We start from the raw sequence: 126,104 nt of genomic DNA, 5'->3' as shown, positions 1-126,104 counted from the left end.
ACGCCAAACCCAGATAACGATACGCCAGCTATTTTTGTACATTTGAGCGATTACCTTGTTGTATATATTAGGCTAGGATCTGCTCGAATAGCGGCAACGATAGCCATAGTAATTTTTACGCGGCAATGAAGTCTTTCGTAGCAGCTCATCACAGCAGCATACGTTATATAGACCCAGTTGCTGTCTGTTATCGTCATTGGGTCCATACAAACGGTTTACCTACTTACGGTATACAGTTATTATTCATAGATATACGCTACTTGTTCGCAATTACTGGAAAACGACAATTTTAATGAAGATATAAGACTATATCATACGGAGCGTAACAAGAACAACAAACCAAATGTCAAATTTGTTTGTCATTTTGAAGATAAGAAGCGGCATAAGTTCACATCGGTGCCATATAGGTCCCATAGATTGGGAAAAGAAGGGAGTTTAAGCGTGTACATTGTCGTCTTTTTGAAAGCTTTACATTGTTTCAAGACAGATTTTTGCATTTTCAGTTTATTTGGACGTGTTGAGTCGATGGCGTGAAAAACAAAGCCGTAATATAATGTCAAGTATATCATGTCAATAAACTGGTTGGCTATAAAAAAAAGGTTGATATTAATAGAACGCTACCGTAAATGTCTTAATCTCAAATAGCCAATCGTTCTATAGACCTAATAGCATAAACAGAACGAGCGGATTGAGCGTCGTCCAGCACGTGATCGCATTGGTGTACATGTCCTCTATCCATGAGCAACATGGCATAGTACTAAACGTTGCAAGACACTGGACATTTGCGCTACGCGCGATCTAAATTAATGGATTAACGATAAGCCTATGTTCGGCAGCAAACTCTCAATCGGTTGTGCCATGACAACAGCTCAGAGGTAAGCGTATTGCTAAACAATCGCTATTCGAACGTTTGTTGGCACCGTAAACGACACTATCTTTCTGTTGATAATGTTTGTTTGTATTGCGACCGAAGGCAAATTTTTCCGGCAAATCGCGTCGATACTACGTAGCACAGTGCGTAAATAGTTTATTTGCAAAATTTACCTCTGTGTGTACATAGGCAAACAATGTTACCCTTAGCTTGACGAATGAATTTTTGCCCCCAAGTTCTTATTCCTGGCTCTATTTTTCTACTTGTCGTAGCACCATGTTCTCTTGGACCTTCAACCCCTCGTTTATATATTACCGTCGATCTAACGTTCTTCTTTACTTTTTGAACACTCATACCTCTCGACATACTGTGAGAAATGAATTTTTGTCTAGAATTTCACGTACCCCGCTTAAAGTTTGTCAAAACTCACTCATCATTTAGTTTCATTGTTTTAAGCGTTGTACGTTGTTCCATTCATTCCTGCCATATGTATTTGAAGCTTTCTGGTTCATTGATCTTCTTTTATACAAATCACGTTCTAGAGCGCGTTCTAGGGAGGAAATGATTATGACAAGCAACTGTGCCAGGGAGGATTGCCAACGCTACTGATTTCTTAATGGTCGCTTGCGCATAAACTGTTACATTGTTCAATATTGGAACGCCGCGAAATGCAACCTCTCCTAGGTACTTAAGCTAATCCTTTCTACTCATACACGTTCACCTGGTCTTGCTGGTCTAATTCACTTAACAAAATCACACAAACACGTGATATTTCAATCGAAAAAAACTTTTACAGAGGAAGATAACAGGAAAAGAAGCCGTGGGAACTTCTACTCATCATAGACTTTCGAAGTATCATGAATACTTTGAGAGACCCTCATGAAAAGTCTCGTCGCGAGCCGCGATCGTTCAACCCTTGAGAGATGTGCGAGTCCGTTCGTTGGTTGATGCATACATCGCGTTGGCTAATTTTTCCCCTACCTGAGATATTTATTATTTTATTTGGCGTGCAGACCCAATTTCGGTTCCCAAAAGAGATTCCCTTACCTATTTTGCCACCAAAATGATCACTCGTTGTATTTGGAGGCTAGTACCTCGAATGAGCGCCCACTAGATGGTGGGATTGTTTACCCACTGTAGAGAAGCTAATTGTAAATGCTTGCTTGAAAGCAAGCTTCGTAACAATTCGAGCTGTCGCCTTGTTATTGTAGTTCTTTATCTAGTCAAGCAGATTATTTACAAACGTCCAACTAATCGTTAGAGCTCAAGCAAGCAAAAAGAAGTACGGTAGGTCAACTGGCAAACGTACGAAGTATTTACTATAATTACATAATAACAGGGCGTATTCCTATAAGCAATGATAACTGGAATAATTAACCTAACCATTGGGCTCATCGAAATGCAGTTGTTAGCTCCTTAAATAGGCCGTTTGATAATACTACTAAATACAATGCCAGCTTTCCTGCTGTACGGAATCTGTATGAGTAGTGGCTTTTTTGAAGCAGGCATTTTTTTCTACCTATATCAGACACAACGTCATCAAGGTAACCCATAGTATTATCATTAAATCAAGCGATACGTCTTGTACGCTTATTCCTACCGCGCTGAAGACAATCTAATCGATTGATCGTGCTAGATTTCGTGGTAACATGATTAAGGACGCTTACAGGCACCTTGACCTCGTAGCCCTTGGTGATGCGCCTTATCCAGAACTATGCGCACCTGGCTATAAAATAGATAATAATAATAAGCAGATATACAGGCAGAAAAAGTCAGTGAAGACACTGTCGCCATTGTCAAGTTAGTAGATACGACAAAAGCATTGTTTCTTGTCGTAATAAGCGCCGGCCTACGTTGCAAACGGTTCTATAGACATCGATGAGTTCTAGCTATTACCTTAGCTACCTTACTTCCGCCTATGTCCTTGCAAGCGTGGATCAAATGAAAAAAAAAACCCTATCGTTTGTTTTTTGCTGCAATAGTACATGAGCATTTGTCGTCGAGGACGCTGTGGTACGTTTGCCTTAAGCCCGACAGAGGAAGCGGAAGCTTTAAAGCAGAACTGTAGGCAATCCCTTCTCCTTCGGTGTATGTATGAAAGAAACACTTTCCCTCTACAAGCAGCAGTTAAATAAATTAGGGTTTATTATAACTGCAATTGACTGTCCTAATAGGCGTAAAGGTTCAAAAAGAAATTAATCGCTTCCACTTAGGAACGAGACACTGTATATGCCCTTTTGCGAACCTTGCACACAAAATATTCTTGAATAGTCATATACGAAATTCCCAGTTCTTTGTAATAAAACAATAGAACCATCGTGGGAAGCTTTAGGCAAACAACAGCCAGCAATGCAATTCCAAACAGCGGCTGAACTATTAATTTCACGTATTAAAGTCTTCGTAGTAAAACTACTGAATTGAGTACGTTAGACTAAATATAAACTATCCTTATATACAATCATTAATAGTAATAGTCACAACAGAAAACATAACACGGACTAAAGCTCGAGACGCGACACAGCAACGGTGTCCAGGATTTCCTTCGAAGCTTGGGTCTACTTTAAATTCTCGTAGAAGAATTTGTTCAGCTTGAACCAATAGCTGAATACCATTAAACCCAGCCCGGTCGTCTATGTATTGTTAGCTGCATGTATGAGATGGCCGGCAAGATGGCCGAATGCTGAAACAGAGATAAGATGGCATTTGTCAAACGCAGGCAGTACACCCACTTAATCAAACATGTATTTCTCTATGCGCTCTACTGATAAGTACCACGATGGTGGACAACCTTCGACCGTTTGAGGTGTTCATGTTAACAATTGTATTCTAATTGCATAGCATTTGGGTTTTTTTTGATTCGTGCTCTTACTGCTAGCTTATACGATTTTATAAAAAATACCAATATTTATGGAAAATAAGGAGTGACATTAAACATTTAGGTGGTTTCTTGTTGAGAGCAGCAAGTGACCAAAAGTATGACTAAAATCTACTAGGATCATTTGTAAATTAGGTTGTTTTTTTTTTTCAATGAGAATGTCAAAGGTGAAAGCTAGTCAGTGTGTACACCTAGAATACCTAGTGTGTCACTGTAGTGTTACTGAGAGGATGCTAGTAACGTACTCTTCAATTAAGACTACTTTTAGAGTTGATTCTTCCAATGGTCACGATTAACCCAGTAAAAGCTGTCATATTAGAAATGCTGTGTTCGAAGTTTCACAAGCAGGGCCACGTCAAGAACGGGTTTTCTCAAAATGAAAGAACGTACTGATTAAATATAATTCGGTTATTAAACCCAACAGTTTGATTCGAGCGAAATTCGAGCGCTAGGCTAGTTGCGGAACGCAGTCGTAAATTGTACCCACTGTAGAAAAACATGCGATCAACCGCTGCAGACACTCGGCGATAAATATTCCTTGATGATCTCTAATGTCTTGCTCACAGCCTTACTACAGTATAGCACTTAACTAGAGGCTGGCCATGTCCTAATAAAAGCCTGTACAGGTTGCTCTTATTCGTTCGCACAGGGCGGTCGCCACGCGCGAGCAGACACATTGAAAATTTGTCTTTCTCGTGACGAAGCTTCATTCTGTTTAGACTAATGCCAATCACTTGTCACATCGCTGCTATTTCCTATGGCAGAAATGCTCCGAAGTAACTGCGTGCAAGGTAACATGATTTCATGATCATTTCTACAGTGTTCCGAAGGAGCAAATATCATGAACACGAAAAAATTAAAGACAGAGAGAGAGAGAGAGAGAGAGAGAGAGAGAGCGAGAGGGGGGGGGAGAGAGACTCAATAAAGTCGTTTACGATTAGAGGCGGTTCTCGCTTTTTTTTCCCGTTAGCTTAGTTTTTATAGGGTGCCACAAAGGTACACAAATGTCGAAAATCACAAGTCTCATTCCAATGACGCTTTGTTGCTCCACTCACTGTCTTGCCCTCTTCCGCCCGTTTGTTTTTTCCGGGTGGTTACGACGCCGACTGTTACGAGTGCCCCGTTCGGTTACGCCAACCGTTTGCTTTTGCAAATCTTCTACTTAAAGCAAAGCTTGAACAAAGGCGATCGCAGATGCAAGTAATAAAGTCAGCGACCTCAGTTCAGGGCGTCTTCAGTACTGCTGTTGTCGCTGCTGCTTTTTCTTAGCCGTTGCTTCGGTGCTGACTCGGTAACGCGGAATACCCGTGAAAATAGCGAGTGCACAAGACGCCCACAAGAAGCTAATAAGCATGCATAAGGGTAGCTGCGGGTCTCCAATCTTTACGAAATAGAGTAAGTGCAAACGTGTTAGGCGGGCATACAGTGCCAGAAACTGGGAGGCAACGAAAAGGGAAAAGTTATGAACGTATAATATTGGCACGCAGAATTGGTCAACAGTAGGTATACGTTAGAATAAAGAAAAAGTCCGATGTATGTAGTCGACTCATATGCAGCGTCGATTCTAAGCAATTGCGGTCGTCTGCCACCTTTTTAAAATGTAAACAACAATGAAGTTTAACAATCAGTTTTTAGTTCAGGCATTGGCTGTTAGCAAAATGCGGAAAACGTCTCTTTTTGTTTACCAACCACGGGCTTTTGCCATCGGCTATTTTAAAAAGAGAAAACCGTTTTTCTTTTTTTTTATTAAAGCCTACCATTTCAATTAAGTTCAATTGGCCGTTATGGTTGTTGCCTATAACCGTGCACGGAATATGGCGTCACCACGACGGGACCACGTGTCACAAAAAAGAGGGCAAAAGGAAGGGATACACCATCTTCACTCACAATTTTTTCGGGCTATCTGACCTGCAATGGAAAAATACGTCGATTGATGGAGGCGTAAATGCAGCCAACCAACAAAGAAATAATTACATGGCACGACATCTCCAAAAAGCGTTCTCTGTTTCTCAAAGAACTCCTGCTTGTCTTTTCATAGAGTACTTATAGACGTGAGCACAAATGGACGATTTTTGGAAATTATAAAACCACTCCTTTCTAGGTCCTTTCATTGAATATACCCGTTCAGTTTTTGAATTCATTTTTCCAAACCTGGCTAATATTCAGCAGAAGCAGATTTACCATAGATATACTCTAAACAGCAGCTATTCTCCATGTGAGCTACATCTACCTGGTTTTTTACTGTTTTTTCCAATCACCGTTGACTAATGACACTTAGGAAAAATGGAACACATTCATGTGACCAGATTGGGTCACTGTTTGTATATAAATTGTTTATTTTCCTATTTCTAATAATATCGATATATATATAGGTATTTTACGTTTAAGTTTAGTAGCTTATTATGGGATGTTATGATGGAACTCTCTGACGAAACAAAAGAATCGCGAAGTAAAACCGGATCTTTAGATGAAGGAACAAGTAAATGTATTATACCGATTCATACATTATTGAGCAGTTAATTTTCTAACGATGATCTTAAAATAGATTTGATTCCACGAGAGATGAATCTTTGGCTTCTTTTCTTCTTCTTCTATCTCTGCCTTTAAAACGATAAGGGGTTACACTACGATCTGTAGGGCTGTTTTCAAAAGTCACGCTTTTAGTTCAGGGAGTTGATATACACATCAACACTGCAACTAGCATAAGTTATCTCACGATGATTTTAAAAAGGAGCCAAATTTTCCTTAATCATTATATATCATATAGTAGTAACAACGTCTTGGCTCCAATCAAAGCTTTTCTTCACATTGTTTAGTGTTAGCAGATGGTCCTAAAATTTTTGTTGCGATAGGGCTCACGTGTTTCGACTTTACTCAAGCTTGTTATATAGGCCTGTTATGTTGCTAGAGGCTAACGTTTAGCTGGTTGCCTGCTGCCAGCTATAGGCTCGACAGGACGCGAACAGCAGAACCCGTTGCTATTGGCAACTGCGTAACCTAAAGGAAAGCAAGATTCCCAGTCGAAAGGCGAGGTGCGGCTAGTAAGTGGTACAGCAAACGAACTAAGAGTGCGGGCTGCAGCTGCTTTTCGCGGCAATATATAAGCAGTCCGTGTAGCTAGTTCGTCTGCAGAACTCTTGGATAAATGTATAGCAGAATCGCAATAAAATGCTGCCGAAGCACTTCTCTACAGGAAGAAAAGCATCTGAAGGCCAACAGCTAACCAACCGCTCCAGCATTACTAGGACCGCATTTTTTTAGTAGATTTGCGGTCATACAACAAAGCATGCGCAGCCATGTGAAGCGAAGCTGGCAGGAGTGCACCGAGGAGTATTCGCGAGCGTGCGATGCGCTGGATAAAAAGAGCGCACGGTAACTGCAAAGTAGAACCAAGGAAGTGAGACTAGGAAAAAGGCAAAGACCAACCGGAGATGACAGCCTAGGATAAGGCAGGCAAGGTTATGTGGTATAGATTGGACGCGGACTCGCCCCCTCCTCCCTCCCACCGTGGCTTAGTGGGTAACGCATTGGCCTACTAATTCTAGGGCCACAGTGTGGCCTAGCTTCGAGCCCGGGCATAGACTGACTTCGTGTCGTGCTGGGAGCCAGCCGCCTGATGGAATGTCTAACGGCGATACCGGACGTAAAATTCGAAACATAGAGGCTAAGTTGCGTTAAAAAGGTAGATAATTTGCTTAACAACACTCATAAAACGCGCGCAGATGACGGTGATTCGTCATATCTTACAATCGCAGTATGTGATTGTTATGTTGTGTGGATACGGCAGAGGCGGCTGCTGAGGTAGAACCTGTGGCAGTAGATGCAGCGCTTCCTGGTACTCGACGGTTTCCGTGGACGTCTCGCCGGGCCCTTCACTTCGTTGCTGGCCATCGCTCGCTCCCTACAAGTCAATGCTCGTAGCCAGACGAAGCCTCTCGTTACAACGGTAACCTGCGCTGGTCAAGGCTGAACATGACCATCTTTTTCAGCTGCTGCCGACCGCAATATAAAGTATGTTCTTTCGCCTCTGTTCTTATTTCTTTGTTCTCGGCCAGTTATATCCGTCGGTAGATTGAGATACTGCACTTAGAACTGTTTGCTATCTTTTCCTGCTAGGGGCCAAAATGCTAAACGCACCCAACATGCTTTAACCAATGCTAGAGTTCTTTAGCAGACATCAAAAGATATGCAATAGCCTACCGATAAAGGAGCAACGGAAAGAAACGAGACACTGTCGTCTGAGCAGAAAATGATCACTATTTTCTTTACATGCAATAACCGCGAGCTCGTCATTACGGTTATAAGCTTTGAATGCTACCTTACGTAACGGTACGTCACATTGTAAACACAATCGGTCCATCAGTCGAATTTATTTATTAACTTCTGTCTAATCGTATCCAAACACTTAAAAAACGTGCCTTCTACGTACATCGTAAATTCAGGTCAGTTCAGCTTGGCATTCACTAGTTATTTTATTCATCAGTTGGCCAAGCAAGATGGTCTTTATAAAAATACGTAGCTTATCTATGTTCATCGTACCAACTATACTATGAACGTAAGGATTCTATATATATGATACCTTATATACGTTTATGAGCACGTATATGCTCGCAAGTCTAAAACGTTAATATGAAATTAACTCAGAAAAGAGTTTCCCAGTGAGTAAATGAATCATAGCCTATACAGGTAAAAGAAACCCACAAAAAGGACAGAAGAAATTCGTTCTGCTTTTCGACAACGTCTGAACCGTACGTGCAGACATTGAGCTTACAACGCGAAAGCATGACCACCTATCACACACACATACGGTCGTCTCAGCACTGAAGAACTTTATCTTCTGAATACCACATCAACACAGATAACTGGGCCGCACAAAATGCGGCCTGTTCCACCGGACGATAGAAGATTACCAGGTTGGCATTGAAGCGAACTTTAGAAATTAAATTGGCACAACTCAATTTTGGGTCTATTGTAATCACTGATGTATATATATTATACGCATATAGTTATTCAAGTGTACTGTATTTTTTGTAATAGAACCTAATTTATAGTCTGGCAGTGTTGCAGTAAATTATATAATCTAAAAAACCACGCCCAGTGAATGGGCTGTAAATTGTTTTTTTTTTTTGTTTTCTATAGCTGCGTCACACTTTATTAGTCATCGTAATAGCCTGGAAACGACTATTAAAGCTGCACTTTATAGAGCAAAAGTGTGCAGTGCGTATCTTGTACGGCGCCCACATGGGGAACCCCGTTGCTTGGAGAACCAATATTGTCCTGAAGGACACCCTATGCCTACCTATTCTGTAAAATAGTGCATCATATTTCATGATGTCGTTGTTATTCAAAACCGCATATGGCTGGCATGTTTTCCTTCCAGCGCAATAAATCCGGAAAAGATGGCGATTCATCTTGGATTATTAGCTGCTCTGAATATAGCATCGTAGCTGTTTTCGCCCCTCGTTCGAAACTAGCTCTACCCAGAACTTTATTTCTATATCCAACAGATGATTATATATATATATTTTGGTGGGTTTTGGCCTGTTTGGTACACATTGCTTTTTCAGTACTATAGCATGGAGACTATCACGTTTTTTGAAAGTGAATCATACCAAAAATACCGTTTCTACGTGTATGACAAGAATAGAACGCTGCGTTCTTCTGAATAAAATTCAAGCTTGTTGGGAACGCTCATTCTAAATGGATATTCGACGTAGAAAGTTCTAACCGATCCTAGTGAAATGAACGCAAATAACTAGCTTTGCTAGTATATTCCTTAACCAACAGAAATAGGTACAATCAGAATTGATTTCCAAAACTGTTTGCTCTTAGAGCAATCAAGAAAGGCTATCGGTTCCGTCTCACAAAGAGAGACCTTTTGAAAAATACGTTTGTAAATTCAATAACTTTTCTTCGACAACACTTCTGACTTACGTATGCATGCAGGTCGCGCTAGATGGATATAACCTAGACTACGTAGGGTCCTACTCAAACTGCAGCCATAAGCGAACTGGTTACGAGTAAGTAACTCTGATACACATCGGATTTAATGATAGACGTAATTCTGCTAAAGAAATGATACAAGTTTAGCAAAACGTATAGGACTGTGCGTGGTCACAAAGGTTGCCGCCCGTTGAAATTGTCTACATCATCATTAGCATTTCATACAAGTAGCTTATAGGTGTATTAATATCGTTATCTTCCTCTAAATATCTTTAAAATGCATACTTTACCAATGAAGATCAGGCATTCCTGCGACGAGTCTAACGTTGTAACAATTGTAATAGTCACCGATATATACAATTACGTTCAGTCACTTTTACACGAAACTTCTTTTCTACATCATTTGCCAAAACTCTTTATGCGCTCGTGCTTTCTTCAATGTTCTCTACAAAACTGCGAACGAGTTCTCCACCCAGCAATTCCTCGATATGCATGCCCTTCTAGCCTTCTAGCTCAGGGGCTAATTGAATGAAAAAACAAGTTTGAAAGGTGGGGATGACGTGCGACGCTTTTTTCCTCGACTTTACTTTTATATGTACTTTACGTCTGCTCCTGCCTCAGTTTCTGTCTCTTTCCCGTGTCACAGGCCCAGCAATATAGCAACGTAGTAGGTCGCACAACATACCACCCAATCGGCCAGACCAATCCCAAGCCCCAAAAGCTTTGAGTGACCTGAAGGCTTTTATGTTCTTGCGGGCGATGTTCGATAGGCTAAATCGATAGCCAAACTATGCTAGCTTGTCTGAGGGGCTTAGTAGCAGTAAATTGCCCTTGGACTCGGCGACAGTGCTGGGGCAGTGACGCCGCTAAGCGTTCGTGCTGGTATTATAGGCATCACCACCAACACGTGTCGTCATGCTGGACTTCACAGACAAGATACGGAGCCGTTGCGTCGAAATCTCGAGTCGAACTTTAATCATTCGCTAAATATACAACCCGACATACCCATACAGATTTTGATTTTCGTCTAGCCGAGGCAGCGGCGCCTTGTCCGCATAAATCGGTGGCTCGATAAGGTGATACTGGCGGTAATATAGAGGCGCGTTTTTTTTTGCTGGTTCCTTTTCGCGCTGCTCTATTGATTCTCTCGACATGTTGACACAGTAGGAGTAAAAGCGTAATATTTTTTTATGCAGGGCAAAACCTAGGCAGAACACAACGTCGAAATGTCGTGAGAATATGGATGCACGCTTCAGGATGGCAAATGGGCAGCCTACTTACCACTACTGTTACAATGGATAACGTATATCAAAGCACGAAAGAAGTTTTTTTTTTTATAAATTAGGATATAAATCTAGCTACAAACGTTTCAGAAGAAGCTGGAGGTAGTACTATATTTACCAAAATCATAATTAAGCAATTACCTTTCCTATTTTTTTTGCGGAGGAGAGCATTTAATATAACTAAATACATAGCTGTGTTTATCACAACCAGTCTCCGTATACCAGGTGAATTTTTTTGACGGCATAACGATTACCACTTTCGGTCGCATGGCACGTTGATAGCACCTCATACGCCATAGACCCAGCGAAGACTGACCACTTATATTTAAGCAATCGTAACAAATTAACATCAAATTTGCATAAGCGGAGTGGTTAAGGACGAAAACCCAACTTTCAACTGATGACTTTATAGGCTTGTACTGAAACAGCTCTTTAATATGGATCTAAAGATTGTTGTGTCGCTGACATTTCATGGCTTTTTGTTTGTTGTAGAAGCTTACAATTCCTTACCTTTTAGCGCTACCCTGAAAGGATTCGCTTTTGAAAGGAGTAAACAAACTACATTAACTACAACCATCGGCATCGTAGTTGAAGTTGAACGTCCACGCTTCAATGAGGCCACAGAAAAGGAAAGTTGCGTCAGTTGACAAGTCGGGAGCAAAGAGCTGAGCTAGCTTTGAGGAATAGCCTTCGAAATGGTCATAAGAAACCATCGGAACGAAAGATAATTTGAATTCTTTTGAACGTAGATTACACAAACAAGATAACTGATGTATAGCCAAAAGTCCGAATGGCGTGGTGCGACAAATACATTAATTCAGGCAACTCCAATGGACTACATCTGGAAATAATAAATAAGAATTAAAATAGTAGATTATTAACCTTTATATAATTAAAGTATTTTATACACAACCTATCGAGCCGTTTTGATAGCTAGTTTTTAATGCTATATGAATACAAATTTGATGGTTACTTCGTAAAAAATATCTTCCAGGCGTACATACAACACACAGATTGTCAATATGTCGCCGTACAGTGAACGGTACAAAAATGGCATCTGTTCTTTTGCAGCATTCAAACGTGCGACAGTTTCCTCTACCGTTGAGAATGGCACACATTCATCACTCTGGTACTAAGTTTCTACGAAAATGTACAATTGGAGAACCATTGCTATTCACGCTCAGATTTATGAAACGATCCGAGCCTAGTAAGGACGCTGGGCTTAATCGTTCTTGGAGTATGTCATAGAAAAACGAACGGTATTTCTGACGTACCTTATTCAGAGTAAATAAGCGGAGAAACACTTAGGTCTGCCAAGCAGCGACCGTCTCAATCTCAATATCTGAAGCTGGTCAATGCTTCGTTCTCTCAAGGGTGTGCTTAGATAACATTTTTGGAAAATTCATACCGAGAAATTTAGGGTCCGTTTCAGTATAGTAGCCTGTAGGAGTGTCCTATGATGTTTGTATATATCTAGTACAATGCCGCTTTTTATTATTAGAGACCTTGCCTCTATATTATTTCAATTGCATGCGAATTTCGCCATTACATTACAGTATCTTTCGTAAGCTGATTATACATATATCCAGTCCTAAACCGGAAGCGCCTCCGGAGGCGCTTCCGGCTCTCTGAATCAGTTGGACCTCCCTACTACGGAAGTCATGAGGTTTGCGCGCTCGGAATTGTAACGATACTCTAGGTGTCCTTCGGGCATATGGCAGTATGTTTTCCCGTATACGAGAAATCTCTCCTTCCATAATGAAGCGTGCCGTTCGTGTGTTCCTAAATAATCAGCTTCGCTTACAACAGATAAATATATCATATGAACACAACATCTGAAAGACATTGTCCTCGTTTCCTGTGCATCATTGTTATTATTATTTTTTCGCTTGCGTGTGCTTATCAAATATCTGAATCATAGGAATCATCATCACAACGACGTTGAGCAGACGATACGAGAATTTCTCAAATTTGAACTGCCAAGCCGATACATAACGTGTTAGTCCTGATCATTTAAATAGTGGATTTCAATAACATGTACTCGTACACCACTTACGGATGCAGTGTAAGGTACAAAATGTAAACAGCTTACCTTAGAGCGCAAGGCCTTATTCACAATAGGTGCAGATATGATAAATTATGCTGGTCCATCCCAGTGAGCACAAGTAACGGGCGCAGTTATTATCCCAAAAACAAAAAACTATGTGTTCAATCGAAATATATTTAACCTAGGTTTTTCGATATGGTATATGTAGACGCAATCAATGTGTTGCAATTCACGTACACAGCTTAGTTACGGACGCACGCGAGACCACGTAACGTAATACCAGGCTTTGAACATCTGCGACAATGAGCGAACTGTGGCTACGTATGCATTTTAGGTAGACCAGGCTCTTGTTTGGGTGAACAATAGAAATTTAGACTCATGGAGCTGGAAAACTTCATCCCGAAGTTCGGGTTTCTACAAGTTACCGAATCTCCTACGCCCCTTGTCGCGATACGCATCTACGTTTACACTAGTTGCCTTCATTTGAAGCTTAGCCACATAGTCTCAATGGCCACTCACGAAGTGAATGCAAAACACTGCCTCCCCGTTTAATAAATATTCATCATGTACTCAGTAGGCATCTAAAAAGATGCTCTTTCGATGATTCTTTTTATTGAAAACATTGAATTCATGGAAGTGAGGCAGCTAGAACGTTCGTGTCACGAGTCAGGTTAAGATGAATGACGTCGAATAAATAACGTTGCAATCAATTTATTGCAACATTAAACACTTCGCAGTCGCGCGCCATTCTTGCTAGCTCGACTTTCTGTACACAAGCGAATGAGGACGGTTCGGATGATAGTGGATGACGAGGCATATAGCACGATATACCACTAAGACATTGCTTGCTTTCTAAGAGTTCTAGTAATTCAACATCTTCAGTTGTCAAGTGAAGAGAGCAGTTGATACCATAGCGATATTAGAGCCACAGGCCGAACAAAGGAACACTCCGGCCTCCAAATCGCTTTGGCAGCCAGTTTCGTTTAGCGTTTAAAAATTGTCTGCTCAAGACTTACGACCCTTTGTCATTCTCTTCAGATTACGATGGTTACGAACTTGTTCTTTAAGGAGGCCAAAACGATCCCAGAAATGTTTGTTTGGAACCAACATGGCTCCAGAACTATAGACGGCCAGATTTCCGTCGATCAATATGCATTCACGGCATCACTACAGTGTCACGGTTTGGTACGTTGCTATTTCCCTGAACAAAGTTATTGTGCTCTATACTTCGGTAAATATAGAGTGGTCAAGTAATGTTGTCACTAAATATTCCCGACAAAATATCTCGTTGTGACGAACAGGCGACGAAGAGCTACTTTCGTTGTCCGTTTGCGAGTTGCGGCCAATTATCCTTCATGATTCAGCAAGAAAAAAACGTTTCCTGGAGCCTAAACAGAAATAATGGACGCTTGAAATACAAGCTATTCTTACAAAGCTGTTGTCCCTCAACAAGTCAACACTGTAACTTAACACACTTAACTACACAACTGTATTCAAATGTTGATAAAGAGTTGGCAGAAATGCGCACCGCTGGTTTCTGAGTGGCATAGAGCCGCGTAAGGACACAACCACCTCTACGGCGTAAAGAAGGGGGACGTCCAATTTAGACCAGGCCCTTTGGAGTCCTAGAGCTTTAGAGGATTTAAGGCCGGTAGATTGACGAGGGCCAGCTGAGGTTCTCTGCCTGTCATTATTGAAGGAGCGCATGCGCTGACTAATGTTTGTCATGTCCAGAATGCCACTATTTTTTTTGCTGACGAATTAAGCAAGTTCGTGTTAATCCAATGAAGCCAAAAATCAGCCATCTTTCGGGCTTACATCCAAAGGTAAATGTCGAACCAAGATTTGGTTACCGCTTTACGTATCTGAAATAGATAATAAGTACCACAGTCGAGCACACTTGGGTAGCTACGTATGCTATCGGGCCTGAGCCAGTTAGTATGTATGTAGGTATTAAAATGAATTAGCTATAGTATTCCATAGCTTATTCGCTGCAAGCGCATTTCAAAGAGGTCAATATCTCGTGCGAATGTTGACCGAGCATGCAGTGCAGCGAGGTTAGCATTTGCAAATACTGAGCGTACTGCACGCTTAGTAAGCCATATTTAATCCGTTCTCCTGGCCGCTTTCTTCCAGGGGTCTGATTGCTACAACGCGAATCGTATAACACAGGATTTGACCCTTATAGTTGAGCGCGAAGGCCAAATTGGTAAATGTTGTGCTATCGTTCTAATTCTCATGAAAAGGACGAGTCTAAAGCCATTCGTTCAATAGTTACAAAGCGGCTGCATAGCGAAAAGCATGAGTTAGGCCAAGCGAGACGATGCGCGCAGTGTACTTCTGCATCAACGTTTAAGCTTTGGCCTTATTAGTTCTTCTATTTAAGGTAAGACTGTGCTGATTGGGTGAGGCGCACTGCATCAGGTAAAGTATACGAGCAAAACGTAGGTGGAAGTAGCGATGTGCGAAAGGAATCAACACCTTAGTAGATTTCTAATATTCAGTGGCCTGAAGTCGCACGAAGTGTGCTATCCATAAGTTTCTGGCCGAGAGAAAGCTAGAGACTATTGATTAGGCGCCGCGTTTCAAAGAGAAGTGCCTCTGAGTGAAGCTGAAGCATATCTGAACATGGTCTGGAAATATATAGTGCTTCAATTCTGAGCGCTTATGTGCTACGATTACGATAAACAAAGTTATAATTTCAATAAATTATATAGGGATAGAGGGGAATCGTTCGAAGCGCCGGTTCAAAGCTCAATGGATTTTTCATTCGAGTCCCTAGTTAATAGCAGTGCATAATGACAAATGCTCCTTTCATTGCTGTCCGCTTGTTGTTAATAACCAACCCATTTTAAGTATGATCGACCAAAACAGATCTCTTATTGGAGTAGAATTAGAGGAATACTTTTTTGGCTAGCAGATGCTTCCTCTCCGAACTTCTATATTTTTGGCTAGCGAAACTGGAACTATTGGGCCTGCATAATTAAATGAATGAATCAAGCCTTTGTAACTGCAGGGGGTCCGACATCTGCTGTTTGGTTCCAGTCGCTGCTATGGTGAACAAGCGCAATGTAACAGATAAGTCATTTTGTGAAATGTGGCCCAAGTGGAGATGGTATATCCACCGCGGCTTTCAGACAGCACTTCCGAGCGCTCCGTTCGTTCAATTGGTCACCACCAATCTTTCGAACGAGGAGGGCTTATGTCAACTAACCATAGGAATTGGTAACTCTTGTTTCGAGCATAGGCGTGCTAAGAAGCTGAGAATCTTCCTAGCACGTGTGTTATAGTGTTCGAAATCGTAGCTTTTAAAGGACGTTGGCGGTTTTCCAGTGAACGCTAACCATGCTCGTTGCTGGCCTCTATCCCTACTCTGGGTAATTGTGGCGATGTGCGATACGATCTACATCAGCGCGAACGAGGCCAGCTTTGAAAACCGAGAATCGCAAATGAAAACTTTCCGTATTTTCTTCTTTGTATAATGTCAACAATAATTCGTTCTGAGGGTAGTAAGTAATCACTTTGGGAATATAACTGCGAGTGATAACATTTTCTCACCATAGCAAAACTAAGGATTTTTTATTGTCTATTGGACATTTTCCACTTTCCTATAACTAGAGCTTGCTTTTTTCTTGTTGAAAATATTTTCTCCCACCATAGAGAAAATCCATGGCGCTCGATCACTAAACGCTTTTCTATCAGTGGCATGATGGAACATCACACCTGATGTTGATTAAGTAAGAAAATTAGACATTACTGCACTCTGTCCTAGTGTTAAGTCTGTCAATCGATGTTATCTCAATTGCTTCTACTTGTCTGGTACTGCTATTATTGAATAAATTGCAGACGTTTTGCTTGATTACGCTTTTCTGTTTACACATGTCATCATGTAAATGATGTCACTCGTCGTTATCCACTATCAATTACCAACTTCTAAATACTCAGATATTTCAAACTCTGAAGTGATGCGATCCGAGGATTGGCTCTAATTTAGCATTGTCGAATATGGAGCCGTCTAAATTATTTTTTATCACGCATACCTCGTACTGTTTAAGATATCATGCAAATGGCGTGCACGGTTCTGCTCTAGGGCTAGAGCCATCGTTGACAAAAACAGGGGTGAGCCATGTTTTTCCGTTCACATAGGTGTTAGATATCTTCCTGATACTGGAAGAGTCTCGTACAAATGAAGTTTTCTGACAAGTTAAATAAGAACCTCTTCATAATTTCAGCAGATCAGTGCTAACCTCGAAAGGTCCCGCTGAACTTATTTACCTCTGTAGGTTATGAGTTACGAAAAAATAAAATTGTTCAGTTACTTAGTCAATAAAGGTAATTTATAGCAAATCTTTTGAACCATTAGGACTCCCAATCTACGAAGTTTACGTTACTAGGCTTTGGTTCACTCAGGAACTGCATGTGGCGCCCTCTACAATTTGGCCCTTGGAAATTTTTCTCTAAAAATTTACATTTAACGTTAAAACATTAAGACGTCGTCACATCGTTATCGAACTTTACTTTATTCAAAATTTAGGGTTAACGATAAATAGAATAGCTTTTTTTTTTTAACGATCGGTCATTTTGATGATGCCCGTTTAAGACAATATACAAGCAGCATCGTTGGTGTTAAACTACAAATTTATATGAGTTGATTTTTTTCTTTCTACATTAGATGTTGCTCTTATGATACTTTTGTTTTGTAAGCTGACGAAGATTTATATGACACAGTCTGTCGAGACAAACGATCTAGTTTCAGTAATGAAACAAGTAAAAGCTATATAGTTGATAGGCAATTTCGTGTGTTCCCTAAAGCTGTTAGGGCTAAATTTCATTATAACACAAAAGCAAGTACATATATTCGTTTAGTCCGATATTGCAAAAGAAAAGTCGACCCGCCGGTCCAATTAATAAGCCTTGTCCCCTGAACTACAAATAGCAGCCAATAGCCTTTCCGCCGCTGTAGCTCTTCCTCTTTTAGCTATCAGTTACAAATATCAGATTTTCGCAGCACCCATTTCCTGAATTAGTCAGAAAATTACTGTTCGTCGCTACTCTGATACTTCCGCGGGCTGTCTTGCCGCACAGCAAAGATAAGCGACAGATGGACGTCTATCTTCACTTCTGGCTGCCGGAAGTGGCAAGATATATCCTCAGCGTTTCAATCTTAAACTTAAAGTTATTCAACGTCATAAATAAAGGCACTAATCGAACCAATTATTTCCATGTGCATGAAAGCATAATATGCGTATACTTTATGCAGGCGCTTTCCGGGAGCTGTCTGAATAAGCATAATAAGTTCCCCTAGGTTTGGGTGTTGCAACCTCAAGTGCAACTTTTTAGAGGCTAAAGGATCCACGGTATTGGGTGTGATACTTAATCGGAGACTCCTTTAAGCCATTGTCGTTGCACATGCCTCGTTTTGAGCCCTACATATAATATGTTCGCTGTACATTACATAGGTCTTTATACTTTTTATGTTATTCATTTTAATTATGCCAAATGGTAGGATTACCTTTATGAGCTGTATTTCTTGCCTTTGCAATACACAGTCCAGTACAAAGGTCGAGGGTACACCTGTTCCTTCAAAGCTATTTCTATATTCACACTGATACTGTGTTAGATCATTGTTGTCGGCTTATCATCACGATGACGACGATTTCAGGGGCCACGCGAGAGGCTGTGCGGTTGCCACCAATCGAGTTATCGAACCGCTCGAGATGCGACCAAAATCGGTTGAAATGGACGAGCAGGGAAAAGTTTCTACTTCATATAGCCCGAGGGCAAAGCAACTTGGATTGCAGTGGTGAATACTTCTAACTTGTTTTCATGTAGTTCACGCACATATCTTCCTTTGTTGACGCTTGGGTACACGTGGATAGTACAACTGCGATATCAACTAACGGTCCAACGTTTCGTTCATCTATTCGTATGGAAGGATTTGTTTTAATTGATTCATTTGGAACAACCATTATCGTATGTTATACTACTATAAGAGGGCAGTAGGTAGATAGATAGATTTTACCATCTTCTATACCTGATAAAATTCCTCATTTATGTCAATGCATAGTAATGTTGCTTACCGAAATCAATGAAAATTCCCTTTTAGTGTCATCCCTATCTTTCGCATTGTACCATTTATAGAAATTTGTCGGACCTTAGGCTTTGTTAGCAATGATGTTTAAAGGAATCAATCTGTTCAAAGTAGGCACAGTTTACATAGCAGATCAAAAAAAGGCAGTACTAGCTACCGCCGAGTGCCGGTTGATTACCTCGGTCGCGTCGCTATGTCGCCGTACCCGCCGAAATTACCTTGACGGATGTCGGGCGAAAAACGCTTAGTGCAGCGCCTATCGTCTGACAGAGATATATATCTATCGATTAGACGTGTAGATCCAGTCTAAGCAGTTACTGGTTGTCTCGACAGATTTGTCCTTTCTTCTAGGTGCATAGCGACCGGCCCAACGACAACAAAGCAGCATTCCGTATCCGCTTCGGCCGAATTAATAATATACGGCTGTTCTTGATGATTGCCACAAAAGCGTAGGAAGCTGTCGTAACAGAGTGCTTTCTTCCTAGGCCTTGTCCCGTCGCTTAATACCAGCGCCGTAATCGATCACGAGCACTACCTGCACCATCTAGTGCATTCCCCTTACCCCAGTTCCCTCAGCTTACCAGTTTACTTCCCTTCCAATAAGGTGGCCAAAGCTCTATCTGTAAAAAAAAAAAATAATGACCGTTATCTACAACAAGGCCGCTGTATCGCCACGATGTCTCGGATGAATGGAAACCTTTGGGTATCCCGGTCTATGAAGGAATGAGCAACCGACTGCAAGATTTACGTTCGTCTCGATCTTGCCCCACCTAACCAAAACCCCTTCCTTCAACTTCAACAATCGATTTGGCCAACCAATCTGTGCTCGACCTGTAGTCTATAATGCCTACGTCTTTGCAATAGCATAAGACAAATGTGATGTCATTCACATGGCGAAAGATCCTTCACTTTCGTGTTGGCCTATGGCAGGTGTGTTTCTGAAAGCTGGCCGCGACACATGGCTCTTGTTCAATCTGAGATCCGATTGGAGAACGAGGGACGCGGGTAAATATGGAAAGGTAGAAAAGACGGTCGGGAATATCATATAGGAGGGAAGGCGATTGAAGAGATGTGAACGAGGAGAGCTATGCATGTAAAGTGGTTACTGACGCTATAGATTTTCGGGTACATTTTGAATATACAATATACATTATGTAATGTATCATTATATATTGCACTTTTATAATATTAAGTGATTATGTTGTTAACAAACTTGAAGTGAGAGAAATGAAGGACAATACATAAATTGGGCGGACGAAGAACCGATTAACAGGCCGCTCATTAGTGCATATGGGCCATGACTGAAGTACATTTGTCAATAATCGTAAAGAAGCCTTCAAAGGCACTTGATAAAAGAAATTCTAAACGACTCATCAACAAGATAGCCATAGTTGAGATAGCCCAATTGCTTTCGAAAACCGTAACCTTTGAAACCTGTGGCATTTCATCTTTCAAGGTATATTCCAGAAATGCGCAAAGAGTCTACGCACTCGCTAGAATTGTGTGCTTTAGATCTCAAAGTTACAGTATACCGGAAAATACATCACACATTCTCCTGAAAGAGTTAATGCTTCTGCAAATGAAGATCGAAAAATTGATATATCATATAAAGCTATTAATAACGTTTCCAAGCGTTGTGTTCGTAGAAATGTCTCAATTTCAGTACCAGCATAGGCTGTCATCTCCTTTGAGGGTCTGAAGTGAAACTTTATGTTGAGTTATGCCATTATGAGTTCTCCCGTTCAGATTGTGGTGCCTTGAAACTGTTCCAGTGCCCAGCATGACTTTGCAGAGCCCCTCATCAAATTGACTCACATAGCAGACCAATCGTGCGACACCGTACGGCTCTGTTTCGGAATTAAGAGGTCACAGTTCCATCTGTAACCTTTCTATTTACGCGTACCATTCTCCTGTTAGTTGTCATTTTAAATCTGTGTATATTGTGATATCATCATGTGTCGTCTAGCTAGTACACGATCTTTTAACGTTCGAACCTGATTCTACCAATCTCCTAGAAGTAAATAAAAATAATTATTCAAAATAATCTCTATGAGGACCATCTTACTATATTAAGATTCTGGGCTAACAGGCCAGTGTAGAAAGACATTAGTATATTTTAAGACAAAGTTGTACTGGCGCTCATAATGGGGGTATCATCACATGCGAAGATGTTCCAGATTTAGCTGTTTTATGCTGGTAGATCTATGGCTTGAAAAACCTTTACCTGTGTTCGCCAATCTTCCATTCTTGTCATACATTCCAAAACTTTACTAACAAAATGATGTTGTCTATAGAGGCCAATGCTGAGCGGTTACCCAAAAATGACTATCCTGCCATCAGAACAGCTGGTTTCTGCGATGACTGAGTTGACGCCGCTTGTCAGCCAGCTGCTGGGGTATTTCAACGCAATTTAAATTTAACGCGCTTTTCTCCATTTCACAATTGTATGCTCGAAAGGATAATACCGCCTGGAAGCAAGAAGAAAATTTAGCTATGTACTTTAGCGTGATACACTTGCAAAATACATGAGACTGCCGAATATCGACCGAAATGACTGCTCTGAATCCACGCGTGTTCAGGAATTTATCGGTAAGTTCAATTTTGATTCAGAGTACCAGAGCATTGCTCTGCATTTAAGAATTAGAAAATTTTACCAACGAAACATATACAAGTCGAAAGTATAACTAATGACCAATCGAGAGGCACATTGTTTGACACATATTTTTTGTTAGAATTAATAAGAACGGATATGATTTCTGCTGACCCGTACAGGGGGTTAAAACAAAGACGCTTTTGGATATAGTTATTGCAATAACCATTTGGAAAATGCCTTTTCAATATGGGCCTCTGATATGCGAAACAACAACGCTATAGTTATCACTACTACTCCAACACGCTCGGTTGAAGATTTGATGTTATCTTGTTAGTAACACTCCGTAATTATGTTAAAATTACGGTGCTGCGGCAATCCTCCGTCTGACTTTAGAAGCTGGTTTAATGTAGTCAATTTTATACCATCGTGTAGCAAGCAGTACGTGCGCTTGAACATTTTATGCTACTGGGAGTGAAAAAAAAACAGGGGGTTTTTGGGTAATATCAACATATCAAAACCCTAAACCCCTGATAATACGCTTTGCGCACATTCTCAATTGTATTAATATATGCGGATTAACGTGCATGCTTTATATAGCCTGTCTGAAACACTTGTTTGCTTTCCAAAGATTTGTGATCCGAAAGACGTTATATTGTATCACAATACTAAAAAACAGTTAAAAAAGTTGACAAACAGTTTAGTTGATTAAAAAAGTTGTAAAGATGAACAAGTTAAACACATTTTTATTCCGATTTGTTGCAACGTTTTCAGTGCAATTGAAGATTAATTTATGTTGTCCGGAAAGAAAACCAATAGTCGGTTCCTCTCCACAACGATGCACTGATTCATATGTCGTAGATTGGATCGTGTTTTTACAGAAAAATCTAATGCTTGTACTGCCTTAAGGTTTGCATTAACGAGATATACCTAGCCGTGGGGTTTATTTTCGTCACGAGTCAAAAAATTGTCAAACAGAGAAACTCGAAAGCGATCGACGGACTCACAAAAACAACAGCAGATCGAAGCTCTATTTGCGCGATTGAGTGCGGACAACTGTTTTAACGAATGGACAGAAAAAACCATTGAATTCGGCAGAAATTTCTTCGAAGGGGACCACAACGATTGAGACATGTCTTAGTGATTTAAAGTTAACTTATTGCTATTTTCTTCACCCAGCAACTTAGTGACGCTCATCATTACTCTTTCGCAGCACCGTAATCAGCATCCTGAGACAATTTGTATCAATACAGAGCCATGTAGTCAATGTAGTTTATATGAATTTACGTTAAATTGGCGAACCTACACGAGGCTGGTGAAAGATGCTAAACTTGCATATGATATGATGAAATCATCTTATACACAGTTATGTCATGGTAAAAGGTATAGTTCCAGGGTAGAGATTCGCTTCGTTAAGTTCGGCGAGCAGTATGGCAAATTTTTTAAAACCAGCGCCTGCCAAAGCAAAGTTCGTGAGGTTGGGCCAAGGACCATATCTGTCAGGCGACCACAGCAAGTACGTATCCATGTTGGAATCAGGCTGTGACGATAGAATCTATAATGTACGAAAAAGCGCGTTATCGTTTAGCAGTTTGTGCCTGTAAGCGGGAATTGTTGTCTGATACATCGTGGTGACGTCGATTGATGCAAAGGTGGTTTTGGAACAATGCTGTCCGTGAAACCTTGCGTTGACCGTAGTGATTCGGCGACTTAGAAGGCTGGATGATGTTAACAATGCATTGGTTCGCTTAGAGTCGTTGTTGATCTACTTTAGTGTGGAAGCCGACGACTCTTGCGCTATCAGACCCTCAAAACGAGGAGTTTCCCTTATATATGGACGCATACAGGGCAGTGCAATTTAGGCCGGCTCTTTCGAGTACTCAAGTTGACCCTTTCTGATTTTTCTTTCGACATTCTTAATTTTGTATTAATAATTATAATTATAATAATAATTAATTTCAACCGAACCTGCATTACCAGCTATGCCACTTCTTGGCCGCCGTCTATGTATGTGACCGGAACTACACGTGTATGTGTCACGGGATTGCGTGTCTCTCTCTACAATCGATTACTAAGCGGTGCAATTTCGGCGATTTGTTTTTCTTTTTTCTATGTTCGGCTGTTGTTGCCAACCGTGTGATACTGCGCATTCGTATGGACAAAGGTCCTGAGTGTATAATAGTGCGTGAATTTAACAATTTGCTATTGAGTGGCTCCTTAAACGCGACTATCAGAGGATAATATACTTATATTTTGGGCTACGATCAATTCAGCTCAAGGGATTTAGTACAACATAAATTACAATTTTTTAGAAGGCAGCTGCCGGCATTCGGCAATGCTGGAAACCCACCTTAAATTCACGATCTGGCATGTTCGTTCCTTGACGTCTCTAGACAAAGGTTATCTTCCATACAGTTATTATACGTAGCGATGACTGCTATACACCGTTACTTGATTTCGAGTCATCTTTTAACTTCTAAATTTTGGGGGAAATCGTGGTAGAAAATCAAATGTCCCTTCATGATCCAAAAAAGTTTGACGAAATTATAACAAAGTACCTACGTAACCTTTCGCGATTCAGTCAAAGATAAAAATCCACCAATGCGTAAAGCACTACCTTTCTCACCTGTGTGTATTTAAGCAAAAATCCAAAAGTTTGACACTAGGAAATTTTAAATCGACGTTCCCCTGCTAGAAAAAACAGAAATGATCCACACGGCCGCTGCTCCATGTAGCCTTATCTTTCCCTCTATATAAATGAATGAACTGCCCTGTCGTACCTTTCTCGTTGTCAGTTTCCGCGTGCGGCCAACGCATACGGGTACATGGTATCACCTCTTTATATACAGCCCGTCGACGTCCTTCTGTGACTATAATAGTTTTCAATTAATGACCTTCGACAAGAAGATTACGAATCGAACTAGAGCATCGATATCTCTATTGTAAGTAGAATGCAGAGAGAATTTAACAGAGAGTGATGTCTTGACAAGGTCTTTAGCACAACGGGTTTACTGGAGCGTACACAAGTACGATAGGTAGTTGATCTAAAAGGTACTTCAGGTCCCCGTAGGTCATTATCGTCGTGATACAGAGTGGGACAAGAAGTAACTAAGCCTAGTGGCTTGATTCAGGGATTTGGTCGTATTTTGGCGCAACTGTGCCTGAGGTCGAACGAAAGAAACAAAAGACAGCACGAGACAAGTCTTGAATAAAATGAATGGTGGTGCCCGACGAAAGCCAACGAGACCGCCGACTGTCTTCACCTCGTTTTGGCTGTCAAATCTGCTCTTGATATATATATATATATATATATAGATATATATATATATATATAACCTTTGTAAAAACTGAGCAATTAAAGGCCTACTTCAAAGAAACAAAATTCGGCAGTGTTAGAACCTACGGGAACGGCTTTATAATTTTATATTTACTCCAAATGTAAAATACACAGGTAAGCTTACAAACATCGACAAAGTAGTTTTCGAGATTAGAGACACATATATGTAAACTCTTGCTTCCCCCATACTGCAAGACGGAATAGACTTCAACTAACTAAGTCTCCTTAGTATTAGGAGACTTAGTTAGTCTCCTAACTACGTTAGGTATGTTTTTTTTTGATGTTTTTTTTTACTAGTATATGCCGCTACTTACGAAACGCACGCGGTCTACAAGGATATTCAGACTTATAGTTTTATTGACGGTACATGTCACACCCGCCAATAAAATTCGCTTCCATATTAATATAAAGCCAGTTTTCATTTTACTACTGATGAATTAGGCGCAACGATATAGAGAAATAACACTAAAACACATCATTTGATTAGTCTACCGTTCATAGGTGGAGAAGACAACCTTGGATTTTCCTAGATCCAACTATTGGATTTTTCTCTTTTCGAAAGAGCGTTCTGCACCGAGAAGCTGACATTTTCGAAAGGAAACTGAAGAATGGATTCACTGCTGCGGATTGCCTGCCACATAAGGCGAGCTCTACTTGTCGAACGTTCCCTTCTGGTTACGCGCTGCAATACTCCGAATTACGGTGCAGTGGTCCAGAACGCGTCCATCCCACCTGTTACCCCATCTCCTCAACTACTCTGGAGCGAACAAACATTTCTGCCCTCGAAAGCATATGCCTTATATCAAGCGTACGCTGTGTGTTTCGCCATGGTTGAAGGCGGTCGCGAAGTCGGTTAGTTCGTTTTGAACATTGCCGTACTCGGCCGGTTCCTCATGAGGCTTTTCTAAACCTCATGTGAAAGTGCAAGCAGACCGACTCTTTTTCGTATCGACTGCCGACAAGTACCGTAGTAACGGTACTGGGCCCTGGCACTGAAATCTGAAATACGCAAGTTTAAAGCTCGCTTACGTCTGTCGACTCGCACCCTAACCGTCTTCAACAAAATTCAACATTTTATTTTTAACAGACTACGACGTTCCATTGTGTTGTTGACTGTGGCCTCTGCTTATCGAGGCCGGTCTTCCGCAATCACTAGGCGATCCGCGCTGCTCGTCTGAAGGAAGCCCTAACGGAACGGGACAAAGAGCGTCAACTGCAGTTAATAACAGCGAACAGGAAGAGAAAACTAAATTCTTTTAGCCTAATTGGCTTCGCTTTCTTCGTAAATTTGCTTAGGAGAAATTTGTCTAGCTCATAATCATACGATGTGAAACGAATCACGCAAAACAGCACGAAATATAACGTAAAACGAATCGCTATTATAAAAGAAAAATACGCGAAACGGCGAGGTATACACAGCTGCTTTCGAATCGGTCATACGGGATAGCATTTCACATAGAGCAAGAAAGATAATAGAATTGCAAAAAGTCAACCTCTCAAGCCTGTTACGTAAATAGGATAATAAACGATTTTACAATACATGCATATAGTAGTTTGATGATTAATTGTGTTTGCAGTATAATCGAAAAGGTAAGGACGCAATATAAATCACTTCCCGTTTTTAGATGAAGTTATAGCCTGTTGCATCAGCATAAGAAAATTAAGATTGACGCAATTATAACTATTTTTTCCTTATAAAACAATAATTGACAAAATCAGTATTTTCAGGATAGCCTTACGTTTTTGGTGCCAGCTTTTCGAAAAAGGTGATTTCGAAAAGGCAACAATTAGTGTTGGGATACAATTGCTTGTTCTGAGCTATTCAATGGACCTAGCTGAAACTGTAAATCGATAGAGTGCCACCATATTCTAATAAGTTCAAAGGCAGAGATATTGTCTGGCAAGCTAAGTCGACGCTGAGGGGTTATCTTAATTATAATTTGATTTTTTAAAATCGAAAATGCTAATGGGATTTGTCGATGATTCGGGAAAATTCGCGTTCTCAATGAGGCAGCGGTGCCTTATATTAGGTATGGTAGGGTTACACAACTAATGAAAAGCTGCCAAAGTACTGCTTTCAAAATGTAAACAATAAATTAAAAGTTACTCAAGTTCCTTGACCCACTAAATAGCTCTGGACAACCTAACAATACATGTATTATCATAAATTAGTCCTAAACAGCGTACAACAGAACTACACGGATTTATTCTTACCCTACTAGTAGAGGTTAAATAGAAGGCACACCAATAGCGTCTTGTCATAAATGGAACAGCTTGTATCGATTCAGCTGGGGTTTGTAGAGTTTTATTGGATTAAAATAAAAACGATTCACTAAAGTATAACGTAGGGGTAGCAGTATGACGAAAGCCGACCACTGACATTTGATTTACTCGCTGAAAACAGGGGACCGAGGAGACAAAAGCTCGAAAGCATTTTTCGCGATTAGTTGCCCATCTGCGTCGACTGTCATCACCATGTTCGACACGGTTCAACAGTTGCAGTCGGAACTGTCCACGGCTTTGCGTTTTCCGTTTCTCCAAAGCCGCTATACCGCTGTATACTGCCGTACACAGGACTAAGGAGGCGGTCCTACAGGCCCAAGCCCTCCCTCGAGTCCTCTCCCGGTAGCTCGCATCCCTTTCCGCTGCACGTGGTCTCGTGTCTTTTTGCTGGTAACAGACGCTTTCCGGGTGCCACGTTCAACGATGCTCGTCCGAGACGCTATTCCTGCTGTAAAGCTACATAATAGAAAAAACACAGCGGAGCAAAACCTGGAAACAGCAATGTGAGTGCGACGTATAGTGAGATCGCTCTTATATCGAAATCAAAAGAACGTGTAACGGTGCCCCTGTATTGGGTAGTCGTGTCGAGTGATTTGTGTCTTAGCTGAACGTGTGTACCTCATACGTACATCAATGAAAGCCAGTTTCAATATGTCAATGTCTCTATGTAGATCTGTGAGAAGCTGGTAGAAGGGAGCTTTTGTGGCACATATGTACGACTGCTTCTGTTATCATCAGTGAGGTAGTGTGCTCATTGTGTATTTGTGCATTGCGTGTAGTTAGGAAATATCCAGATCGACATATTCATTTAAACCATGCGAGCATCAACGCCGCTTGGGCTGCAAGAATCCTAAAGATTATTACGAACGAAACACTGCGCCAATCCCTCGCTAAATGTGCTCCAAAACAAGATGTTCTAGTCTTGAACAACAACGTTAGCTACGATAGCAGTTATCTTCCAAGGAGGATCATTGAGAAAAAAATGTTCTTCAGTTTTCATCGTAATCCGATGATAATGATGCTAGCAGCAAAGGCCACAACAACAACAACAACAACAACAACAACAACAACAACAACAACAAGTCCACTGTTTGTTAGCAGCGTATGGAATAGTACTGGCTCACGACTCGCTGTGCGATCAGCTGAACAGTGTTTTCGCTATGCCTTGCTATTACTATTACCATTGGCCATCGTCAAACCTTGTCATCATCAGCCATCACCGGCGTTAACTCGTAACGAAGTTACTGGCTGTCCCTTTTCCAGCTATTCCACAGAGTTATCGCTTTCGTCATTTCCGCCGTTCATCGCGTCTGTGCTTCGCCGAATTTCTAACGCGTTTCGGCAGCGATGAGATGAGAGAAGGACCCTGGGTCCCATCATTATTCCCGCCCTCGGCGGTTCTGGTCTTCCCACCGTTGCGTGACACGATGGACGTCGTCACGTTGGTTACGGACCCTCCGCCATCGCTACGCCCTTCGCCAGGCACAGACGCCTGGTGCGATCTACTCATAGAATGGGAAGGCAACCTAACGAGGTTTCCCCTACCCATTACGAACGAACTGGTCGAAGCGTGCTTACTCAATGATCAGGTGTCGAAGGAGTACCTTGAACCACCGCAATATCACTGGCTAGCGTTGGTCTTGCTAGTGATCCCGTTGGCCGGCGTGCTCGGCAATAGTCTTGTCTGCATTGCCGTCTGGCAGGAACGACGCCTTCACAACGTCACCAATTTCTTTCTCGTCTCTTTAGCTCTTGCTGATCTGATGGTGTGCCTCGCGGTCATGCCCTTCGGAGTGCTCGAACTATTTTACGGTGAGTGTAGACAAACGAGGGATTCGTTCAGATTAATGATCGCTAAAACTGCATTTAGTCTTACGCTAAATGGCGGTCAGTCTTGACATAACGATATTTTGTGGTTATAAAGGAAAAAAGTATTCAGTTTGTATACGAAAACGATCTTCTTTCAGAGCTTCGCGAAAAATCGAGAATCGCCCCAGGCTCGAAGTTAGCTAATCTCGCGTAGGTCTATTTATATCTAATTAGACGGACTGTTACAAAATGATACGATATATTGACTCATCAATTTTTGCAAACTATGTCAGAGGCAATAGAACAATGACTGGTTGACATCCGTACGGCATACGAACCTGCAAGCATCTCGACAGGCTTAAGCTAGCTGCGTGGTGCCACCAAATAATAGATTTATCAAGCCAAGTAAATGGGTCCACTGAGAACCTCGACACTAAAATGACCCGAAACTTTTCAGCGTTCTGAGCTAAGCTAATAAATAAATGACTCTAGTTTGGTGTTCGGAACCGCTATGAGGCACTGAGTCGGGCGACGAGACCTAATCCAGGCAAATCTAATTCTGCGGAGGCAGAAAACACACATCTCTCTCTAATCGGTATGCAAGGACGGCACAGAAATATTATTAACAATAATTTCAATCTTGAAAGGTCGTCGTTCACATGTAGATAAAACAATGAATCTATAAAGGGCTTCACCATTTTCGATATATATACGTTGTATATATACCGAGTTCAATCAAACATATATGAATATATTTCTACATGTGCAAGGCATAGTCTATATAAACAGAATTAAACTTGACTTCCTCGTGTAGCTGAGCGTTCTAGTAAAACGGAGAAACAAAACACTCTTATTAGAGAAACTGTGTCAGCCACCGCAATTGGAGCAATTATCTATTATCATTTAATAACAATACGAATAGAAGTGTATACTATGACAAAATACAACTTGAGACTAAACATATGTTTATATATATACAAACACATATAACTATATACAAATATCTATATGTGAGAGGAAGCTGTATAAGCATAACCGGGATAACATGAAACCGTGTCAGTCAGAAAACCACCTTCGGAACGCCTAAGGCCATTTTAGATACTCATTGATTTATACCCGGCATTCAATAATGCATTCAGAAACATTTGAGCAGGCCTAGTAATTTACACGTCTAGCAACAGAGAGAAGTAGACATATCTTTTGAGTACCTGAATGAGGTATGATATCATTTAGTCCACAAGGTACGTAGATGATAATTTGGAAGATATGACCAATTCAATTGGCAGCCAAGTATTCCACAACGGTATTACCGTCACCAGAGGATTCCTTTACCCCTCACAAACGATTATGGTTTACCAATCGAGCTTTTTTTCTTGTAACTGCAAGCTAACTAGCAGGCCGAAGCAATGCTCTCACGAAGAGATATGTTTCAGACAGAATGTATCCAGTCAGCTAACAGCTTATTCACTCTGATCAATGCCAATCCATTTAGTGGCTGATTGGTATCCTGGAGATTATGAAACGAATACCAATGAAATAAAGGGTCAATTTGATGTTGTCAGGGGGTAGTGAAGCACAGTGATAGGCTTCAGCTACGGGTCATCGGTAAAGCTGCCATCTCTTCGGGCTCAGCCAGTGAGGAGAATTCATGTGACAGAGTTGTGATTGATGATGATACCATTATTTTCGTGCTTTCGGTGATCCAAGCAGCAGTGATTCGGTGGGACAAGTTGGGTTTGCTGGCTGTATCAAGGTATCATCGAGAACAATATTAACAAACGATTGTAGCTTCGTCGTCTTCTATAATAAATAGTAGTATTCAACGCTTCATGACCTGCTGACTGCTACCAACGGGGTTCGGCCTCCTCCGATATATGTGCCATATAATAAAAGAGGCTCTGAAATACAATTTTGTAATTGTTATGTAGGCTCCCGTTGAAGATACTTGCAGCTCTCGTATGAGACGAACGCCTTGTTATGCAATCAATTGAATTAATGTTGATAGCTATATGTTAGTTATATGTAGCTCAATGGACATCAAAGCTAGTTACCTACATTGCGATGTCTAATCTTGATCGCATCGACTCGGCTGACCTAACGTCGTGAAGATAAGTCCTTTACACCTTATAATGTTTTTTTATTACATTTTTTTTATACGTAATATAATCACATTTTGATAGCACCACCCGGATAACGTGAACAATGCTATACATCATAGCCGCAGTTGCTATACCTATCGAAATGCTGATAGTTTGGTCGTCATCGGCACGTATCACAGAGATACCTGATTTAGGGTCTGAGCTCCATATGAGCACGCGATTGGCATCGACTGGTTTCTAATTATTATAATTTGCCGTTGAACTCAGGGACGATAGCAGTGCGTGAAAATACATTAAGACATTTGTACCGGCGCCACGTAAACGGACGTCAACACGTATACGTTTAGCAAGCAGACCTCTTTTATCAGTTGTGCTAGGTATTGCAATACTACTAAGCATTTGACATCGCACAACTTTTAGGGCTCTAGATCCACTTTCCACTAACTTTAGGTAGCTAGCTTGTCGATTACGTGAAATTTAATCATTTTTGTTTACCGAGCATCATTGAAAAGGTCATTGAACATTTACTTCCTTATCGTTGTAAAATATTAGTTGTGAAAAATATCAGAAAGGTAACTTGCCACTTGAACTAAAGTTTTCAGTATCTAACTATAAGTTTATAGAAAGCACATGAACGAGTAATACGTACTGCCGCGTAACGCTACTGATACGAATTCATTTACTGGTGAATTGCTTACTGTGACGTTGTCGGCTTTGAGTTCATACAGGCCCTGTGCCGAAATACCGTCCAGTAAGCCTGTTTCCAGGACATCTCAAACCTGACCGACTTCTGTTTTCTAGGTGCTCCGAGTCGATGTGCTAAAAAACGTCGGTCATCATCAAGCACTGAGGTCCTCATAATGATCAGTAAAAACCTTGTCTCATATTTTTTCCCCACAGTCTGTTCCTCGATCCATTCAAACAGTCTAAATGATCTTATTTACCAATAAGGCATCATACACTAGGTATCACCAAGTTACAAATTCGAGCAACAACGGGATACGACGATCATTCATTTTCTGAATTGTCTTCACGACACACGTACGCGTGACTAGATTGTGGTTTTCTGATCCGCGTGATCTAGGGCTGTGTTAAAAAAAAATAATAATTAGCATAATTAGAACGCAGTTACGTGTATCTACGATATGCACGATACAAAGATGTATCAACATGTCTCGAAATTACCTCGGAACGTCTCAGATTAGATTCGAGCCTGTAGTGCTGCCCAAAACACTTTCATTTAGAGCGCGAATCGAAGTGCTACATCCAAATTTATGGGTGCTCGGGTAGGAATCAGCATGAATGAAGTTCCATATTAATGAACTTGCCGCTTGCAACCGCGCTTGGTCTCCGCCGTCTATCCTGCCGGACCCTATCTTCGCTGTGGACGTAAATCGAAGATAGCGCCTTTTGAGCGTGCATAGGTATATCGCTCGTGGAAAAAATCGACTGTGCGATACTTGACTTTACTCTTAACTGATGAAATGCCCTACTTGACGGCGTGACGTAAATTGTTATTATTGTTCATTGGCTGTTTGTGGTTGCAGTAAGATATTTGCGTGGGCGCGACAAAACGTTGGCTCCAAAAATTTTCCCTAACCCTTTGATTAGTATTAAGCTAGGATCGAAATTTATTAGGCATGCCCCTCATTTTTTAACCCTTTCTTTCTCTCTCTCCCCCTTTTGTTCTCTCACCTGACGATAAATTTACGCGGTAAAATCTGTACGAATCCTCTTCTTCTGAAAGTGAAAACGCGCATCTGCGCGCTCCGATTCGGTTGGGAACGAAGTCTTTTTATAGTGAACGCCTTTACTCATTCACTGCACGGCCGATTGAGTCGATTATGGGTCTACAAGTTCGTTGGCCCATTGGGAATTTTGAGTAGTTGGTATCTAATCACCGGAGTAAGAACATCGGCAAACAGACTTCTAACCATAGCAAATAGTCGGCGGGTGAAGAAACAGGCGTTCGATAGCGCGATCATTCAAACTTTAGAAGCAGAATTAATTCTCTGGAGAAATTGCCGGCTGATGCCATATCTTTGATGAAATCTTTTTTCTCTGTCCGTTCATTTTGTTGGAGGAGGTTTCTTTCTAAGCGCCGCTGTAACCGCCGCCGTGCAAAACGTGAACTCGTCCCAATGAATCTTTTTAATAAGATTCTCTCCGAAGCTTGCTTTCCCCCAGAGCCTCATCCATTAAATCTCAATTAGTTCGATGCTTTCCGTTTCCCCCGTTGTTCGCTAAAGGGCTGCAGCCCTGTCTGATTAGTTTCAGGCACTGTCGTGTATTTGGGGCTTCTTAACATTGTCTTTAGACACATCGCCCCTGACCACGCAGTGATCCCTGTATCCCGCGCTGTTCTGCTCTTCCCACCGCCCTTTAAGGCGAAGGGGATCAAAGTGATTTTATTCGCCTGGAAAGTCATTCCACGTTTTTTTACGACGTTATCGCAGAATTTAAAGCAAACAGTTAACGCCGCGTTAATGTGGCAGCGATGTCGACTTTTCGATAACCAGACTTACGGAGCATGGCCCGCTGGCACCCGCCAACCATTCTACCGGCCATCCATGAGGATACCGCCGTGAAGATAGCATTGAAATTAATGTATATATATATATATATATACTGTCTCAACAAAACCAGCACCCATCGGCTATCTTGCGAAATAAAAGCAGCTTCCGGCATTAGGAGATGAAGGTTTGAGAAAATCTGGAGATGGCACAGCGCAGCCACAATGCTAGAACGTTCAACTGGTAAGCCGGCATACCGGTGATAGAAAGGTAACCCGCAGTGGATGGATGGCCTGTTGTCGGGAACGTAGCTGAAAAACTGCAGGACTATTAGAAAATCGTCCTGACCGACTGCTTCTTCTATGGCTAAGTCCTGCTGTTCTACCGTGTTACAGGACACCGGTATAATGACAGATGTACAACACAAAGCAAATAGCTAACTTATCATAAAAGCATCGCCTTATTTTTAATCTTTCATGACCTCGATAAAGGTCAAGTTTGTTAAAAGTGAAATGCAGTACGGGCTACAAAACGATATAGTGTTTTGGTCAGCTATAAGTGGATTTCGTAGGTTCTATGAAATTAGTTGACGACGATATTTTCTCTGTACATTAATGTGTGTTCTAGAGAAAAAATTAAAACTAAATATAAAACGACATGAGAAACCCATGTGATTGGTGAATTTTTGGGCGTGAAGAGATCCAGCTTACAAAAAAACGTCGTTTACAGGTTAGTAATTGTAGAAAAGGGATAAAATTTTGACGCGTACCCAAGGCTCATAAAAAAAATACGGTGGAAGCCTTAACATGTGCGAGAGGCTCAAATAAACAGTGGAAAACGACAAGTTAAGAGTATATTTCGTTTTCATTTCCTGATAGTGTGATGTTGAAAAATATCTGTCAAAGCGTTATCCGACGAAGATTTTGACAATTATAAAATAGAAACGTATAATCTTGATGCGGCGGATAGCAGTAGCAGTAATTGTGTTGAAAAAAAAAAGCGCTCGAGCCTACAACTGGACCAACCCTATTTAACGAAACAGCTTGATAGTCACGCATTTATTTATCAAACCCAAACTAAGGGCATAGATTTCTTACTTCGTGCTGGGAGCCACCGGTTATATAGGGAAATGCTTAACGGCTTAAGTACTCGACGCGAAGATTCAAAATATTGATTAAAATAATGCGGTGTCAAATATTACCCTCTGATATGTTTACCAATAGCTCGAATAACATTGGACAGTGCCTTGACCGTTAGGAATAGTTGGGATACGTTTATGGGAAGTGCATAAACATGCGACATAGTGGGAATCTCTAAGGACGTATCTAATGCCAAAGGTTCATTAACTTCATCAATAAAATAATTCATTAAATATTTTCTAGGTAGTAATAAAGGCATGTATATATAGTATTTATTGCCACACAATTCAAAGTTGAAACCCTACTTCTATTTGCGTCCAATAAAAGCTACAATCCTCTAACCTTAAGAAAAAACGCACTATGATGTATAATACTAGCGTTCGTTTGAATGTTTCCGGTTCGATTCGAACAAACGTTGCGACCTTAAAATATAATGAATGCCAGAAGCAAGTCGATAACTTGAGCCTGAGCGTTAGGGTAGCATTAGGGGTACGAGAACCGACCTTTATTTGACGTTCCATCACGCCACAGCAGTATCTTTTCGGTTACCATGTGTTGAAAGCCGAAAACGCCTTACACGTCTCAGTCATAGTCACAATCAAGTAAAAAAGACATGTTTAAAAACTTATATCAAAGCCTGGTCCCTATTGAATAGTTACGCGAGCTCAACTTCGTATTGCTTTTGTTAATATCAACTTGACAGTTGCAACAATAGTTAGTAGTTTGAAGTACTTGTCTAGACGATAACTTGAAGCGCGTATAGGAGTGACGGATCTCCGCACCAAAATTGACGACAATGAGATACATAATCCCGAACGATGGCGGTTGAGCTTTGCTACGTATCGAGCTGCTTTTTATATATATGCAGGTATAATAGTCTTCTAGCCATTGTATATTATGTACGTTAATAAAAGTCTTCTCTTAGTTTCATTACAGTACGAGAACGAAACGCTATGGATTAGCGAAAGAAAGGACGGCAAGTCAAGATAACGTCTTGCCTAGACGGGACCTGCTTGTTTTACGACACTGATTAAATAAATAGCTTTTATTTACCGCTTCCCTGCTACCTGTATGCAGGCAAATGCAAAACGAACGTAGCCCAAGCAGTTTTATGCATACGGCTCGTAGCTCCTACAAAGAGTAAGGCTCTACCTGAAAAAGCGGATCGAGTCTTGGATAAACCAAGTCTGAATTGTCGCGCTGCCGTGACGGACTTACATTAGGCTATTTACATGGGCAAACATAAGCCCCACTGGGTCGGTACGGCGGCGCAGTGAAGAATCTCAAATAATGTATAACTTTACAAAAACAAAAAATATTCGTCCTTTGAGCTTGACGGGCAACTGAAAAAAGACGGGATAAATGAAAAGTCTACAGGCGGCTGACTATGTCAGTTGATTAAATAAGTGTTCATACTAACTTTTAAACTTCCAAATGTCCAAGGTCTGACAACAGGCGAGACGAATATAATAGCGCCATTTACTAATTCTATCATATATTACTTCAATGCGCTAACACTATACATGCATAGCTACGAATTTTTAAATATTACAGTATAATTTTACACAGCAGTACAAATCAGTACTCGCCTGAAGATTATCAGTTTCAGATAAGAAAGAAAAAAACGAAAGCACTATCATAGGATATTATAGATAAGCAATAGTGGTAAATACAGTATAATTATCCTTAGTAACGACAAGTACAAGAGTAAGTCCTATGGCTAAATTACTTGTTTTTGACTTTTGCCATTGTCGATAAACGTATGACACATATATCGAATGATTCAAGTGCGGGAACTAGTTGTTTTTCTTGGCATAACTCGTATATTGTGACTCATTTATATGCTAGGTTCCTAAAAAAAGACAGACGCCATTTCAGCCTTACGTAAATGTCGTTTACTGTTGAATGAGCTCCGCATCGTCATCTGGGCTGTACAGTAAACAAAGGCAGAAGCGTCTCTGTCGTCGCCCCAAACATGATGCCAAAGATATTCCATGCCCACTATTGGGTTACGTGGGCTTTTACGCTAGGGCGAGAACACAAACGCGACCGACATCGCCTACGAACGTCGCGGCGTTATCATAGCCGCACGTTTAATAGAAGAACGTCTACGATACCATACTCTGTGTAACGTACCAACGTAAGGGTTGGTGCCATGCATCGTCATAGTTGCTAGCCGAATCTTGGTGGAGCTTTGTAGCTAAATATATCCTCCCGCTTTCGGCTCTTCTTGTCGCTTCTATATAGCGGTTGATCGATCTGCGGGCTCGGATCTGCAGATTCCGCGCAACATTATGCAAGCGCTGGATAGCTTTCCATCTTTCCAACATGAATTTCATACCGTGTGGTTCATATCAATGGAGTTCAGTCGCTGCTCGCCAATTGACCGTCTCTCTCAATCTATGCTCTGTCAGACGCCAACGTTTTAGAGCCAGCTTGCGTTCAAAAAAGTTTACTGTTGCGGTCTTCTCTGTCTAGACCCAACAGGAGAGGCGAACTGATTCACGGCCATGCAAACGGCGCTGGCGGAAAATAGGGCTACTTACTAAATATTAGCTTATATATTATATAAGCGTAAAACTAGTGAGCCAAAATAATATTGGTTCACAGGCAGTACAAGTAATCGGTAAATTGGGGTGATGAGGTTATGGGGCTTGCTTTGTACTTAGGTTTCGGGAACGAAAATGCCAACAAGAGCCTAAAACTTTGCTGGGTTGCTTGCATGTGCGATGCCATTGGTGGCTTAGAAATCGTGGTAGGCACACGCTGGATTCGTGTTGCTGATGTCAAATGCAAAGGGATCTCGGCTGACTGTTCGATCATGTATGTAGCCGTGAAAGAAGTAGCAAAAAACTAGCAAAAAAACAAAGCTGAATGTGCGATTTCCCAGGAAAGAGCGAGGTTTGGGCTAACCTAATTGGGAGGTCACGTTTACCGACGTTCCACAGTACTAGTGACCGTGTACGTGTTATTGGTACGACTTTTAGATCAACGACTACAACTAGTATAACAATGGCAGCAGCTACTGTTACAACCTCCACGTTGTTACAGAGCAACGCCGAAGCTTCGCGCAGTATTAGGGTCAACGATAAACGAACGTCCTAGTAGGACCTGATTAAATCGGTGGAAGACAAAAATTTGTTCGACAAGAAGCCTATTTTTGTTCGACCATTTTTTTTTTTCGGCATGGTATTTGATAAGTAGCGTGGGCCTGAGTGCTGCCAGATGAAACTAACCGTATCTGGACATCGGAGTGTAACTACAAAATCTGCGTTGTCGCTTCAGTGAGGTTGAAGGTTTGCCTGCGAAGTCCTATTTGCTGATAACACTAGCTACATCAGGTAGCTGTTACATTGCTATTGGGCTATGGCATCCAAATATATATGTGAAGAAGTTCTAGAATGTTTTTGATCTTTGTAACAGAGCAGTTCCCATAATAGACATTTCAACTAAACAAAGAGAGCCTATATGTATATTGTCGGGAACTCGTATGCAAAGCTCCATCAAGAAAGATATCTTCTTAACTTGAAAAATACGATATGGCAAAGGGCATTTTAGAGACCTCAAGTACGGTGACGATTGGCAGGATAAAGCCGAGCCTTTGCCCAGATGTGTACACTATTTTAAACCGTTTTATCGCAACCTTGTAGGATGCTTAATCAATCAATTTCATGTTAACATCAACAATTAACTGCATCTAGGGTTAAGATTAAGAGGTACAAAGATCCGTTATACAATATTTCATTCAACATAAAAATCTCAGGGATGAAAATAGGTATGTGCAGACGCATTTGGACGTCATGACTACGTTCTATTGCATACACTTGCTGGGTTAGTAAATTGTAAACCGGAATGACCAATGAACAAATCTGTGGGAACATACCCAGCCGCACGACAAGAAACACAGTGCAAGCTAGACCACGAACGTAGGCAGATGAACTCAATCCGCCCCGCTGTTACATTTATTATCATTATTAACAAAAATAGTAGTAATAATCTTGCCATGATACATACAACTGAGTCATTTCTAATACAGAGCGTCACAGTCAAGCGCACCCCCACTGGCCAACAATAACAATGTCATGTTATGGGAAGAGTAGAAACTAATCGGCCGCTTTTTTCGTGCTTCTCTAACTATTCATTCAAACGCTGCCAAGACGCGGTACTCCGGTCCAAATGACCAAAACATTGAACTTAACTAATTAACTTATATTCGAGGTGCACTTACGTGCCCTTAGCAAATGGCTTATAGTCAGCTGAAAAACAATATTACGTATTACGCAGTTCTATCAGTGTGTGAATTGTTATTCTACTGTATTAGCGTCTTGAACGCAACCTTCGCATCGGTGACCCAGCGTTCGTCCTTTGTCCAGTCTGTCTTTCCCGGACGACTGTCAAGCGGATTGGGCCTATTTAAACGTACGCAAAAGGGTGTTTCTCGTATTTGACATTGGTCTACGTCTTGCTTGTTTGATCTCGTTTCTCTGGCTTTTTTCTTTTTGTTCCTTCATGTCAGATGTTAAGTCTTAGGCCCGGTCTTGAGCCGTTATTTTGCCTCGCTGATAACGGCTTGAGATAGCTCGACATAATAAATGGTCGAACGTTATCGATTTGTGGAAGCGTTATTTGATTGTCGCCTTAGTTTTTGCTGTTTTTTTTTTTCAATTCTCCTTACCCAATGTATCCAGTCAAGAAAATGGCCATAGTTCTCCATAGACGGACAATTCTACTTACGGCACTTCCTATCCTCGTAGACACTTCTATCGTAGCTAGACTGATAACTGGAATTGGATCAGATTCAGACACTTTGACTAGTCCCTCTTTGGCATCAGCTTTGCTCTACGTTTGCTTGTTTTTTTTCTAAATTTTTAAATTTACCTTCTTTTTTCTAGAACACAAATCGGCGCTGGCCAGCGTTAGCTGGTCAAATTGTTTTCCTAGTCATTTCATAAATTTGTGATATATATATATATATATATATATATATATATATATTCAACTTCCGCTTGCTTTGAGAGTGTTCGTATTATAAGTTTGTTCACACGCTTGTCAATACATGCATCCTATAGCTTGCATATCCTGTGCATATGCCCATGAAGCAGAAAAGCACGTAAATTTCACGGTTGTTTCCCCTATGAGCTGGCGTTTACCGTAGTCTCTTTTGTCGAAAGACGAAACAAGTGTGACTTATCAAGCCATTGTATATTGATACTTAATTCTAGCTGAAGGGACTACAAGGGTCGGACTAAGCGGGCTGTCGATCGAATCTGTAGTATAGAATTTACATTCGGTGTATTTGGCGATGTACTGTGCGTTCCTGTTTACATCACGTACAGTATGTAAGAGCACGTAGAGTATGAGAAAATTTCTTATACGATCCCTTCACTGCGTTCTAAATTTTTCAACATCAGCTTAAAGCCATCTTACTTCTATATGCTTTCCGCCCTGCTCAGCTGTCGAAGCATGATACCCGTTACTTTGCATCGAGTATTGGCGATTCGCTACAAGTGTGCTTATGCCTTTTACTAAGACCATAACAAGCGCAGTGTCTTACAACAGTCTCGATCTCACCCAACCCAGCGCCCACGCCCAAAAGGAACTAAAAAGTAACTGATTGTGAAAAAAACACTTTAAAAACAGAGAACAGAGACAATATAGTCTTGATAAATACCAGTTAAAAACTTTCTTCTAGCTTGCGCCTACACACTTGATATTTAAAATGAACTTCTTTTGTGCGATAGACGGGTCGAATAATAAGTATCTATTTTAAAATCAGATTCCGAATAAAATCGGAACGATGGTGTTTCCTTTATCAACGTGTGGTGATTATTGAACGCAGGACAGAAGAGCGCTGTATTTTGGCTGACTTAATTATTATCTGATTGGCACAGATTGCGCAAAACGATCCACGAGATAAGGTAGCATAAAAACAACAACTTTTTCGGTGCAACAGTTTCTATAAGTTGCCTAAGTTGACTAGATTCGTTCGTGTATGAAAAGAATTGAGACAATAATGAATCGAAGGTCTCCTACGCCTCAGAACATTTTCGACAAACGTTACTTCGGCGAACCTGTCACATCCGTATGACGACGTTTGTTCGACCCTGTTCAGCATGAACTGAGCATGCATACGACCTAGTAGAGGCGAACTCTGAAAATAACATTCGAATTCAGTTAGTTTATCCACGAAAGGACCCAGCCACATCCTAGATTAGTTACGTTACGAAGTGCGAAAAGTTCTCAGGTCGGGGGTCGGAATCATTAGGACTTTGCTTTCCGGTGAGGCGATACGAGGAAAGTGTACGCCCACGCTACCCAAAATAATAGATATCGACATGGCCAGTTGTAATGGGACTGCTATTGAACTACGGCGCTTCTTCGAGCCCGGTTTAAATGCATGGTAAGCAGGACCACACGGACCAATAAAATGCTAATGTAAAAATATCCTACTTCGTCTTGTACCGCCGACATTGAGGAACTTCGAACGTATCCGTACAGCCTGTACGTATAAGTGAACCTTTCTTATGTGTCTGCTATCGACCTAGTGATGAATGTCTCTACGTGTGTGAGCCGATTTTAATATCCTGTCGACTTACTCGCGAATGAAGATCCAATATGTCAAGTCCATACCCTATGTTCAGTGCCTGCCTCCTCGGATGGTCCTCTTTAAACGCACTCTTCTACTGCTATAATACGTGCCATTTGCCAAAAGTCCCGCAAGATAGTTGACACACTGTATTGGCTTCAATGGACATCACCGTTGTGAGAAATAATCGAGTTTGACAATGTTGAGCCGTGCTGGTTCATAATCGTTTAACTAACGGCAATCTAAACATTTTGTTATGGCTTCTGGAGGGATATGATATCTGTGGAAATTATTGTGTTTATTACTATAGTATACTTGAATTTACCAGCCGCTCGATAATCTCGTTGATTTCGTCATTTGGCCTGTGTCCTATTTCTGCCTAAAGAACCTATGTTAAGAGCTATTTCACAATGGAAAAATGCATTCGTTATCTACGTTTTTGAACCAGTCGCGCGGATACGATTGTTAGATATGGATCAGATGAAATTCTGATGGCAGGTTTGGCCGCAGACAATTATGTAGTAATTCTAACAGCCAAATTGATGTTGACTCGAACTTCACAATGGAGCTTGATTATCCAATCTTCTGTTTTTTTGCATGTATTGCGTCGTGCTTTAGATTCATATTTACATACCCGACAAGGGTTCCAATCGCAAAGGGATTGCGTTATACGGATTACAGTTCTATTTAGAAGATACGAGAAACACGACAGCCAGCTAAAGCAGGTCGATCTGTGGTTTTTGTATAGAAGAAAAATTGAAGAGAGCTTCTAATTTGATCACTTTGGCCTTTCGTGGTGAATCCAGCCAGGACAACCTCCAAAATGCATCGATTCGTTTTGTCTCTCCTGCCGAAGCGGTAGTAGCGGTCTAAGTCTGACCTTCACGCGAACATATGCGGCACTTCGTTTACTTTGTCGGTCACGCTGTATGTATATAAAATGGTGCTACATAAATATTTCCGTCGTGCCATTACATAGAAAGCTAATCTACGGCCTATTGGCAGGTCGTTCTTTAACAAATGGCTAATCCATTTTTTGATAAAGCTATAAAGCAAATCAAATAAATTAAGATATGTTTTTCATCTTGAGCAATTTAATCGGCAACGGATTACGAGAATACAAGATAGTTAGAAATAATTTCTCTTTCTATATCCGTATTTGACGAAAGCTTGTCGCCTACGACAATACTCTTATAGCATTGTTATCTATGTTGGACCCTTTTAACTGACACACAATGCAACAAGTAAATGTATTGCCTTATAAGTGTAGTTGCGCCCGAGCGATAGAATCCCTAAAGTCAGCAAAAGTGCAGCTACTGAAACGACGTCAGCTTTCTCCGTACCCCGCAACGCCGTTCTGGCTTCAGCTGTGGTCTATCGATTCCTTCGGCAGTCCGATTCTATTTACGAGTGTGAATATGTACGGAGCCAAAGAAGATGCCCTCGAAAATTCGTCGGCTTTTGCGGCCCCATCCGCCGGGACTGAAGGCTTGTATTCGCGGTTAGACTTTTTTTCGTCTGGAAAAATCAGGACCCCTTCCCCAAATGGTTGCTAGTCCTGCATTTCTCACGTGAGAAGAATACGTTCAAGGTAAAGAAAATCGTTTCACTCCATTCTCGCTAGTACCCTTTAGCGTCCTAAGATGCGGCAGCAGTAGCGATCTGACGTCCTGATCATTGTCATCAGCGAACTTTGTCAAACCACCACCGTCAGCAACTCGTAAAGTAGGACCATTGAAATTGGATGGGAATAGAAGATGGGAACGTCTAAAGGAAGATGCTGCGTTTGCTAGGTGGCATCGATAGATGGACAGTTGTGTCAGGCCCTGGAAATGACTAACGCTGGAGCTATTGTAGACAAAGAGACAAGACTTGATAATAGAGAAAAAAAAAACAACGTTATTTATAGATTTGTGTTACTGTGCAGTTCAGTAGAACTTCTTCTGAACCATAAATGTTGTTACATAACGTCCCGTGCAAAAGACAAGTCCTCTCTTTTCGCCCCACCTAAGGTTGAAGTTAGTGATCCAACGAAAACCCACAAATGGCTTCGAGTCTTCGCATATTACAGGCTAGTGAGGTCAAGGGTTTTTTACAGTACAATGATATTCAGCCGTTCGTTTAGATCGTACCTCTAGGTAAAGTGGATGCTTTAACTCCAACGTTTGTCTGAACGAAAGTAACGTATTGTTGATATTTGCATGGAAAACGCAGCAGAGGTTGGCGCGCCATGCAGAAATAAGTAAGGTAAGGCATCCTCGCAAGAAACAATATAGCACTACGTATGGAAAACATTTAGAGGCCACGCAGCAACTCCATACGACGTAGATCAAATAACAGCAGCTGAACATCAGATTGCAACACGATCATCATGACACATATATATATATATATATATATATATACGCATTTCAACTAGACATCTTTCATGGAAATCATTACATAATAAGGTACGGTAAATAGAGACGCAAGATGTGGTACTTGCGTAGGTGCAAGCCGCGTCTGTCGCGGAGTCGGTGTTTTTCAACGCTGCACACGTTCTGCAAGCGATATATTATTTCACTGCCCGTACCATCTAGACTAATCGCTTGTAGACAATATGATGGCCATAACGTCCACACGAATATATAGGAACTTGTAGAATCAAAATAATTGCTGACATCGTTTAATAAATGATTCAATACTTATTAAGCTTGCCATACATTTTGCGTATTACCTTCTGTTGCATGGAACCTTAACTCAAACTCGCGAAGCAGCGTTCTGCAGACGATGTCAAAAATCCTTGCCACAAAGGATTGTGTAACATGTATCATAATGGTAATAACATTTCAGCCTTTGCATGCTTCCAGTTTAAAATCAAATCGAGAGGACAGTGGCTGTGGGACATCCCGACCTGTTTCCTGCTAAAAAAAAAATATTTATTGAATACTAATCAAAGAAGCAATGCAACGGACATAATTGCAAGTGTAAGCCTTGGGTCTAACCAGGTTGTTGTTCTGTGGCTCGTACGCCTTTACCATCGTTAAGGGATTGCGATCCGCCCTTTATGCTCGTCAGGAACGATGGTCCTAGCATTGCTGTAGATCTATTTAAATTGATCTGTGCGCCGTATCTGAATGAACGTGTCAGGCAGGCCACAACCACGCCGTATGGATATTTCAAACGCTCTCCGCGTTGCATTTGTTAAAAGCAAATTGCTTGTAGCGAGCATGGCGAGCTAGACACGGGTAAATATGAAACTATAATTAACAAATTGATCGCATTTCTCTGAGTATCCTTGTCGAACATAATTTAACCTTCATGTAATAATAGTATAATTATAACAAACATTGTATATATACTATGTTTTCGAGAATATAATAGCATATTTTGGAAATTTAGTAAAAAAAAAATCACCCCAAGGGAGCGAGAGAGAAAACGTAAGCAAGCTTAGGAATCATGAATGTACTTTTATGAGAACGGCTACCGCAGAGGCTGCTATTAAGGCGAGGTTGCCGAAGCTCACCTGAAAAATAGAGTTCAGCTCTGGTCAGAGTTCTATCATAAAGAAAATACATTATCTGTATAGCTTTTTTTTTTTTTTTTTTTTAGCTAAAAGTGGGTCTGGACCAGTTTCATTTGTATTAAAATCAGTCGCATATTTCAAGGTATTATTCGGGACATTTGATCACACGACAATACTTGTAGTATAAAATACAATAGCACATTGAATATTGTATGAATATATTATAGATTAACAAAGTCTCACCGTACAAAGCCACACGTAATGAACATGTAGCATGTACCCTGAAATTTAACATAAGTAAACCGGTCTGATTACAGTTAGCATGGCATGCAATGCTGATAGAAATGTAACTTGTGCTAGCACTTCCCCAATCGTCAACTTAATTGCAGAGAGCCATTTTTTAGTATTCGAATAGTTGCATTTTCTGAAGTGATCCAAGTGAGAACAGACGCGTCTTACGAGGAATCGGAGCGACACATAAATAAAAAATACGCCTAGGACCCATAGTGGTTGGCCAACGTTGGCCTATATTGCAGGGATGGCGTTCTTGACGCAAACCTAGCATTGAAGGCAATTATCTTCAAACAATTAAACAGATCAGTGAAACCAAACGGTGTAGAGTTAATGGACGTCAAGAACCACAACACAGCACATAGGCGAAGCATCATAAAATCAATATCTGGCAGGATCGTTAGGTTTATTACTGAGGTACACTTATTGAACGACGTCAGCGTTTGCTTTTGCTGTTTGGAGTTCCGATCGATCTTTTTGTATAAGCCAACGTGACCAGCCAAGCGCTACTTTATGCTTAGCCTAAATACTCATATGTATATATTCGCCGGTGTCGGATATTGATTCCTTACGCAAGCGTCATCAGTTTTGTGCTAAGCTAGTGTTCTGACTTGCTTTGTGGTTTACCCCTAGAAACTAATGGACATCGTTATGGACAGACAAGTCGGAGTCAAAACACATGTATTTTGGTCAGCTCAAAATTTAAATTAAGTCTCAGGCTACCTCTAGAAAAGCAGAGGAAAGACCGAATCGAGTTTAAATAAACGTATGGTCAACGTTAACAGCCAGTAACGCACTGGCCGCCATTAGTGATGTTGCAAGGAGGGGGTTCAATCGGCTACCATATGAAACTTACGAAACCGAACGACGTGGTTCCTTTTGCCGCCAATTTTCAAACTTCAAAACGGTTGCTGACAATGCAAACTCCAATGGCCGCATTCAGCACCCACCGCCAACCCTGCAGTCACCCCAAATGTTATCTGCCGAACCACCCTTTTTCTGTGGTGTCAGTTGTATAAATAATTCATTACTTCTTTGGGGACAACCTACAATTATGCATTGCGACATCGATTTAACCGGCTTATTAAATTTAATCCGATTAGGTGTTATCCGTCATGGCGCGCGTAGGTTACATACCGTAAATGTTTGTACGTGCGCAACAAATATCAGCGCATAGATGATAGCGAGATACGACGGAAAGCACGTAAGAGCTTGTTGTTCTTTGACCAATTCAATGCTATGGCAATACTGCAGTAACAGAGAGTAATACACTGTTTACTACACAATGTAGTAAGCGTGTTAAATGAGCCTGCGACGTTAATATTAAAATCGTTCGCCTTCCGTCTTTAGCGGATTTGGCTGACAGATGAAAGCGGTATAGATGACAGTCGTTGTCGATATTAGCATTGTTGAGCTGACTCTATACAATCGCCCTGCGTCTTAGCGGCCCCCATTAGGTAGCGGATTCGCTAACTTTCTTTTAAAAGATTAACGGTGGCCACAGTCTGAAAATGCCAGTCCGCTTATTTCAATTAAAAGCGCGTTTTGTTGATAACCGTCAACAATGTTGATACTGAGGTAGCGTTGATGATCCGTTGATGTTATCTTTAGACGCTTTAATACAACAAACATAAAGCCGGACAAACTAAAACACTGGCCAGAACCCCTAGTGCTACCGGATGTAAATTACGCAGACAAACCTAGTCATAAGTTGCCATATTCACTACATTAATAAATAAATGCAAATAATAACAATGTATCACGAAACTACAAATGTACAATTTGAGTTGGGCAACTGCATGGCTCTATGATCTATGAAAACATTAAATACAATGGGTCGTGTTGCCCTGTACAACAGCAGCCGATTTCCACAACCAATCATTTTGAGCTGATTGACAAAAATTCCTTATCAATGTGTTGTGTTTGCAAATAGCATAGAACGGCGTGGCCTGCTATGCATCTCGTCGAGAGCGTTGTCACGGTAACGGCGAGAACGTGACGATCGTCACTTCAAGTTTCAGCATTGACAAATAGCATGTGACTATTATGCCGTTTTGTAGCTCTATTGAAGAAGTCCAGGAAGACCTAATCCGGACTTTCTGATGGAAGCATGCCTTTCAAAGCTGTACCAAAGGTGTAATTCACACGGCAGGAATAACCGAAGCGTCTATCCTTTACACAAATACTGATATCGCTTACGTAAAAACAGAAAATGGATAATAATAAATCATAGAGACATGGTTAGGGTAACTCTTTCAACCGGCCACATTTTTTCTCATTAGCACAAATGAGTTACTATTACGAAGTTACGTTATATCTTCAATTGGACTCTTCAATGGATTGTTTCCGGCAGCCTGCCGCCACGATGTCTGCATACAGCACAAATCGTGAAAGATCGTGTTTACGACAGAGGAAATCGGCTTAATCGCTGCGATGTAGCAATCAATAGAAAGATCCTGTTCAACAAATTTGATTTGTGAGGTTTTCCTTATAGTAACTACTATCGGACAACTACCAAGTAGAAGGTCAATACTATTTGACAGTTGAGAAACGAGGAACAATTAGTTATGTTTGTTATTATAGGTTTACTCCACCTCATTTTCTGACGTCGACCAATGGGGGGAAGGGGGGGGGGTCTTGAAAGTTATTTTGTTTCGGTAGGCTAAAGAGAAAGTGGAGAAGCTTAAGGTGATTTGAAAATTGATAAATATCCATTATTTTTTTTTGTGTACGCCTTAGATAAGTGAGATCGTTAATAGGAGATGTAGAAAAGCTAAATCGGTACAACTTAACGCTCTAGGCACTTCGAGGTAGCGCACTCGTTTCGGCATGGATCGCTATTGAGAACAAAACGAACATTGATAAAACGTGTTACATTGGCAAAGATGTGATTTTTTCGGTTTTGATATGAGCTTCTACATAATTACAAAGCTAGAACAGTTGTAGAACAGTTATATTATAATATATATATATATAACCTGACGCTGCTAATAGGCTGTTCTTAATAAGTAAAGTAGATGAGAACTTGTTGCAGTTCTCAATTGACGATTAAGAACCGTATTACCTATATAGTCCTTATCCGTTTTCAGAATCCTCCTTAAAATCATTGACGATTCTTCTCCAGTGCACTTGGTCTATATACAACAACCACGCAAATAGACATGTGTCTAGCCGCAACCCTTGTTGACGTGATAAAACTTGCTTCACCACCAGTGCGGTTCGAGACAAATAGCATTTACCTCTGTACGATGCCGGACAATTGCCGTTCCAAAAGCCGTTTAATCCGTTCTTCCGTACAATAAACCGTGTACATGCACGTGTTGATCACAGTTATCCACTCATCCCTTTAGGGATACGTTAGTTTACTTGCTAATACCCATTACTCTAATGTTGTTACTCTGTCGAATACTATGACTTTCTACGCCCATATAGAAGCTAGCGTATCTTATGTGCGTTTTATTTATGTGAAAATACAGATACGCTAAACTCTCGTGCCGTCAGTATGCACGTATACCGGGAAGCCAGCCGCTGGCCTGCCTAACGTTGGTGACAATCGACGTTACAACACTATACCAGTTACTACTACTATACCAGTAACCGACAATACCAGTTACTATGTAAGCAGTTTTCCACATAGGACAAGGCTGGACAGATTACGCGTCATATTTCTTTTTTAAAGGATTTCACGACAAGTTACATACGTCATTGTCTCTGTCGGCCTCATTTACGTGGCCTTCTGGAGTTCCCAGAAAGTATTCTTGGCCGATGTCGTTTTCATGCGTAGAATCTAGACGTATCACCGCACTTCTGGACCAAGGGCGTTCGCTTAGGTTTCAATTTGGGGACTGTACATATGGATTATAATTGCACTACCGGTAGATAGTTTGATCCTTACTGCATATCAATTTGCCTTTCAAGGTTGCTATGATATCGTTACGCAAACGTTGCTACAAACTAGGCTTTGTTGGTAGCAGCAAACTTAAATAGGAATAAATTACCAATTTGTTAAAATCATATATTCAAGAATTACATAGTTCGATGAATGGATGAAGTATATACCGCTGTCTATCGTCTATTTTACTTCCTTTCTTTTATTACACATGTGAAGTGCCGATTTATAACACGATCGTCTAACCGAGATTTTGAAAAGTAGACACAGATTTAAGTAAGTTAAACCATTAATCAACAGTTATTTATGTTACCTGCCGACTGTATGCGACGCTCATATTATTCATTATTCGTTCATGTTCAGAGTAGGCTCAAGAAGGTAAACGGGTGTTGAAGATAAACACTGAGATGCCTCGGACATTATATCTAATTGCCACTCGCAAGAATTATATTGTAAACCCGTGAGGAAGTTCGGCTAAAAAAAAGCAGCGAATTTTATAAGATCGAAAAATAAGTATAAACAATTTAATAAAAATCATCTTACACAAACTATCGATGCAATTCAACTCTGTTCCTTGAAAGATTAGGGTTTCAGAACGGAGCTTACCGGCTGGGTTGAATAGGACTCGTTTTACGTTTGCGTTTTCGCGCTTCGTCGATAATATTACATCGTCTAGCAAGGCGCTTCTCTCTGGCAGAATTGGCCTATTCTTTTTCGTTATTATAAAAAGTTTATTTGTGCCCAACTTGTGGCACCCGACTATAATTTGCTCATCTTATGTTCAGCTTCAAGCGAAAGTCATAGACGTTCGAGAGGCCCATAAAGGTATAAAATTAGCTATTTGTATTATTTCTAACACAGCTGTTGTCGTTCAGATATGCCCACGAAACACTACATCCCTTGCATGGCGTTCACATGAATCGCAAACTTTTTTTTTTGGCCAATAACAAATTTTAAGCTATAGTCAATACCTTATTATTTGTGTTCTACCAAGTAAACGAGAGAATCGAGCAACTATCAAATGTTGTGCTCTGCTAGCATTTTCGGATCCTTGCTAGATACGATGCTATATGTGACGAAGCACTATTTTTTGCTGACTAGAATTAGATAGTTTTACAGGTCGCGTCTAAATTTTCGATTTTGATGTTCTCTTCAAAGTTGCTAGCGATTCCTTTCATCCGCCCGTCTGCTATCAAACAGGGCTTCGCTTATCTAGTAGGTTAGATGTAGAGAGAGGATGTACCAGTCAGCTGAAACGTCGACCGCTAGAAAAACATCAACCGATACCTCGAACACAGGGGTTTTTATCGTAAAAGTACGCGGATGTTCCATACTACTCTATGCTGTTCGTTGCACGATGCGTGCCTAGAATTGGTTATTAGATGGTAAAGTATTGTATATTCCATTGCACTTGTGCCTATTAGATAAATCCTAGCTAATAATTTCGTTTTTTTTTTTTTTTTTTTTTTGATTTAACGAAGCTATAAACGTCTGCTTTAACCGACGCTTGCGACAATGAATGTATGGGTACGTAACGTGGACTACATGACGAACGTTTGCCGTTCCATTGTTTGCTGAAACGATGTTTAGCCTATGAGTAAAGTGAGAAAAATAAGTGAATGAGGCGTCTAACAGCAGCAGCCGCAGTTACTCGAAAGAACAAGAAAAATCAACTTATATGCACGTGCACGTTTGCCGTCACAACTCTCACCATATGATATGCGCGGCCTTGTACGTTGCGTTTCACGTCAACGGAAAGAAAAAAACCTATAAATTGACTCGTTTAAAAGTTCTATACCTTTTTTAATCTTCCATTTTTGTGTTGCTCTTTTGTCGCTCGTCCATGCTTGCCCAGAGCTAGCGCTCTTGTTAGTCCTGGTGTAGCCGTTACCGTCGACCTCTGGCACAGATCGATCCTTCGCTAAAAGTCTCTATTGAGTCGCCGTACACCTATATTTTCCATAGCCTCCATATATGATCTTTTTACTTCGGGTTCGTCATCCACATGCCCTTTCTCCACGCATTCGCGCCACCGGGTCGCGTTGCCCAGTTTCCTTCAAAGTTATCTTCCGCCAAAAAACTGAGCTGCACGAAGGGCCATGACACATGGCTTTCCCTTGACTCGATCATACCTTGATCCTAGGATCCCAGAATAGTAGGTTAAAGTACACATTAAATACACATGTCGTGCAGAGCACGATCACTGTGAACACAGCCTTTCCGATCCGCCCTCGCTGTACGACCCACACGTCGTGGATTTCATTCGGTGCCCTACTCGTTCAATCGCTTGACGCCGTATTATAGCGCCAATGCCTTTCTTCGGTAGCGACCGTTTATCTGTTCTTCCCTTCTAGATGACCCGAGTCCGCATGGTTCGGCATTTTGTAGAGGATGTGCTGTCGCTCGCCGTTCGAATAGCTTAGACCTTGCAGAGGCTTCAATTAGTATAGTACTACATTGGCTGGCGCCTAGTGGGTGGTAGTAAATAGCGCATGCTTGCTCAGCCACGACGTTACTCAATATGTCCGTCAATGACTTAACCAATTTGGATAGCTGAAGCGCTTCAGGCCATTTTGAAATAGAGTAGGCGCAAATAGATAGACTCCAGCTGGCAGCAGGGTGGTCGTGCAGGCCATATTCGCGCGTAGCGACAGCGAAAGCCGTATCCAGTAGCTGGTAACGACACCAGGAAATTCGATGCAACCCACCCAGTTGGCAGAGGCAGATGAAGCAAAATCGACCGATGGCGGCAATTACTGTCGGAATAGGTCGCGTCGTTTTGTTCGATAGAATGCAAAGAGACTAGGCATCTAACGAGAGTCCTGGGTTATCTATTCTAGGTATTGAAATACGGCACTCTTACGTCGATTTGGCGCTGCGTTCGTGTGATGCGATTCTTCTACATTCAGTTGGAAAAACGCGCTAGACAGAAATGTAGCTGACGTCAGAGGTAACACTGTGGGTGCGCTTTACGACAGGACCCTGCGCAATGTACGATGCTTATGGGAAGATTTCTCTATCTCTTTCTTCCTATGTATATATACACAATGTACTGATCGTCTTTTCTATAAACATGTTTGCGGATTCTCTTCGCTCACTTTAGTTATCTGTCCTGTTAGTCGTCTTGCTTTTTATTACTACGACTAGTCAATGACCAACCAGACGAGACTGAGATGTCTCGTCTGGTTGGTCATATGCATATACACATATGCAGACTGGCAGCACATTTTCTACATTGAGCAGAAAAGGCATTATGGGGGACCGGATGTCACCAGTGTTATTTCGAAACATAATATATTCATAAGGTTTGTCCAAACGCTCTGTTGAAGTTAGACGGCCGTCAGCATTACCCCTCACGTACGATAAATTGCATTTGGTGCTGCTTATGCAGACGCTCACCTATGCACGATTACTTGTTATGAGCACTACTCAATAAAGACTTCAAGCCAGACGCAACTTTAGGGCGTGGTTAGCTAAAGTCTTTAGGCAGTTGCTTGGGGCCGTTAGTCCGTATGAAAACGCAATTTCCGTTCCCTGTGTCTAGGCTCCTTTTTAGCAGGCGCCACCTGGTTGCTTGTAAACGACAAGCCTCTCACGTAAACCTTCCGGTTCGAAGTCAAGCTTTGAAACTACTTAGTCGTTCGTTATTCGAGGACAAGAACGGGCCCCGTAAGGGTACAGGCCTCAATCCTAACCTACCATATTGCTTTAACATACATTCTAGCGCTGACCCCACTCAGAGTGTTACGGTATTAGTAATGACGACTAGTAGGACATTTTTGTAAACACCTACTACCTCTCTAGTTAAGTTGTCCTCAATACGCCAGCATACAGGGCAGCTTGACTTTGATGTCCGTTCTAAGGCAGGCTGGGCTGAATACTAAACAGGACTTCGCAGTTGATTCCAAGCTGAACTAAAGGCTGACTAGGTTTCATCAGTCGGAGTTGATAAATAGACTATTTATTGACAGAAGTACTAGCGGCAGCTATGGTAATTTCGTTGATTTCAAATTTCGAAGTGGAGTAATATCCCCTCTTCGAGGACTCTGACGTAATATTTCAAAACGATTCCCCACTCGCACACAATAAACGAAAACACTTTCGAGTGTCTCTAACGTCCGTGATTGCATTAAGCCATAAAAACATCGAAATGAAGAAAATTTTTAACATATCATATACGTTGGTTTTAGCTACGGCTTGTAATAGAGGATTTACTTATGATTATCTAGTATGTGTGTATTGTATTGCCCATATTGCTGGCACCTACGACTAAAGCTGTTTATATCCTGGTTATCTTATACTGTACAATGTATATTATTGTTACCTAGAGATATTTAAATTATAATGCAAACACCGAATAGCTCATGGATTCTTACATTTCTTATAGCGATGCAATTAGTGCGCAAATGCTTCTTTTTTTCTCTACGTATGTGAAGCTAAATGAAACTGAATCCGTCATAACATGATGGTCTATTTGCTCGTATCCCGCTAGCGTCGTTACATGAAAGCAATATGATCTGAACAAGGTACTGTAGCAGTTGTTGAGGCCATGTGTACTTTAGCAACAATTTGATCAATCGTTTTCTTTGCTTGTAGCTAGCATGAAATATGACATGTTGGTGTGTTTTATTGACAGCCTGATTTCGATACGAGCAGGTCAGCGCTGGGCCTAGGCAAAGTCTGAGTTATTTAGGATCGAATCACAGTTGCTATTTAAATGTGAGATATGTTCCCTCATGAAGCATTGTCATCATTGAGCTGCTACCTTTGCATCGCGCTGCTGGAAGTGGTTGAGTTATTAATAGATGCAAACGTATGTGGAGTTTGGCCACTCAAAAATAACAAGAGATTTCAACTTATTATAGTAGTTTTGTATTACCATCTTCCAATAGTTGTTTGCACATTACAGTCGAAGGGTAATTTATCTCAATTTATTGTCTTACAATAACTTACTTAGTTGTGTGTTGCTTCCTGATTCCAGGTTACTGGCCGTTCTCTACGGTTGTCTGTACAATATGGGTGACCTGCGATGTCCTTGGGTGTTCGGCCTCGATCCTTCACCTCTGCTGCATTTCAGTAGGCCGTTACATCGGCATCCGTAATCCGTTACGGACCCGCCAACGGACGCAATACCAAAGTCGCCGTAGTGTTCTTACACGAGTACTTGGTGTGTGGCTGCTTGCGTCAGTGATCAGTTGTCCCCTGCCATTACTGGCGGCTCAAGATGTGAACAATGTACGCCCGTCAGGTGAGGCATGCGCGATCAATAATCGATTTTTCCTCGCTTTCGGATCAATCTTCGCCTTTTATTTACCCATGATGGTTATGATGGTCATCTACGTGCTAACCGTACGTGAACTGCACAAGCCGCCAGACCTCAGCTCGTCCACAACCAATCCCACTACTATAACCAGTACAACAACAATTCAGCCAAACCCCGCAGCAGGGGGGTCCATCTCGGTGACGTCTGGTACAGTCTCGGGCACTGATTCAGGAGGTGGAGGCACGGTCACCATTGGGGTCATCGGCGTTGGCGGCACAGGTGGGGGAATCCAGACCCAGTCGTCTGCTTGCTCCTCGAATGGCAATGGAACTAATATGAGTACCGGTAACGCGATCACTGGCGCGTTAGCTACCACCGCCGGTTTCCCGTTTTCACGAATCGCCTCGGCCAAAGCCAACGGCTCGGGTTCAGCGTCAAGCGGCGAAACTTGCCCGTGCGTTCTTGCCGTACGAACCGCTAGGGCCCTCAACGAGCGTCGAGCTACCAAAGTTCTTGGCGTCGTATTTCTGCTCTTTTTCGTATGCTGGTCGCCTTTCTTTGTGCTCAACGTGCTGCAGATACCGCTCGGCAGTGACTTCTTTCCCGGGTACATGTCGACTGGCTTTCTATGGCTTGGTTACATGTCATCAACGGTCAATCCGCTCGTCTACACCGTGTTCAATCGCGTGTTTCGTTCAACGTTCTGGCAGTTGTTAACGTGCCGCTGTGGGAAGCGCCGGCGACGCCTACTGTATAGCAACACGATACGTGGGTATGGCTATGCTAGCTCGCGCGACATGGTCTCTTGGTCGTTTCGGTCGACTTACCGGCAGCCCCGACCTGACCACAGGAGTCAAGGCTCGGGCCAAATGGGGACCACACGACTGACAAACGAAAGAAGGCCCTGACGAAAGCGGGTCGACTCACAGGATCTAACATAAATCGTTCGTAAATCGATTCAAAATATAACGAAACGAAAAACGAATACACACTGACCACAGGTTACTATGATTTGCAGTTGTAACAGATCAGGAAAACGTAACAGCCACTCAGTATATAATATATATACTGACTATATATAATAAGGACAGTGATAAGAATGTAACGATGAGCCTCTCTAATGAATGCTACATTTTCGCGAAATAGGTTTACATAGTATGTATGACTAGTAATATGAGCCTACGTATAGATATCTAACTAAATATATACATATATATACATGAAGATCTGTGTTCGGTTACATGTGCATACGTATGTACATAGTTGTGGAGGATGATTCATTCATTCATTCAAATCGTTCTAAATGCAACGGCTATTATCTATCTATGGATGTGCCTAAACAGAGTATCACAGGAATGGCTTCTAAAATAGGACAATCTTTGCTGTAAATAATGGAAGTCTTGTTTTGGAATAGGAACAGGAAACAGGCCAGTAGAACGAGACTCGGTTTTCGCGGAAAGTCATAGAAACATAGCATTATTAACTATAACAACCTATAAACTGTATAGGCTAGCAATTGTGTTAAATGAATAGTTCAACTGATAGCCGAAACATTCGAAAGCCGTCTGAGGCAAAAAGCTACTCTGTAACGTAGGTGTAGGGAAGTAAATTACAACAATTAGATGTGGTCTGGCTTTTATGGTAACGTATATTTAAGCCTTGAGCAAGTCTCAGCAAATCTGTCATTGAATGAAGAGTCAGGATTCAACAAGAGGCATGTTCATTGGTATAAATATGAAAATCACCGGTACAGTTTTATCTATTATGCCCCATACACACTCAATCGGCAACTAATAAACGATTAGTAAACAAATTTACAATAATGCTAGACAAAATTACTAAGTTACAGAGAAATCATTGGCATGTTAGGAAATAACCCATGACTTACTTGATCGTTGCTTCTTTAATTGCCTATTTAATCTATTTGTGTATGTGAGTTACTGTCAGTGGCGCTTGTCTAGCGATGGGGTTTTTTGGTCTATTTGAGGTTAGCCGATGGCCAGCTTACCTTGACAGCGACACAGTGAGCACGTCAACGTTGCGCTCCTGTGAGCGACATTAAAGCATCGACCGAACGCTGACTCCGAAACGGATAGAGAGACCAATCTATTATAATTAGCATATAATTATTATTGTTATTAGAACGTAAGCAATACTATAATGATAACCATAATATAAGTGGCAGCGAATGGTCATCGAACGTTCTACGCTAGCATATCGGTGACATGATCGTAGGGTTAGATGGCGCCGCCGCGACCGCCCAACAGGTGGCGCAGGTGAGCCATTCGAGCTGAAAAGTACACATTATAATGTAAATACTGAATCTGTTATTAAATTATAGTAATAATATTATATAATAGGCAATTGCAATGCTTTATTGAATATCAATAACGCAAGTTCCCTTGAAGGTTCCTTACAACTTGCTACTTGGTATATCGACTAGAAACGACCTTCCGAGATCAGCAGAAAACATGATTGCAGTCACGAATTTTTCGTTTCCTCATTACTCCGAGCATCGATGCGGGCCGCTGATACTATGTATGTATAGAAAATATATGGTGTATCCCACATATATGGGATTACTTCGAGTCGTTAAATCGCCGTCCAGTAAAGTGCAAACACACGCTAGGCACTATATCAGGCGCACAATGAAATTCACTGGAGTAACTAAAAATTCTGATAGAGAAACTTATTTGAGTATATTGAACTTAAGGGGCTCCAACGCACGCTTAAGCACCGACCACAGATAGGAATATAAACTTTCAATAGCTAACACTTGCATGAATTATTCGACTCCTTTAACTGTGGTCTGTTCAAACGTGGTATAAAGACTGAAAAATCATATAAAACATGGTTTAATGCTACTTCGATGCGCTTCGTTATAGAGACTAAAGTGTGCACTTGTCTGTCTATCCATGTGGGAAGATATATATATATATATAAATCTTCACAATGACTCTTAACAAAGCTCTAAGTTATGTGAGGAGTAACCATTTACTAGAATAAAGTTGCAAAATAACTACACCAAAAAATCAGTGTTACCGGTGAACTGCCCCGAAATACTACATAAACCAGCAACCAGTTTCATTAGTATAATTATCGAACCTGCTGATCGAATAGCTCCGACAAGGTAAAAAGCTTCGACACCCCAGCAGGAATATTGCAAGTACCCGAAAAGTGGAACGGAATAGGTCGAGCAAGCCATGGATAGGAATAACCATGCGTGCAGAGCCAACTTACAGGTTACATCAGGTTGGCTGTCCTGAATGATTTAATTAACTATAATTAGCTACAGGCGCGAAGCGACGTCTGCGACTCTGTCTTGTATAAATTTAGAAAAATAACATGAAGACATCGATACTAGTTGTTCATACATTAACTTCAATGCTATAACTTTCAATACTGATGCATCAACAACGTGATCTGCGTGAATAAACAACAGCCTTTTCTTTGCAATGAAATAACATAGGCTTGTGTAATGATGCCATAGCCGTGTGTGAATGAATCGTTTCTGTTGATCACGATCTGCTTAATAGATCAATTCAACTTTGCAAATGGCTGGCTACAAGCTCAGCACAAAATATTATGCGAAACTACCGCGTATGTGGTAATGGAGCTGCTAGTTTGAGAATAATATACGTGTCTCTTAGTAGTTTGGAGGCTTGTGGACAACAAGGAAATAAAGATTTGTGGGTGCCGGCTTGCGAACAACATTGAAAGTACGCGGAGCCCCTGAATCAGGCGGAGCTGAGAACACTATATCGGATTTACTACATTTTCTCACCACTATCAAAGAGAAGGTAAGGGCGATCTAACGAAAAACAGAGAGGGCGGAAGCATAGCGGAAAAAAAAAGGAAATTGGGTTGGAAGCAAACAGCGTTTGAATCATCCCTGACCTCGCCGCGGGCACGCGTCCTACATTTCGTATGTGCCACTATTTTCGAACTAGTAGGAAAGAGGTTAAGGTTCCTAAAGTAGAGCACTGTGATACTGACACATATGAAGTAGACGTCTCATGAAACAAAGGCGATGAAGGTAGACGAAATTTGCCTACCAGGCCATCGTGGAGACAGCAAGTTTCGATATTGTAGTGACTTTTTGACGGTCTAAAGGGTCAGCAGGTTGCGGACGCAACCCGGTTCTATCGTCCTCTGATTTCGTATTTCATTTTTGTACAGATCTGTGAGTGCGAAATAGTAAACTGGAAATGACCCAGAAGCGCGCAGAGACAAGGCGTTCGGATAAAAGGTGTAGTCAAAAAAGGACTGCTAAACGACAGGTGAGTGGCCCCAGCATGAGAAAGCAGGTGAAAAGGGAAACATATACAGAGTGAAATGAAATCGACTCAATGTAGGCGATGCGTAAGTATATCCAGAAGGACGAGTGCGAGGAGTGCCGGGAAAAAGTTTGCCAAGTGTATGGTTTTTTCTTCCCAGTAGTAGCTATAGCAAAAGCTGTGTCCATATCTAATCGAGCACATTCGATGACGCCACGATTGCTGCCCGCTGACAGCTAGTATGAGGTACGAAATAGAAGAATGAATATGCGCAGTGCCCTATGCCGGATAAAACATGCCTTACGACTAATCGTGTACCTTGTATGCGCACAACCACCCTCAAACGCACAGACATTTACGCGAAACTGGATAAGGACGCCTTCGATCAGTAACAATACGTTTATCGACGGCCCAAAAATAATCTAGAAAAAAGGGAAAAGGAAGGAGCCCAAAACATCTCGCGGCTTTCTGCAAGTGTCGTCGCATAAAATAACTCCTTACCGGTTTCGAATAAAGATTGCTCTGCTTCCCTAGAGAATGTTGGAGGAACCCGGAAAAGGAGAAAAAAACCAGGCGAGGGAGATCCAAGCGTATCTTCGAATCGAGCAAGAAACAAATCGCCGGGTGTAGCCGATGGCTACAAATAGAGAAACATCGATAATGAGAGAACGGGCGACAAGAATAACCCAGCCTTCTGGACTCTATCTCGTGGGGTTACTTTTCGGCGTCCTCGACCTCGCTCCAAAGGGTGATTTGTGTCAGTCGACACGTCAAGTCGACAGCGGCAGAAGCCGAGAAGGCAAAACCGAGTATCGCGATGCGCAGATATGTGTGTCCGACAATCTTCTTCTTCCTCGTACAGTGTGATCAATAAAGATAGCAACTCGGCTTGGTTCCAAGGCTGATCTTGGGAGGCGACCCACAATCGAATGGAGAAAAGATGCAGCGTATTCGAACCTACCCAGATACCCAATGTGAATATATACCAGCAAAAGAAGCCTAAAAACAACGTACGACTGAAGAATATTTTAAAAAGAATGCGGCCACATATGTATAACCTTAGATATTTTCCATCATGTGTATCTTACAAAGATTGCTTAATACAACGATGACGAAGAAATCGACATTTAGCAACAAGCAGAGTAATACGACAACCTTTAAGGGAGTTGTTGTTAATAGATCGCAGTGAGTGTATGTCTGTGAAATAGGTATGTGTTTTTCAGTATCATTTGCTATTTCACTGATCAAATATGGTGAAGCATGCATAGTTCTTATGTCGATACTTGCTAGGTACTGTTTTGAAAAATTCTTCTTTGTAGTATGTAGAGTCAAGTACCTGCTGCGCATTATCTGGTAATGGCATGGAAGCATCATCAGGCAATGGCAGCAAAGCTTCTAAGCCCTACCGGCAAGTTGTACTCTCTGGTTATTATTGTTATAACTTTCCGGCGAGCAACAAAATCCTTAAATAATACGATTTTCTATGCGCTACACACGGGATGCAACACGAAATCAAAACATGAAACGAGTCTATCCTGTTCGAACGTCACGCTCCATCTCTGCAGATGGCTGAACTTGAGGCATTGTCAGCGATTACTTAATATGCCAATAAAAATTTCGTGCTATCACGCAACCTTGCGCGCAGCACAGGCTCACAGTAGCTGTAAATCTGTTCATTTCTACATAAGTTTTCCTTTTCGAATTTGACCGCGTCGAATGATGTGCTCGAAAGCCCCTTACGGCACCCCCCAAAGACTTTATACATCCGTCTAAACTAGTTAATTCATATAAATTCCAATGTTCTAATGATGAATAGCTACTGCTGGATGTAATGGAACTGCTAAAAAAAATCCCCTTGACTCATTTTCATCCCTTTGATCTGAAATACTCGTCTGCGTTATCATGCGACCACGACCGAACTATTCCGTTGATAGTTTATAATAAATGTATAGGAATAATAATGTTTATAGCAATAGAATACAGTTTGCAAGTAGCACGAACGATACTTCAATAGCGACCCCTCTTTTGTGTGTAAATAGATATGATACTGAAACTGATACTGCTATGATAATAATAATAACAATGATAACTACGATGATTGGTAAGAAGTATATATGTGCTTTGTTTTGTAAATGATGTAAAATCATGTTACCTGTTGCCGTGTTGAAATAAATCGATTTATGTATAAAACACGAACAAAAAAAACTGAAATATCTTTTTATTTTTTCGGTTCGGATAATATTATATATCTGTGTATTCGTTTAGTGCAGAGGATTAACTGAGGCACAGGATCTATTGAAGTTCAATGCGAGGTATCACGAAGAACGAGAATAAGTTGAGGACAGTATGAAAGCTATGCCCTCGTTTAACTTCAATTCGTATTTATAAGTTTGACAGGCGCATACTTTGAGTTCTATGATGAGCCAAATTATAGACACTTTCGCAATTTACGTATTTCGAAGAGGCTTGAATTTTACTTGGGTCACTCTAAAATAACATATAAAAATTCGAATCTAACTATGCAAGAAAAATAGTAAGATATAGCTTGCCTGTAAATAGAAAAGTCGTTTCTCCAGAATAACATATGCCTAGTCATAAATAATCATCAGGTGGCGGTTTTCGCGTCGTAACCAGCGCGTGTGATCACATGCACTGGGTGCTTCAAACCCTGGTTTGCGGCCATAAAAAACAAGACAGAGAAAAGACGAACGAACGAATGCTTACTTCTGAACCATGTTACAGTGTCAAAGATGTGCCGAAAATTTAGCTACATACGAACTGCACATGGCTTAATCCTTCAAGTCCCGTCAGTTTCCTTCGAAGCCATCCCAGCTACATTCAATGCCCGTGCGTTTTCTTGGATTGCATTGGTTACCTGAAAGTTTTTTTCTTTTCGAGTATTTCATGAACTTTAGAAAAAGGACCACTAGAAAAAGGGAACTAGACGTGTGCCCGTGATAGCTTAGCGGGTGCCGTATTTGTCTGCCAATTTTAGGGTTACGGTGTGATCTGCGCTTCGTGCTGCGAGCCACGACACCTAACGGTGATACCTGGCGTAAAACTCAAAACATAGCGAAATCTGTAATAACTTGTCAAAACAAACATAGCAATTCGTTGAAGCGTGAAGGTTCCCCTAAGGCAGTTATCGACTCGGTCCGGTCCACAGAAAATAGAGGCCAAGTTAAGCAGCAGCGGCATTCTATACATTAAAAGAAAGAAGCATCGTATTATGATAAAAATCAAATACCACAAGGCTCTAAAAAAGCGGGCTGTGTCAATTAAAGAGCATGTATATTAAAGTGAGAGGTTAACGATTGTGACAGGATTGTTGGCCTCCGTCGATAAATATGTGTATGTTTAAGGTGAGCGGCACCCGACAACCAGTTGTTGATCCCTCCATGCCATGTCTTTCGTTTCATTAAAGTATGTCGCTTTATATAAAAATGTTTAAATTTTACGTGCATAAATATGTGTATGCTGTATAAACTGGCCGCCCAGAGTGAGAAAAGACGTTATAGAAGATGAAAAAACTAGGCTAAATGGGTAAATTAGGGTAAAACCCTAATTTTATAACTGAAGGAGAGAAGAAAATAAAGAGTTTGTATATGTGTAACAAGTAGTCAAATATGGGTGAGGGTTTTTTACGCGCTAGTATCGTTAAAGGAATGCCTTAGGTGATCGCAGATTACATATAATCTTGGCAAGCGTTACCTTTTTTAACGGTAAGGATTGAGGAAACGAGCTATTGTCATCAACTATTGATCGTTTACGGAGATCATGTCACATTTACGACCGGACATATTTGGGCACGAAACTCCTTAACGTATAATGACATCGTCGATTTACAGTTATTACGAGTGTATTTCCTAACTTCCTTCTACTTTCCAATGCAATACCATCAATTTCATGCGCAAAAAAGTTAGTGTATTTTTTTTCCATAAATTCTACCTTCTACGTTCCTTATTCTTAAAGCTTCTCTGTCTTCTTGCGATGCCCGGGAGCAATGATACTTCTTTAAAAATAAAGAACAAAAGTACATATATATTTTGCAAGTAGTCCCATTGTGATTTTGCTTTTCTAAATTTTACTCGACGGTGCGAATGGACTTGTGTTTGTTTTGGTGGGAACCCGCTACCCCGTTCTCTAAGGCGGATGGGCTAAGCAGCTTGATCCGAGAAGTATAATTAGAGCATGCTGTTCGAAAAGAAAGCTGACTTCATGATATTGCTCAACTATTGCCAATATGTATGCCAACACCGAGGTACGCCGAGAACCCTATTGACTTCCTGGACCATTTCGCTTGTTATTATATCACACGACCTGCATATATGGAATCGGGGTAGATAAAGAAGCAACAATTTCATTTAGGTAATAGCATTTTTACATTGGAACCATCTGGAAAACGTGGCCTGGCCAATTTTGAACTACATACAATGATTCAAATCCAAGACAGGCTTAACACAACTTTGCGCAGGATGAAGATTGTAGCACAAGTGAGCAAGATAGATTCTACACGTTTGGAAACATTAGACCCGATTAATAGGTCAGTTGTAGGAAAATAAATAAGGGGCCTTTTTTTTTTTTTACCAAATATGAATAGCAAGCGTAATGGAATGTTATACAGTATCGCCTTTAAATTACGTCCTTACCGAGTGGATTGAGGTTTTTCTAACGAAACAGTCGACGATTACTCGAGTGACAGGAATAACGGAAAATTAGATATTCTACTAAAAACCGGACCAGCTGCTGGACATGAAGCAGACGCCATTTTAAATGGACCAAACGATATGGCTCATGTGCCGCATGCACTTCAATTAAGTAAAACAGTCATCTAGACTTTGACGGAATTATCCAATGTCTGCCAGGTCACGGTCTTCCTTACACCCTACATTGTGAACATTCGACGTAGGAATGAATACACATCTCGGAACAATCTATCTGATTTGTCGATCGTCGACATCGAAATTTTTCAGGCGATTTTATTTATTTAGGTAACACTGTTAGATAGATTTACTACAAAAACGCTTGTGTACATACAAAGATGGCGGTTCTAATCCGTTTGACTAAGCAATAAGGATAAAGGGCGTTAGCTTAATTTGTTCTAGACGATATTTAAAGCACTTTCAAAAGTGTACTTTTAATGGAGCTCGACACAACGTTATTCGAGTTGACGCAAAGCAATCTTGTATCCTTAGCTGTTTCCAGTTTCCTGAATATCCAGTTCACCGCTTTTTCTGCTTCTGTGTATACATAGGCAGAAACAAGCAAGGAACAAACAGCTTTTCTAATAGATTCCTAAATCTTAGTAGGTGTTCCGAAAAAACTCTCATATACGAGGAATCTAGAATCTGAAATTATGGAATAATGTTCTAATCGCATAGTACTAGAATGCTATTCATCTATCTGAGCCTACAAATGCATAGCGGAGGCGAAAGTTTTGGTTGACTGAGATATTACGGTACCGGTAGACCTTGATGTGTAGCCATGGTTAAATAGCTTAAATTTTCGCCAAAATTTGTCTCAAATATATCATTGTCCTTTATGTGTCCTGTAATTAAACATTTCTTTCCGGTGTACGCTATACGAAAAAAAAAAATTATTCATTTCATATTTTGCATTGCCATCGGGCATTTAGGCAGCACAGCTAGAAACAGTAACGCTATCCAAGAGGGTCCAAAGCTGTCGCTTCATAACGCTGCACGTTCCACCAGAAGACCTAATCCGGTTATGTGAAAACGCGGTCAGAAAGCTCGATCAGACATAGAGTTCGTTTATATTTTAGTTACCTGTGTCACACTATCGGATAACGACGATGGAGAAATAACGATTTTTTTGTTAATATCGCTCATGCTTATCTCTTTCGTTTCGCCAAAGTACCTATCGCAAAACTTCCCTAGACAGAATGAGGCTGCATAGTTGAGCAGCAACAGTGGCGGGCAGCTCGGCTGCCGATGGGTTGCTGCCCAGCGTTCCGCGTTTTAAAACTTGCTCTTCGCCAAATAACAGAACGATCAGATAATGGCAAATGTTGCCGTCGCCCACCAGATCGGACAATAATTTCTGACTGTATTCTGTAGTGTATTTTCGATCATATTTTTTTAGATATATTTTAATTTGGGCAATCCGAAATACGGGAGAGTACAGAACAACACGGAACTGTCGAAAACAAAGACCATCCGATCCAATTTTACTAGCTGGACAAGATAGTCAATATGGCTGGGTTATATTATGTCCGTGTAGGTTCTTTCAACAGGTCTCAACAAAGCAACCGCATCATGATGAGGCAGACTTCGAGAAGACGATATAACGACGTATTTCTTCATGCTCATGCTGCACGACAATGCAAAGCATGTCGAGCACGACTACTGAAAGTAGATCTAACTGGTTCTCAAAATACAAACGAGAGAGTATGTCACTGAAACATACGCATAGATTGAGATCCGCTTTAACTACCCTTGAATCTAGCATGTTAAAAAATCCATGTGCGCCATTAAAGCGACAGTATCAGGTATACGATTGAGTACTTTCAGAATGGAAGCTTTGCCTACCTTGCCAGTCGTACAAAATGACATGGTACACAAAAGATCAAGATGCATCCCAGATGCTACGGCAAAACATCACAATGCGGCATCAGAGAATCCTTAAGTATCAATATAGTAGGAAAACTTCTATGAAGTCTTTCGTGTGTTCTACATGCTTTTCTCCTGTTCCACAAGCCCCGTGCTCTGCTCTACTTCTGCATAACGAAATCAACTACTTTATTTGACATGAGCTAGCAAACGTAGTCTTCTAATTGCAGTTGAGTACATAAATAAAAGGATACCTAAATAATTTATTATTATAATATAAAATGTTGTTACTCACACGCACAGTGCTGGTTACTGGGCTACATAAACGTACGACCTGGTCATAAAACGATTGAATACGACAAAGGTGCCTAAGTGTGTCAGGATCAGACTCGTATTCGTGCACCCAATAATGCTTAGCTTTTGGATCTCTGAGTTTCAAGATCAGTGTTGGTTGCTACCTAGTGAGAAAAAAAAATAAGGCTCACATGAGTGTTTGACGAAATGAAGGTACAGTATACATAAACGACCATGTCAAAAAGCCAGCTCTGAATCATATTTGCATATCGTTTAAAAATACATTTGTCACAAAGGCTAGCAAATTGGACGCTGTCGTTATGAAATAATCCTCATGCGTAATATCCTTTTTTCCTTTACTTTGGGATAAATTAAGGTTCACTTTGACGGATTGCTTGTCGCAGCGAGCATACGTTTATCCACTATTCTTGGTGGCAGTTTTTTTCGTAAAATCCACAAACCTGTCATGGGGGCAAGTAGGATTTGTGCCCTTATTATGAGCGAACATCAGCTTCTACCGAATGCCTTTGCAGTACACGAACTTTAATTGAGATTGTAATTTTTTTTTTGCTGTCGAAAATCGACAATATATGTCGTTGCCAGTTCATACGTACCCAAAGAAGATTCATTTTAAAAGTGAAAAAAGATTTCGAAAAATCCGAGGAAGACTTATAAGAACACAATAGAAGATCTACAACAGAGATAAGATCAAAAGGGTCGGTAAACCCAATACTTTAAGATCACAGAAAGTTGACGCAGAGATCAATTGTAATGTTTGTCGTTAATTGAGTTTCCCAAGCAAGCCCAAATAGGTTTACTTTAGTTTTTTGTGTCGTATTTGACTTTTGAGACTTTTTTTTGCACTGTTAGATTTTTGCTAGCCTAAATTTACATGTACATCTTCTACGCTTACTGTCAGCTAAAAGAGTAAACCCTCTGAACTTTTTTGGGCTGCGTGTTCGAGAGGGATTTCAATGAGTTTACTCTCATTATTGCTATTACTCATTGTAACCATTAACAATTCATTAGCAAATCGTCCGAAGGTCTATTTTCATCCGGACGTCGCTTGTGTGCTAATCACACCAGCAGTACCCAATCTAACTCGAACACACTGTACATGAACAGCGTTAATTTGGACCCTTGATGCAGTCGCGAAGAATCTGAGTGAAGAAGGAGTGATTGAAGCTGTGTTTCGTTTAGTTTCATTGGCCCTTTGCAACATGCCCAGACCATCCACCCTTCTCACAGAGTGGCTTATTTTTGAAGCACCAAGGAGCTTAAATCACGTTCTCGATTCACGTGCATAGCAGCTCGAATTTTCTTCTTTCGAACCCTTTATTTATATCGACTTATCACACCCTCACTCAGAAGGATACCAGTAGTCAAGTTTACCAGGAGTGGCGTATGGGGCAGCCAATGTTAGAGGAAGAGCGTACTTTGCTATGTTGAAAGAGAGTGGAGCCGTGGGCTGGCTTCCAAAGAAAGGGTGACGTCCGACATAGTGGGCAAATTGAGGTAAGCTGCAGTCCGTTAGCTTTGAATAACGTAAGCTCACACTCCTGACCAAAGCCGTGGGCCGCAAAAGTCTTTTCTCCTATTCGAATAATGTAAATGGAAGCAAGCACTGTTTTCCTTTACAGTTAGAGAGCAACCTAGCTGGGTCTCGCATGGCCTAGAAACCCTCGGTTGACCCACTCAGAAATCCCCAGCCTCTCTGCTAATTATACCGAGCTGCTCGTTGAAAGGAAGTTTGAACTGAGGGTGGCCACATTAAATCGAACTCAACCGGACGCCATTCGATTGCTTGATTCGTCGATGAAGATGTAGACAAACGCCAGATCTGCCACCGCGAACCACTTGGGTTTAAATGGACTACCTAACTATAGTCGTTTGGCCAGTTGATATTGTAGACAGTGAAGGTAAAAGAAGCCTTGCGGAAACTATAATAATTTCACTGAACGAACCGTTGTGGAGCGTAGACTCAAATCAAATGGCACTATATCTTGTTCCTTTAATTCCTACTTGTATAGAAAAGTATACAGGAGTATTTGACAGACACGACCTCAGTAGTAGGTATGGCGTAGTATAGGGTTGCGTCAATTTCCCGATACAGACTTGTATACATAGAAGCCATACATCGACTACAAGCCGATTCAATTATGCCCGCCCATAGGCTTAGAAAAATACATATACGAGACCCACTGTGTTGGGGGCTGTATTTACACTATCTTCTCCTGTCTGCTTAAATCGACATATGGCCTACTTCATGGACGATTTTTATATATTGCCTACAGTCAATGATAAAATTTATGTTGCCGCATAAAGTAATCTACATTACCATGTAGAAGTTTTTCATTCACGCCGAGTCTTCACTTACTAGCTTCTGTTATTTATTTACCAAATCATCCGCACAAAGCTAAACCGTTCATTCGAATGATCAGTTTATCCGAAACGCGTTGTTCCCGTCTTCATCTATATAACAGGTAGCTTCATCTATGTAAACAGGTAGAAAGGACCAATATGCTACTAAAGTTTATTTTAGATTGTTTGACCTTCTGGGGAAGAATTTGCTATTACCTAAGCTAGAAGTAAAAATTTAGTCGTCAAAAAATATCCAGCGGCCACTCTATCATATCTGTAGCTTATCCCTAACGTTCATGGATCAGAACTGCATTTACTCTGCTCCTAATCCGTACTGAATCACAAATGTGTACAAAGAGATTTAAATGTTAGCAAAGGAATATTGCTATTATAAGAACATCCCATTTCTGGGAACGGTAGCTAATAAAACGAATTTACTTGACAAAATCCTGTTGATCGTTGTCAATCCAGGTTGTTTCCTATCTTTTTTGCTAATGCAATGAAGAAATGCGCCTGGGTGAATTTTAATCAATCAAAAAAAATTCAGTATAATTAATAAAGCCGTGCTAATTTCAGACCGTTCGTTTCTTTGGATACGAATAAGACGTCAGAAATACGCAGAAAGCTTGGAAATGTTACTCATTATGTGGGCAGTTACAGGTTCATTAAAGACTACGACTTTCACTTGGGCTTATTGCATATATTGCTTGAATAAGCCGCTTTAGTTGCGCGCTAGTCGTCAAAACTTACCTATCAGAGTAATTATCAAGCTGTAATATAACATTTTAATAGAGAAGGTGCGAAAATAGGACAGATAATTTTTAGTAAAAAAAAAAACGTTCCACTTTAGCATAAATTGATTAATCGGCCGTCGTTGTCTAGGAGCGGCTTAAAGTAGCGTTTTAACAAGCGTCGTTAGCTATGCAGTAAATGTGTACATAACATGCATCGTGAATACATAAATAAAAGCGATATATTGTTCGTTACATTGAGGGGTCTGACACGTTCAAATACGTTCAAGCTTATATAAGTAGATGAAGGAATAAACCGATGGAAATCAATACCTATCGATAGATCCGTTATGATAACACATAGCAACGAATGAGTAATTTTTCCATCGCACCTACCTGGCGGGCTATCGCGCTCGAATTCGTAATGAAGTAGCGTAAACCACCAAACGACCGCAAAGTCTTTACCACCTATATATTTCTTCATGAGATGGCCTCGTAGACCCTGCCAATAGTCCTGACTATCGTGTACGACGTGGGTCGTGTTCTTCTTGATAGAGACCAGTAGCAACGTTGGATTGGGCCTGGTTGTTACTAGTGCCAGACAGGCTCCGCCGTCGACACGACGGAGGTGCGGCTGTAGGCTGTTCTGTTCCTGCCCGAGGTGGCGAACTAACGTAATCAAGAGGGGCCCGTTCCTGCTCGCCTGCCGGGTCCAACAACCTGCTGCTGCTGTTAATCCGAGGAGAGTTAGTAAGTTCACTAGTAGGCATAACATCCAGGGCCAGTGTTGTAATGTCTATGCCGCCTGTTTGGCGGCTAATCACGTACAGCGGAGGAAATTAGCTAGAAAGACGACGGCGTCTAGCGAGAAGCGTCCTCGATAACATCAAGCCTAACTCTACTATAATGTAACAAAAAACCTTTATGTGATGCAATTTCCAAAGTAGTCAATAGCTTGTTTTGCGATATTATACCTAGTTTGGCTTTTCACACACGAAGCTCATAGAGGAAATTCTGCTACGAAATATCAACTTCTTATGGAGCCATGTAGTTGTCGGCTATTCGAATGGTACCCTACCATATGGCCCGATCAGCCTAAGGGAAAAAGTTGGAAAGCTTGAAGTCGCATCATTTGCCGCGTTCTTCTGGCAATATCTGCTTCACCGTCGAAGTTCACAACTGTACAATACTAAACACCATTAAAAAACTTGTTAAGCTAAAAGTAGCTAGTTGGTAATACCTACAATGACTGCTCATATTGAACAGGCAACAGCACGCAAGATGACTGCCGATCCTAAATGATAGAGTTTATGTTCGACAACTACGAACAGAGAACTACGCACGGAAACTAAGTTGTCATAAAAGCTGTAGCAAAAGGCTGTATAAACTGAATAGTACGTACGGGGGGACCCAAACTAGGTCAAGTAAGACTCTAAAAAGGATTAATGAAACAATATGCTGGTTGATGCAAGGACTTCGACTGGCTTTGTCACAGTTACATCCAGTTAAAGCTCCAAAAGGCGTTTATCGATAAATCCTCACTTACGATTTGCCTGCGGGCCGGCGCTCCTTCCAGCATGAAAGCTACCGCACGTTGTCAAAGAAAAGCTATGAGGCCCGCGATGTTAATGATAGTTTATGAATGCTGGGTGTTCGGCCAGGCTTCTCACGTTAACTTCCCCCTTAGGGCAGTATAGGCTAGCATCTATCTGGTAGTAAGCAAATACGCTTAAGTTACAAAGCCTCAATATGCCTATAACAGGACACTACGCCGCACTTAATGATTGTAGTTCGAACTATGCACGTGAATTCATATTCTTTAATGGTTCGTTAGTAGTAGTCGTCTTAAGCTGAAGCGCTCTTCTTATCAGCGATCAAGGTCGACAGTTATACGTAAGGTTATGGGTTTTTTTTTTTTCTTTATTTCACTAAAAAACGAAGCACTAACGAGTAGTACGGTGCTAGGGTGAATGCTAACACGAGGCTTAGCCTTTGCAGGAAAAGGCATTTCTTTTTGGTCTTTACAACATTGTACTCCCAAGAGAAGTAATGCAAATCGGTGGAAGTGAATAAAGATTGAGGGTTAAAGAAGAAAGGCTTATAGTTATGAAGAAAAAAAATTGGTTTACAGTGACAAAGGCCTCTACGTTAACTGTACATTTGCTTTACTTCTGAGCGGTAAACCTAGCTTCATTTCTATGGTTACCCTTTAGTCGAGGGTTGTATACATGCAGACGGCTATTTACTTGAATCTAAATATTTTAGGTTAACTCAGATACAGATTAAGTATGTTATCTTGTTACCTGTGCTTATTATAGGCTGTCAAGTTTATAACTGTTTTGTCGTGAATTTGCAACAAGACGTCCGATCCTATATATGCATGGCCAAGATCGGAAGTCATGAATCGTCATTAACATCGAAATGTTAGGTTACGTAAATCTACGTTAGTTACGTAAACCTAGAACGAGGTTGCCTTTGTCCTGTGTTATACCGTGCACCTAGGATAGCGGTAGCTTTTAAGCATTGTGTGCAATGGCTAGTTCGTTGATGCAGTGCTAGCTACAAGCTTTGAATTGCTTTATAGAGTAACGAAGAGCCGGCTTTTAGCCATTACGAACTCTTGACTGTCATATATACATATAATGTATTGTCACACACTAATTGGTACGTAAACTTACGGCAAAACGGGGGCAATTTGAAATTATTCAATAAATGTATTCTAAGTATTAAATTTCTACCTTGTAGATTGCAATTGCACGGTGTATATATATATACGATTCGAAACTCGAATTAGCCTTACCATGAAACGATACTTGGCAACAATGCTTTCCGGCGATGACTGTGCGAGCGTTTTATTTAGATTTCACTGGGCCACTGCAAAATGCCACTGGGCTATGTTTCAAATATAAAAGTCAACTTCCTAAGTGGCCGATAAATCTAACTTCACGCATCTAAAGCTCGTAAAAATTCCGAACTGGCGTATTATTTGTTTTCGAGCTCTGACATGTTGAGCTCAATAATAACTCACACCTAAAGCCCCACAACCATCAATAATTGTTATTCTCAAATTTGAACTTTTAATTTTTAGAAAATTCCATTCGTCAACTTATACATCACCTACGACAAATTTGGCCTAATATACGCGGGTTAGCGCTATTACCTATATTGGAGTGCGGTACGTAACGCTGTAAAAAACGTTCTATCGGTAAACGTTTTTCGAATACCTACAACTATGGCTTATACGAAAATATGCTAATTACATCAAACGCTAGCATTCCCATGGCAACTTACCGATCAAAACGTATCAGCTGTAACAGTTGGCTTCGCTCGATTTACTCTCTGTGAATATGAAAAATACAAGTTATTACTTCGTTTAACGTTAGAAGTATCTGATCAGGTGACCAGACGAGCTGGCTAGAAGCGGCACTTGCTAATCTATTTACGTACACGTATTGCTTGTTACGACAATTTACGTAAGAAAAGGCTACATTCTACGTGACGTTTCACATGTTTTCTATACGCAGAGATATTATCTATACCAGTAACAATAGAACGCCTGTAAATAGTACTGCGATATAATATTAAGGTATCCATATATTTCGCCTAGTGGCTAGTGCAGCTATGTGAGAGCGTAGAGTGTAAAAGTAAACTCCATTTCCTTCACATCGGACCCAAACGTATAAGCTTTTTTTTTACTTCATTTATTATTGTATAGATGTGATGACAGCCTTGCGGTTGTGACCGATTTACCATTGTTCAATAGTCCAGAACGTTCCGATGTGCTGGATGCTCGAAAATACTATATCTCAATAGGAAATAGGTAAAATTAAATGTTTCGGTTGAATTGCTAGAGATCTACATTTAAGTATATCTTACTTATCGTCACAGGATAAAGCATGAAAAGATCAGCAGAACACACAACAGACCCATATCTGCACAACTATTTAGCCGCTAAACTTAGCCGCGAAATTCAAATATACTGGACCAAGTGTTGAACTTATTATTGACCCTTTTAACAGTCGACAAGGCCGCTCTAACGTACATAATAATGAATTGTTAATAGGCGGCTGAGATTTTTTTGACCATATTATAATATCTGTTTCCCTAAAGGGCACTATCATTCTCGTACGAGGCTTGTCGTACAAGAAGCCGTTGGAAGCACGCGCCTTCTAAACCGGCGGATCGATATCTGCCTCTACCTATTTTTCGAAATTAAAATGACATATAGCAATAATTTCGCACTGTTTGCGTGCCTCGAGCGTCGATAAAATGCGGCCGGTCTTTCGTAAAATGTATTAAAAATTCTGCAATGCAAATTCATATAAATATATTATTGTCAGTCACTGATCTTCAAAGTTGCAATTGCTGCTTGCGCATATATGTAGTACTCTTAACCACTGAACGATATCAACCACAAGAGACTTCGTACTGTTTATTGTCTGACTCATATAGCGCTAACAGGATGAAAAACTCTATCAGGAACGCTCTTCCCCTATAAATGCACGATCGAACCTTACCGTTGGCTAAGTCTACCTTAACATTAGTTTGAAGATGATTCTACGCATATGGTTACCGTGCCCACTGGAACCATAACGTGCCAACTTCGTTCGAAGACATTAATGATATTACTCTCAATTATAATGTTATTGAATAACGTCGGCTTTAAATAAATTGTGTTGACGAAATTTGACACAAATAGCGCATTGAGATGGTGGATTCTTCGGTAACGTCAGACGTCAAAATGATGTCTGTGTCATAGTGGAAATAACATAAGACAATGCAACGAAAATAGCTCTAATGTTTTTTCAACAATAGTGCATATGTTGCGGATGCTGAATCGAAGGCCTGAATGGGGACAGAAACACAGTAATAACAACGCTGTGTAGCTATTTAGGTTTTTCATTCCTCGAAAACGAGCAAGGATTCAATGTGTTTCGTTATGCAACTCCTATTGCCTGCCAGCACCATTGCTATCATCGTAGCAAAAGAAGTTCACTGTAGCTATGTGAGACGTTCCGGGTTAAAGTCGATGTCGACACTGGGGCAAAAATACATTGTCATTTATCGCCGCTGGCTTGAGATCTTGAAGTGCGCGCGAAGGATGAAATGTCGAGGGGTTCAACCTCTCGCTGCAATACGTCAAACTATCTCCGAGAGAAATATTTTTCGCGTGACACGGACGATTGGTACGTTTGCACGGATCGCTGCCTCGAGGATCCACGAATGATTAGAAAGGTTATATGAGGATTACGAAACATGGGCGCTGGAGCGGCGTCAGCTACAATGATATCCAGCTGGTTCACCAGACTGCATTGCGTTGACAGAGATTTGTGGCAGCTAGAATGGCAGCGCTATAAGCCTAGTGGGTCAGTCAATACACGGCGCGATATGCAATGCTACTTCGATAACATGTCGCTTCGATCGCTGCCAGACAATTCTACCAATGGGGCATTTACAGTACGAATGGGCTGGTGTTCTCAGCAGGTCTAGCTCCTTTGGCAAGTAGTTCCATAAGACTGTCCTCAGATAGACTATGGAGCACTGGGTAACGGCGCGAAGCAGAAGGAAACCGTTATACGATGGAACTTCCGGGGTCTTAAAAAACATTTGGTACGAAATCTATATGGAGCCACTTCAATATATCATTCGACAGTGCTTTTCCCTTTATACAGCTCTTGTGACTTCATCGTACACTGCATGAAATATTATGTTAGGTTCAGGTTCTAAATATGGAGGTGTCAAGTGCATTTTCAACATCTATATGCGCTATTTTGCCTAAGTCAAACAATGCCGAAGTAGTCCAGAATCTTTGTGTTGTGTACAACGTGGTCTATAACTGTGAGAACTGCTCGGAACTGTCTGCCGAGCTTAAAGATTGATTCTTGGACCCGAAAAATGCGCCCCATTATGGGATAGGTGTGGTTGTAGCTGAGCTAATTTCGCATACGTCACTGGTTTAAACCTGGACGTCTGCACGATGATTCTTCTAAAAGAGAGCGCCGTTGAAAAACATGCAGACTGTGTGGCTATGAGGCCAAGCACATGCATCTCATGCTTTCCCGTAGTAGTAAAGTCCGAGAGACTCCAGAGCCGAAAAGCGCTAAGGCACCCTAGACCGGCGGTCGGCCTTTGGTTGCTTGTCTTGACCTTGGTTTACTTCAGTTGGTCATTTAAGTTCAATGAGGAACTTGAATGGCAATCGGCCGAAGAGGTTGCGACGAGAGTTAGCAATTTGGCTAGAGCATACACAGAAATGCAACCTCTTATTAACCCTCAACATCTCGCTCGGTATCGCTCAACACAAAGCGACAATAGCTGGTTTCTATAGAAAATTGTTACAGACGATAAAATGTGGCATCTTCAACATGAGGTAGCGAAGGTAATGGGTAACTTCAGGAAATGCGCGTCACTCCAGGGCTAAACCAAATCTTCATCTGAAAAAAAATCACTGTCATATTCTATTTGTAACAGTACATTTCTCAGTTTAAAGAACCTCAAAAGTGAGTGGACTCCTCTGTTTAACAGCCGACCTAAACTTACCGAGAAAGGGAAAATATGTCGGCCAAGAGACTGATGCAGGTCGTAGAACGAATACATAACAAATTAATATATTATTAAAATTGGATTAAAAAATGTTGATTTTTATTTTTATGGCCATCACTTATGTGTTCACCGAACATTGTCTTAGACCACCAAATACGTTCAGCCGTCTTTCGATTATCTTTGTCTAGCTAGAGAAATTCTATTCTCTCTGTAAAGTACTTATGATCCGAGTTGTTTGTTCATCATCTCACATATGTAATAAAGCAATTGCAATTTATTTCATTTACCTAGCTTTTTTCTATGTCACTACCTTCAACGACTTATCTGTTCTTCAGACAGGTTCGCTTTATCCGCTAGGAGGACAATGCGCGAAAAGCGCCTATTTTCCGGGGGTCGCTGTTCGTGCGCCTGTTGTGTGTTTCGGCACGAGTCAGTTCACGGCCGAATGGCCCATGTCCGTACGTGACGTAGTCGGGCCTGACACGACGGCCAAACCACTGCTATTGTTACAACGATGATATCGTATTGTCAATTGGACGCTGCAAAAGATTGCACTATCGTCGTATTGTTTCGTTGCTTTTGGACAGCGGCGATACCAGTTACGTATTTTGCGTGATGCTATGTCTTATCTCGTCATTTTTCGTAAAGTCTAGATAAAGCTTTAGAATAATAAGCAATTCTTATTCAGATAAGCAATTCTTTTCGCTATACTCGGGGGCAAGTTAGATGTAATGTGAATCTATCTGTGATTAGTCGGGTCGAACAAACGCACTAGGTTAGATAGAGGACAGGCATTAATCTATCGTTCAGTACACAGAAGGGCAGACAGGGTGACTATTTTGTACCTGGGCTGGGCTAGCATTTCATAGAACACGCCTGTCTTTTACGCCGCCTGAGGGGACTGTTTTCTTGTTTTCGGACGACGCCGATTGGAAGCTCGAGTTTGTCGAAAAGTCCCTAGCGAAGAAAAACAGTTATGGCATCTTTATTTTTTAACAAGGGCACAGCTGCAGTGGTCAAAGCAAACAACGATAATTGTTATGTATTACCAGTTGACATATCGCTATCGCTGATCGATTGGTTTTAATTACGAACCGGTACGCCAGCGTTTTGCGGTATTATTAAGTATATTAAGTAAGTATATAAGTAAGTATATTAAGTATATGAGAAAAGGACTGAGTTGGTTAAATACGCTGATCAGAGACTAGTAAAATGCAAAAAAGTATAAAGGAATTTCTAGATTTTATAAGGAAAACATGTTCTTGTAAACCCGCATTGAATGATTTTTCATCGATGCTTTATTCGTCGTAAATAAAGTTTGTTCTTTCTTAATTATACATATTCATTTGTGTAACGTCTGATTCGATCGACCATCATTATTAGCAGTAACCCGTTGTGTTATATCAAGACGAAGTTCCAACAACAAAACATATGATTATTAAGTTTGATACCGTTAAGCAGATCTTCATACGGTGGCATGTTTTCACTCGATGTAAAAGGTGCAAACTGCCAGAGCTTGTGTATAGGGATTTATCTAGAAGGATTTCATATTGCCTGTCTAACTCGCGTACCAGTTGTCCTACTATCCGGAGATACAGCGGTCCTAGGTGTGGCATAGAATTGCTAAAATTTACCCATATTGCCTACGTATTAATCTGTTTCTCGCTGACGATGCCCTTTCAGCGTGTGTAGACCTTGCGTGTCGAAGCCTGAATGCCAGTCCTTTATTAATATCTGTTGGTCTGATAAAGACTATTTGTTTCTCCCGGAATCGATCAGTAGAGGACGTACCCGTCCATGTATACCAGGGCAGATGTATTTCCCTGTTTCGTCACGTACATGGCCAGAAATAGCACCTGAATTAAACTTTTTTTTTTTTCGCCTTGTTTTTATGACTGTATTTAACTAACAACACATACTTCAAGAAATTTTTTACGAGCTCATGTTAGAAGTATCATTGCTGACAGTGATCCTTGTTTAATATAATGGCCGTTCATTGCAGTTACAGCTTCGATTCGAGATCTGATCCACTCCGTTATAGTGTTTAAATGTATTATTTAATCCGCAAATAACGTTTCCCTAGAAAGCGTGCGTTGAGCGATATCAGTGGGAGCAAACTCGTTAAATAGTACACGCATATATAGCATTACCCTCTTAATTATATTTAATTGCTGATTGGATATGCCTATGGGCCATGTTTATTCTCACGGTCATAAGAAGCGGACCCACAGAGATCAGACGTTTTCGCGGTTCGAAGCCGTATACGTTAAATTAAAGAACACTCAAATCTGAAATGTTTTGGTAACATATACACTGTCGGTGTTCTTACAATAGTTGAGATTTCGGACATCCACCTTGTTATGCGGTGCCTTTAAACGCATTCAGTGAAATATTACTCTTAGCCTCAAATTAGGTAATGTTCTCTATTATTAAAATCAATACATGGATTCTAACCCATAACCCCAACCAAGGGTGGGACTTTGCCGCTAGTCGCCTGTCAGTGATGTTATACTTCTGCAGTTGTTACCACGGTGCCGTAAACATAAGAAAATTACTATATTTGTGAGTGCATTCAGGCACGATTTAGCTTGTTATGAATTTTCTGCTTTGCAAAAATTCTTACGAAGGAAAAAGATCCAGCGTATGGGTTTATGAATTGATTATATATCTGTTTGTTCTATTCTTTCTATATTTTCACTTTACGTTAACAATTTCACAGAGACAGATTCGCACTAACCTAAATAATTGTAGATATGCCCCCATTTCTAAAACTGCGTAGAGTACACAAAGCCCATCGACGGTAAGCTATGTTTTGCCGCAATCGGCCCACTAGCACGACTTTCCCGGATCGTACCCTGTTTGTAGGTACACGAAAGTTTCGTGTCGTAGAGATGTCTTCCTTAAAAACGAACACATTATTCACAAACGCAAAATTAAGTATCTGACATATACATGAGCTTGTAAGAAACACATCGATTTACTGTGGAGAACGATAGAATGGATTTTCCAAACACTGATACATTTGGAAGTAGAGCTGCAATAGCTGGGATATGTTTATATACATGGACTTAGGAATAAGTATGGATATTGCCGTGGGATTGTATACCCATCTATGCCAGCTCCAAATACAGTTGGAAATTCTCATGTATAATGACATAGTTGCATATCGGAAGTGTTCTTTAGATAGCTCACGAACATTATAAGTAAAGATAAAGTAAAAATTACCCATTTAAAAAGAAAAAATTATGTTGTAGTTGCAAAGCTGAGTTCATCAGCGTAGCAAGCTTGAATTGCTAAAGCCCACATTGTACTAGATAGTATTTAGAGCCTTTCATAGGTTTTTGGCAGTGATTACGCGCCCGTTTTAAGCTTTGCCCGCTCTATGCTCTTGTGGCCTTAGGGCCTATTTGGTCCGTAGCTATTTTAAACAAATTTTCGACTATTTGACTACCTACACAGCTGGTGCTACCCTGCTGAAACCAGGCGCGACTATGATACAGCACAACAATGTATCAGGAGAGCCTACTGACAAGAAAGAAAATGCAATTGGCGGTCTATTTTAGCGTTGAAAACATTATGGGGTCTTGCCTTTGTGTGCGTAAAACAAGTCCACTTCTATCTGCTATATTTAATTCACAGCTGATGATAAAAAAGCAGCAAGATATTTCAATTCTTACCATACCAAAGTGTTTTGCTGATAGGTCAGAACGTGCAGCAGGCAGATACGTGGTTTTCTGGTATTGTAAGAAAGTAAGCTTCACTAAGAAAATTGTCAGTCAAAATGCGGATGAAATGTTTAATAATGTTTTGAGAACACTGACATCTTTGAAGTTTTCCAGCAGTTGTTCGCTAGACTAGTTCAGTAAATTAGAGTAAAAATGTTCATTCTTCTTTTTATCTTCTGGCCAGTTTTGTATCAGCTTGTACAGATTTAATATCTTATCAGCAAGAGTGCTACTTGGTGATGAGCACATATGTTCGACCCAGAATGTTATCCTCTATCCTTGCCTGTAATGCTATAAACAGTAACACATTAGTTTTCAGCTCTTCGGGATGATAAGCTACGGCGAGACAATCCCAAGCACTACCCTATACGGTGATATAGTAGTTACGTCTTACTTTTCCAGTGAAGGCAACTTTACGTAACGTTTTAATACATTAAAAAGGTCATATTTGTAAGTCTACCATACTAGTTAACCTTTTTAAATTTGTCCTGAACATTTGTAGGAACAATAATTTTGTTTCGTTCGGTCGTTTTTATTACCCTATTTTTGTGAAGCTGGTTTAACATTACATCTTCAACAACGTATTTCTTGCGGTATGTAATGTAGTAGTCACGTAATAGTTTTTCCAATTTTTTTTTGTCCCCTTCAAAAAATTTTAAGCTAATGACTCTTCAACGTAGTAAATTTTCCACATTCCTCGCCTGCCCTTTTCCCATAATTTTATTTACAAAAACTCAAAGGATAGATTTTTAGCAATTGCATATTTATCCTATGCCAAATGATGATAGAAACAGTGCTCAAAGTAGGCTGGTCAAATCTATATCGCAGCATGCGAAATAGGAGAGATCCTATGTTCTAAGAGCTTTGCTCTGACCTAGTCCTACCTGTGTAGATCTGGACACACAATGCAGAAATATACATACAGAATACAGAGTAACGTTTTTTAAATGATTTTTTTTTCATGTTATCGAATTAGTCTCATCCTGGGCTATACGGACTAAGAAAAGGCGGAACAGAAACCTCCAACGAGTGAGCTTTTCTGTGATGAGCTATGATAGTGTTATTCTTTGGTTCAGAGTTGAATAGATTGAAGAATAGGTTCAGTCGATTATAACGGCGACAATGGGAACTACTATAAGCGCATTGATGGAAGCTCCTGAAATTCTAGATTAGAATGGCCGTACCCTCTAGTCGGTTTGTTTAGGCGCGTACATATTTCGGATATTTGATTAACAACTCATGTTTCCAAATCTGAAGTAAAAGCACCGTAATTAAAAACAATCGCTTTATTTCATTGCTGTGAATTATTTCTGGTAAAAATTTTGCCATACGTTATCGATATCCAAAGGTATTTTCTCAAAGGGCTCGAATCGACAAGGGAACCTATAAGGGATAGCTAGCTTTGAAATTTTTAATAAGGCCGATTAAAATTTTGTGGCTTCGCCCGCCATTTTTCAAATTCAGCTAAGGAAGCTTCACTGGAAAGCTGATGATTGTTTGTAGACATACGTAGCCTCAATGAGCGGGCTTTATAATTAATAGCTAGCAGTTCTAAAAAAACTAACTTGAGATTAATTAGACCAAAGAATCGGAATAAAAGACCTAGTTTTCTCGTTCGAGACAGTGACCTCAACTACATAATAAACAGATTGAAAGAAACTCAACTATTTTCCTGCTATTTGAAAATGTAGTAAATTTTAGGCGGTCTGTCTTTATCAAGCTGTCTTACTGACTAGTATATATTTAGGCCAAGGTAATTAGCTAATAGGTATGCTTCTCTAGAGGTTCACCTTTTCTTACAGAAGTAATATTATAATTGACACCCAGCCTTTGACCTACGCATGGTCTATGTTGCATACCAGCCACAGATGCAACTCTTCAGAGGTTGCAATTTACCCGCAACGACACTCAGGTAAAAAGAAAAGTATTATGGAAAGTAAAACAGATTCCTGTACCATCTGCCGCGCATGCTTTCTCAAAGCACTAGTTCTATATAATTATTCTTTGCTCGCATTTACACCTTCGTAGAACGCTTTTGTTGCTTGCCGCATAACTTGCGTAGATTACGGTAGAACTTATTCGTTTCATTTAACTTTTGCAGTAACCTTTTTTGCATATCCGTTAATCTAGTATATCTATAAGCCGACTACTTAAGACCTAGGTTGGTGGTCGCCAAATGTCTCACAAACTCCTACGTTCAACGTACTACGAGTGACCATACTACCAGCTGGCAAAAAATGATGAGATACCGGTCTGTGCTCTATCGTCTCCCTATCACTAATAGATTACGCACCCGACGTGATTGCTATTCCAAGAGTGCATATCACTTAATAAATTCTCTTCTTTTTATTTTATGTATCCGTTGTTTGATGGCATTTTGCCAGGGTAATAAGGTTGTGTATCCTTTGTCTGCTCTGTTTGTATCACCATTTTCTATTTGCATTGCCTCGGTTGCCTCTGATTTTGTCTTCCCTTCGTCAGAGTTGGGAACCGCGGCCCAGAAAAACGACTCATATGCACACCAGCATCACGTCAGGATCGAATTCTAACGGAATAATCAAAGGTGCCTGACAAACCTCCCTTGAACGCACCGGCACGAGGCTGTGTTGGCCTGGCCAGGCCAGGCCAAACTCACGGTATGTAGCATAGGTCGCACGATTTGATGTAAAGCGCACTGCAGTATTCGACGTGACGCACGTGACCAATAAGCGGCGGCAAAAAAGAGGAGAGAGAGAGATCCGCTCAAACGGTTCCCAGTGCCGCGTGGCGAATTCCCTCATGGGAAATTTAATCTTCAATCAAATTCCATTTAAGTGAGTACAGCAAGTGGAAACGAGGAGCGGGGTAGCTAGATGTAATGGAAGGTGAGAAGCGGCACTAAGAAGACTTTGATGCAGTGTCGCCGCATCGCTTTGGCAAAACTGGTAGGAGAGTGAAGGAAACACATTCGAGCTGTCGCTAAACCCACTGCTGGAGCACTCAGATTTCGTTTTAGACAATAGTACTGCCACCGGCAATGTTAAGAGATGTCATTGAACCGAGTAAGACAATGCGGTCTTGCGAAACTAGGTTTGCATCATAGTCAGAAATACTAGCGAGCTTTTCGCTCCATTGGCCCAAATCAAACAGCTGTTTCCCATTGGGCGCTAGTTAATATAGAGATACGTGTGGATAACTTTTAGTAGAGCAATAGTTAGCAGAGATACAAATACGCAATTGTGACTACATGCGTATATACACAATAGATTTGTTTTGTTAAATACGAACAATGTTTTTTGCTTCTACTATGTAGCAATAGGAGCCGGTCTTTAAACTAAGAAATACATTGAGTTGAAACAGCTAAGATGCATTAGTGTAGCGCACACGTAAAAAACATCGGTAATGAAAACAGCACGCTAGGACATCTTTGTCCGATCCAAATTAAAGTTCTGCCTGTTGATGCCATGTTCACTGTCGATGTCCGCCTCATGAAACAACGTGGACAGTTATTATTTTCTTTGCGCTAATTGATTTTCAGTGCAAGCAAGCACCTTGTATATGCTATCGTTGGAGATCTCGGCGTTGATAAGTTCGAGTGAAAAATCGATCGGGTTCCGTAGAAAACGAATAAGTTCAACTTATCAGTTTGGGCTGGTCGTGATTTCCTAAAACCGGTCTGACATGGTGTGCCTTCACCGGGGATAGCCCTAGTCATTGCCTCATCGCTCCGCGCCGTCCACGGAGGCTTGGCTAGTTAAAGCATATTAATCGTTGTATAGAGAACACCCTCTCGCAGAGAAACAACAGCACTTTCCCCCTTTGCTCCGTACGCCTCTGGAAGCGTGTGCCAGACTTCTACAGTATATGGCCCTTGTTTAAGGGCCGTTATGTGAAATTTGAAAAACGACCAATTAGGCAAAGATGCCTATTTGGCCGTTTTCGAATGCTTCTCAAGAACACAATCTCGAATTTCACACGTAATTAGGAGAGAACGCTTGGCACTACCAAAGTTTCTAGGCGTCTCGTAGTATCCTTGTAGCGACAGAAGGATTGACCTGGAGGAAAGTGTTCGTACAATTTCATTTCAAAGCTTTCATAAATGTCTCCTGCGCCGATCTTAAAGTCGAATTAAGTTCAGGCCGGAAATATCTATGCGCCCGTTCCATGGGTTAGTACATTGGCGATTGATTGGTACATTGGCTTTTGCAGGCATCTCGCACTCGTCAATCCATCGCTTGGGCTTCCTAGCGTCAAAGGCCATTAGAGGCGATTCCCAATCGGCCAGCTTTTCCAACGAGCACTCCACAACTACTCCCTCTGTGCTGACACAGTCGTAGACGTATATTTATGCACAAATTTATATGAAAATATATGACCCGTCACGATGTTTTAGGGTGCTACTAGCGAATCAGGTGAGGTTTGAATAGCTCTTCAGCTGGTTGGGTCAACATAGTGATTTCTTTCATATGTGTTAAGAGCACCCTTATTTTTGTAGACTTGTTTCAGTGTAACGTATATGGCTAGCTAGAAGCTGCCAGTTTTCAACAGTAGTATTTACCATCCGCGTTCCATACGTAAATCTCACCTACGTCTTTTCGAAGTAAATCGATAATGAAGTAGGTGCCTTTTTAGGACACGGAAAGTCCCGTAATCATACGGACTTTTGATTGGAATATTAAACGAGTAAACCAGCCTCGAATATTTGCTTAATCCAGGAAGTAAATGAGGCATGGCGATGCGGTCTGGCGTTATCATCAAATAACCGCACAAAATGCTTTCGATTGCCGCATCAACGATCCATGGATCTCTTGATACTTCGAGGTAGCAGACTTCATTTTCAGTGAGTATCTCATAGTAGCGGAGGCCCCTGATATTCCTTCTATCATGATTTTCCATCGCTCGAGCCTATTCGATACTGCCACCGAACTTAACTTCTCTACACTGTTCTCTCGCCTGGTCCGTCTCCGACGGACGCTAGAGATTGAATCATGCTTCATTTATGGCGATTGTATGCTCAGATAGTTTTTGTTGATTCAGGTTTAAAGAGTTGCACGTCAGATATATCACACACATTTCTAATTGGCGTGGAGTCAAATCATGGAGCACCTACTTCGTACTCGATTTCCTCATATTTGGTATTTAAGTTATATTTCTGTAACAAGCTACATTTTTTGACCGACGAGGTCCTCAGTTCCAAGCCTTGCTGTTGTGTAAAGCCTCCTCGATTGGGGTAATGTGTTCTAGTTTTTTATCCCCGACATTTGGCAATCTCCTCGCTGGCCTTCAACACTCGACTGTTCTTGAAACGTTTGAATCATTCACGAATTGTACTTTGGCTTGAGGTCTGTTGATTTAATTCCTTCACCAACGTTGTGGCCTTCGATAAACAAAAACGTGAGCATAACGTTGATTTTTCGAGGTGTTTCCATGTTTTCCCTTAGAAATTTCGTCTGCTAGTCGTACGTAATTCAAAAGTGAGCCAACTTCAAAGCCGTCGCATTAGCTTGTAATATATATATATATAAATATATATTGCTGAAAAATTATCAAACTAATTTTTGTGGAAGCGAAATTGATAAACATGGAGAACATTCATTACCAGAGTTCACCGACGCAACAGCCTTCACGAAACCCTGCGAAAGTACGATCACTCGGCATATGATATAGGTTTTGGGACTTCATATTTTCAAAAGGAAATCTTGCTTTATCGAAGTGATGCAGGGGTTACACGGTAGTGCACACCTTCTCTGCGTGTTGCATAGTTAAAATGTATGCGTGGAGAGTGTCAGCGAAACCATAGCAGACGAAAAGGTTATGAAAAAACTACACACAGGGCTATTATAAAACTACTATACAGGGCTATTATAAAAATCAAACGAAGATACCGTTCGAATTTTGGAACGCACAACAATAAAGGAATTCTTTTAGTTTATAAAGCGAGAAATGTGAAGACAAAGGAGACGAGAGGCATATTTGGTTCAAGGGAACTAATGTGGGGTGTGAACGAATCGTAAATAGGTGTAATCAAATTTACCTAGTTTTTATGTCTATAGTAAACCCAGTTTCTAAAAACTCATATGGGCCAAAAATTGCGATCCTATGCTGCGGCTGCGTTCGAACGATCCATCATTCGAGTATTTGTCAGCTTATTCAAACGAATGATCATAGCAAGGGCCGCCGGCACCGCGTTGCTTGATGATCAGCTCACTTCAAAGGGCCTCATTTGATACTGTACATTGTTGCCCCTTTGTCTTAAATCCCTGCACAGTAACAATTCTGTGTCATCTGATTAATGTAGCGGATAAGAAGCTGAGATAATCATTAGTTAAATTAATTTCGAGGACTATCTAGCCAAAGTAGTTTAGATCTAAACGGTCACGATGTTGTTGAACTCTATAAGACTAGAGAGTAATATCGTGTGTATAGCGTCTTACTCCGTTGTTCCTCGCTTTTTTTTCTCCATAAATTGACGACTGATTTTTCGGACTATTATCCGTATTCGTGTGTGTATCTTGGACAAATATCTTCCAGAAGGGTCGCTTGACGGAAGCTTCTTCACAATATGAAGAACGTCTTCGAATGCATTCATGTCACCAAGACCTTGTCAAAATATCTATACTATGTCACATATAGAATAAAGTTAACTAGGCAATTACTTATAATTATAAAGCTTTCTTTTTTTATCTTAAGCGTATTTATTTAAGGATGAAAGCCTTCTCTATTTATATTTAATTTAGAGATAACAATGGTCAAGCATAGATTTGTGGTTCGTTGCTAAGCGTTTGTTTGTTGTGTTGTTCTCGGCGGTTGGTGCTGTATATAAGCGAAAAACCATTGTGTTTTTTAATCCAAACTTTTATTGACATTAGTTTTTTCTAAGCACAGCATCTCTCAAATCCGAGATCGCATCGCTGGGTGGGTCCGGCAAAATAACAAGCTTGCCACCGTTCAAAATGTGTGGATCTAAATGTCTGGTTGCATGAGTAACGAGGCATTCGTATAGCGTTTTTACTCGTTGCTCTAACATAATTCTAGTTGTGCATGTCTCAATAATGTCAATGAAATTTGTTTCAGTAGCTCATCTCTTCTACTTTTCACAGTCGGTTCTTATTTAGATATTAGACATAGCAAAACATTTCCAGCCTTCGGCTTTGGGTCTACTTATTTTTAATTTATGTTCCAACCAAAGGCTGATATGTTTACGAGTTCGACAAATAACAAACGATAAATAACAATAACTAAAGAAACAATAAGGGAATTATCGATATTTTTAGTAAATTGTTTTTTGAGTTGTTGGACTGCGTTCATTTGATTAGTGGCAGTCTAACAAAGCTGTTACAGATGGTTATAGACACGTGTGCCTTCACAAACCACCTGGGTACTACTACCTGGGAAGACGTTACGTTTGAATTACAAGGGCAGAGAGCTGCGATGAAGTCTATAGGAGTATGAATAGCTTAGTTTGCCCGCGGGCACTCTGCGATTTGTTCCAGTAATCGTCTAATATAATATATAACATAATAAATAGTACCTAGATTTCTATTGTACCCCATCGAACCGTACGATTCAGCTAGCACGAGATTATAGATTAGTATTAATGTGTTCGAATGTTCTTGCCATTACTTTCTCTCCCTTTAACCCATTGTGCTTGATGAACGAATCAAATCAATAATTCAGCGCACATCGTGTGTGCTGTTACTTACCGTTTACTCATTAAGCCTTCTTTAATACAGCCCATGCACCGTTGAATCGGCATTTTTATTGCGCTAACCTCGCCAGTGATATATTTACTACGTTACTAAACCCTGGGGGGCTGTCAGAAGCTTACCATGAGCCACTCAGCCCCTAACTACCCTGTGAGAATTGCAATTTGCCCCTCCTCCTCCTCCTTCTTGTTCTTCATTTTATTCAGTTCTTGCATTCTACCGTGCGTCAGAATTACATGAAATGAGAGAGAGAGAGAAAAAGCAAAAAAAAAAAATATATATATATATATATATATGTACATATAAGAGAGAACGAGAAGGGGAGAGAGGAGGAAGAGAGAGGAAAAGACTGAGGTCAACGAGAACGGTCTTATATATGTGCAACGACGATAGCATTAGTCGGCTACGAGCGAATAACGAGAGAGTTAACCAACGATAGCTATAACGGCCAGCCACTGTGCACTACACTTTACTATTGAAAGAGGTCTCAAGAGAAAATAAAGCGAAGTTCAAGCTAAACAGGTTAGTGTGACTAGACCCTGTTGACCGGCCCATTGGTGCTAGATTTCTGTCTTCGATGGATGAAAAAGTCCAAACTTTGCGTAGAAAATGAAGAACCTAGGCCAAACACATGTAGAAACAGTAGCAAAGCAAGCAAATTCCGTAGGGGGAGGGCGGAAACATAAGCGACGAAAGAAAAAAAGTGGACCCGGAGAAAGAACAAAGAAAACACTGATTCCCCTACGCATGCTTGACCGCCCGCAATTTTGCAACGTTTGAAGGCCGGGAGTGCACCTGGTTGCCATGCTTGCAAGCGGGTCTCTTCAAGACGGACTACTAGATTTTTATTGCCGGAGCAGACAGTATGAGGCTCAAACAATCCCTGCACATATAAGGGAAGTTCCCAGATCTAAGTCGGTTCTTTTAGGTTCATATCGCTGATCTAAGACCTTTTATGCAGTGCAGAAACGGGTATTGTTTTGTGACATGAGATATGGGTCGAGCAAGCATCCTATAACTTTTCAGAGTTAAGACAACCGAGTATATGTATGACTAAAATCTAGTTAATTAAACTGTTTACTCGTATTAAAGTCTATTGGTTCTTTAGTAACTATAGTTGTCTGTAGACCAATGTCACACATCAACACCTATTGCTGTAAGCCCCCATGCGTCCTGCAGACAGAAACCTGCTAAAATAGTTCTGTTGGCAGTTTTTCTTATTAAGACTTATGCTTTATTAGTAGCATAGATAGAGACATGTATTTAGTGTTAGAGGAAAAAGGGCAAAGTACGTTCGATACGAAATTTTCTTTGGGGCTGCATTCGCACCAAACGGCTGTTCCAGTACACTGTCTTTTCTATACCTTGTATTGTTAAGAGATAGATATTTTATAACTGAAATAATTGCTTGATAAATTCTGCCTATTTTTAGTTTATGTCTATTGAAGTAAGCGCCATGTCCTTTCTCCATTAATGAGATAGCTTTATAACCCATGCCAGTGGACAAAAATTATTTCCCATAGATATAGCATCTACTGGAAATCGATCGATATTAGGATTTCTAGGCTATCTTGAAATTTACAAAACCAAATGAAAAACAAACCGAGAATTGTTGTTATGTGATATAAACTCCGGCGAGAACATCGTTGTACAGTACCTATATATATATATATATATATATATATATATATATTTGTACAAAATTAAAAACTATCTATGTGCGCTACTCCGGTCCACTAAGTGCCATATGTAAAATAAATAATACCACTCTATTAGTGGCTTCGGCCCATTCACGCGTAGAAAGTAAAATATATAATGCTGACAGAATGAAACCAAACAAATGCCATTCAACACATAGAGAACCAATATATGTCCGAGCGTACTTTATTGCCCTTCACGAGCCGCAATCGAATACCTAGGTATGTTGAGTCACACAACTGAAGTACGTGATGTTGCACGCGCCAAGTTATCTTTGTCAAAGAAACAATTCATTTGAGTTAACTTTTAGTTCTGTTGCAGTCTATATCTATTGCTGGCGAGTTTCTCCTATACTTTTTGTCATCTCAGATAACAAGCAATTGATAGAAGTATTGTATTTGTTGCTTTGAGTATCAGTAACGTCAGACTGTCGTATCAAGGAGATGGGTTTACAAAACTGAAAAGCCCAGTAACGCGTCTGACGGTGAATTCACATAGAAAGGTAATGACTGAACCTTCCCTCAAACGTGCCCTTGTTTTCATAGGACAAATTAGGATGGTGACGTGAGACGTGTTTCAAACGTTCACCGGCACCTACGAAAGCTTATTATACAACAATAGTATGACACTATAGGTGTACAGAATTCATAATATACGGCTAGCTTAATCTTTGCCTGATACAAGATCTAGTTTTGTTTTGAATATATATATATATATATATATATATATATATATATAACGCTTTCAACAACGACTTGTAAATCTTTGACGCTTTGTTTTAGGGATCCTTAAGCAGCATAGCTTGCGATCGCGCTTCAAGTTCAACAAGTTATTGTATAGGCTAATACCGGTTACGCTGTATAGGCTATGAGTGAATATTTTTTTTACAAACCATAAAAAATTGTTGGGTGCATCCAGATGTATTTCCCCGAACAGCCCGCCGTGGGGTTCAGGTGCAGAACTAGCATTATGCTCAAAGTACGCTCACCCTTAAGAGTTCTTGAGGGTCCTATAAAGCAATGAGCGACTATACAATAACCACGATTTCGCGAGGGGAACCCTGCAAAGCTCAGAAGACTTATCATACTACTTCGAGGCCTGGCCAAAAGTTAAGTTGGAGAAGTAGTATTTACGCCTCTTCTACCTTAAGTACTGTGCAGGTCTTTTCGACTCATCGTCGCCTTTCGCGTGATGCCGCTGAAGAAAGCCAAGCCAGCGACCCTGACTTTTTCTGACTTTACTGTACTTTCTGTTACTTTGTTGGCTTTTGTCCAGTGTGGGTTTTTAAGGTCTACTATAGATAGACAGATCGTATGGTCGACTACGTCTTCTTCCTTAGACACGCAGAGGATATACGTGGCGAGTTGTGCTCTACCAAATTTTATCATATACGTTTGAGATTGGCCGAGGCCGATTAAGACTTCAGCCTCCTTGTACCCAAGTTCTCCGTATGGTCAGCCAAACCATCTGGCGATGCACGAAATTAGGGTGCGTGTCTTTTTGCGTGACTTTTGGTCAATCCCCGAGCATATCCCATGCTCGTTGTTTTTTTCACGTCCACATGTAGATTTCCGGACTGTCATAAGCAATTCCTCCTCAAGGTAACGCTCGGCTCTTTTTTTGGCCAATAGGTCTCGTGGCGGCATTTTGGCAAACATTAGAAACGTTTTCGTGCAATACGCCTGATCTCGGATTGCTGTGGCCATTTATCTGGGGAGTAGAACTCGTTGTCTACCGTTTTGAAAGGCCACACTAGCCCAGACCGGCGCAGCGTAGAATGGAACAAATTCAGCTGCTGCCACCAGCGGGCGTCTTACGCTTTCCGATGGCCTCCCAATTTTGGATTTTAGTCTCGCAACATTCGAAGCGCTTTTTATAGCCTTCGCTGTATACCTTACATGTGCGTTTTTCTGAGTCCTGTCTTGAGAGTCACTCCGAGATACTTAGGATTATGAGGCTTTTTTTTGAGGCTTTGGCTCAACCAGAGACTCATTCCTTCGCATACTTTTCTGCTAGTCAAAGAAACGGCCTCAATTTCCTCTGGTGTAATCTTGAGAAAACGTTCTTCTAATCAGGCCTTTATCATGTTAATGCAAAGTTTGCTCTATCCTAAAAGATTTCCTTTTTTCGAGTAGCGACTAAAAGGATCAGCATGTTGAGGGTGTTGTCGTAGGCTAGGTTCCAGAAAAAAGCCCAGTAGCTAATTACCCATAGATAGGAAGAGATTCTTTCTCTTTAAGCGCCTTTATGATGACACGCCATTTCGTCGTGTTGAAGGAACTCTACACGGCTTAAAGAATTAAGAACGCGAACTCAGTCGACTCTCTTGTTTTTTTTTTTATCTCTGTTACTGTGTTTTATCGAGAAATATCTTAATAGCTACAAGAGTAGACTTTCATTGATGAAAACAGTATTGGGCTTCGGGCAACGTGTGTATATCTACCGTTTTGATTGCGGTGTTGATTACATTTTCCATGATTTTTGCTGATATTTAGAAGGTATATTTGGGTGATCAGCTGATGGGCCTGCTTTCTTAGCTTGGGTATGAGAATTGGGCTTCTTTGGTGCGTCGAAAAACCGGCCCTTTTTGACGAGTTATTTTTTTACTAACATTTTTATGGCTTTAGGTGAATAGCCATCTCGGGCGGTTCTTCGCCATGCCATCCGCTTCTTCGTTTCTTCCTTGACACGTTCGTTTTTTATTTAAAATCATCTTTAGTTCTTTTGGCGGTTGTTTAAGTAAAAAGTGAGTGACAAGCTGGTCGTCCATATCCATCTTTGATAACTTTAAGAAAGTCGGTGTTGCTATTTAATTTGTGATGCCACTAAAAGATGGATTTAAGAAGGAGGGTCTGCCTTGGGGGGTGTCGTTCAGGAGGTTTCATGGAAGGCCTTGGAAGGTTTCAGAAGAATAGGGAAGAACCAATGTAGCCGGATGTCGATGTTGAACTGCTTCAGAGAATAATGTCTGGCGGCGGTTCTTTGAAGATATATCGTCACTGCGAAAAAACAAGTCATTCTAATATGATTCAATGGGAAATAGTTATCGAGCTCATCTAAATATAAAGCTGTACATATTCTCAACTCTACACATATGTTGTTGGATTTAGCTTAATAAACACGACGGAAGAGAACAAATCGAAAGTCGTACTGCTTTCATAATTAATGGGCCGTTTTTTTTAATACCTGATAAAATTCGTCAACTACAAAGGCGCTGATGGGAAAGCTACACTAGCCACTCAGAATGACTGAAATATATGACGATGGAAGTGCATATCTGCAACGGGCAACGCCAGAAGGAAACTTCATCAGGATAGTGCGTCGCCTCTACGTTCTAACTATAACAGAAGGCATGAATAGGTAGCCGTATGACAAATAATTTGGTATAGATTAACGAAAATTGTGCTATTTTATATATAAATATGCACAATTTCTGAGCTAAAAGTTGAAATTTTCATTGATAATTCGCTAATGAAGAAACTAGACAACCGGATGCAACAACGCTGTTGAATGCGGAACTAACGGGCTAGGTGAATCAAGGTACAAAGAAATTAGGCAAAGCTAGTGGTGTGTATCACTTGTACAAACCTTCGCTGTGGAAATAACACTTCCATTTAAGAAATCGAAGTGGGCTCGTCCGCGAGCTGTCATAAGGCACATATTGAATGGATATCAAGGGTTCGTCGCAACTGAAATACCTTTAAACGCGTCACTCTTATAAGGGTGCATATATTTTAGGGTTATCTATAAGGAGTCTATTTTTCACTCAATTTGAAGTGATCGCGTTTTTGTCCGTTATAAAACGTAGAAATAATACATGTCCGAAGCAGGGTCCGCAAGAGGCGACAGACCGCCAACTCCGTGTGCCCCTGGAAATTCCATATCATAGTTCCTTTAATGCTGTTAAACATTCAATGCAATGACGCTTCGTTATATTTCTAGCCGATCTGAATGGTTAAATACTTGCAATACAATAGAAATCATTTGTCTCTTGGTCTTGTCTTGAATGTACTGCCATCACACTCTGGCCAAATCAAAGTTTCTCGCAGTAGAACAGCTGTAATGTTAAGTAGAGCCCACTTGTTTGTCTATGAACACTTTTACGTACGAATGAACCGCCTTACGCTACCGGCGATCGGTGCCTGTATTTTACTCTTGTGATCGAGTATCTCGACCAAGCACCCACCGATTACAAATCAGTCACACTGTATTGCTCGATATCCGCCAAGACGTATTTTTTTTCTTAATACAATGTATATATATATATTATCCGCTAGTGGAGTAGCTATCGAATACGATGCGTATGCTAAAGTATGAATGTGTTTGAGTAAGTAACCTGCAACAGATAGTACATGCATAGCAGATCCGTACCTTTTGCCGGAGATTCGAGACACAATCAGACCGCTTAATTCAAAACAACTTAAATAGAGAGCGGCCTTTATTCTGCAGAAGCCAACGTAAATTTTGACTGTGTTCCACTCCAAACCTTCCAGTATAAATTGTCAACCGATCGTTTTTACAGCTGAAATTATTAATCTTAATCAGCTATAGCCCTTCAGAGCTACGAATAACTGATTGGTCAGGTCTGATTGAACGTTGCGATAGCAGCATATAGCCGCTCATTTTCTCGTTCTAAGGTTACCCTTGAAGTCACGGAGTGAACTGACTCCAAATAAGTGTTCCACCGCGCATGGACGTTGAGCCGAAACCTTTTAGTGATACAAGCTCGTATCTCTTTTCCATAGAATAAAAAGGTAGAACCGAAAATGCTTCTGCATCCTTTTGCTATTAGTACTTTAGCTTGAACCGGCTCATACAATGCCTCAAATTCCTCCTAAATCACTGTTCGTTGGCAAGAATTCTTTTTGTCAGCCTTCGTAGCACTAACGGCACATACGTGCAACAATATTGTTGACAATACGTTCGATCGGTGCATTTTCCGCGCCGGTCCGTTCGTGTCGTTCCTCGAGCGCTTTAGTAGCTAAACGACTGATTTTTACTGGTGTCAGCCTGAAGCCGTTTGCTACTGATGAATGCGCACGCGACGTATCCAACTCTTCTAATTCGATACCTTATTGTTTGTCTCACCCGTGCTACATTGGCCATAATGGTATAGAAATCGGTGGGTAATCATGTGAACGGACCCACGAATCGGTTCGGTGAGGTCTCGACTGAGCGATGAAACCAGCTGAAAATACACTCACTCATACGTCGGATCACGACAGTCGGCCTGTTGAACGCACCTTCGACCCTAAGAATTTGTCCATATTTGAAATTTGTTCGCTTATAGACAATCATATACTTGCGAAATGTGTTATTTCGTTCATTGTGAAGGGAGAAAGAACTGTGTATAGTATTTTGTTGAAGTTTATGCCTGTTTGTAAGCATATCCTCCTAAATACATTTCACGTTTCGAATATTGATGCAACTATCAATACTGAACAGAAATCAGTGTTTGTGGTGAACAGACCTGATCGAAAAGCTGTGCGTTGACTCCTGTTTTTCTTCTAAAGTAGCTTTCTATACCGTTGCTGAATAACTGAACGGGTCTCTCCATGCAACGGGGATGGTCATTGGTACGGGCAAAGGTTATATGTATATTACCTTTAGCTGTAATTGTTCAAATAGTTATTATAATGCATAGCAGGTGTCATGCTAGTCTCTGACATTTTCGAGACTCATTTTTCATTTGGTTATGTATGTCAAAAAAAGCTCAAGTAGAACCAGATGTCTTTTGTGACGACGTTCCACTCCAGGATAATTCGATGCCCAGTATCTTATTAAGCTTATAGATCCACCATTACGAGACATGTCGGGATACTTTGTTTGCTTTCGCAATTCCTGTTCCTTTCAGTACAACGTCGAGGACCGACGAGGAAAAAAGCGGACAGCAAGGTATCGATGCCGATAATTGAACATTGCGTACACTGGGGCTAAGGCTATTTAGTCATCTAGACGCGTACGAATAAATTTGAATCTTGAACAACTACTCATCTAGAAGCCACAATGAATCCACTGAATGGCAAATAATTAGCAGACATTGTTTACACTGGACGAGATGCGACCTGCTGTGTTAGGGCGAGGCGCCTACGCCACCCAGAATAAACCAGCGTTAAATTATAGTTAAACAGTGCTGTCGCAAACGGATGAGTTCGTCTTGCCTCCCTAACGGACAGACCATCACCAGGTGGACTGAACGTATAGCCTGCGGCGAAGAGGGCCTTGTTGAAAATAATTCGTTATTATTACCAGGGCCTATATCTCTACTATGCTATTGAGCAGTGCTTCGAAATGTTTTCCCGCAAAAATAGATCACTGCAGAAGTCAGCTGAGCCAGACTCGCACCGAAACAGAGGAAATCTACAAGAACAACGGCTTTTAGAGATTGTCTCGAATAGAAGAGAATTCGTTCCCGTAATGTATTACGTGACTCTCGCCTTTCCTTTCGCTAGTCACATGCATCTGCGCGTCAGCCTCATCCCATCGGCCGAACTTAAAAAATGGACAGTTACGAATTTGTTTTCGATATCCGTAAAATTTAAATATATACCTATATATCGGTATTGTGCACGGGTTAGGTAGAAAAAAAGCAGAGAAGTCGCGTTTTCAAAGCCCGCAAGTCTCTATCTACTTTACATGCAAATTTCTGTATGCACAGATCGTTGTCACCCTCATGGTGCGGCTGCTGTAACGGCATCGACTACGTCGCGTCGGCAGACGGTATACGAACACCAGTCAGCGGCGGTTAAGAACAGTGACTGCGATAATTGCCCGTCGTACTTCTACTCCTACACGGTTCCTCTGCTATTCAAAAATACGAGCGAGTGAAATAGTGGAAGTCGGTCAAGCGCATAGACAATGAATGAGAGACCTAAAGGAACGGCCTCGTATTTCCGACGCTTGCAAGGTAAAAAGCACTTGCTAGATAACACGCACCACCTAGCACTACCAGTCAGGCGGCAATGGCGTATTTATGTGTGAGAGCAGCGTCCGTGCCTGTCGTGAAGGCATGAATATGCCTCAAATACGATGAACATCGTTCCCATATATATATTAAATCAAATACAAAAGTTATGCAGCGTCAAAGCTAACGACTTAAAACGAAAGCAATAATTTATATATTTTTAAACATATAATCTATGGACTCTATATATTTTTTGTAAATTTTCTGTGCACACAATGACAATGCGATTCCCAAGCCACCAATAGATATGCCTATATTTAAATAAAATACTTTTCTTCTTATTTACGGGACATATCGGAGGCGTTTTCTGTAACGCTAGGAAAAACAACGATAGATTTAGAGAGCGCTGCCGTTATGAAGGTGATTAAAAATTCGTTTTTTGGGTCAAAGCAGCCCAGAAAGAAAAGAATACAAAAGTTGGGTCTGGGGCTCCAGGTCGACAGACAGTGCTGCCACCGTCATCTTAATCCACTCAGTCCCCACGTGAATTCTTGCCCCTAAATATGGCTGTTCTATCTGCTCGCCCAAGCGTTCGCTGTTGCTGCTTCAAAGCCGATTCGAATGATGTAGTATGCATTTTGTTCATAATTTTTGCTTCCTTTTTCCGTCGAGTTTTCGGCGACTTTGTCCTGCGGGAACAACAATGGCAGCAGCGACAGTAGAGTCGGATAGCACAAGACGGGTCGGGCCAAGATATCAAGTAAAGGTCCCTTTTGCATCCGATTTTTACCTAACCTTCGTACTTCACAAGGACGACTCTGTTCTTTCATATAGATTAGTCTCACTATTTCTGAGGGCGCGTAAAATAGGAGATGCTACACTTCAACAGGCAGTCCGCTCTTAAGCCTCGTGATGATGCTCTTACGAGAGACATGACGGAGCCCTCTGAAGCTTCTGATTCCCAAGCCGACTGGGAACCTCAAGTCTCCGAGGGCATCATATATAATCAACCAGCCTTAGATCTTCCTGACTTGGCTTTTTAATGCTGCTATCGGAAAATATTTAATTCAAGGCGTGGTCATCGTTCGCAGTAGATAGGCTGTTTCTTTTGTGCCGTATGATAAAGGCTAGATTAAGTGATGTTTTTGTGGACATTGTGACAATTTACTAGGTCAAGCTAACGATTACATTATAGCATCTGTTCTGACATGTCAGCTGAAACGAACGAGTTTGTTACTGCTGCCTAAATAGCAAACCAGCAATAAGACGGGGATCTTAAACAGCAGATTTATAGAAAATTAACGAGTCCGATTACAGGCACATCAATACTTTGTAAATATCGTAAAATAACAAATAAAATACTTCGAATACCTTGTTCTTTTCCTATGATGTTTCTATGTAACGTATAAAGTAACTAAACGCTATACGTGGCTACCTGAAAATCCGTGAAATTTTAAATTTACCTCGTACAGATTCAACTTTTGCTCACCGCGTACTGCTTTTGCACTACTAATAATACGAGCAAATCCGTTCCAACCAGTCGCTCTATTAGTGTGCGTGATCGGTTATAATGACGTAAGTCGTCTTTTTGTTGTTTGCGTAGTCTGTGCCATTTGGCTTTAGGAGATGGCGGCACCGCCGACAGTAGCAACCTGCGCAGTAATAACAATAATACCTTATTTGCTCTTTACCCCTGTTTTCCCCGACCGTTAGCATATTGATCTTATTAGCATTAAACAACTCCCTTTCATTTGAGCCTGTCTTGTGGACGGTCCTACTTCTCGAACTAGTTCTGGCCAGCTTTACAAAGAGAAACAGCTCTATCTTGGCAATACGCATTTCCATTTAGATGGATTATTTCCACGCATAGTTTGGCGTGCTGATGGCATACCCCGCTCGGGTATCGGGAACAAGGATGGTAGCGACCCCTGGGGGCGCGGGATGAAAATTGGTTGGATGTATTTCGGACGCAGCGCTTCTGCCTTCCAGTCCTCAGTAAACAATTCATTTACCTGTTATTTACATGTGGACATTGTCCTTGCGACGCGCTCCAATAGACTAGAGGTTGCTTGGTCTGTCGGGGCAACCGGCACGATTTTGTTCAGTGTTTGTCTGGGTACCGCAGAACCTTGCGCCTCATAACTGCAAAGAGATTTCAGAGCGGATATGCAGAATGAACATATACTTCTTCAGCGGATCTACTGAAATAATTTGCGGGAGAGAATATTTAATTTCCTTGACTACAAGTACGTTAAATCAAAGCCGTACATCAAACAATAGTTGAATAACATCGTTCGATCTCGAAGAGGAGGAGACCTGTCTATTTTAAAATATGTTCCAAGTCATGGGAACCTTTTTTCTAAATAAATACTGATTAGGCTCTAGAGCTCACATAAGGATTATTTAAAAACATTGACACAAGTCAACACTATTACATAGAAGCACCGCACTGTCAGAAATGTAGGCTACGGCATCGAATCTGTGGGGAATGAGGATCTGCAGCCAATGAAGCTGCCCAAACCGTGCTTTTCTTTTCACCGCCTCACGGTAATGACAGAGTTAGCCGGCAGAAAATAGCTGCTGGGCTGCCGTTACAGCGGATGCAGCAGTCATGTTAAAAAATTGCATCCCCGCTATGTGGCCTATCCAGTAGCCGATGAATTGTGATGCTACCAGCGTGTTTGTTCATATGCAAACAGGTCAATATATCTCAAACCCCGGCGATCGTAAGACTACCGGCAAAATTACGTTTTTCGCTAGGTGGGCCATGATGGAAACAGTTGTTACAAATAGGTTGGGATTGGGCCTCAGACCGGTCCGCGTACCAACGTGCGTTGTACGACATTACCCAGCGTTAAAACACATGCAAATGTATGATCAATAGTAAATGAAAACGTGATAAATATGCTTTGGCATTTCTATTACCTATTTATTATTTGATTATTTCCTATTTCATTGCCTTCGCTGAGTGAGAGTAGGCCACGTATACACTGTATATATCGAACCGTGTCAGGCAAAACGAAGACGTTGTACTTTAAATTGTTGTCGCCGTTATGGTGAAATAACATCGTGTGTGTCTACTAAACTCAGGAACAGGTAAATTGGTTTGGGTTCAAAAATAAATATGGACACACCTCGTTTCGTCTTGCGGGTCAGCTGTCCGAAGCAATACTCAATTGTAACATCTCTACTTTTAAATTTGTTCTTTCAAAAAAACAACTATTAAACAAGATTCATATACGAATAACTTTGCGTTAAGGCAATGTTTAATAATCCTTCCTTTTCGGACAACACGAGAGCACAGCATATTTAACGTCCGCGGGCCTGGTCACGAGCGAAAGAAGTTTAATTTCTAATTGCCAGATGGCAGAAAGTGATCGGATGAGATTCGTAAGCATTCTGATACCTACGTATATCCTGTCCTATGTAGTATCCTATAATATATCCTGAAGGAAGCAGCGCTGACTGGAAGTGTGCGAAAAGATTGCGCAGGACTGCAACCCAGCAAATGCGACGGTTACTAAAAAGGTACGCGTCAATACTCATCCTACTGTTACGAACTGCAGGGAATTATAGAAACGTCGTTTTATGCCAACAATGTCACCTGCCTTTGAAAGTGCCTGTTATCTCTAAGCGACCGATCCGTGTTACAAGGATGTAAGAAACAGACAGGCATGGCGAATGCAAAAGTCCAAATGAACATAGAGCTCTCAATGCAGATCATGCCTCTAAATACGAATATATCACACCGTCGCAGAGAAACTGAACAGTTTTCTAGTGAAATATGATTATACGCAGAAACTTCGGAAAACAAAAAACCTACATATAGCCATCGAAAAATCAAGGGACTCCGAGCAGGTCCAGGCTAGATGGATCGAAGGTGCTCTAGCGCCTTGCACTTCTAATTCCATTGTGCTGGAACCATTGAACGAAGTCAGTATTGTGCAAAATACATCTGGAGTTCTCATGCGAGCAGCTGCAAAACAGAACCAGACATTTCGTAGAAGTTGCTTCATGTTAGGCGATACATTCGGTCGTACCTTTAAAGTAGGCGAACGCATTGAAGGACGCAGGCCTTCTGCAGTCGGGATACGTTGCGGTTCAATAGGGAACAGGCTCACAATGCTAAACGTAAAAACGACATAACTACTTCATATACGGGACTACGTTTATTGTTTGTATCGAATTCAAGCTTCCACACGTGGAAAAAGACATTAAGTAGCGTGTGAGAAGCGTCCTCTTGATTCATATCATAGTGAAATATATAGAGCATACAGGCCAAAATATTTATTTTTGCAGTAACATTCACGCTAGTGTGCTTGATAAACACTTTGTAAATATGAAAGATTTCCAACGCAAGGGGCGTTTAGAAGATTACCAAATTTAAAAACATATTATCTTTGTTATTCAAATGTACACTTTGCAAAAATGCAACACAGACAAATATGTTTTATGAATTAATAACAACAATGTACCGCTACTGGACATGTACATACGTATCGAGCCGTGTGGGTAACGTACATGTATGACAGTGAATGCTAAAAAAATATTGAACTTGTATCAACAACGAAATGTTTTGAGATAATCTTATAATGAGATATAGGGAACGTTCCTATTGGAGGTTGCGAAGTAGCTGTTTCCCATGGAGATATTCCCGATCAGATTGTGCTGTTTCAGCGTAGTCTAAACACATATGCTTGTATGTGTTGCGTGACGTATTATGAATTTTACTACTGCTGGGGGTCACGCTTTACCAGCAATTTAACTAAAATGGTCAATACGTAACCGTCTGCAGCAGATACCTTAGTGTCAATTCTACAATATGTGATCTACAGAAACGATTTCCAGAAGCAATTTTCGAATTATCACCGTAAAATGAATATTTTTTAATTTTTAACTAAAGTGACAATTTTCGATACTCGTCGTGTATTCTGTTCGTCATATACGAGTAGTACGATAAAGGCTAGATAACAAAGTCCCTTGCCAGTTTCAGCATTGTGAGCCTCATTCTCTTGCGCCTCGTCAGGAACCAATGGACCCCGCCGGAAGCCAATGCTGCCATTGCCACTATACGTAGAAGCGACTGTAGTATGTATACGAGTTTTGATACAACTTAGGTCTTTTATTCGTTAGAGCCTAAGATAGTTGGTGCATAAATTATAATATTTTGAAAATAAGCCTAGACAGGCACTCCTATGCCATTTAGTTGACAAGTTGATCTCTAACTGTGACAGCCATTCGGGTTTGTGCAGTATGGACCGTCACAAGCGAATCCGGCAGACTTTAAAATTGAATACTTTCTGAACTGGCAAAGCTAGAACGACGTTTTTCTCATGGGTTAGGGTTATTATTTACACACCTGTCCTAGTACTTTAATGGTCAAGTTGTCCATCAACAATATTTCGCGCAGGCTTTAAATGCTGACGTTTTCAACTGCTCCCAACAGTTACTCGCTAGGCTTGTTGAAGCGAGCTTGTTTATTCTTTCTTCTGTTACGGATAACAACAGCTCATGACCGCTTCCGTCTCCAGATAATTCATAATACCAATTTATAGAAATTTTATTTCTCATCACCAAGGGCGCTACTTCGTCGTCAGCACATGGGTTCGACTCGGAATAATCCCCCTGCCCCACCCACCCGTGATATTATCAACACCTACACGTAAAATTCTATTTATTCAGGATAACAAATGGCGACTGAATAAATCCGAACGCTACACGGCAATATAATAAAATCTGCTTCACCTGTTCAATTGGGACAATTGTACCAGCATTATAAAGGGACATATAATGAGGATGCATCTGTGAGGCTAGCAGACTACTTGGCCTTTAATATATTTTGAACGTCCATAGACGCGCTCATTCGTATCATTTTCCTACTTCCGCAAAATTGCCGTTTTCGAAAATTCGTTGTTGCGCTGTCTGCTGTACTATCTTCTCTTATTTACTATTAATTTCAATTGACCATTAATGATTCACAGATTATGGACTTTTCTTCAACATAACAAATATTATATCTGACATTGTTATGCACTAAGTAATTCTACTTCAACATTGATTTCCGTCGTACACGTTAAAAACTTCCCTCCGTGTGTTCGTGTGGTAGAAAAATAAACCGATCGACCAATATAGTAATATTATAAGATTTTTCGAAAATCCATCTTGATTGGTAATGTAATCACAATATTGGCATATACTGTGCATGAAGCAGGCAATATGTCTAGTAGCTTTAGAACGCCAGCTTATTAAGTACGTCGATCAGCCTTCTTCGACTAGGCATTGTCTCAGTCGTATTCACTCGACAAATTCCTTTATGGAAGCTGCTTTTGTAGTGGTCTTCTTTGGAATATGGCTTGTCAACAACCAAAAACAGCTTCAGGAAAGAAGCTCACCTACACGGACACGTACGGCACAGTAACGAAGTAAGTACGCGCTTCCAGTTTTCACACTTGTCCTCGCTTGCTCCCAACGGTTTCTTCGACGCTTTAATCCCTTTCGCCTTGTTAATGCAAGTTGTAAGTTTCTCTTCCGTTTCATGTCATTCAACAAATGCTGAAGAAAATCTCAGACTGGCTTAAGTCCTTCCACGCGGTCTATTTTGAAGCAATATTAACGTCCGGTCACATTTCATAATTCGAGAGCCGTTGATTCAACAGGCACACGAAGATCGCTGGTGAACATTCTATGTGTGCTCATCTCGGTTCGCTGTTAGTTCGCGTACTGGGTTCACCGGCTAACTGGGTGTCCTGCCGTCCGACACGGCTTATTCTCTAAGCAAGCCTAAGCTGGCCAAATCGTATATACGCTGGTGCGTACAGCCAGTCGCTGAGTCGCAATGAGTCCTTGAAGGCCGTCGTCTTCAACACTCATGAAGTGCGCCTGAAGAATAGACTCCTGAATTACTGGGAACTGGAGAATCGGCTGCTCTCGGCTATGGAAAATCATGTCGAATACTTCCCTCTACAGCATTAACAACCACATTTTCCTGGGGATGAAGAAGGACGCTTGAGTGTACTGCTACTCAAGGGGCACCTCGTGCCATTCGCTGTTTATAAGACGTTAGGCCGCCCCATCATTTGATACGTCCGCCGCTTTCTATCACTCTTTGCGTTGCCTTCGTCTACTTGGATGTCATGCCTATTTGTAATCATACCGAACACTACTGGATTCGCTTGCCAAAGCCTACGTCTCGTGAACAAAAACAGACCAGCCGAAGGGGATTAGACAAACTTCCTTACAGTGGCCTCTCGTCGAGAAACAATATGTGCAATTAAAGATTTGTGAAACTATCAACAAGGGCATCGAAGTTAATGATAGGAATCATTTGGAGTTGAATAAATGGGGTAAATAAAGATATGTATAAGTCAACTTTGACCGGGAACGAGTCAGTCGAATAAATGAGCGGTTGTTAATATATTCAAATAGGTTCCGAGCCATAGAAGTTCAGATAGTGTGGTAGCATTCTGACATATTTGACTCAGGTAGACAAATTGTAGTAAACAGTCTGATCCAAACAGTCAGACTGTTTACTACAATTTGTACCCTGGTATCTTCGTTTCCCTAAAAGCAGACATACACAGAACAGATTTGATCTTTCGTCATTCGAGACTGACTTATAGACGTCGTCTTGTTTTCGTTGTAAACATATTTTATCGAAATTGAATAAACCGCCGCCTACATTTACCAAAGCGAAGATGCACGAATATGCTAATGACTCGTAATTTCGTGATGTACACAATTGTGTGCGATGTACATAGGGTATGACTTTAAGGCTCCAAATCCAAGGACTGCCAGTCGTTCGGTTTGAAGACAAACGAAGAGGCTCGTTCCTTCCAGTGTCTGGGACGGGTTTACGGACATTGCGGGTTTGCTCGAAATCTACAGATTGACTCCATTTCTTCACTAGAGGACATTAGCAAGTATCGAGAAAGACCAAACTGCCAAGACACCGGCCACATCCGCCATAGAACTTGCATCTTAAATATATTAAATATCTGTCAAGATAATTATGCCATAAGTTTGACCCACGTCCCGTCCACACGATATATTAGGATCTAAATCGTAGACGTAATCTGGTATTTCAATCGGCAATAGAATTGTTTAGCTAATTCGCGTGTATTACCTCGACCAACATTTTCTGCAGACTTCGCTTATTTACATTCTCATAAATGACCTCCAAACTGAGGAAAAACTATGCCTTGGGGAAATCAGTATAGATGGCTTCTGTACAGTCTGACCCCTGTATGATCTAGAGCAAGCAATTAAGACCTCCTAACGTAATATCACGCTTGAAAATTAATTGTGAGGCCTCTGTAATTATTTTAGGATCGTAAGTTAAGCTACGTCAAATAAATTATTGTCTAATAGGATATCTGTAGTTTGGTTTAAGTCAGTCTTTGAAAAAATAAACAGTTACGAAATGTCCTTGTAAAGTTAGTCGCTATGCGATAGTACGTTCCGTAAAGATCCCGTGGAACGGACAAGATGATCATCCATTAGTTTTGATGATAGATAACTTTCTTTTTGTATAGTGGCTGTGTTCATAACTACGTTCCTGATCAACGCTGTATGATCGCTTAGAAAATTAGACACTTTGTAGAGGAATCCATTTCATTTGCCTCTTCGGCTGCTATTTTAGCGCCATGTTCACCAGTCCAGATGAATTCAAGCCTGTGACCTGTAGACATACGCCAATATATAAAAATGCAAGCTTTCCTTCTGTACTTTGCTTTTTCCCACGGTAATCCTTTTTATCGCTGCAGATTCAAGCATGCAGCATCGAGTGGCCACTGGCCATCGAAAGGGGGCCACGAATGCGTTATTCATTAATTAAGCTAACCACAGGGACGCGTTAGCCTGCCAACAGGCCCCATAAAGGTCACAGCGAACGTGTTCAAACACCCTAACTACATGAATGGAATACGCGCGTCCTGTGTTATCACAGCTAGCTTTCAGGTGCATCCAATTGCAATGTCTAAAATATAACTGGAAGTATTGCATTCAACATACTAACCACTACATGACTATTTAACTCTCTCTAGAGTTGATCTGTATCTGGACGGTGGTGATAATTAATATAATTATTGTAGATTTATCCAAATGTTCTTTCCAAACTTATGTGCATAGGCATAAATATAATCCTAAGCACCAGAATTAGCCAAAACTCTGTCCTATTCAAAACATTTAAAATAGAGCGAGTGTATGGTAACAAAGTTACTGACTTCTCTTTTTTCTTTATAGGACTTATATACACAAACAATTAAAAAAAATTACCACTTACGACCGGTACGCCTTTACAAAAATACACCTTTGCTTCATGCTCGGTTTCGAAATTAAAACTTTTTCGGAAGGGGTAAAGACGAGCCCCAAGATGAAAAAAATCTTTATCCGAAATCAACGCTCCACGCCATCGCCAGTTTTTATGTAGTTTCTGCCAAATCCAACAAATACTTCTACGAGGCAAACCTGACCCTAAACAGAGTTTAGATTTAGAAGACTTTACATTTTTTTAAATTAGAAATTCAACGATCGTTTTTAAAGTAGAATATCAAGCGCTAATAGACCTTCCAGATAAGTTCCAAACATTAGTCTTTTGGAGATTTTCTGCGTGTTTTTTTTTTTTTTTTTCATTTTCAGCCCAGTTTTGATCCTGCATCAGTTTTGGGTCCTTTTCTCGTATCTCTGAAACTTTCAGCTAATTCTCAGCCCAAGATTCACCCAATTGGACTTTTTGCTTGACGTAGCGTGACACTAGCGAATTTACACTTACAGATACTCGTACGAATACTACCAAAGTGTTGTGGTAAATTAAAGAAAAACTATTTTAAAAATTGCTAGTGAGTGATTTAGGAATCGAATTGAAGAAATTATGGTCGTATTGAACACACAGGAATGGTACATGCAGACCGATTCGTTGAAGCATCTGTTTTTGTTTATAGGGACCTTGGAAACAACTAGAAAGAGAAATTCCAGATTTCACTTATATGTACGTATGTTGTTACAGCTGTATATCAATGTATACATGTACGTGCAACATACAACCACAGTAAAGCAACTGTTGCATATAAACAATTGCTGTATATCGTACAATTGAAATCATTCAGTTTACATGGGGCGAAAGCAACGTCAGACCCAGATAGCATATCGCTGAGCACAATAGTAGTCGTATTATAATCATATAGTACGGCAGTGACGCTCGCCTCCTTACAAGAAGCCGAGAATTATTACGAAGTACTTGTAGCATGTTAGACTGGCACTTTGAATCACTCTCAAAACAGCGGTCACGTCTAGGATATCACAGCCTTCATGCTCATTGAACTCCACAAAGGGGGTAGAAATGTACTTGTCAACACTGCTGCTTAGCCTGTAGTACAAACGTACTATTCGTCACTGTTGCACATGTATCCTGAGCTAAAAAAACAACTTTATGTTGACTGCCAACAGTCGATATAGCTCCGTGTTGTGACGCGCACTTTCCAAATACCTGGTAATAATGGTGATATGGACAGAGCCTTTTGCTACTTCTATCCACATCCCCTTTGTCCTTTTTACTACCCCCCGTGCTTTATCCATTTATTACCAATGTTCAATAAATGTATGGGGACGCATGATGTTTATACATTGCTCGACGGCGACTCGTGGTCACTGAATAATGGGCCTCTGCGTTCTCCCAATGTTATTTGCCCACTTATGTTGCTAGCTCTAGTAGTTAGCTGTAACAGCGAAAGAGGTGACATCAAAAATTGTGGTAATGCTAGGACACACAACTGTCGCTGGCGGAAGTGGGGCAAACCGATGTTTAGCTAGTCAAAAGACTGCCCTAACACTGATTGATGGTCAAGCGTTATATAGCTGCATTTATATAAAGCATTTAATAATGCGAAATTTTCATTGACTACATCAAAACTTACATTCATGAGTGTTGCGGCCAGCACCTCGCACCCCATACATCGCTGGTGCCGACTGAGCAAGCGGATACGGGTAATCAGCAATGGATCAGTGAGTAAACGACGAGAAAGACAAACTAACAACAATATTAAATTATTATTTATATTATATTAAATTCTAATAAAGTTGCGCTTCCTTGGTTAACGAATATGTCTAATGACCATATCTGATTGATTATTTGATGTAAATGCCACAGTCGTGCACTATAGTTCAATGCGATAAGGGTTAAGAACGCCCGTGCAGTTGACTTCGATGGTTCCGGTGGGCCTACGTTTGTTTTTGTAGACAGCCAGATATTCTAGTCCCAATATTATAATCGTATCAACATTCGCCTGGTAGCCAATTGCTTTAATTGTATTACAGATAAAATGTGCAATGAGCTTTCTGATCCCGATTCGACATCTTCGAGGGTCTAAAGGTTGATAATTGGCGTTGTGTACCAGCGTATGAACGTATCTATCTGTAAAATACGCGTATGAAATAATCTCAGATCAATGTTTGGGTCGCAAACCCAATGGCTGGGTTTGCGAACAATGTTCTTTTGGAATATGATTTTATCTGGGTACAGTCGCTGATTTCCGAAGCTTTTTAAAAGATTTTCAATTTAGTGTTAATGGAAAAACGTAGCATGTGTTCTACTTATTCTCAAATATAAAACTGATGTTTTTCTTTAACTAAGATCAGTTTTTTTTAGCATCAAAACGGACAGCGACAAAAGTGCCTTTTATGTTATTCTATGAATAACATACAGACGCGCCGACCTCGTATTACCGTGCGGACCGTTAGAGTCCGAATAATTTACAATAAGTTGAAATAAAGAATTATTAAGGTCGATATCTGTAACATAATAGCGGGTTTATGCGGCGGAGTTTTTCGAAAAATTGCAGTGGGATGGCTGTGAAAATGTGGGCCAGCAATCAAGGTATACCCTGTGTCTACTACTACTACTAGAATTACTATTAGAACAGGTTAATAGTGACAGTTAAAACGATACGGTTATGATTGGACTCATCTTGGTATAATCACAAGAAGATATTGAAATAGGCGAAACGCCATAACTACAACTATACAAGCTTACATAAGCTACTACCTACTATAGCTAGTTGTGCTATCAGCGACCAGGATCAGCTAAAATAACGGCGAAATAATTCGTGACGGAACTCCTCAAATCAACTTTTCATACATCAAAAGGAGTGGAGGGATGAACTCTCATTTCAGTTGCCCTTTTTGAGATATAAATGCAGTTGGCCTATCGCATTTGGCGGAAATCGCTGGTTCAAGCCCCGTCATTGATATATACAAGAATGCCAAAGGAAAGAGGGGTGTATTATAAATTTGTCCTCGGCTGAAAAAACCTCGACTAGGGGCTGACACTGGCCAAGGTAAATATTTGACGGTGTCGCATGTGCGCCAGTCACGCTGCTATCCGGCCCTGTGGCGAAGTAGCACTTTTGCAACATTGAAGAGGTGTAGGGTTGTTGCACCCCAGACGCCTGTAGAACGGCTCGTGCGAGATTAGCTAACGCGTCCTTGCGTTGAGATAAGTCGGTCAAATACTAGATCTGGCCTAGTAACACGTTATTGGGGCGATAGCACAACGCAGATAGCAACGTCAGCGATGGCAAGTATCTGAAAGTGACCCGCAAAGTAACTTTAGGTCGTCGTATTAACCGTAGAGTAAAGACGCTAATATCGAGTGTAGTTTATCGGGCAATGGAAGCTTCTCGTCTCATTACCTTTTAGTTTATCGTGAGGTCAGGGACGCTAGAAGGCACTCATACTGTTTAGGCACTTGCTGTCAACGAAAGCGACGATCGCACAAATGAAAAAGCTCTTAAGAACGCCTAAGTTGTGTAGCAAATGTGTGCCTCAGGAAACGGCTGTTGGCCATCGTCTAATAGAAACAAAGCAATAGAAGTACAATAAACGGCAACTGCTACTAGCCTTGGATAAATATCGTCTTTAGTTAACTATCTTTGGCGTGGTCGTAGTTTGTTTCAAACGAGCTAGTAAAGTAGCTGCAACCACGTGTCGTCGAAAAGAATTCGCTTGTGAATTTGTTTCTTTCTCGAAGATTTTACGCGATGTCGCCATTCCAGATTATATCACTTTGTTTTGGCCGCCATAGCTCTACGAGACTTTCTAAACTCTCTGCATCAATCATATGGGAAAGGTACGCTATCTCAGCGAACAGACCTACGCGGGTCGGAAAGCGAAAGAAGTGTCCACACGGTCCTACTTGAGCAAGAGCCCACAGAAAGATCACGGAGATTCCATTCTCCTCGACTTTGTCGCTAGTCGTCGGGCTGTCCGCCCGTTGGCAGGCTCATACAGATCCAGGCGGAACCGAGCAATTGGTATCGGAAGAGGCGCGAGTTGGCATCGGCCTCGGGGCAGAGATTGAAGCACCCAGCTGAAAAGGACGGATAGGAAAGCTCCACACTTCCGCCCCATCCCTACTCCCTTTATCTAAAGTTGGTCACAACAACCCTAGAACGCTGCAAACTAGTCAGTCGACGGTTCGCGCAGACGGCCTTTGCGGTTCTTTCCCACTGCCTGATTACATCATGTCGGACCAAACACTGAAGAGGCCACGAGAGACAAAACGGAGACATAATACATAGATGACGCGAACGATAATTGCCAGGCCAGCTTCTAGGATGACGCCGGCGACAGGCACGGTAAAAGATTGACAAGTGTAATAAGAGTTTTGGGGCGGGCCGTTAGGTGTCTACGGGTTTATTAATACAACTAAAGGGAATAGCTTACTGAGAGATAGTGGCAGTGGCAGCGAAGGAGATCCACGACGACGATGTTAAAATGCCGTTGGTGTAGAAATTACGGTTAAGGCCCCTGTCATGATGCCGGTCATCCGTAGTTCGTGAGTACGAAAGGAATTGGTAGAAAAGTGGGAGATCAGGGGATATCTACTAACTGTCAAAGTGCTGAAAAAATTTAGATATAGATACTAACGACGATTTACATACAGAGGGAAACAGGTTGCCACGCTTGCCTAGCCCATTTTTTGCCCATCAGCAAAACGTGACGAAGGAAGCGTTGCAATAAAGAATACTCTTTTGAAGGTTCCATATTTTCGAACAAGTAACTTATCTGCAGAGATGTATACAAGTCTGTTATGAATATTTAATTTAAAAAATAAAATGCTAAAGAGGAGTGTTCATTCCGTCCCTACGTCACATGCAGTACATAATACAGCTGGGACAGCAGATGCTGATGCATCAGTAAATTAAAAACAAAGCTTAACAAAAATGTTATATAATATATATTTTATAATACATAATATCGAAAAATCTGATATCACGGTTTTCCGATTACGTCTCTCATGATGCACATAACAAGTATTCTGGCAGCAGTCTATTGACAATGTCACTCACCGTCATGACGTAACGAACATAGGGAAAATTGTTTTTAATTTTTCAGAGCTATCAAACAAACTTTGTAAGAACATTTTCACATTGCTTTCTATGTAAATCTTTTAACTAACAAACGACACTGATAATTTTATCGGTGTTAAATCCAGCCGATAGCAATACCTAATAACAGGCTCCGGTGAATGGTATATCCCAGTTCGTCTATTTGTGGGCATAACGTTAGTAAGCAAATATGCTCCGAAGAGCCAACATGTGATCTCATAGAGCAGAATCTAAGGGGCAGTCATTTCTTCTATTGATCAAAAGAAAATAAATGATAAAGACGTACATCAATAATTAATAACACCTCTATGAATATTCATTGATAAGATTCATAGTTTGCGTGATGTTCATATCGTGAAGAATGCCCTTAGAAGTCAGGCAGCGGGCATTGTTACACTAACAGAGGTAAGCGCCTATGGCACCATTGTAAAAGGGTGCGGCACTCGTAACTTTAATCAGAGCATAGCAGAATCGTTAGAAGCTCGCTCCCCCCCCAAACTACCAACTACCAATGTTACAGTTTGGCCATCTAGGAATATGTTGTACGCGGCCTTGTAATGCAGTTAAATTTCTTTCATGAATCAGAGAAGAATGGTGTCTTGTAAAGTACGGATTTAGACCTCGTGCATTGAAACAATACAATCTATAATGTAGTACTGGGTCAACTTAAACGATTATAAAGGCTTTTCATGTAAAAGGGCACAAGTTCACTTTCTTTGGAAGTACAAGCCCTGTACTTCCTTTAACGCGCCGAACAATGCGACAGCATATCTCTTTAAATCTTCATAAATTTATAACATTTGAAATTGATAATGAAGAAATTTAAAATGTTGGCTAGAAGACAATTTCTGCGAAATGGGGCCTAGGTACAAAGACAAGGCCAGTTGCCAAATTTCAAATGAAAAACTACGTTCGCGTAGGCTCTTGTCTTTAACAAGAGCCTAGAACAGTGCTGAGATTTTGCAAACTCAGCCTAAAATGCAGCTTAGGTATACGTTAAGTATTGCTGTAAATGCCGGACATTGGTATTGAATACGATAATAAACGAATAAATGGTTTTACTTATTCAGTAGTGTTTCCTAAGACCGAAGGGCCTTCCTGAAAGGCTTTCATGTAGACCATTCGTCACAAAAGTCGAGTCTTTTTTATAACAAGTATAAACATAAAAGTACTAAATGCTGTTACAGCTAAAATGAGTCACACTTTCTGAAACATATGAGACTTATACCGAAAATAAGTTCAATAAAACTTATAGTTTTGAACGATTGTATAAATCACCTATTTCCGTAGGGCGTTCCACCTGTTTGGCATAAATTGGACAGCGCAACGTCTATTTATGACATGAGTACGACACCGTAAATTTCCTCCATCGGCCGGAAAGGGCCAGGAAAATATAAAATTAGTTCTTAATTTTAGTCTTATTTTGTATAGGGAACATCCATCCATAGAGTCAAATCTTCTTCGGAAGATAGCAGACAAGTATGTAATAATTGGGCAAAAGTACTGCGGTATCCAGATCATTATTGCAATGCCATGTACCCAAGCTGCGGTTTATATAAACTCAATATCAGTGGTAGTACCGAAGTATTGCGCGAGGTCTCTCTAGATGTTTCGCCTTGTCTATATGTCTCTAAATGTCATTAAATGTCTGTCTGAATAGTTATCCCCTCTTCAACAGTTATCTGCGGCCTGTTTTTATTAACAGCCACTTTCTTCTTCGAAATTTTCTCCGTGTTTTGCTTTCTGATTTGTACAACTCTTCACCTTTACTTTTTGACCTTAAAAAAAGATCAGGCTGTTAAGCGTCTAGCAGTTGGTTAGGATGCGGAACCCGCTGATCAAGTGTCCTTCGGTCCTCGAAATCGGCCCCTTTTGTGTATTGGCTTATCCCACCAGCCGTTGAACGCACAAAGCCTTCGATTTCGGATTGTACAAGAGTAACCGTTTTCGTATCTTTTTCAGGTCTGCAAGCCTAAGCTAGATTCCGCTCACCCACGAAGGGTGCAATACAAGGCTTCGATTTATCCTTTTTTTACTGGGAACTGTCGTGCTGGTTTAGTGAGGCCAGGTCTGTAAACTGGCATACCTTGCGTGTCTCATTCTGTGATACCGCTATTCATTCAGGGCGCAAAGCCGACCCTCCTTCTAATAGACCGGAAACTTTTTTTAATGCTATCCATTGAAAATAAACCAGATCCATATAGGGAAGAATGAGTGGTACCCGCTTCGGATGTGAGCAAACTCTATTTCATCATAATTAAGATAAAGCTTGATAAGCTCTGTATCAAGCTTTATCTTAATTATGTCTACATTAAGCACATAAACAACGTTTTCTTGCAGAGTGCACCTAATAGCCGTTCCGTGTTCAAACCCAGCGCTGTCATTGGCAGACAAACGATACTTGATCTTAATTTCTAAGGCGATTTTTCGGCAGCCTTAAGCATCCCTATCTTTTCCAAAGTCTCTGATGCAGTGTCAGTAGCGATACAAAGCGAGGTGGATGAAAAACGCTCGTTTTAAATCTGCGTTACTTTAATCATACAACAGTTATTACAAGTAATTTGGTGCCGATGTTATGATAAGCAGAAGTTAGATGATTGTTCCCCTTGCACAACATAGACATATCCCAAATCGCCCGACCTGTACACATTTTCAGTCGGGCTCGGTTTCGGTATTTCTATAAATACCGTAACATTACTCGTACTCATCGAAAAGCTACGGTCGGGACGAAATTGACGATGTTCTAGCCTGCTTTTTTCGAAGGCAACCAGCAGAAATGCACCTTTCGTTGTCCGAGATATACGCCCCTAGCTTGATACGAATTACTTTGAATATACTAGTGACCTTGAAGGAGTCTGTGATTTGTCTACGGTGCCATCTCAGGTCTCATCGCACGACACCGTGAATAACATCGTTCAATAATGCTAAGACCACATTATACTGCTATATACGCGTAACCGTGTACCACTTGTTCCCCTGGTAGCGCGGTGGGTAACGTGCTTGCCTACCAAAATTAGGGACACGTAGTAGCTTGGATTCGAATACAAACGTGGGCGTGCTGAAAGCCAGCCGTTTAATACCTAACGGCTTAAGTACGTATCTAACGCGTAAATCATAAAACAAAAACGTGCGCCGTCTAAACATGCTTCAATGGACCATAATTATGATACTGGTTGTGTTACTCTCGCGACCCAGTCACAAATAACCTGGGCATCCGTTAATTGACTCAACTATTTTTCGCAGTGCAGTTAGTCTAACTTTAAGTTTCTTCTACACAATTACATTCACTGTAAATACAATAAAGGTAGCTGGGAAACTATGATAACAGTAAATACTCGAACGGAATTAAATCACAGTCGTTTCGCCTGGCATCTGATGTGGTCGGCTCATCATAACCTGCGACTTTGAAGGTAGACGTATAGAATTATGGAAAAAAAAACAGTGTCCTGGACTCCTCTTTCACTTCACAATTTGCTCATGTCAAAAAGACTGTAGAAACTATTTGTAATGCAAACCATATATGTTTCACGCATAGTGACCTATCAATAGCTACAATATAATAGTTTAGTGATTACTTTCCTTTAAAGGTAGTTCAATGCTATCCCCATCGGACCCTCCAAAGATTTAGTTGAAACTGTTTTTTAGACTATAAAAGCTATTTCTAAATTTTATCAAGCTTTCAGTACAACTATTAGCTAGTAGGTTTTTGTTGTATATACTTCACCTCTACCAGGTTGCTCAAGCAGGTTTTTAACCTTAACGAAAGACATATAGGATGTATCGAAACGACCATAGTTGCCGTCCGACATACCAATATTTGGAGTCCGAGTTAAAATTTTTTAGCCTAAACAAAATAGGGCCAACAGGCTTGCAGAGCGAAATGATAGCAAATTAAACCATGGGACAGAAAAAGCCGTTGCCTCTCCAGTAAACTTTTATAGTCAGGCTAGTTGCCCTTGGCTAATATAGTCAATTACGGCATAAGGAAGCTGTTACATGATTACCGTTTTTCTCACACAACGTACACGACGTTCCTTGTTGTGTCTCATACAATATACAGTAAGGCACAACAATATTTGTATGATCCGAATCATAGCTTCTATTTCCCTGTTTAGCATCAGTCGGATCCGTCGTTATTTAGTTCACCTTCATCACTCATGTGTGCGATGAGAATACTGGGCAACGTATCCTGACAAAAAAACAGATCCTAGGTAAGCGTACTCTGAACAGACAAGTGCAGTGGCTCGATATGTTTGCATACTTAGCTTTATATGTCAAGCACGAAAGTTCAGCATCTATATATATATATATATATAGTTATGTATAGTTTTAGCCTGCCGAAGCACTATTCTGTACTACATTGACTAAACGATTTTTGTTTCTTACACAGATCACAGCAGTACAATTTAAGTTCGTGCCATGTACTGGCTAAAAAAAAGTTGATGACTTCGGCAGATCATTTAAAATTCCCGTTAGAGAATAACAAGTTATCGTAGCGCTAGATGAAAAATAGAAACAGATTACATCACAAAAACTTCGACGAAAAACACAACGATCTAAAGTAACCTAAACAATTGCTCGACGAAACCTGAAGAAACCCGACGAAAATCCAAGAAGGCAAAAAAAATAGAGAGCAAGTAAATGCCGATGCATATTGGATATATTGTTTATTGATGCCTTCCTAAAGCCACGGTAATATGGAGCAATTGAATGAACTGATTTGACAAGCTAATATGTGGTCAGCGTATTAAATAGAAACACAGGGACCCACGGGCTCCGCTCCGCGCTGTTTTTGCCGCTGATTTGATTAATCTGCTACGCTGTTACGCCGAGCCCAACGTAGTACCTCTGCTTCTCGCCACAAACTACCCTGCTGCAGAAACCGTACGCCCTATATCATTCTAACTTCCTGGTGTTATCTCGTACTCTCGCTAAATTGTTTTAACAGTCACGCAATCATCCGATCGTTCTGTTCTAATATTAAAAATTTTATTTATGTTACAACAGCTAACGAATTGCGCCTAGAGTTGCAATGATACTAGGGCCCAAGCAAAGCAAGTTCACCGTCGTGTCACAGGCCCCCAATTATAATGAGTAAGTTGACATATTACCTTGTTTTAGTGATCCCGTTAGCGTCGATAATTTTCCTCTTCCAGTGATCGACCATTCCCAACTTAACCTATAGGTCTATTGTAGGTGCATTCGTCTAAATTTAGCTGAATTAACTTAGTTATCCAATGTAAGCCGGAACAAATCCTACTGCACCTGCATAGGGTCCACCACCTGCTTCTAATGCGGAGCCAGTCGAGTCAATTACCGTATTCGAAATCTAGCTCACAATATTTTGTTGTTTCCTTTATATATATATATATATCTTATAACTGTTTGGTATATAGGGACCGTTCTTACAATCCTAATGTCTTACTGAAGTTTCCGCGCTCGTCCATTAGATAATAAAGGTTCTTTCCTAAAATCTACGCAGACACACTCGTCAGATGTGAATCTCAAGGTATGAGTAAAGCAATGTTTGCACTCTCATAAGGTCTTAATCTTCTATGGATTAAAAGTACAGCTTGAACCTTTGTTCTTTTTTGTCTGCATGTATACACGTTCTTTGAACCTCACATTTATTAGACCCGAAAAAAACAATACTGGTAAACACGGAGCTCTTGATAATGTTCGGATCACCGGATAAGCCGTCTGGGGAGCTACATGAGCGTCTAAATCGTAAAAAAAAACCCTGAAAATCCTAGATTTGATATGAGAAGAACAAATACTTGTTGCGAACAATTTACCAAGTGCACATACAGAGCGCGCGACTTGTGCGTTGTATATACACACTCAGGTCATATTAGACGCCCCTACACGACGCGGGCCCCAAAACAGAGACACCTGCACAATTTGCGTGCCGCGTGCAGTAAACAAAAGCAAGTAGGAAAACACCAGGCGGCAGTTAGGTCCTTTCGTGGGACCCATTCCAGTGATCATTAACGATGCCACTTAAATGATCCAGCCGTTATAACTCGTAACAATAACCGTTGTAGAGTTTAACGAATATTCAACAAGCAGATAAAGTCCTTAGGACACGTAGCTGACTAAAGTACTTGTTTTCTTTGCTTTATTTTATGATTTTTTGTAATCGAGGCCAGTTCTGACGTGCTAGGATTGTTTTAGTCGATTGGGCAATCTGTATCCATATCTAGAGATTTATATTATTTGTCTAGTGGTAAAACGTGTAGTTATGAAAATCTGTAGAATAGACATAATTTTCAAGAGGGTGTACAAGCAGAAAGTAGTAACGAGTGGCAGACGAATTAAGCCGACCGATACTATTTACCCTATAAATATATGTACAAGATGCGGCACCTTAAACTGGAACACTTTCTGGTGGACAGTTCATTGTAATGGACGTGCGTTTTCCGCCACTTATGGCATCAAGCGAAGTTTTTTCTAGCTTTTTCTTTTACAAGAAAACAAAGAGCTCGTTAATGGCGTTTTCGGAAGTTGACGAGATTAGCTATTATTCAAGCTCTACCCATTGCTCGAATCAGACAGAATCAGGATCGAAATCGGATAGATGCGCCCAGAGGACAATAGAACTAAGATATATGACCAGTGTTGGTTGCTCAACAAACAGATAGTCGTCGGTTTTTCTTTGACAAGGCATTTTCTATCATCAGTAACTCACAAATGATTGGTGGTTTCTCATCAAGCATTATACTCGTTGTAAATAGAAGTAAATTTTGTGTGGTGCCCGTGAAAAAGACGCCACGCCATTGTCGTTTTTTAAGTGAGACGGACGTAACACTAAAAGCGTCGCTCTATAAATTATTGGTTTTATGAAAATACCAACGTATTCTGGGGGGTGTCCCCGAACAAACCGGATTGGGTTACTGTGCACAAAGCATTATTGAGCTTGAGGCCAACAAGTTTTCATATGGACGACGCTGACTCTTTGACTCGTGCCTTTATCATGAAGGCGTTTGCAGAATCGATTCGCAGAAGAAACCATTCGCGTACGATTTAAAATACGTAATTATGTCGAATAAACATGACCATCAAGAATCATACTGCTAACGTATATAAACATTGTTTTAAGTTAAATAAGGTCTTAGGACCAGAGCAAAAAATTACCCATATCTGGTGCCGTGCCCTCTCTGTATATATGTATACATCGTTATGCATAAAGTATAAGATTCTCATTTGGAAATATTATTCTAAAACTTTATGATTAATATGTTGACGTCCTAGTTTTAGCTCACAGCTGCTACCACATCTAATTTCTACTAGAGTTAAGTATAGTTTTATCTAAATTTACACGTCGAAATAGTTTGCGGTCAAGGACATCGACGCCGATTCAGGCTGGATACGTTTAAAGGCCCAGCGTCCCCTATTCGGTTAAATCCTTTATTCGATTTTGCTATACCGCTTATGGTGCAGTGAGTTTTAGAAGAAATTTGTTTGACCTCTGCTATTAGTTAGATCGAAGTGTACTGCTTTCGGATCATATCTTCATCTGTTATCGAATAGGTGGCCATAAAAGAATCAAGTAAACCAAAATAAGCTTAACCGTATACGACTGTAGCGACATTTTTCCCGAAGGGATCTACAAAAAAAAGGTGGGTAAGGTGTCGTAGAAGGTAAACAGTTCGTTTGTTTGTGTACTACCTTTTACTCGGGTCAACGGTTGAACACGCTTCAATATAACTACGTTTGTCAGATTATTCCTCAAGCGTTTTACGAGTTTCTTCAACACGATATAATGTACTACGACACGGTAGAATAGTGTTGATTTTTCATGATCTATGGCTATTTTACAATTTTCACAATATGTATAGTTCAAATAATAGCTGATGTAAGGGAATCATCATATCCGTCCTCCAAGGAATGGTTGAGCATACATTTTAATTTTTGAATAGAAACCACGCAATACTCACGTATTCCCTAAGGGAATTGGTTCACGTTTGACACGTTGACAGCTGTGGTCTGCGGCCAACAAAATTTCAATGCCAATCGAAGGACGATAAAGTTGAATAAGAAGAAAGGTTCAAGTATAGCAAAACAGTAAGATAATAAAATGAACTAAGATGTGAAAAGGATGACAGTGTCATTCGTTGACGGACAATGACTAGATATGCAAAGGGTGCGACACAGCGTAAGGGACGGCCGGGTAAACAGGCACAAACTAGTAATAATATAAGAGCCCGTATAAAAAAATCCGACCCTCGATCTCTCTCTCTCTCTCTCTCTCTCTCTCTCTCTCTTGTCGTCATTCTGTTTCCCAGTCCTGTCGATGAACGGACATTCTTTTTGGTCCTATTCTAAGTGGAACAGATACAAGTGGATACGTAAGTCAGGATGTCGAAAAGCATAAAACAGACGACTCGTGCCTTTCAATGACACATAGCATCATCAATTGTGTTTCTGTCCTTTGCTCTTTCTAAACACTTATTATGAACATATTTATTATCTAAAGATCACAGGTATAGCATAGAAGTAGTGCTGAAATTTGAAGTCTCACTTCAGGTTTTTTAGAGAATATGTGAAATATTGTAATTAGTATGAATAGAAGAGGTAGGTATCGAAGTTTTTTTCTCCACATATGGTTTCAGCAAGAAAAGAGGTCGCTGTGTGTGTTTCATCATATGAGCTTCATCACGCCACATAAATCAGGAATATGAAGCAAAATGCTCTTATTGATAGTCGTCAATCTTCATGCAGTCTACACTACACATCTGATAACATAAACAAAATTTTAAAATATACCCATCTAAGACCTATTCTGTGTCTAAGAGTTTTTGGCGGTATTATATACATGCCTATAATGTACACTTTTTTAAACTGTATTGCCAGCCTGCAGCTATCATGTATCGTGTGTTGTCTCACGTTCTCAGTTCTCTTCTTCGCGTATAGAAGTTCAACTACGTATAGAAGAAGTTAAGAGTTTGTTAAATAGGCCAACAAATTCAGCGGAACAAATTCATATTTATTAAACGACAATTAACCTTGAAATCACCAACGCTATCTACAGTTACTCCTACCATCGTACTCCTATTGTTGCAAGCCAAATAAATGATTCCCAACCAACTGTTAAAAGTCAATTACAAAACGTGAGAAGAATGCAACCCCTAAATTGAGGAAAAGACTTTAACAGGTGGAAGAGATCGTCAAACGCAAATGCCCCACTCATTTTACAAAATTGTATTTCATTTTATTTCTCTACGATAGGGTTAATCAATTAGTCCGCATTAACATCGTTCCCAATGTCACCGACTCGGAACTAACACGATCGTTTCGTCGCTAGGTCGGAGTTCTGCCGAGTATTGACGCGCCGCACTGCTTCTCGATCCCGCAGGTTCTACCAAGTCTGAACGTTTTTGCCCTTTACTTTGTTACTGAAACGCCAGCTTGGTTTCTTCCTTAGTAGTGACCTCATATTCAGTCTCTTTCTTTCGTCGACGGCTTTTTTCATCGGACCCAGCGCGGATCCAACGGGTCATATCTGGTGCATCCGCTTGAACCTTCTACTGTCCACACTCTTTTTCGACACCTACATTTGAGGCCTCTCGTTAGCGTGACCTTGAGCGCACACTAATGACGGTTGAAGGTGCGCTACGCTTTAGAGCAGAAGAGTTTACGACGACCCACTAGTGCGTAACACTGGGTTGGGTCAACCAAGAACGCTGCTACGGCTTTCTCCATGCGGCTTATCTGAAATGCATTGGTAACTCAAAAGAAACAGGTTGTTCGACGTAGACGAAGCTGGGAATACTGGTGGCAGGCGATAAGGTGCCAATGCCGATGAAGCAGAGTAGCGGAGGTCGACCGCAACCTGTGGGAAGAGATCTAGTAGCGTAAGCGTGAACGAGTTCAGTTTTGACATACGCTTATAGCTTTTCAAGCGACCCAAACTGCCGATACTGAGGCACTGATGGCTTGCTACCTATAACGGTGCGTGCTGATCAAGCAACAGCAGCCATATCTAGAGATATCAAAACATTTAAGTGGTGTTCAGCAGCCGCTGTCGGGTGCCGGCGGCATATAAATTTAATAACCATATATATATATATATATATATATATATGGTTATTAAATTATATATAACCGTGTGTTTCAGAAAGAGATGCAAGCATTTTCAAGGGTAGAGTACTCGAACCTACATAGACGACCAAAGTACTTGAGGAATAAGCATATAGGGGCCGAAGCACTTGTATAGAACACTCGTTATACTATACGAAACAGGTGCTGCGCTTCGCTTGCGTAAACATTTCTATAGACCTGGCCAGCGACCGATAGGTTCGGTCGAGCGTTCATCTAAAGCCAATTATCACACGAACTTTAGAGATGAACACTTGATCGATGGCAGTCTGCATCCTGTATTCGGATTTTATACCTAAATGACACTTCCTGTCCTTCCTCGATTCTCAGACGAAACCCATCGAGATTTGACGGCAATTTACCGTGTAAAATATTCGTGACGCAGAAAAATCAACAAGTAAGTCTCGACGCTCCGTAGTTATTCAGCTTATAGCACCCTGTTTATATGTACATAATAGTCATCGTAAATAGAATCGTAACTTAAAATATCACAAGAGTCCCAAAAGCGGGACTTTTCGACGGTGCATTCTGTCAGGCCATGACAATATAAAAAGAAATTGAGGTATACGGGAGTACAGGAATGTTCAGTAGCATTACCAAACATTCTTTGAATAGGGCGTAATCTTGCCACATCTTTATTCTATTTCTAGAATGATCTAAAAAGGAACGCAGCAAATAACAACATCCAATTTCAGATGCTGATTTCATACAGTGGACAATTTTCACTAAAAATAACAAAACCGTACCTGTATATGCCATTAGCAAGAAAAATATATGCGTAATAGAAATACTATTTTTAGCTGCACATAGGCTCGCTGCTGTTCTTATTATTAAAGTAGGTTAGATAGAAGTGCATTAAAACGCAATCACAGTCTCACAATATACCGGCGAACGCTTTGGATCGTTTTTTTTTTACAATTAATTATAGTAACTCGGGGCTGGTTACTAACCTCGAGTCTCTGCATATTAGATCACCCCGGCTGTAAGCCGTGGTGTATTACTACGCAGGTTATCCAGAAGGGGTTTACGGCATAAGTAAACCCGCTAGAAGTAAACTTACATTGCAGAGTGTCAGATTTGATGCGATATGCTATACCATCTATGGGTTTTGCTGGGCTTTCTGGGATTTTTCTAGAAAAACCAACACGAAAACCAAAACTAAGTTTGAACCAGCTACTAATATATGTTTACTTTTACCATGGCTATGCACTTAAAGAGATGCACATTACCTAGACCTCGCTACTCTCAACATCGGCCTTTCTATTTACCTTTATCTTTTCGTATCACGATCCAGATTAATATCCATAAAATGGCAAGGCGTCATTTCATCCGCGGTACCGCAGAACGAACCTTCTAGCTCGTATTAATTAGATATTCTTATTTCGTTGTCTGCGTACGATTGAACAATGTAAGAAGCGCGGCGATGCTCGAATTAAGATTGTGTTTAAACTGTAACAAGCTGGCGTGTATGAGGATTGCAGAAAAAAGGACCCGTCAGATACCAGCAGAGGACTACATCACCTGTAATAAGGCGTGCTCAGCCCTTTTTTCCGCCTATATTTGTACATATACATATATATATATACATATATATATATATATATATATATATATATATATCTATGAAGAACAAGGCTCAGAGGAGGTCCTATGAGCTTTCTTTCGTCACAAGAGGGCTCGCAAAGATACTTGAATTTCTCTAGAATAATTTCATTATAAATGTTAACACTACGAAAGGCTATGTCGAGTCGTACGACGGCAGGCATTTTCTTTCTTAAGCAGAACAAACTGTATTGGAATGGCAAAGAATAACAAGAGTTCTGTAGGCTACGGCAGTTTTTCTTTATGAGCGCTACGTATCCGGTAGGCCATTGTTGTCCCAATCGGATTCGTAATACAGAGTACGTTGTCCGATTTTAGCTTCTTTTTCTCCATAATTTGCTAGTAGCATTATCTGTATCAGTAACGCGTACAAACAATAGCAAATTCATTATCTAGAAATCCTTTTAGCGGTTTCTCCAGCAAAACTGAAAGCAAGTTGGATTTCTGTGTACGACCCCTTTTAGAGTAACATAAATTAGACCAATATTTTTTGTTTCTTCAATTTTTCCTAGATATTGAAGTCAAATCAAAAAGTCTGATAACCATCACACATATTTTAATCGTACTGCAATAGTGAAAATACTTTGGCTGGACGTCTTGCCGCTATTTTACGCCTATCTAAAAAATTGACACTGAATCCTCAATTATTTATTCTAATGTTCTATGTAGTCACATTAATAACGAAAAAAAACATCTTCTACAGCGTATGTAATATAACATTGCTGCTACAAGAGCAACTATAAAAGTACGAATCCTTGCTATTCAATGTATATGTTAGCATATGTGTGAATGAAAAGCATTTCTGAGTCGGTCAGCTAAATAAGAAATAGCTCTAAAAATCTCAACAACTCCTCCATATTGTCTCCTGTGGTTATTTCAATTCAACCGCTAGGCGTGCCTTTAAGCACATCAATGTGGAAATAGACGTCTTTCTAATCAGCTTGCAAATAGTCTAGCGAAGCCTGATGGTCCGTCCATTGAAATGAACTACAACTTACAAAACTTTTCAAACAGTAATTCCTTCACTTCAGATAGAGACAATTCGAACAATTACAAAGGTGGAATAAATATTTCTTGTAACTGCAGTTTCAAAATTGGCCACTCGAAAAACCTGAGCGCCACCAGCGTTCCATCAGTTTGAACTACTACAGTCTTGGCAGGTCCGCGACAACCTCTAGATCTGGCCGAGCTTTATATAACAGGTACTGGCTGATTAAACAAGACTCAGAAAACGTTGCATAGGCAAGGTACCGCTTGGCCGCTGCTGTCGATGTATCCGGCGTTTTCGTTGCTATCGTCCCGCCCGTCGCTGTTCTTCATGTACTACGCTGTTTTCCTTTATAACCACTGCGACTGCTACTCTTGGCCTCAACAGCTCCTAAAGCGTTTCCTTCCTTGCTTTGCCTCCTCTCTAGCTGTTTCGTAGCGACTTCTTGACCTTGCGTTCGACTGCTGACCTTTCAGACAATGATGGTTTTGCTGCTGCTGCTGCTGCTGCCATCGGCGATTACTAAACCGGGCAAGAACAGACCGAGCTGGGCTATGCTAAGCTGAAGTCCGCAGTATCTGTGTAGTTTAAGTGTCCTTTGTGTCAATTCGGGCGCAGACTGTCCACCGGATGCTGCTGTCTCACCGGTGAACAGAGCGCGATCTGAGACGAGGCCAGATGTTCCGTCTGTTAGTCAGGGGTAATAGTAGTAGTGGTGTGGTGGCACAATTAGCAGAGCGTCTGTCCGTATGCCCCACGGGCTTTACGCCGCCTTTTGGCTGTCCTTTATGCTAGAGAATATCCTTATATTTTCCAACCGCTGCGCAGTAGGCTTCTGCTACTATAGTGGCCACTATCTATTATCCGTCGCTCATACTGTTGCTGCTTACCAACACCGATGCCGTCCAATTCTTATTAAAGGGAGACGAATTTATGCGGGTACGAGGGCTACAGCTGCCGTTGCTTCTTTCGTTTGTCTAGTGAGGCTGGATCTGCTCGTCGGGCGGCTGGTCTTTGGGCAAACTCCGTACTGCCCTAGAGTTTCGCTAAGCTGGATCTGGATAAGAAGACACTAGATAGCTGGAAAGAAAGTTGATGCTGGCACATAGTACGGCAATTGACTGGTTTGTGGGTCACTAACCACTGCTAACTTGCGAATTAATAGATTGATGCATCGAATTTAGAACTTAATTATTATTTCATTTAGCTGATTAAAATAACAGACTAGTGCATAAAACATGAACCCTTTTTATCGTTTCAAATTTCTTTCCTATGTACAAAATTGTTACTTTAATTAGAAATCTCCTTAGTATTGTTTTTATTATCTTATTAGAACGCAAATTTCTTGGTGATATTCAATGTCGACAAAGAGATACCGGAGTGTTAACAGTAATAAGTGCAAGTTCTCGCTGTACCAGGATGAGCGGCGATGTCCTGCGACAACTCGAGGGACCTTTCGTTCGACTAACTTACATCGCATTTACTTTAATAAGTATGCTCGAATCAGGCAAGGCTGATTAAAGCACGGATGATGTCCCACAAATCTCGTATTGATGACAAAAGCAAATCAACGAACAGCAAAAACTAAAATGAGATGTATACACGAAAATGCGCATTAAAACAAAAGATTAAACAAAAGATAAATATGGTGTCCTGCATACTCAATGAGAACTAGCTGAAATAAGAACACAATTATTTGAGAAAAGCTTAGTTAGTTGTCCCATCGAAGTTAGAAAGTAGTGGCATGTCCAAACTCCCACTATTAGTCTAATATAGTGTTAATAATTGCTGAAATGATCTTTTCCTTGTAAGTTATTTTTGACAATTTTAATTAGTAGTTCTATGTGAACAAGTTAACGTAATTTAGGCATAGCGTATAGGATTTGCCTCCACTAGGGGCCTAGTCGGGTCTTATTTGAGGTTTTTCCAACGGTATATGCCATTCGTATGGCATTATTTAATGAAGTCACCTAAAATCACTCCAAATGATCAATTGCCACTAATTAAATAATCAGATCACATATAATTGATTCGACATAAATTTCTGCTACAGGATATAAACATGCGATAATGGATACCATCGATTGATTTTACATACGTATAAAAGTACGCGACACTTACTACTCCAACGCTAGCGCGCATTTTAAACTGTGAAAGGTATACAGAATTGGGAAGTGAACGTCATTGAAATATATATATATATATATATATAGCAGTATTGCTTGTGCATAAATCCCTATGTTATAGCGGCTCAAAATAGGTACGCTTGATGCCACGTTCAGCGAAACGCTTGGTATGGAGCCAAACTTCTATATGTTTAAGTGGCAAACATTGTGCGACACAGAATTTCATGACACAGTTCAGTCGAAGTCCTTAATATGGAGTCACTCAATTGGGAAAGCTTAAGGGTCTGTTCGCATTGTTGTAAATCAGTCTTATATCATCTACAGATTCAATCATAACTCACTGATGTTTTCCTCCAACTACTAATCGGCTCCGACGTTGCCTTTTGTAGTTGTCTCTTTAGGACGTTTCTGTGGTCATTAATTTCCGTTTTTCAAGAATTTGCAGCAAGTATTTTTCTGTGCGTATAAGCAGCGAATGTTCTTTTTGGCGTTGTCAAGACTTGTAAATGACTTTTGATTGACAAAAAGGCAGATTCACAGCGCCAACGCAGCATAAAATACGCTCAGATGCTTTCGTCGAACGGCTTCACACCGATGCCGCCAGATCGATCTACAAAGTTCTACTTCTTCTCCGATTTCTCTTTGATGCCATCGATATCGAAGCAAGCAAATGGGGGATTCTCTCTTCGAATTTTCGCTCCATTATGTTGGCGTTTGCCCGCTCCATTCGTGTGCCTGTAAGTTGTCGTTCTTGCTGCTGGTTCACAAACATCTCTATAACGAAGCTGAGTCGGTTCGTCCTATCTGCGCCACAAGGAAATCTGGAAAGACCAGATCCCTATCTTTTTCTAGCTGTAAGTGGCTAGTGTGTAGAGGAAGCTTTTAACGATGCACGGCCTTAGACAGACCGGCGTAACCATTATGTCCTTCACGATTCTCCCGAACGTATGGCCGATTACCTCGGCACTTTTTTTAGCCTGCGATGTTTTTGCCACCCCTGGTACATACGATATACTGAGGGGATAAAAAAAGAAAGCTGATCACGGCTACAAAATGAAGGCAAACTACCGCGGCGAACTTGATCTTATTCGCAACGAGAGGGCTCATGGGACTGCCATGTATGAAGCTAAAAATAGGTAAGGCATACTTTCAACACGTTCTAGCATTTTACGCTTAACAAAAAACAATTTGTCTAGTAGATCAATAAATAACCAGGAGTCCACCACTCGCCGTGATTGATATATTCAACATCAACGGACGCCCGATTGTTTTCTTAATAAGGTAGCGTGTTGATCGGCATCTCTAGTGGGCACTATGTTTAAGTCATATATTACCAGAGTCATTTTTCGTGCCAGGTGCACTGAGAACTTAAATGTGCACAATTATATTTGTCTTCACTTATTTAATTAAAAAAAAAATATCGTTAATACTTCAGTAAAACCAACTGAATATAAATAAAATTGTTCTGAAATGTTTTACGCTGTGATTTCGTGTCCATATAATGTGCAGTAATTTTCCCTCTTTCTGAGTTAATAGGTTGCTGTTGCGCCTCGAACAGCTAAAAGATAGACGAGCATCGTCGGTAGGATCCTTTGTTACATAACTATCTCATAGACATATTTCTCAATGGACAATTTGAGACAGTATTGAAGATTGACATCTTTGGTTCGATTGTTTGCGACCAGTCCAGACATATTCTGTCAGAAAG

General features: G+C 40.8%; 1 protein-coding gene and 3 long non-coding RNA genes across 4 annotated transcripts; 1 reads left to right on the top strand and 3 right to left on the bottom strand.

Moving 5' to 3' along the window:
- Nucleotides 1–10,061: 10,061 nt before the first annotated feature.
- On the bottom strand, nt 10,062–12,376 carry LOC147751986 (uncharacterized). The gene is made up of 3 exons (XR_015315357.1): nt 12,247–12,376; nt 11,483–11,813; nt 10,062–10,893 (listed from the first exon to the last, which is right to left on the bottom strand). It is a non-coding gene; the product is annotated as an uncharacterized LOC147751986 (long non-coding RNA).
- Nucleotides 12,377–25,864: 13,488 nt separating this feature from the next.
- On the top strand, nt 25,865–57,446 carry LOC111271510 (5-hydroxytryptamine receptor 2B). Its single transcript, XM_022852354.2, has 3 exons — nt 25,865–25,889; nt 28,584–29,132; nt 54,133–57,446. Exons 1-3 carry the CDS (start codon nt 25,865–25,867, stop codon nt 55,320–55,322), a joined length of 1,764 nt encoding a protein of 587 aa, XP_022708089.1. The 3' UTR covers nt 55,323–57,446.
- A 3,445-nt stretch (nt 57,447–60,891) lies between these two features.
- LOC147751985 (uncharacterized) lies at nt 60,892–69,369 on the bottom strand. The gene is made up of 2 exons (XR_015315356.1): nt 69,043–69,369; nt 60,892–61,566 (listed from the first exon to the last, which is right to left on the bottom strand). It is a non-coding gene; the product is annotated as an uncharacterized LOC147751985 (long non-coding RNA).
- Nucleotides 69,370–118,768: 49,399 nt separating this feature from the next.
- LOC111271511 (uncharacterized) lies at nt 118,769–121,097 on the bottom strand. The gene is made up of 2 exons (XR_002686914.2): nt 120,949–121,097; nt 118,769–119,414 (listed from the first exon to the last, which is right to left on the bottom strand). It is a non-coding gene; the product is annotated as an uncharacterized LOC111271511 (long non-coding RNA).
- Between the last annotated feature and the right edge of the window lie 5,007 nt (nt 121,098–126,104).

Source organism: Varroa jacobsoni, unplaced genomic scaffold, assembly GCF_002532875.2.
Source record: "Varroa jacobsoni isolate VJ856 unplaced genomic scaffold, vjacob_1.0 contig00718, whole genome shotgun sequence".
NCBI classification, from domain to species: Eukaryota; Metazoa; Arthropoda; class Arachnida; order Mesostigmata; family Varroidae; genus Varroa; species Varroa jacobsoni.
This window is presented reverse-complemented; position numbering and strand designations above follow the sequence as displayed.

Coding starts and splice junctions, on each gene's coding strand:
- LOC111271510 (XM_022852354.2), top strand. CDS start 25,865: ATGGTTGAAGGCGGTCGCGAAGTCG. Junction 25,890..28,583: donor TGAAGGCGGTCGCGAAGTCG/GTTAGTTCGTTT, acceptor TCCCTTTTCCAG/CTATTCCACAGAGTTATCGC. Junction 29,133..54,132: donor AGTGCTCGAACTATTTTACG/GTGAGTGTAGAC, acceptor TCCTGATTCCAG/GTTACTGGCCGTTCTCTACG.